The 112,568-nt window shown below is 46.4% G+C and overlaps 1 protein-coding gene across 5 annotated transcripts; it reads right to left on the bottom strand.

Annotated features, from left to right (window-relative positions):
* Positions 1-42,153: 42,153 nt before the first annotated feature.
* RGS8 (regulator of G protein signaling 8) lies at positions 42,154-111,886 on the bottom strand. Of its 5 annotated transcripts, XM_082863061.1 has the most exons (9): positions 111,826-111,886; positions 104,464-104,553; positions 71,503-71,575; positions 69,921-70,068; positions 69,376-69,504; positions 66,841-66,942; positions 65,774-65,838; positions 48,542-48,708; positions 42,154-47,373 (listed from the first exon to the last, which is right to left on the bottom strand). In XM_082863061.1, exons 5-9 carry the CDS (start codon positions 69,399-69,401, stop codon positions 47,191-47,193), a joined length of 543 nt encoding a protein of 180 aa, XP_082719187.1. In that variant the 5' UTR covers positions 69,402-69,504; positions 69,921-70,068; positions 71,503-71,575; positions 104,464-104,553; positions 111,826-111,886; the 3' UTR covers positions 42,154-47,190. The 5 variants fall into 5 exon arrangements, with proteins under 5 accessions (XP_082719187.1, XP_082719190.1, XP_082719188.1 ...); XM_082863064.1 differs by lacking the exon at positions 69,921-70,068; XM_082863062.1 differs by lacking the exons at positions 104,464-104,553; positions 111,826-111,886 and adding an exon at positions 71,757-71,836.
* Between the last annotated feature and the right edge of the window lie 682 nt (positions 111,887-112,568).

The following is a 112,568-nucleotide window of genomic DNA, read 5'->3' as shown; positions in this document are numbered from 1 at the left end:
TCGAGCACAGCCTGAGCCTGTTGGGTCCTGCAGGACCGGAGCACAGGAAGCAAGCCAGGCAAGAGAGCATCATGGTTATACTGATAACTTCCATTTACTGTGCTCCTACCCAAATAACCACGGGTCAACTAAGTAAGCCCTTTGTCATCATCACCTCCATTTTATAGATGAAGAAACTGAGTCAGAACGTTAGAGAGACTTGCCCAAGATCAGAGTTAGAAATAGCAGACAAGGGTTGGGGGTGGTGGCTGGCTTTATTGAGCATCTACTATGTACTTTTTATTTTTTTTGCAGTACGCGGGCCTCTCACTGTTGTGGCCTCTCCCGTTGCGGAGCACAGGCTCCGGACGCGCAGGCTCAGCGGCCATGGCTCACGGGCCCAGCCGCTCCGCGGCATGTGGGATCTTCCCGGACCGGGGCACGAACCCGTGTCCCCCGCATCGGCAGGCAGACTCTCAACCACTGCGCCACCAGGGAAGCCCTACTGTGTACTTTTTTACTAAGACTCGGGTTAAATAACTTGCTCAAAGTCACACAGTAAGTGTTTTGCCAGAAGTCAAATATGAATTTACCATGCTTTTTCACTGCCCCTCCGCAGATTAGAATCCCACCACCTCCGGAACTAGTGAATGACCCTGCCTTTAAGCAGTTGCCAGCTAGTTCGGCGTCCTCATCTCTGAGATAAAGGTAATAAATGCTCTGCCTCTCTCCTCACTTTCCCATAAAGGCATCACAGCCTCCCCATTGCCCCTCACTTCCCTTTGGGATTGCTGTTAAGAGGCTGCACTTGAAGTTAAGAGTGTACCATCTAGGGATAGATTTCTCAGTTTCAAATCTGGGCTCCGCCATTTACTGATGGGAGACTTTAGGCGAGTTTCTCAACCTTTCCACGCCTCCGTTTCCTTGTCTCTAAAACAGAAAACATGATGCGCTTATTTCATAAAGTTGTTGTGAGGACTAAAGAAATTTAATTCTTAGTTTGAATTCCCCAGGAGACCGGAAACTTAGTTGCTCGGAGGCAGAGACTTGCTGGGGAGAGTTCTGGGAACTAAGAGGGTGTGAGGGAAGCAGGCTTGGGCAGAGGGAGGAAACGAATGCCGGAAGCTGGTCCCAGGGGGTGCTCTGGAGTGGGATGACTCTTCTGAGCAGACCCGCAGTGAAGCAAGGGGCCGGGCCTTTGTATCCCTCATCAACAGTTCATTGGACGACCTAATTTTAAACGAGGCAATTCCCTCTGTTAAGGGAGAGACGGCTGTGAGCCTACAGCAGCCAGCACCCTGGGGAATAAGGGCCTGGTCCCAAACGCAGATCTGGGAGACACACCACAGCACCTGTAGCCACACCTGGAAGGTGCTTGGGACAGAGCTCAGCTCGTAGTCAGTGCTCAGTCAACCTTGGCTCTCAGGTTTATTTAGTAGGGTTACAGGGGTTGCTAGACAACAAGGAAAAGTAGCAAGTTTTTTTTGTGACTCTCGGAGTTTAGGTGTTTATTTCATGAGGGGCGTTTAAGAGTTGCTATTCCTCAGCGGCACCTGGAAGTAAGGGTCGGAAACCAGAGGTGAAGAGGTTCCACCTGACAGAGCTCAGTGAGAAGTCCCAGAAAAGCTGGTCAGGGAAGGAAAGGGGAAAACCACAGAGGGGAAGAGGGGAGGAAGGCCTGTGAGAGAGCCGCTGAGGCACCGCTATAGGAAAAGAGGCCCCAATCAGAACAATATGGGGGGTCTTTTGTCAGAGCAGATTCCCTTGTTAAGCCAGGGCCTGCGGAAGATGATCCAGTTAGTCAAAACCTAATGCTCTCTGAAGCCAGAGCTGAACCCTCCCCAGCGTCCCGGTGGTTAGTGGAACACAGGGACAGGCGAGGCAGCAGCTCACGCATTGGTAGCATCATCTTAGATGCCGCTTCCCACCTGCACCCCGTCTGGCCCACCTGGGCTCTTGTTCTACTTTTCTCACAAGTCCAGGGCTGGATTGGTGTGGGGCAGGGCGATGGGCAAGAGTTGGGAGGGGGGCAACGGAAGGATGCCTTTTTGAACGTTTGCTTCTCCGCACAGCCCTTGGTCCACATGATGACGCAACCCACCCGGCAGCATTAGCAGGCCCTTCTGCTGGAGGAGTTCGTCAGCTGGGATGAGGGTTGTTTTGTCATCTGCTGCTGCTTCTGCCCCAGTGCATATGCTTTTATTATGCAGCTGCCGAATGGGGACGTGGGTGGTGTCTGAGACAGCTTTTCTCCAAGCAATAAGAGCAAGTTTATGGACGGATCGGACCCCCGGTCTTACCCTCGGTAGTACCACGTTGGAATCAGCCTGGACGTGGCCACATGACAACAATAATAGTGATTAGGCAGAAAACCTCCTCAAACCTTCCTGTCCTTTCTGCATTCCCTGTGAATAGGCCAGAGGAGCTTTTAAATTTCCATTCTGCAGACAACAGAACGGCAGTGCTAAAGGCCCTTAGTTAAATGCAATGGAGCTGAAAACAGCTGAACCCTGGGCCGAATCTCCAGATTCCCGAGCTAGTACTTTTTCATTTGACAAAGAAAGCGAAAGAGACAAAGGAATTGATGCATGGTGCACAGGTGGGCAAAGCCAAGAGCACAAAGCTCCCTGCTCAAGACGAAGAGCCCTCTCCAAGTTCAGCCTGCCTCCCGGTTGCCATGGTTACCTCTTCAGTTTCCAGGCAGAAACTTTTTGAAGTTCACGGTTTATCCTAAATTCTCTTCCCAGCAGGTAAAGCGGTTCATGTCTACAATTGCAGTAATGACTCAACAGTTGCTGTCAATCCAGCAAGCTGAGCTCGCCTGTGAATCGTACTGGCTTTGACAGAACCTGACCTCATTTTTGCCCAGCGCTCCCAGTGCAGCTGTGCTCTCCTTAGTGGAGAGTATGGGGACACAGCTCTGCAGCCTGGGTCATCTGGGGTCAGGATTCAACATCCCACAATATCCCAGCCGCATTGCCTACCATCTCCTTCAGCCCCTCTGACCCCCCAGGACCACTCTTTCCACAGAGACTGAGGTCTAGACAGGACCTTTGTCTGCTGAAAACAGAGGAAATGAAAATACTTACTCGACTTTGGCACAGACGATCCCCACAGCGGTCTGGACCTTCCAAAGTCAGTCAGTTTACTATGGGGCTTCCCTGGTGGTGCAGTGGTTAAGAATCCACCTGCCAATGCAGGGGACACAGGTTCGATCTCTGGTCCGGGAAGATCCCACATGCCACGGAGCAAGTAAGCCCATGCGCCACAACTACTGAGCCTGCGCTCTGGAGCCCGCGAGCCACAACTACTGAAGCCCGCGTGCCACAACTACTGAAGCCCGCGTGCCACAACTACTGAAGCCTGCACGCCTAGAGCCCGTGCTCTGCAACAAGAGAAACTACCGCAATAAGAAGCCCACGCACCACAACCAAGAGTAGCCCCCCTCTCGCCGCAACTAGAGAAAGCCCACGTACAGCAACGCAAACATAAATAAATAAATAAATAAAAGAAACATGACCCCAAAAAAGAGAATTAAAAAAAAAAAAGAATGTACTATGCTCCCAAGTTGATGGGGAAACAACAGCTTTTAAGGCTCTTCTCTGACTATAATGGCCTTATATTTCATTCCAGCTGAGGAAACGGAACAACCAGAGGGGAGAGGGAGAGGTGATAGGAAATGATTGCCTGGTGTTGCAACAAGTGTCCAGGAAAGGGAGAGATCAGAGAGCGTTGGCAGTGTTTAAAAAAAAAAAACAGGAGTGAGAGAGGTTTGAGCACCATGGACGGTCAGAATATGCAGGGCATGTGGGAGGAAGCATGCCTCGGTGGGACAAACAACTAGGAAATGCCTGTTGTAGTTTGGGGGTACAGCAAAGATGCACAAAGATTTAGGAATTCCTTACATACAGGCAGAGGAGCTTAAGCTGGCAGTGTGCACACTTGGATGCCACTTTTAGGTTTAGAAGCACAAAAACAGCAGGGGCAGCACATATCCTAAGACGTCTGCATGAGAAGGGAGAGATCGCCTCCAGCAGACGTGAAATAGTCTCTGGGGGTCAGTTCCCTGCTGCATCATGACAAGAACTGTGGGCATTCTCCCTTCCTGGGCAGGGGAAGTTGACAGAGTTCAGCCTGGGTGCAAGAAACGACTGCTTTCCCCTGATCATCCTTTAGGGCATTGGGTGTAGCTCACTTTGATGGCTGTACTACTCAGCTCTGATTTCTCCTCTTCCCTCCCCTCCTTCCCTCTGAGCAGAGTTTTGAGGGGATGGGAGGCCTGCTTCTCTCTACCCAACTGGACCAATGGACCCCTAGCCTGCAAGGAGGGCAGTCCCAGCCACTTGGGAGAGGCTGAAACTCTTCAGCAGCACCTATGGCTAGTAGGATCACGTCTCTACATGGCACCTAAGGCTCTAATCAACTGATCTCGCATCCTTCACCTCACACCCTAACACCCAGCCAGCCTCAGCAGCTGCAGGTTACCCCAGGCACCATGCTGCCTGCACCAACAAGCCCTGAGCACGAGGTTCTCTAGGCCTGAAGGACCCTCCAATCCCAGTTCTACTCATTTTAAAAGATATTTTCAATAAACTATATATATTGAGATATAGTTTGCATATAATGAATGCACAGATCTTAAGTATACAGCTCAATGAGTTTTGACAAATGTAGACATCCACGTAACCATGGCATACACCATGCCAGCTTGCTGGGTGGCATTTTAATCAAGAGCCAATCAAGCTACGGAATACTTCTGTCACCCTAGAAAACTTCATGCTCCTTCCAGCCAGCCTCCCCCACCACCCCCCATCAGAGGCAACCACTAGTCTGAGTCCTAGAACCATAGGACTCACATTGAATCCTGAGTTTGTTTTCTACATATCTTTGAGGCCTGGCGCAAGTGCTCTCTCATCCCTGGAACTTGTTCCTGCCTATGTTACCCTGAACTCAGAATTTCCCAATCTGTTTGCTCTGTGAGCTCCTGCAGGGCAGGGAACCATTGCCTTGGTCCTCTTTTTTTTTTTTTTTTTTTTGCGGTACGTGGGCCTCTCACTGTTGTGGCCTCTCCCGTTGCGGAGCACAGGCTCCGGACGCGCAGGCTCAGCGGCCATGGCTAACGGGCCCAGCCGCTCCGCGGCATGTGAGATCCTCCCGGACCAGGACACGAACCCGTGTCCCCTGCATCGGCAGGCGGACTCTCAACCGCTGCGCCACCAGGGAAGCCCAAACCTTGGTCCTCTTTTTATCTTCAGCCCCTAGCACCGTGCCCAGTTTGGTGTGTATTCTGTAAATGTTGGCTGGCAGGCTGGCTTCTGTTTCAACACAAATCTTAATAGCTATGAACTCTAACTGTGTGCCAGGCTCTGTTCTGTGTGCTGTTTCCGCTGAATTATCTTTCAGTTCTCACAATCACCCCATAAGCCGGGTTCTATCTTGTCTTCATTTTACATTTGAGTGAACTCTGGCAGAGGCTGGTTAAGTAACTTGCCTGTGATCACCCAGCTAGTGGGTGGTCAAGCTGGGTTTTGATCTCAGTCCAATTCCAGAGCCTGTGTTGCTAACATACACCATGCCAGTCTGCTGTATGGTGTTTTCTAGAACTCAGAGTTTGCTCACTATGAGAAGAACGAAACATAAGCTTGGGAAGGACGTTACACCTCATCCTCTGTTTTCTGTAGTTTTCTTTCCTGTATCCCCCCGACCCCGACCCCTCTTCTTTGCTCACCCCATCCCTCTGCGGCCATTCACGTTTCCCACTTTCTGTCTTTGCCTTCAGCTGTGTGTCATCACTGGCTCTGGACCTGTCTGCTTCTTCTGTCTCTTGCGTATGCAATTCCCACACGTGGCTGCCGAGAGCTCCTTTCTCTGCTAAAATCCCTTGGTTAACATCTGGGCTTTTATTATCTTTTCAGGAAAACTCAATTCAGCTGCTTTGCCGCGCCTCCTTTCCCAGCTGTGCTTCCCAAGCCCTCTTTGCTCGTAGAGGATCCTGGCTCCCACCTTGGAAAGAGCCCAGGGGCAGCTTTCAAGGGAGGCAGAGCTCCAGTTCCCAAAGCCTTTGGGATGTGTGGGCCCTGGAAACCTTTGTTCCTCTTCATCCTCTTGCTGGTAGATGGAGCCTCTGGGGTTAATGCTTTCTCCGCTGCATGCGGGCCGTGGCCCTTCACAGGCCCCGTGCTTGGTGTTTTGTGGTCTCCCCCATGCAGGTGGGCTCGCCTGTCTGGCTGTGACGGTCTGCTTTACCCCACAGCCCAACCAGACTGTCTGCCTGCCTTGAATCCTGAATTCTCCCGGTGTCCGGGGTCCCCCTGCAGCGCGCTGCCTCAGCTTTCACATGCGTGTGCTCGCATATTGATTCATTCCCTAGAGTATCAACGAAATCAGTGGCAATAAATGAGGCCCCCCCCTCACCCTAATACTGCCAGTTCCAAAAGAGGAGGGTCACCTAAGCGCCCTGGGTTTCTGTCTTCCTCCTTTTCACCCTCCCTCCCCATCTCCTTTTTCACTTTTGTCACGAATGTCATTTTTCTGAGAGCATCTCACTTCTACTCACTGAGTCTTGGAAACAAAGTTTATAAAAATCTAGATTGTTCTCATTTCATAATCTTCCAAGGCCCTGGGAAGCCACGTAGAATGACAGATTAGAGGGGGCAAAAAAGTGAGGCCTGGGATTTGCAAATGACTGCAAGGTGAAATTTACATGTCCAATTCCCTGTTCTTTCCTGGACTGAGGAGTGAGGACTTTGGGATTCCAGACCTGGGACGTGAGGCAGGTATCGCCTGCCGGCTTGTGTCTCACTCCAGGCAGGAAACAAGCACCGGGGGAATCTAACAGATGCCACCCCCAATTGGGGAGGAGAGGGGGCTTCTGACCGACTCACTCCCTCTACCATATTCACCGGCCGGGGCAGCCACCAACACTGATAGGCGATGCTCTGGGCAAGGAGAAGGCCCCCTGCTCTCTGGGAAGCAAATGGCCTACCTGAAACATTGTTTTACTCTCAAACCACATGGGGGGGAGGGGGGGTCGCGGACGGGGGACTGAAAGACCCTCAGAGATGGAAACCTCTGCAAGCAGCAGTTTAAGTCCCAGCCCACCCCGCTTCATTTCTTAGGGGAGCTCAGCACACCAGTCCATCCCTGGTTCTAGAGACCCTTGGTGTGCTCTCCTTGGCTGGAAAGCTGCCTTTGAGATGTAGGTGCTCACCTGGGCAGGTCTGAAATGGCCTCAGGGTGGCCTGGAACCTGGAATCTGTACCCAGCTCAGTGTCGGGCATAGTATAGATAGTCATGAGATATTGGCTGAGGAAGGAAGGAGCGCGTCCCGCTGGACACGGTGGGTGTCATTGGAGAGCCATTGTCAGCTCAGTCATGAGATATTGGCTGAGGAGGGAAGGAGTGCGTCCCACTGGACACGGTGGATGTCATTGGAGAGCCATCGTCAGCTCGGCCTCTCCAGGCTCCTTGGGGTCGCAGACACTCCTGGCTGAACTCCAAGCTGATGACTTTCTGGAATTGGGTCGCAGACAGTCTGCCTTACGCAATGAAATTTATTATCATGCACTTCCCTCACATGGCCCCCACTGGGGCTGGTGGAGTCCCCCAATGCAGGCAAACCGGCACAAAGCCAGGGAAAGTCTGACACGCATCCGTCCTTCCAGAGCCCAGCTCGAGTGGGAAACAGGGCACCAAACACACACGGAGCTGTGCCACTTCGTCCCGTCTCTCTGAAGGTCTTCAGTGAGGAGAGCTCCTGGCACACCTCGCCGCCTTTCCCCCTCTCCTAGGTATTCCAGAGAGGCAGGTGCTAGGGAGATGCTGTGTTTGGTAGTAAGAACAGATTTCAGCTGCTTGCAGCTGGCTAACACCTGGCCCTGTTCTAGACCTTGTCTTGGAGGAAGGGACATGCCATTTGCAGGGCCCGCATGAGCCAACACTGAGCTCAGTGCCTTCCAGATGGAGAAACCAACAGCGTGGGTAAGTAATCTACCCACAGTGACCCACCCAGTGAACAGAGGTGCCAGGATTGAAACCCAGTTCTGTCCAGCAGATCCGGACGCAGGGCTACTCATTGCCCCGTCCTCTTGCCTCTGAGCAGCATTCCCCCTGGCCCCTGGCTGCTACTTCAGGCCATTTCTCCACGCTGCCCTAGATAGGGATATGTAGGTGCTTACACAGGCCACAGATGACACACGAGGACTGCTCACACAGCAAGCCCCGGCATGTGAATGTCTCACACACGTGCAGAGATGTCAGGTCGGAGCTACAGGAGTGGTTTGCCATCTCCTGGGAGTTTGGGACCTGCCCTCTTTTGAGTCACAGTGCATGAACCCCCATTTCAATAGGGAGAGAATAGGGGCCGGTGGGGAGGGTTGAAGGAGGGGCACAGAGGAAAAGCAATCTTGTAGGAAAGCAGGAGGCTTGACAAAGCATCAACGCTAGCTGTTCCTCTGTAACAAGTTGGGAGGAAACGTGCCTCCTTACACTGTGCCCGCAGATCCCCGAGCGAAGGGAGGAACGTGGCCAGCTGTCTGAGCCACGGGAGGCTGGGGCCGGCAGAGGTGGGGTGGGAGGGAAGGGGGCGGGGGGGAGCCATGGGAACAGGTGATCCTTTCACAAGCTCCCCGGCCATCAGCTCCTGACATAGCAGATGTCCTAGAAACAGGCCCAGGTGGACAGGGGGAAGAGCGCAGCGGGAGGCTGCGTAATGTTTGGCCGAGAAAGAAATGAGCTCTGCCTAATGGGCCCCGGACATCTGCGCAGGGGAGACACGCGCTGGGCTGTGTGGCTGAGCCCCGGCGAGCCACTCCCTCTCCACGTGGCTGTGCCGCTCCGGTGTGGGCTACAGGAGAACCTGTTGGATCCAAATCCCCAGGCTTCCCGAACCCCCGGGCGGCAGCAATGGTGAGGACAATTGCTACGTGAAGCGAGCATTCTCTGTGCTTCACATTTATGGTTCTTCTCATCTCATCTCATCCTCACGCTAACCTCTGCGGAAGGTATGCCTACTATTGTGGTTTTACAGATGCGGAAACCGAGGCATAGAGAGGCTAATTGAAGAAGGGACAAGAGGCCAGAGCCCTGGTTTGATACCGGGTCGTCTGACGCCAGCACCCACGCAGTGAGCCACTGACTGTGTAGACAGCCCCCTCCTCGCCCCCTCCAGAGTTGCAGAAAGCTCTTTCCTGCCCTGGGTTCCAAACACTCACATCCGCAGCTCTAAGAGGATTCGAGAGATGGAGGTTTACCTTCCTTCTCTTTTAATTCAGTCTGGTCTTCCTTTCTTGGGAACAGGAACAGGGCTTTCAGCTTCCAAGGCTCAGCTCAGGAGGAGCCAGCCCTTCAATCCCGGCAGCTTTTGACCCTGGAGCCGCACTCATCACCTAGAACATCCATCCACTCTAAGAACGGTACTTTCGGGACTTCCCTGGCCGTCCAGTGGTCAAGACTTTGCCTTCCAATGCAGGGGGTGCGGGTTCAATCCCTGGTGGGAGAGCTAAGATCCCACATGCCTTGCAGCCAAAAAACCAAAACATAAAACAGAAGCAATATTGTAACAAATTCAATAAAGACTTTAAAAGTGGTCCATAAAAAAAAAAAAAGAATCGTATTTATCACTTATCACTTATCACTTATCACTTATCACTTATCCAACAGCTACCCAGTCCTAGCCTGGAGTTTGGAATCTCACTCATATGAGCTCATTTAATGCTCACTGGGAACCTGGCGGGTGGGCGGGCCTCCCTCTAGCTGGTCTCCCACCTCCGAGGCGGCCCCTCTTGTCTTCTATCTGTCCTTCCATATAGGTGCCGTCCAAGGTTGTGCCCTGGCCAGCCTCTCTCCTGGTACTTCAGCCTCTAGCAGAGTAAGCTGTATTTGCTTCAACCACTCTCTATACACTGCTGCCTTCCCAAACCCATCTCTCTGACCCCTTCTAGCATTCAAGACCCATATTTCCACCTGCTTATTAGGTGTCTTCATACTTAACTTGTCCAAAACTCATTCAATATGGTGTACATACCATCATGTGACTCGATGAATGGCCTTGATGAATGGCAGTAGAGCATCCATTCAGTTGCTCTTGAGAGGAATCTCACTCACCATCGATGATCCCTCACTTTCATCCCTCCTGTTTCCAATCAGCCTCTAAGTCCTGTCTACTCTCATCCAATCTCTGGACTCTCCCTTCTCCATCCTCACAACCACTGTCCACCTTCTTGCATCCTAAGCCATCTTCTCACATCCTACCCATCCTACCCACTGTGGTGCCAGATAAAGAAAAATTGGAGTGTGTCCTTACCCTCTTCAAGCCTCCAGTATCTCCCACCTCCCCAGGGCCACACTGAAACCCTCAGCAGGACATTCCCGTTCCTCCACAGTCTGGTGCCAACCCGTTGCTGCAGACTCCTCTTCTACCTGCCCCCCAACCCCTTCAGCTCTGGTCACGCTCCATAACCTTTCCCCCAAACGTTCCACACCGTTCACTTGCTTTCACGTATGTCGTCATTGCCATTACCTGAAATGACCTTCCCCTTTTGTCTGATAAACTCCTATTCATCTGACAAGACCTAACTCAAAATGCACCTCTCCAAATGTCTTTATTCTTCAAAGACGCATGCTGAGATGTTTAGGAGCGAGTGTCATGACATCCCTCACTGACTTCGAAATGATTCAGCTATATGCCTACATAAGTGTGTATATATCTGCGTATCTAGGTATCTATATCCACCTGTCTATATATCAAAAGAGAGAAAGATAATATGGCAAATGATAGCAATGGTTGAACCTAGGCGGTGGTTATAATCATCTTTCAGCTCTTCTATATGCTTGACAATTTTCACAATTAAAAGTTGGGAGACAAGGGCCTACTGTATAGCACAGGCAACTATAGTCAATATCTTGTAATAACCTATCATGGTAAAAAATCTGAAAAAGAATGTATATATATTCTTTATGTATATATAACTGAATCACTTTGCTGTACACCTGAAACTAACACAACATTGTAAATCAACTATACTTCAATAAAAAAATTTTTTTAAGTTGGGGGAAAAACCACCTCATCTATGATTTGTCCTCATTGCCCCCAACAAAGTGTTTGTTTGTTTTTTTGCTTATTGGCTGCACGGCTTCTGGGATCTTAGTTCCCTGAACAGGGATTAAACCCTCGCCCTCAGCAGTGAAAGCGTGGAGTCCTAGCCACTGGGGTGCCAGGGAATTCCCCCCAACAAAGTGAATTACCTCTTTCATTGTGTTCCCTAAACATTCTGTGTTTGCCAACAACACAGCACTTTACTACATTTTATTGTAATTTTGCATTTAGCAACTTTCTCTTCTGCAAATTGTGAACCTGCAAAAGCACGGTAGTTGCACACAGCAGGCACACAATAACTGTTCATTTGCATGAATGAATGTCCTCTCCTGTGAGGTTGAGAAGCAATAAGCCATGGGAACAGGAAGTCTTGGGAATTACCATAGACCAGCCCCCAGGCTATGTTGTCCGTCACATGGACGCTGACAAGCCCGGGAAGGCGCCTTGGCATGGGGAAAGATAATAAATGGCTGTTTACTGAATGGCAGAAAACAGTTTAAAACTCAGGAGATCCAGCCTCTGTGACCAGTTCTGTGACTAACCAGCTGTGTGACCGTGGGCAATGACCAACATCTCTGTGCCTCTGTTTGGGAAAGTGTGTGACTGTGATCTGAGAAGTCTAAGATGTACACAAATAATGCGGTACTCTCCTCATTTCTATTATTAAAATGAACAAGACTTTTTCGTCGTGGCCAGGACCAGTGAAGAATTCTGAGTCACTCTGTCTGGGGCTGGAGGGCGGTGCTTCGCTTCATTGAAGGATGGGAATTTCCACCCAACTGGAAGGAATGAGCCACTGTGGCTTGGGCCTCATCTTCTCCCACCCCCGCTTTCCCTTTCCTCCGACCAATTGACAACTTCTGGGAAACAGACAGAACTAGGAATCTTAAAATAGAGCAGCAAACATCTGGGCTCGTAGCCCCAGGCTCGGTTGCACCATCGGTGGACTTTGGCAGCAGACACGGAGAAATGGATGGCTCACGTGGCATCCAGCCCTCTGCGCCGGAAGAGCCAAGACCATGGAAAAAGTAACACACTGAAAAAAAAAAAAAAAAAAGTAACGCACTGGTTCTGGAGAAAAGCAGTCATCCAGGAATGTGATGTTTTAGTTGGCTGCCCTGCCACAGCCTGTCTGGGTGAAAGGCTCTGCCCTGATGTTCCCGTATCATCCAAGGCCTGGGGATCCCAGAAGGAGCAGCTCTTCCTAGAAGCAGTGGCTGTCCCACTAGCCCCAGCAGGCTGGGGAAAGACAGTGAGAGACCTCTGAGGAAGGAGACGGCGGGCCATGACTCAGTGGTTCAGAGAAGCTTGGCTTCCCAGGCTCTGAGCACTCAGGTTTGGGATGCTTAGGTAACAAAACAGGGGCAGCATGAAATACTCAAAAGATGAGAGCACGTCGAAGACTGGGCCCTTGGTTCTGGACCCCAAGTTTCAATCTGATAAACTCAGCCTAACCCTAGGAAAGGGGTTCTCCACTGAGAGTGAAGGTTAGAGCAATGGGATGAAGATCATTAAATCCTGAAAAGAAGCTGCCTTCTTATCTGGATTTCTCCTAAGTTCATCCATGAACACTGTGTGCCGGGCACTCTTCTCATATGTGCCCTCATTTAATCCTCACAACAACTGTACACAGGAACTGTTGTTATCCCTGCTTTACTGTTAGGGAAGCCAAGACACATGGAGGTCTGAAATCTCACAGTGACAGTGCCACGGTTCAGACCCAGGCAGGCTGGCTCCGGCGTCTGTGGGCATAGCCAGGATGCTGTGGATGGACCCAAGAGGACGGCAGACGAAGCCCTCAGGCAGCTTCCATCCGGAAGGGGAAGAGAAATAAGGAACAAGCATCAAACTGGTAAAATAATGATGAACAGTGACGAAAGCAACAAAGGAAACAGAGAGCAAAGGGGGACCTACTTTAAGTAAGGTGGTCAGAAAGGTGTCCTGGTCAAGTTTCTGTTGCTAAGGATGGAAATGGACTGTCTCTGACTTAAAGAGAAAAAAATTATTGAAGGGAGTTTGGGGTAGCCTACAGAATTTTCGGGGAGTCTCCGAACACAGACAAGAACAAAGGGAGGCTTGGTGGCCAAAAATCCCTCCACAGAACCACTCTGATGAGCACCAGCAAGGCGCCACGGCTGAAGGCTAGATGTCTCAGCCTGCTCCACAGCCAGCGCTGGAACTCCCCAGAACCCCCCCGCTGGCTCCGCTGCCCCTGAAAAACAGATGCCACGGCCACCACTAACCTCAAAGTGGAGTCTCCCCCACCCCATTTCTTTGCATCACCAGCTCCTGACTCAAGAGTCCCAGATGAGGGTACCTAACTGGCACCCTGCTGCTTCCGATGCAAATTTCCAAGCTGTGCTGGGCAGATACAGGCAGCTTCTGGCACCGGTCCTATTGCTGCTGAGTATGCAGACAGGAGCTTAGGGCTGACTGTCCATCCACTCTTTATGGAAGTCCGCCCCCCTCCAAACACACTTTGGCTGATGGCAGCCTTTCTCTTTCCCCTTGATGGGATTTCAGCCTCTCTTCCAATAAAAATAATAGCTACTAATTTGGAGCACCTATTATATGCAAATCCTTTACAGACATCATCTCTCAGGCTTACTACCTCTTTGCAAGGTAGCTACTCACTCTCTCCATTTTTGGATGCAGAATCTAAGGCTTAGAGAGATTAGGAATCTTGTCTGGAACGTGGCTGAGCGCAGACTTGAACACAAACCCGTTATGCAAACAGGAACACACACTGTCTCCTAGGGGGGTTTAAATTCAGGCAAAATTTTGGCACAAGAGAGATCCCTGCTGCTGAATCTCAGCCATGATCCATGGAGGGAGGGGACAGTAAACTCCATCTGGATTTAGGACCGAGGCTCTCCAGCTCTTTACCTGCTAACCACCTATGTCTCTTCTTGATACCCCAGGACTGCAGCTGTCCCAGCCTCCCACGTAGCCAAGCTCTGTGAGGCCATTTGGCAGGGATCTATGGTTTCTTCTTTGTCAAGGCAGACCTCCCCATCCCACTGAGCCTTAGCCCACCAGGCCTCCATAAATCTTCTCTGGGGTTCTATACCTCTGGGTTTACACTGCTATGGGCAGGGCTTACTTTCATAAGACACATATGACCCCAAAGCTGCATGTGAGTTGCATTTTTGTGAATTGATTCTATATACTCACTAGCTTACACCATCATTTCAGAAATCATTGTTAATTTCCAACTGCTCTTCAGCACGCACTGACAGCTGGGTATTTCAGCTTAAAGTTTCATTGCCCCGTGCCTTCATACGTTTCTTGGCAAGCAAAGATCTATGAGCCAACATTTAAATATACCAGGGGAGTACTTCCCAGAACCTCTGCTGCCAGGGTCCTCATACGCGCAGTGAGCCAAAGCCACCCCCTGCCTCTGCAGTACACCCTCCGACACTAGAAGCCATGTGGCTGACAGGGTCTTGGTGCTCCAGCCTGGTGTCAGGGCTGAGCCTCTGATGTGGGAGAGCCGAGTTCAGGACATTGGACCAAGAAGGACCTCCTGGCCCCAGGAGGTCTCTCTTGGTCCAATGTCCTGATATCAGTCAGTGAGAGCTCTCCCAGAGATCTCCGTCTCAACGCTAAGACCCAGCTCCACTCAATGACCAGCAAGCTCCAGTGCTGGACACCCCATGCCAAACAACTAGCAAGACAGGAACACAACCCCATCCATCAGCAGAGAGGCTGCCTAAAATCATAATAAGGCCACAGACACCCCAAAACAGACCACTGGACATGGTCCTGCCCACCAGAAAGGCAAGATCCAGCCTCATCCACCAGACCACAGGCACCAGTCCCCTCCACCAGGAAGCCTACACAACCTACTGAACTAACCTTACCCACTGGGGGCAGACACCAAAAACAATGGGAACTACGAACATGCAGCATGAGAAAAGGAGACCCCAAACACAGTAAGTTTAGCAAAATGAGAAGACAGAGAAATACGCAGCAGATGAAGGAGCAAAGTAAAAATCCACCAGGCAAACAAATGAAGAGGAAATAGGCAGTCTACCTGAAAAAGAATTCAGAGTAATGATAGTAAAGATGATCCAAAATTTTGGAAATAGAATGGAGAAAATACGTTTCACAGGAAATGTTTCACAAGGACCTAGAAGAACTAAAGAGCAAACAAACAATGATGAACAACAAAATAAATAAAATTAAAAATTCTCTAGAAGGAATCAATAGCAGAATAACTGAGGCAAAAGAACGGATAAGTGACCTGGAAGATACAGTAGTGGAAATAACTACTGCAGAGCAAAATAAAGAAAAGAGAATGAAAAGAATTGAGGACAGTCTCAGAGACCTCTGGGACAACATTAAACGCACCAACATTCAAACTATAGGGGTCCCAGAAGAAGAAGAGAAAAAGAAAGGGACTGAGAAAATGTTTGAAGAGATTATAGTTGAAAACTTCCCTAAAATGGGAAAGGAAATAGTCAATCAAGTCCAGGAAGCGTAGAGAGTCCCATACAGGATAAATCCAAGGAGAAACACACCAAGACACATATTAATCGAACTATCAAAATTAAATACAAAGAAAAAATATTAAAAGCAGCAAGGGAAAAGCAACAAATAACATATAAGGGAATCCCCATAAGGTTAACAGCTGATCTTTCAGCAGAAACTCTGCAAGCCAGAAGGGAGTGGCAGGACATATTTAAAGTCTTGAAAGAGAAAAATCTACAACCAAGATTACTCTACCCAGCAAGGATCTCATTCAGATTCGATGGAGAAATTAAAAGCTTTACAAAAGCAAAAGCTAAGAGAATTCAGCACCACCAAACCAGCTTCACAACAAATGCTAAAGGAACTTCTCTAGGCAGGAAACATAAGACAAGGAAAAGACCTACAATAACAAACCCAAAACAATTAAGAAAATGGTAATAGGAACAAACATATCGATAATGACCTTAAATGTAAATGGATTAAATGCTCCAACCAAAAGACATAGACTGGATGAATGGATATAAAAACGAGACCCATATATATGCAGTCTACAAGAGACCCACTTCAGACCTAGGGACACATACAGACTGAAAGTGAGGGGATGGAAAAAGATATTCCATGCAAATGGAAACCAAAAGAAAGCTGGAGTAGCAATACACATATCAGAAAAAATAGACTTTAAAATAAAGACTATTACAAAAGACAAAGAAGGACACTACATAATGATCAAGGGATCAATCCAAGAAGAAGATATAACAATTGTAAATATTTATGCACCCAACATAGGAGCACCACAATACATAAGGCGAATGTTAACAGCCATAAAAGGGGAAATCGACAGTAACACAATAACCATAGGGGACTTTAACACCCCACTTTCACCAATGGACAGATCATCCAAAATGAAAATAAATAAGGAAACACAAGCTTTAAATGACACATTAAACAAGATGGGCTTAATTGATATTTATAGGACATTCCATCCAAAAATAACAGAATACACTTTCTTCTCAAGTGCTCATGGAACATTCTCCAGGATAGATCATATCTTGGGTCACAAATCAAGCCTTGGTAAATTTAAGAAATTTGGAATCGTATCAAGTATCTTTTCCGACCACAACGTTATGAGACTAGATATCAATTACAGGAAAAAAACTGTAAAAGATACAAACACATGGAGGTTAAACAATACACTACTAAATAACCAAGAGATCACTGAAGAAATCAAAGGGGAAATAAAAATTACCTAGAAACAAATGACAATGAAAACACTATGACCCAAAACCTAAGGGATGCAGAAAAAGCAGTTCTAAGAGGAAAGTTTATAGCAATACAATCCTACTTCAAGAAAAAAGAAAAATCTCAAATAACCTAACCTTACATCTAAAGCAATTAGAGAAAGAAGAACAAAAAAAACCCAAAGTTAATAGAAGGAAAGAAATCATAAAAATCAGATCAGAAATAAATGAAAAAGAAATGAAGGAAACAATAACAAAGATCAATAAAACTAAAAGCTGGTTCTTTGAGAAAATAAATAAAATTGATAAACCATTAGCCAGACTCATCAAGAAAAAAAAAGGGAGAAGACTCAAATCAACAGAATTAGAAATGAAAAAGGCGAAGTAACAACTGACACTGCAGAAATACAAAGGATCATGAGAGATTACTACAAGCTATATTACTACAAACTATATGCCAATAAAATGGACAACCTGGAAGAAATGGGACAAATTGTTAGAAAAGCACGAACTTCCAAGACTGAACCAGGAAGAAATAGAAAATATAAACAGACCAATCACAAGCACTGAAGTTGAAACTGTGATTAAAAATCTTCAAACAAACGCCCAGGACCAGATGGCTTCACAGGCAAATTCTATCAAACATTTAGAGAAGAGCTAACACCTATCCTTCTCAAACTCTTCCAAAATATAGCAGAGGGAAGAGCACTCCCGAACTCATTCTATGAGGCCACCATCACCCTGATACCAAAACCAGACAAAGATGTCACAAAAGAAGAAATCTACAGGCCAATATCACTGATGAACATAGGTGCAAAAATCCTCAAGAAAATACTAGCAAACAGAATCCAACAGCACATTAAAAGGATCATCCACCATGATCAAGTGCAGTTTATCCCAGGAATGCAAGGATTCTTCAATACATGCAAATCAATCAATGTGATACACAATATTAACAAATTGAAGGAGAAAAACCATATGATAATCTCAATAGATGTAGAAAAAGCTTTTGACAAAATTCAACACCTATTTATGATAAAAACTCTCCAGAAAGTAGGCATACACGGAACTTTCCTCAACATAATAAAGACCATATATGACAAACCCACAGCCAACATCATTCTCAATGGTGAAAAACTGCAACCAGTTCCACTGAGATCAGGAACAAGACAAGGATATCCACTCTCACTACTATTATTCAACACAGTTTTGGAAGTTTTAGCCACAGCAATCAGAGAAAAAGAAATAAAAGGAATCCAAATAGGAAAAGAAGAAGTAAAACTGTCACTGCTTGCAGATGACATGATACCATACATAGAGAATCCTAAATTTGCTACCAGAAAACTACTAGAGTTAATCAATGAGTTTGGTAAAGTATCAGGATACAAAATTAATGCACAGAAATCCCTTGCATTCCTATACACTAATGATGAAAAATCTGAAAAAGATATTAAAGAAACACTCCCATTTACCACTGCAACAAAAAGAATAAAATACCGAGGAACAAACGTACTTAAGGAGACAAAAGACCCATATGCAGAAAACTATAAGACACAGACAAAAGAAATTAAAGATGATACAAACAGATGGAGAGAAATACCATGTTCTTGGATTGGAAGAATCAACATTGTGAAAATGACTATACTACCCAAAACAATCTACAGATTCAATGCAATCCCTATCAAATTACCACTGGAATTTTTCACAGAACTAGAACAAAAAATTTCACAATTTGTATGGAAACACAAAAGACCCCAAAGAGCCAAAGCAATCTTAAAAAAGAAAAACAGAGTTGGAGGAATCAGGCTCCCTGACTTCAGACTATACTACAAAGCTACTGTAATCAAGACAATATGGTACTGGAACAAAAACAGAAATATAGATCAATGGAACAGGATAGAAAGCCCAGAGGTAAACCCATGCACATATGGTCACCTTATCTTTGATAAAGGAGGCAAGAATATACAATGGAGAAAACACAGCCTCTTCAATAAGTGGTGCTGGGAAAACTGGACAGCTACATGTAAAAGAATGAAATTAGAACATTCCCTAACACCATACACAAAAATAAACTCAAAATGGATTAAAGACCTAAATGTAAGGCCAGACACTATCAAACTCTTAGAGAAAAATATAGGCAGAACACTCTATGACATAAATCCCAGCAAGATCCTTCTTGACCCACCTCCTACAGAAATGGAAATAAAAACAAAAATAAACAAATGGGACCTAATGAAACTTAAAAGCTTTTGTACAGCAAAGGAAACCATAAACAAGACCAAAAGACAAACCTCAGAATGGGAGAAAATATTTGCAAATGAAGCAACTGACAAAGGATTAATCTCCAAAATTTACAAGCAGCTCATGCAGCTCAATATCCAAAAAAACAAACAACCCAATCCAAAAATGGGCAGAAGAACTAAATAGACATTTCTCTAAAGAATATGTACAGATTGGCAACAAACATATGAGGGGATGCTCAACAACACCAATCATTAGAGAAATGCAAATCAAAACTACAATGAGGGGGCTTCCCTGGTGGTGCAGTGGTTGAGAGTCCGCCTGCCGATGCAGGGGACATGGGTTCGTGCCCTGGTCCGGGAGGATCCCACGTGCCGCAGAGTGGCTGGGCCCGTGAGCCATGGACGCTGGGCCTGCGCGTCCGGAGCCTGTGCTTCGCGATGGGAGAGGCCACGGCAGTGAGAGGACCATGTACCACACACACACAAAAAAAAACCTACAATGAGGTATCACTTCACACCAGTCAGAATGGCCATCATCAAAAAGTCTACAAACAATAAATGCTGGAGAGGGTGTGGAGAAAAGGGTACCCTCTTGCACTGTTGGTGGGAATGTAAATTGGTACAGCCACCATGGAGAACAGTATGGAGGTTCCTTAAGAACTAAAAATAGAACTACCATATGATCCAGCAATCCCACTACTGGGCATATACCCTGAGAAAACCGTAATTCAAAAAGAATCATGTACCACAGTGTTCATTGCAGCTCTATTTACAATAGCCAGAACATATGGAAGCAACCTAAGTGTCCATCGACAGATGAACGGATAAAGAAGATGTGGCACATATATACAATGGAATATTACTCAGCCATAAAAAGAAACGAAATTGAGTTATTTGTAGTGAGGTGGATGGACCTAGAGTCTGTCCTACAGAGTGAAGTAATTCAGAAAGAGAAAAACAAATACTGTATGCTAACACATATATATGGAACATAAAAAAAAAAAAAAGAGTTCTGAAGAACCTAGGGGCAGGACAGGAATAAAGACGCAGACGTATAGAATGGACTTGAGGACACGGGGAGGGGGAATGGTAAGCTGGGACGAAGTGAGAGAGTGGCATGGACATATATACACTACCAAGTGTAAAATAGCTAGTGGGAAGAAGCCATATAGCCCAGGGAGATCAGCTCAGTGCTTTGTGACCACCTAGAGGGGTGGGAAAGGGAGGGTGGGAGGGAGACGCAAGAGGAAGGGGATATGGGGATATATGTGTATGTATAGCTGATTCACTTTGTTATACAGCAGAAACTGACACAACATTGTGAAGCAATTATAGTCCAATAAAGATGTTAAAAAATATTAATAATAAAAATAAAGAAATAAGTGTACCAGCGAAGCTCACCATGAATGGACTCCCAAGGGAAATCATCTTATAAAGTGAAAAAAAAATGCTTTTTAATAAGAAAGATCATCCCCGAAGACTTTCATATTGTGAACTGGACTTTTTCTTCTTGGTTTTTATTCATCAGATTGCATGTATATACTTAGAGGTGTAGTAATAAATCAGTACTTTTAAAATGGGTAATTTGGTTAAATTAATTAATCTGGAGAGAGAAAGAGAGAGGCAATGAGAATGAAATGAATTTTTTGCTCTTTTTGTTGCTGGTTACTCATGGGCCACCCAGCTGGCCATTCAGGACTCAGTTTCTCTCTTTGAAATACAGAGCACGGAGTTTTTGTATATTTCATGAGGCTCTCATGAGATTTTAATGAAGCTCTCTGGTTAAGGCCCTTTGAGATGAGCACAAAGTATTATTCGAATGCAACTGCATACATCTAAGAGAGCAGCATCTCACCTCTGGGTATGATGAACAGGTTGCTGCCACTCTTAGCTAAGTGCTCTCCCCTGGGTTTCTATTTTCCCAAAGTGCTGAGTCATCCCTAGCAAGGAGGGCTGGCATTGCATCATCGACACTCTTCCGCAAGGCCCAACAATAAGACAGGCAAAACAGCTATAAATTTGAAGACTCAGTCTCAGTCTGCTGCTAGAAATCTGCACAGCAGTACTTCCCCTGGCAGTAGACAGCGGCGTGTTAGGTGTGAATCAAACACGCAAACCTCTGGAGATTTGTCTTTCACTTCCCCGGGACACAACTTAGCAGAATAACTAAAAATATGGTGACACGTTGCCTCAGCCCTGGGGCTCTCAGGGAAGTGGGGGAGGGGAGGGAGGGAGGGTTGTTTCTCACCAGTCCAGGCCCCACCACCGCCCTCTTGTGTGCCTCCATGCCCTGCCACCGTCTCTCTTCTCCACCCTGTCTTTCTGGAACTGTCAGACTCTAAGAAGTCGGGCTGGCCCCCAGCTGCACCTGACACCTGTTTGGGACTGCGATTACATCTCCAGAGGCACTGAGGCTCTGTCTGGAGAGTTCTGGGCAGGAATTGGACTGGAAATGAGCCCCATGGTTCCCTCATCTCTCCCCCGATCCCTTGAGTTAGGAACCCAGTCCATATGTGTATGCATGTGTACATGTGTGCACACACATGTGTGATTCCTAAGCTAAAGGACTGAAATTCTCTCCAAATATGTCAGCAGTTTCAGCTGCATTGATCTGACTTTCCCATTGGAGGGTTGGTGATTCCCTGATGATACATGAGTGGGATGGTACAGGGTAGAATCATTCTTTAGCTTCCTCCAGTGATGGATTCAGGTTAGACTTAAAATGAGAGGCTGAGGGATGCCAGGGAGCCAACAGAAGCCTATCCAGAACTCCTGCATTTGGGGTCTAAGAATTTATTTTATGTCATCACTATGTGGTACACTTGGTGTTGATTTATCTGCAAATGTACACATACCAGCTGTGAATTCCAGTCCTCAACCTACTATTTTCTTTTTCTTTCTTTCTTTTTTTTTTTTTTTTTACTATTTTCTTTATTTCCTATAGGTTAACCTAATTTCTCAATTTGAGCACCCGTTCTGCAAACTGCTAGAGAAGCAAAAACAAAACAAGGAATCAGACCTACTGAGGTACCTCTCCATGAAATGTTACCAGGGTGATAAGACTTCATACAACACTGGAGCATCAGGTAGTGGGAGTGAGTGGCCCTCTTTTGTCCTTGGTCCTCTGTCCGCTCAGGATTTTGCTCAGACAGCCACAATCCCCATCCACAGCCAGGTCCAGCAGCAGCTGCTGCTTCGTAACTTCTCTTGCTGAACAGCAACCTTTGGAAGTACTGTCTATAGACTCCTTGCCCTCCCGGCCATGACTCTCAGAGTCTTGCTGCCTCCCTGGGGACACCCCTGGAGAACAGGTCCCAGGCCTCCTCTGCTTTGATGACCCAGCAGCTATTTATTCCTTCCTGGCCCGGCCCCAGGGGAATCACTTTCCAATGGAGAGGTCAAACTGCTCCAGAGAGGAGACTTACAGATGCTGACGTTTGGGGTTTCCCACAGAAAAAGCCCCACTTACGCACACAGAGCTTTTAGTCACATTCTTAGTGCTTCACTCTTAAATGTGAGGGAAAAACCAAGGATCACCAGACCTTAGAGCAAAGTCTCAAACATGAAAGAGAGACTAAAACAAATAATAACATGGATCCTGGGAGAAACAGAAACAATGCAGGGAATGGAAGAAAAAGTAAACAAAACAAAACTCATCATTAATATCCTCAGACAAGTAGGAGAAAATATTGCATCAGGAAATAAGAACAGAATTTTGCTTTCTGAGGACTAATCAGAGAAAAAAACACAAGCTCTTGGCAATCAAAACTACAATAGCAAAACAAACAAACAAAAACAACCAACAGAAGTGTCCAAAGGCAATGTTGAGGAAATCTCCCAGAAAGTAGAAAAAAAGATAAAGCAAAGGACAATAAAAAGAAGTGAATAAGACCATTAGGGGATAAAGCCAAGGAGTGTCATTTCTAACTAATAGGAGTGCCAGAAAAAAAAAAAACAAACAGAGAAAACAATGGGGAAGAAATCATCAAAGAAATAACATAAGCAAACCATCCCCAAAGTGAAGCATGAGTCTTCTCCAAATTGTCAAGGCCTACTGCGTGCTCACATGAATGGAAAAAGGCCCACATCATTGTAAATTCAGAACACTGAAACAAACAGAAAAGATCCTATAAGTTAAGAAACCAGGGTGAGGGAGACCACAAATGATACACGGGAATCAAAATAATCCTTCTTAACGGCAACATTGAAAACAGAAAAAAAGAGTAGTGCCTCCAAAGTTCTAAGTGGAAACAATTTTCAACCTGGAATTCCGTACCACTCAAATCAAAGGTGAGCAGAGATGAGATTTTTAGTAAAAAAAGTTTCCAAAAATTATCTCCCATGCACCCTTTCTTAGAAAGCTACTACCGGAAAGTGTGCTCTGTTGAAACAAAAATAAGAAAATAAGAAGAGAGAGGATGGGCTGGGAGACGGGAATTAGGAGACGAGAGAGGTGAAAGGAATTCCCAGGAAGTCAGCAAAGGAAAGGGCCACAACATCTAAACGGCAGACTGAGACAGCAACCGATCACTAATAAGGGGGTCAGAGGACTCCAGGAGAGACAGCTGGGGTGGTGAAGTGGGGTGTGGGGATTGTCTGACAGACTGGACAATGTGGAGGTGTCATTGGGCAGTGTTTTACAGCTGTGGGAGCACGTGGGAAGATGTAACCAGGTGTTGATAGAACACTAAACAGATGAAAATTGAGGCAATTATTAATCCCCGGGGGAAGAACTGTGTAGTAATGGATATGTAATTAAAATATATTAATTGTCTTAACAGTAAACAATATCTATACAATCATGATAACAAAAGCATTGTTAACCAGAAACTGGGGAGACCTAGAAGAAGACAAGAGGGGAAAGTACATGAGTTTAGAATCCTCGCTACCATAATGAGAAGTCTAGAACTGACGTCTAACATTGATGAATCAAGAGGGAGTGCCGTGAGTTAGAAGTATACAGGAAATCACCAGATAAAGAACTTAACGCTGCCTTGACAGTGGTTTTCTCTGTGGAAAGGGAGCTGGGGCAGAGGGGAGGGGAATAAGAGACAGTTTTTATTGTGTTTTTTCTTTTTTTTTTTATAATGATGTTTGCCTATTTACTTATTTATTTGTGTAATTATTTATTCATTTATTTATTTATTCATTTATTTATTTATTTTTGGCCATGTCACATGGCTTGTGGGATCCTATAGTTCCCTGACCAGGGATTGAACCCAGGCCCTTGACAGTGAGAGCACGGAGTCCTAACCCCAGAACCGCCAGGTAATTCCCTATTGTGTTTTTTCTACATCTATAACTTACAACTCATTTCCCAGCAATATTTTTATTTAAAATAAAAGTATGTTAAATGAATATTAAAAATGTGCCCCACTGGTCATATATGTGAAACAGACACATAAACAGATCAGTACAGGAAAGAGTTACAGGTGCTACGTGTGTACAGGTAAGACATGGGCATAAAAGAGAGTAGCCAATTCTACCTAAGAAGGGAAGGTCAAGAAATTCCTGACTTCTACCCCCCTGCCCCCCTTACCCGGGGTCACTGCTGCCAGTGTGTGTATTCAGATGTGGCTCACTTGAGAAACCTGAGAAGCAAAGCAGAAACTCACCAAACACTCATGAAGAGGTTGGTAGGATCTGCTGGTTAGGATCCCGAACCTGAGCGTCACTCTAACTGGGTTTGAATCCTGACTCAGCCACCGACTATGTCATTTTGGACAGGCAACTTACCCCCTCGGTCTCCTCAAATGTTCCTACCTCGTAGGGTTATTTCAAGGATTAAATAAGTTAATGTGTACAGGGCTCAGGGCAATTCTTGGTACATGTAAGTATTATATTCTCTCAGCAACCACTAGGGACATCTGCCAAGTGCAGGCACTGGATAGGCAGTGGGGTGGGGGGGCTGCCACTAAGCCAGTCCCTGCCCTCCAGGAGCTTAAGGAGGGGGTAGGGAGTGGGCCAGAAGTTGCACCCATAAATAAGCATATTACCAGCACCAGTGTCCAGGTGGCTGGATGCGGAATTGGAGGGGACTAGTTTCCTAGAGGGAGAACCTGTCAGTACGTGCTCCGTGAGACGGTCTGGGGGACACCTTCTGGATTGTGGCCCCAGTACCCCCTTCTCTAAAAATTTCCCTTTCCCCTCCTGCTTCCACACAGTTGCAGCAGAAGCTGTGTTCTGATAAAGCGAGCTTGCCTCCTTGGCCCAGGGGAGCACATCCAAATCAATTTGGGCCAGTCAGTCTGGGAGTTTTTGGACCTGAGACTGAGAGACAGAATGGGCTCCTCTCCATGTCTTGGTGTTAGGACTGATACGTAAACATGGGAGCTACCAGCCATTTTTTGCCATGTGAACTGGGAAACAGAGGAAAACAGTCTGCAAGAAGAGAAAAGGATGCGGCAGGTGCACAGAGAGAAAGAGAGGGGAGGAGAAACAGGGCTTCCGGGCTCCCTACAGCTCTGCTCACTGTTTCTGATGCCAGCTGGGCTGCAACCCCGTCTAGATTCCATGGGATGCCCCATACTCTGGCCAAGTCCCCCTTTTATTCATGCTTGTTTGAGTTGAATTTATGTCGCCAACCAAAATTTCTTTTGTAATAGAGGCGGCCCTCCTGTCTTCCTTGCTCCTGTATACACAGCAGGAAAAAAAGGAAGATCTGATCATATTCCCTGGTCTGGTGAGACACTGGGTGAGTCTAAACTTGGAAAAACCCAAAGGAGTCCCTAGGGTTGCATTGAGATGTAATCTGGCTCTGGGCCCAAGACAGAGCAGCTCTGGCTTCCTGGGAAGGACTTGGACTTCAGGATGGACAGAAAAGGCTGAAGTCCTGGGCTCTGGAGGAAGGTGAGGGCATCTGCGGCTGAGTTTATTCAAACTTGAAGTGCAGAGGCTTCAGTGGGAGGATGTGAGGGGAAGGCAGGGACACCCGACAGCCGTGGCAACAGCCAGGTGAAGAAGGAGGGGCCGTAGCCACAAAGCAAAGGTGGGTCACGCTAGATGCAGGGGTAGGCCAACCAGTAGTAGCCTTTGCCATCACTGACTATGTCCTTTCCTGCCCATTGTATGCTAGGCAGCAACATTTGGGGACAAGAGAATGAAATACCAGCTTTGTGGGGACTCTGCTATGGAGATGATCATGCAATTATGGGGTGTTTCCATTGTGTTCCCCTAGGTAAGTGTGGCTGAAGGGTCACCAGTCGGCAGGTAGACGCACCATTCAAAGCTACAATTCAAAAACTTCCAAGGAGGCAAAGATCAGAGAGCACGGCTCGTTGGGAAACCTGGGAAGGCTTCATAGAAGAAGTGGACCTTAAAGGGTGGATAGGATTTAGACATTTAAAGACCAAGCTTTACAATGTCCAGTAGCCAGATAGTGTTCCTCTTTGTAGCTCCAGCTCCCACAGTCCTAAAAGGGCAGATGCTCAATTTTTATGCTTAATTGAATTGGATTCCAGGCCAAAGGAATAACAGAAGTAAAGGCAAGAGATGGGGAAGGGTATGGAGTGCATCTCTAGGAGCCCCAAGGAGAAATCCTATTTGTTTTTAACAGGAGGCGCAAAATCGATCAATGGAAGATATACTGAAAAGGAAAGTTGAGGCAGGAGCTATAACTTAGGAATGGCTGGTCAATCTTTGAGCTCCCTGAGGACAGGGACCATGACACATTTAGCTTAGCCTGCCTAGTCATGGGCTCAAAGGCCTACAGACTAAGTGCACAGAAAGTATTTAAGTGAGTGAAAGAATATAGAAAGTTATCCAATTAATGAAAAGTTTACCCCTGGGTTTCTTTAAATCAAAGGTCCCTTAGTCCTTTTAACACAGGACTCAGTGCACAGAAATGATTTCTGCACACAACTCTTAGAATGAAGCCCACTGATGTAGTAAATGCTTTGGCATGTGGACCTGTGTCTGAATTCCACCTGACTGTTGGGGGGAATACTTATTTCTGATTCCTTGTGTTTTCATGTTAAGGGACTCCCTCAAAGTTATACTTGTGGCCTCTCTCCCCAACCTGATTCATTCCTACCCATGGAAGCAGTAGCTTCTGAAGTGGCCTGTCCCCAGGAAGCCTGAAATCCCTACTCTTTGCTAAGTTGAGTGGGGCCTGAGGGAAAGCCTGAAATTTGAGAGTTCGGGTCAGGTCAGAAGAACCTATTAACAGAACCATTTAGCAGCACTTCTCAGCCAAGCCTTCCAAACCAGCTTTTATCCATAATGAAGTTGATATTTTCGTCATTGTGTGTCTGACTCCTGAGTCAGACAAAGGGTTCAGAACTCAGGAAGCGAGTGGGAAAAGGGGGTGTTAGTTATTGGCTCCCCCAAACCCCAACTGTTGCTGCGTTGAGAACTTCTTACCAGTAAGATGGATATGATGGTAATAGCCAACACAGAGGGTTTAGTGAAAATTTTTACAGATCACATGTTAGATATTGTCTTAGTCAGTTTGGGCTGCTATAACAAAGATATCATACACTAGGTGACTTAAACAAGAGATGTGTATTTCTCACAGTTCTGGAGGCTGGGAAGTCCAAGTTTAAGGCACCGGCAGACCCAGTAGACAGCCGCCTTCTCACTAAGTCCCCACATGGCCCAGAGAGCAGCCATCTCTAGTCTCTTTCCCTCTTAATCCCTTAATGGGATTAAGGAAACTAATCCCATCATGGGGACTCCACCCTCATGGCCTCATCTTTACCTAATCACCTCCCAACGGTCCCACCTCCTAATACTGTCCCATTGGGGGTTAGAGTTTCAACATATCAGTTTGGGGGAGACTTGAACACGCAGTTCATAACAGACACTCAGTAAATCTTTATTCGCTGGACTCCTTTTTTGGAAGTCCTCTTCTTTTAAGCATTATCCCCATGAAGTCAGGGTGTATATTATTCCATATGTCTAGCATATTTGTGGATGTTTTATAGAGGTTTGAAAAGTAGAAATGGTAATTGCAGGGCCTCCCAGCAACTGATTCATTTCTGCCCATATTTTTGTAAACAGCTCTATTAAGGAGTAATCAACACACAATAAAGTGTACATATTTAAAGTGTAAAGTCTGATGTTTTGACATATGTAAACCCAGTGCAATCATCACAGTCAAGCAGTGAGCACATCCATTACCCCCCAAAGTCTCTCTCATCTCCTTGGAATCTCTGCTTCTCACTTTGTGCTGCCCTCTCATTCCCCAGGTAACCACGGAGCTGCTCTCTGGCTCTATGGATTAGTTTATATTTTCTAGAATTGTATATAAAGGGAATCACAGTATATTCTCTTCTTTTGCCTGTTTGCCTGTATTTTTGAAGAGCAGCACACAGTCATCATTGAATAGTGAGAGAATAATCATTTTGGAGCCAAGGGACCAGGGCCGTTGTTCTGAGTAGACAGTAACAGGTCATGTGACCTTGGACGGCTCATATAATTCTTCTGTGCCTCAGTTTCCCTTATCAGTTAGATGGGGAATACTAGTGTCTTCACTACCTCACAGATTCTCTTATAGAGGAAATACAATATAAGTTATAGTACTCGAAAACAGAGAGTGCAAGTGCATGTATAAGTAGCTAAAGGATACTTGGCCATATTAATCTGGGGTTTTCTTCCCCTACCTAAAATTTCCTCTTTCGGCCTTTGTCACCTTCTGAGATGGCCCACATTCTGTCTGAGGAGCGTGTTTCTCCCAAGGCCTTTGTCACCTTCTGAGATGGCCCATACTCTGTGGAGTGTGTTTCTCTCTAAATAAATCCACTTCTTACCTATCAAAAAACAAAAAAATAAAAATTTCCTCTTTCGCTTCCTCTCTTCAAGCAAATAAGCTACTTTGTACCTTCTTTTGTCAGAGGAGGGTTGTACAGAGCAAGAAAATAGAAATAGACCGTTGATCTTCCTGGCTTTGGATTTCCCAGACCCTAAACCTTGAGAAGGATTCAGGATTGCAGAAAAGTAAAAGGAGGAGTTTGTGGGTTCATAGCGATGGTGTCCTAGGGCAGTAGTGGGGAGGCTGTAGCAAACACTTCTCACCAGTCTCTCAAACAGTCCTGCTCCAGCGTCCCCATTCCACACACCCCTCCTGATTCCTCTAGCACCAGAGCCTTTCTGGATTTCTGCAGGCCACTGAACTTGACCCTTGTCAGTCAACCAACATCCTGCTCTTCACCCCTACCCCTCAGGGCTCAGATCTGGCTTCTATCCTCTCTGCTAAATCACTTGTCATTCCCCCCTCTGCTCTCTGTGTATTATTGTGGGTTACAGATGCTACCTAGTTTCACTGAGCCTCAGTTTATTTTGCTGTTTGCTGTTTTCCTAGCTGTGAGTTGTTTTTGAGAGAAGAGGGGTACAAAAAGGTCTTTACTCTGCCTTATCAAAATTGGAAAGCAGTGATTTCTTTGCCTCGCATTTTTATTGAGATGTAATTTACATACAGCAAAATTTGGGGATGACCAAAAAGTTTGTTTGGGTTTTCCATAAGATGGTACGGAAAAGGACGAACAAACTTCTTGGCCAACCCAATACACAGATCTTAACTGTTTTAGTTCAAGGAGTATTGACAAATGCACTCACCTATGTTACCCACATCACTATTAAGATCTAGAACATTCCCGTCACCCCAGATAGTTCCCTTGTGGCCCTTCCCAGTTTCCTGCTACCATCCCACTCCATCCATCCCCAACCGGGCTCTTACTTTTTTTGATTTTTTAAAAACCATAGATGAGTTTGCCCATTGTAGAATTTCACATAAACAGAATCACACAGGATAGAGTACTGTGTGTCTGCCTTCCTTAGCTCAGTATGTTTTTGAGTCATCCGTGTTGTTACGTGTATCGATAGTACATTCCTTTTAACTGTTGAGTAGTATTTTCCATGTATGACTACACCACGGTTTGCTTATCCTGCATTGTCCTTCTTATTTGGGTTGTTTCGAGTTTTTGCCTATTGTGAATACAGCTGCTATGTACATTTGTGTGCACGTCTTTTTGTGGACATATGTTTTCAGATATGAAAACTCCTTGAGTAAGGTAGCTGGGCCATAGGGTTAGCTTTATAAGAAAGTTATAAGTTACTTATATATATGTTACATATGTTAGCTTTATATGAAACTGACAAACTGCTTTCTGAAGCGCCTTGTACCATTTTGCATTCACACCAGCACTTTATAAGAATTCCATTTATTCCACATCCTTGCGAACCCTTGTGTGACCAAGATTTTCATTTTACATGTCTGGTGGGCATATATCACTGTGGGTTTTGCCATAATTTTTCCAAGTGTTCCCTAGTCCCTGGAAGAGCCTCTTAGAGCCCTGGACAGGAGTCTCTTAGCACTATTTTTGGGTGTCACTTGTATTTCACAAGTGTAGCTGTTTACGGGCAAGAGAAAATCGTTAAGTTGCTATACTAGTAGTAACGCGAGTTTGCATGTTTACAGAGGATGGTGACTGCAGCCCACTGGGAGATCGCTCCCTGGTAAACAGAAATATTAATATGTCATTTCTGAACTTAGAAAAGAGGCCTCGGAGGCCATTAATGAAGGATTACAAAACCGTTGACATCTATGGATCATCTAGCTGTATCTTCATGACTTTAGTGCAATGGATAAAAATAATTTGGAGGCAGAGAAGGGATATGAGAAAAAGTTTTATAACTAAAATAAGAAAAAGCACTTGGGAATCTGTGGAACTGTTAAGGACACACACAAAGCCATTTCAGATGGTAGCACTGCTATTTAAAAGAAAACTGTTGTCAAGCTACCGATTTATACTCCCCGAATGATTGACTAGTTTTTTAATTTGGTTTACCGGCCAGTAATGTACTATTCATTTGTGAAGTGTATGTGTAAGTCTTTTGATCAATGTTTTATATTGTATTTTGTTTGTTTTTTATTGAGTTGTGGGAGTTCTTCACATTTTCTGGATACAAATTTACTGTCCGATATAAGTATTGCAAATATGGTCTCCCACTCTGGTTTCCCTATTTATCTTAGCGATTGTCATTTCATGAGCAGAAGTTTTAAACTTCGATATTCTCTAATTTATCATTTTTTCCTTTTATACTTAGGGCTTTTGGGTCTATCTTCAAGCCAGGAAAGTGTTCTGTTTTCTTCTAGAAGCCTTATGGAAATTATTGCCTTTTGAACTGGCCTCTGAAAAACCCTAGAAGGGCCTCAAGGGGACATGGTGAGGTCCGGCCAACATGACCTCTGACCTACCTCTTTCACCCCTTCCTTCCTCTATCTCCACCTCAATCAAAGCAGCCCAGCCCCTCTTCATGTTACGTATTGAGGTTTTTAATTAAAATTTCATTTAACAATAAGATTCCATGTCCCCTCCCCTTTATTTAGCCAGTCCTGAACTATAAGTTCCTTGAATACAGGAATCATGCATATATTATTCTTAATGTTTTCAGCTATGCACAGTGCCTGGGCACACTGTAAACGCTTAATTTAAAAACTTTAATTGATATAAATCTAGCGAAATTTGAACTGGGAAGAGGGGCTCTATCACTTTAACCAAGTGTTACATAAGATGTATTCCTGGGCTTCAAATCTGGGTCGGGCTCCAAGGAAGGGAGAAAGGCTCCCAGTGGGAGTGAGATCAGAGACCTCTGCTTGCATCAGTCTCCATAGGAAGCAGTAGGAAAAGCATCACCTTACGCTTATGTAACCTTTTACTATTTATAAAACCCTTTCATATACCTTATCTCCCCACAAAAATGTTCCTAAATGTAAAAGCCTGTCCCTACTCACAAAGACAAGCAAATATCCTAGAGTTTCAAGTCTATGGGAGGGTGGGGGGAGTGAGGAGACTGGCCACATTTCCAAATAGAACAAAATTCTGCCCTTTGGAGTAAAGGGAAGGGCACCCAAGGGGTCCTTTTAAAACCCTCCCTCCCCCCAAATTCCTACTGATGCTCAGAATCTCACCAAGCTCTATCCCTTCAGGCTAAGTCTTTCATCCCAGTTAAATGCGGATTCTGCTGGGGTGACAGGCCAACGTTACTCATCTCCTTTCTCCACATGGTGTGGCAAGATGGGCTGTGTGGAAAGGTCAGTATTGCCAGGAGATAGTTCCAGCTGGGAAGCTAGGGGCCCCCAGGACCTCCCTCCCAAGTCTCACAACTGTACTCTGGTCAGAATCCGCAGACATCACCCCTGTCTCTGAGGTAGACGGGCAGCTGTGACCTAAGATACAGGATGCCCTCTCTTCCTGTCTGTGGCAGCCACCTCCACCCTGACGCCTGGTTTCTGCCCTCACATTTTCACTACTTATCTCTGGGTAACCCCACCTAATCTAAGAAGTCATCTCAAGTCTAGAAAATGAAGATTTAAAGACGTATTGGCTAGATACCGTAAAGATTGCTCTTTGAAGTACATAAAAAGCTTTGCACGTGCTAGCACATAATAGGTGTTCAATAATCTCTGTTTTGAAAGTAAGTTTCAGAGTTCACCGGAGGCTTCCGGTCTATTTCACAGACCTAGAACTAATCATGGGCTGGGCTGGGCTAAGTCATTTTTTTGAGGAAAAAGGAGATAGCTTTCTCAGGCCAAGCTTAACAATTTTTAAAAGGCCTATAGGATGTAAATTACCTGTACCCTTAAATCTTCCTCCCGACTTCCACCTCTATTAGGGCTCTCCAGAATCGATACCCAGCAACTTATTTTCGCTCTGGTTGTCTCCTTCCCTTGGTTCCATCTGACAGAAAAGTTGAGAAAAGAGCCACCAGTACATGTGATTCGTTTTATCTTTTCCAGTCATCCTGCACCAATGGTTAGGGCTCAGGAAGTAAGGAAGGGGTCAAGGAACTGCTTCCAACCCCATGATAAATGTCACCTATTTATCCCACCAATTCATCAGCATTGAATCTCAAAATGATGCTTTCTTGTCAGATCTGGATTAAGCCATTTTCACTCTGGCTGAAGTGAGTATCCCAGTGCCCCAGCAAGAAACTTGGGCTCTGGAGACGATATAGGATTCAGACTCAGCAAGTAGTTTTTGAATGTCCGCTATGTGTCAGGCAAGCATTGTACTGATTCTGTGTGTGTGTCTGTTTAATTTACATTCAACGTGCACTGTACAGATAAGGGAAGCAGGACTCAGTGACACTGAGTAACTCACCTACCTACAGCCAATGAGTGGGAAGGTCAGGATTCTAACCTAGGTTTTATAGCTCCAAGTCCAAGTCCAGGGTTCTTTCCATTCAATCACAGATGCCACTACAGGGACAACGCCTGGCCACCTCCTGCAGCATCCCCCTAGAATATTAGAGATCACATCAGTCTCTCTCCTCCCCAAGCATCAACTGCATGGCCACGGGTCCATTTCACTTACAGAAGCTGCCCAGCTCGAGAGTTCTGTCCTCTTGTTTTCTCTCACTGATAGAATGCAGGGCACATAGGAAAGTGACAGTTTACTGGGGACACTTAACAATCTCAAAGCCTTCTCTTATACAGTATCCCCATAACCCTGTGACATAGGATAAATAAGCTTTATTTGCTCTGGGGAGGGAGAGGAGAGTAGGGGGAGGGAGGAAGGAAGTAGAAGAAAATTAGTGAGTGATGTAGGATTCAGCCATAGAGGATCAAAGCACTGAGAATCCTTACTTATGGGGAGCAAAATAAGATCCCTGGGTGGCTGGGAGAATTGAGGGATTAACTTAATTTCTTGAGTACCTACTGGATGCCAGACAGTGGTTGTTATGAATATTATCTCATTTAATGGAATCCTGCAATCACATTTTTTAATGGAATCAGTGTGCAAAATTGAATTAATCTTTACAATTTTTGGATTCATTTCTTACTATCCTTATTGATCCATGCTTGTTCCCTACTTATTTATTTTCTAATTCTTTCAATCACTAATTTTAGTGATATGATGAGCACCCTTGAACTCACATCCAAGCCGAGAATTAAGACACTGATGCTAAATTACATTTACTCACGTGCTCCTTCCCGTTCCTCTCCGACCTCCCCTTACCTAAGTCAACCACCTCGCCTATCATTCCCTTGCTCGTTTTTAGTTTTATTACATATATATGGAAATCTCAGAATACACTGTTTATTTTGGTTATATTTAAATTTTAATAAAAGGACCTTCTTTTTTAGCTCAACGTTGTTTTGCTAAATTCATCCATACGGTTACTACAATATCACTGCCGTCTGTTCACTTTCACAGCTAGATGGTATTCCACTGTGTGACCGTTCCACAATTTATTCATTCTTCTTTCTAAGGCCTGCTGCGTGGTATCCAGCCTTTGGCTATTGCAAACAGTGCTGCTAAGAACACTCTTGTGTCTACTGGGGTCCTCGGATAAGACTGTCTCTGAGATTTATATGCCTAGGGGTGGAAATGCTGGGCCCACTTTACAGATAAGGAATCTGAGGCTTAGCGAGCTTAAGGAAACTGTTCAAGATCACACAACTAGCAAATAACCAGGTCCAGGATTTGAATCCAGGACTGTTATGAAGAGCAGAAGGTGAGGAAAAAGTAGGGGAAAGGAGTTATGAGGAATATTCTCCCACCCCTACCCCATGCTCACACACTATGGGGTGAGGCCACCCACAGAGCCATTTAATCATCCCCAGATCAAGGCCACATCACAGGCGCAGACAACAGAAAGGGAAAACAAGACCTGCAGCTGCCCTGTGATGTCAGCGATTGGGCAGATGGGCATTCAAATAAAAATTAGAATTACCAGGCAAATATGCCCTCGGCAGGCCAGCTGTTCGCTGGCTCCAGGCTTACAGGATTCACAGATCTGTGTATGTTTAAGTAATGGCAGGGCCCATAAAACCCCTCTTCATTCTCTAGTAGGTCTGTGTCTTTATTCCTGTCTTACCCCTAGGTTCTTCATGACATTTTTTTTCTTAAATTCCATATATATGTGTTAGCATACGGTATTTGTCTTTCTCTTTCTGACTTATTTCACTCTGTATGACAGACTCTAGGTCCATCCACCTCACTACAAATAGCTCAATTTTGTTTCTTTTTATGGCTGAGTAATACTCCATTGTATATATGTGCCACGTCTTCTTTATCCATTCATCCGATGATGGACACTTAGGCTGCTTCCATCTCCTGGTTATTGTAAACAGAGCTGCAATGAACATTTTGGTACGTGACTCTTTTTGAATTATGGTTTTCTAGAGAATGGACTTGAGGATATGGGGAGGGGGAAGGGTAAGCTGTGACAAAGCGAGAGAGTGGCATGGACATATATACACTATCAAACGTAAAATAGATAGCTAGCGGGAAGCAGCTGCATAGCACAGGGAGATCAGCTTGGTGCTTTGTGACCACCTAGAGGGGTGGGATAGGGAGGGTGGGAGGGAGGGAGACGCAAGAGGGAAGAGATATGGGAACATATGTATATGTATAACTGATTCACTTTGTTGTAAAGCAGAAACTAACACACCATTGTAAAGCAATTATACTCCAATAAAGATGTAAAAAAAAAAAAAAAAAAACCCTCCTCACAGGGCCCCCAGGCACAGATCCTGTTCCTCTGGACCAAGGCCTCATTCTTTCCCAAGGCTGCAGACCTGTCCTCACTCAGACCTTCACCTTATAATGGAATTTGCTGAAGGTGATTAGGAGAACGAGTGTGGGACCCAACTGGGAAAACTATCTCATACTGAAGCCCTACAGAGAGAGGGTCAGGGCGATCATCTCACGCGGGAAGGACAGCCAGTGTGATCTTGGATCATCAGAGAGCATCTGGGCGCTCAATGTGTAGCATCCAAGTGCCCTGGGCAGAGGAGCTGCCTGCCAAGAAGTAACAGATTTGGCTCTTGCCCTTGGAAAGCTTATATTCTGGATAAAAAGAGAGAAAATGAACAACAGATGAAAAGTTAAATAAATGGCTTAGGTCTCTCCTAGGAGAGGTGTCTAGAGAGGTTCTGCCTCTCGGAAGGCAGAGCACAGACGCAGGAGGTTGCGAAAGGCCAGGACCAAGAGCACAGGGCCAGAGTCTGCAGTGCCCTCCTGCCAGCCCTTCGGAGCCTCATGCCCCTCTCTATAAAACAGGAGGATGGGGCTTCCCTGGTGGCGCGGTGGTTGAGAGTCCGCCTGCCGATGCAGGGGACGTGGGTTCGTGCCCCGGTCCGGGAGGATCCCACGTGCCGCGGAGCAGCTGGGCCCCTGAGCCATGGCCGCTGAGCCTGCGCGTCCGGAGCCTGTGCTTCGCAACGGGAGAGGCCACAACAGTGAGAGGCCCGCGTACCGCAAAAAACAAAACAAAACAAAACAAAACAAAACAAAAAACAGGAGGAGGATGCTTGCTTCCTAGGGCTGCCGGGAGGATTAAACCGTGTTTGTAAGGCATATAGTAAGTGCTTCGTGAAGAGCGACGGTTTCTACATCTAGTTCTCTGCTCGAACTCTAGGATTACAGGATGTGTTCCTTCCTCACCTCTGGGTCTGTTTCTTTCTTTCTTGGTGGTGGTGAATATGTACACATGGCATTTTCTTCCACAGCTTTATAGAACATGTCCCTGCTCCTCTACCCTCCAAAACCTCCTCCCTACATAAGCTCAGACACCCCATAGGTAGTTGGTTGGCCCTGCTCTGGGGCTGCACTTATTCTAGTGGAAGGGCTGGCACCCCCGAATCTCTCTGCCCAGCCGGCTGCCAGCCTGTCTGGCTCTGGGACAGACACCTCCTCTGGGACAGGGACAGAGGGGCAGGGGCACGTGGCACTGAGACAAAAAGGCCTGCAGATGGGACAGCTGCCAGCGTCCAGAGGGAGCCCTGTGTGGGGCCTTAGGTGGAACCATAGGCCACGTGCCCCACTCACGGCTCACCTCCCGAAGCCAATGGCCGGGGCAGGCAGCACTGAACGCGCCCTTCATTCTAGAGGCCAGCCTCCTTCGCTCCTGCTCAAAAGAGGACTTAACTCAGGCTTCTAAGCAGGTGGCCAACAGCTGCTCCTTCCACAGAGCAAGACTGTCTCTGTGGCTGCAGAGCGGGCCCAGATGCCACCCCTCTGCATGAGAATGTTTCCTCCTGGCCGAGACAAGTCCTCCGCAGAGCTGCCTGCCAAGAGCCATTGGCCAGTGAAAGGGGCCAGGGTCCCACGACTCCCCTGGCTGCCCACAAGCACTAGCTCCCCTCTTCTCTTGCAAAGTCCCCGTATCTTAGCAACTGCCTTGCCCGCCCCGAGTCAGGAAAGGAAACCTGTTTGCCCTCTGGTCTGGGTTCAGTCTTCCCCAAGGCCAGGCCACAGTGAGGACTGATATTACTTTTGGGTAATTGCCTCCTATTCATCTCCCCAGGAGTCAACTCCCTTTCTCCCCGTGATGCAGGGAGAGGAAGTTGGCCTCGACCCAGCGTGCTACTGAAAACCCAGGGTTTCTGTGATTTGAATGTGACTGTGATGCCTTAGGTTCTAGAAGCCCCCTTCCTAGCTCCTCACCCCTTCCTTGCCATTTCCTGGGACTTGCTGCCAATCTAGGCCTTGCCGGCTTGTAGATTGACATCATCCTTGCTATTGGTTACAACTGACCTGATAAAGCACTTACTGGAAAACCCTGACGATTTCACTTTTAAAGCACATGATTGAAATGATTTCCCTTAATATCCTAGCAAACCTCCACACAGCTATTCTGTAGTCGAGGTAGGCTCCATTTTAATCTACTCCAGAGCCACTTACATACTCTGCACCTTGAATGAGATTATCCACATCAGTTTCCTTTCCTGAGTTTCTGCAAAAGCTACAAGTCAAGAGTATAATTCTGGTCCCGGGGTTAATTAGAAAACGGTGTACTGGAGGCGCCTGATCAGTTAAATTGGTTTTGAAAGACACAGGGTTGTTCTTTTTTAACTCTGCCAGTTCAAAGTCCAATTAGTTTGTTGCCTTTTGAGAGCCCTTTGAAAAGCCTGTGTGACGAGTGAGGCCTATTACATTTAGCTCGCAGGGCACCCGTGGATCCGTCCTAATCTCTTGGCCAGGGCAGAGCGCCCTCTTGAACGAAAGCCACCTTGTTTTGTTTCTAGCTGACAGATAACCTGTTTTCCTGCAAGTACAACTTATATTCGACCCGATAGACTTTCCACGGCCAACGGCTCCATGACAAGTTCTGGCCCCCAGAAAAAGTTAGAGACCTAGCACCAGGATGTCCGCAACCTTGGGCCTGGATCTCTAATACTTAGAGCTGCCATTGTTTGAGTCCCTGTCTGTACCAGCTCCTGCCTCAGGTGCTTTGCACGTATCACCTCTAATCCTCACAGCCACCCTGCCTGGAAATGTAGGCATTATTACCCCCACTTTTGCTAATAAGAAAACAGAGGCTAGGAGAGGCTAAGTTCCCCAGAGTCACACACACAGAATAAGCAACAGTGTCAGGATTCAGTCTCGGGCTAGTTCATCCACATCTCTTATTCTTTCCCACCCTGTGGCTGGGGGAAGAGCCCCCTGTCCCTTTTGGTGCCTGCAAGGTAGGTCTCAGCGCCTGAGAAGATGGGGCTATTTCTCCCTCCTTGGGAGAAATGTGCTCACCCCATGGCAGATGCAGGAGACGGAGCCAAAGGTTTTCTGCAGGCGGTGGGCGGGGCCGTGACAGCCTCCCCCAGAAGAGTGGTGGGCTCAGGGGTGACGGCCGAGTGGTGCTGTGAGACAGCAGCGGACTTGCCGCATGAATGGAGAGAAAGTACAAAGGTCAGGGCAGCCACAAAACAAACCACGGCCAGGGGACAGCTCAGGCAGATAATTGGCTAATCCAATTTCCAGCAGGCTCTGCGGTGTGTCTTTCAGACACCATCATTTTCCACCAGGCCTCCAGCTTCTCCAGGAGCCCAGATTTCCACCCATAACCTCACCCCTACCTCACCTGCATTGGTGTGCCTATGCATCCTTCCCAGCCCATGAGCATTTAGTTCCAGCCTTCCCTCCCCTCCCCCATACCTCCTCAGGTCCCCACTCCACCCCTATGCCCCCAACCCCACATTCCCTTCTGGTCCGCTGGCACAGCAGAGGTTAAGAGCATCGGTTCTGAATTTACAGGACTCTAAATCCCTGTTCTGCCACCCGCAGGTTGTGTGACTTCTGGTGTGTCCCTTAAGCTCTCTTTCCTCATCTGTAAATGGGGATAATAACAGGTAACAGTGTCTACCTGTTATGGGATGAATTATACCCTCCCTCAAATATTCATCTGTTAAAGCCTTACCCCCTAGTACCTTGGAATGTGACTATATTTTGAGATAGGTGGTTAGAGGGGTGATTAACTCAAAATGAGGCTGTTAGGGTGGGACCTAATCCAAGCTGACTAGTGTCCTTATAAGAAGAGAAAGGGACACCAGTGGTGTGAGAACCGAGGAAAGACCACGTGAGGACACAGTGCGAAGGCCCCTTCTACCAGCCAAGGAAAGAGGCCCTGGAAGACATTAATCCTGACTACACCTTGATCTTGGACTTCCAGCCTCCAGAATCATGAGAAATAAATTTCTGTTGTTATAAACCACCCAGCCTGTGGTACCTTGTTACGGCAGCCCTAGCAAACCAACACACTACCTCATAGAATTGTTGTGCAGATTCAACTAACTGAGGCATCTAAATTGCTCTGCAAAGTTCTAGGCTCCCCCGAGGTGTTTTCTATAAGTATTGCCACGGTGACTCTGCAGCCGCTTAACTTCCTTTGCCACTCATTTGTTAAGTTCTTTGGTCTCTGAGATCTGTCTCCCAGGCCTTGGGAAGGGTTAAGCTCCTGTAACAGTGAAGTAAGCTCTTTGAGGGCCCAGGTTGTGGATTTCTTGCCTTCACTTCCAAACAATCCCAGGGCCTCACTTATAAGAGGTGCTCAAGAAACATTTGTAGGTACAATATTCTTTCAATAAATATTCAGGGACTAGAGCAGGGAACAAAGCAAACAGTCTCTGCCCTCAGGGAGTTTATGGTTTAGCAGGGAAGGAAGAGACATTGAACCTGTCATATCATTTGCTTTGAGTGGTTTCCTTTTTCAATCAAGAAGGGGGTGCTGGCTTGAGTCCTGGTGATCCCAGTGTGAGAGAAGATGCCAATTAGCACGCACTGTGCGCCTACGTGCCAGGCATCATAATAAACACTCTTCTATGTCAACTTATATAATGTTCACAACAGCCCCAAGCAGTTGGCTCTGTTATTTTAGTCTTGCAGATGAGAAAACTGAGGCACAGCGAAGTAACTTTCCTAGGCTCACACAACTTATAAGAGTGAAAGCTGGGATTCAAACTCAGAATCTGCATCAGAGCCCCAGATATGAGGAGGAGTGCGTGATGAAACCCTGATCAAAGACAGTTCTCCCAAGCTTGTGACTTTGTTTCCCTGGCTGGGCACGAGCCGCTGTGCCAGGGGCTGGTGGACCTGGACGCCCCTCTATGCTGTAGAATGAGGCCTGAACAGGGGGAAGCACTCCCATGATGGATCCCCACTCTTTCCCTCCTGCCTTCAGGAGGGCTTTGTCCCACAGCTCCTGGGCAGGGGACCAAGACAGACCCCAACCAAGAAGTGTATCCACGGGAGGTCGTTATCTCAATGTCCCCTGCTTTGCCTCCCTCTGCTGTGGATCTCACTTTGTTGATGTAAACAATAGGTCCAGAAGGGACTTTGCTTGTTTTCTTCCACATTTACTGCATGTTAATGAGACGCCCCTCATAGTGTTAAGTCTGTGTAAGAGGCTTCCGTCAAGGCCTAGGAGATGGATAGGAGATCTGAAGGGTTCCAGATGAAGCAAACACTGCAGGGAGGGAGTGGAGAACCGGGGACGGCACTCAAAGCCTGTCTCCAAGGGAAAAAGGTCAGGCCTAGAGAATTTGTGAAAGTTTTTGGAGAGAGATGTTAGAGGACTGTGAGTCCCACCCCACGCATGTGGGGCTGAATGCCTGCCTCTCACCTCGCCCCCAGGGACAGCAGGGGCGGTGGGTCCCTTGGAGAGCCTGACATGTGCCTCCTGATGCCTGGGGATCTGACTCCAGCCTGGAAAACGGAAAAGATGAGCAGTGGGCTGGCTGGAGGCTCTGGCTGCAGAGCAAAGGCAGAGCAGCTGCTGCCTGGTAATTCTAGGGCCAAATGAGGCCCCAGTGCTTCCAATGGATGGGCCAGTCATGGGTCTCTGAGAGAAAGAGACTAGCAAAGGGTCATCCAAGCAGCTGTCCAAGAGGGCGTCCTGGAGGGACAAACAAGACTGCAGCAGAGAGACACCGGGGCACCTCCCAGGAAGAAGCAAGCCACCAGCCAGAGGTGGAAAGCATTCACCCTGGTTGAGAGAGCTGGAGGGAGGAAGGAATCCCCCAGAGACAGGGTCTCCCATGAGCCCGGGAACGACCACCAGAGTCCTCCCAGGTTCAGAGAGCCAGAGACCTATCGCAGGAGGCATGAGCCCCAGGTCTGAGCCCCTTGCGCCCTCACCTCACCTCCTCCCCTGCTCTTCTCAGGCCTGGGGGCGGGGTCAGAAAGTCCAGGTGGCAATTGGGGTAGGAAGGAGTAGAAGGGCAAAGCTGGGAAGAGAGGAGCCAGTGCCACCCCCTCCCCAGGGGCGGGCCTCCTGTCTGCAGCTGTCTGCTGCCGACTCCCATGACCAGTGCCCAAAACCGGGGTGGGGAGGGGGGTTCATTTGCATGGCAAAGCCTTCTTCATTTAACCCAAAGCATTCACCTTTGAAGAAACATCGGCTTTCCTTTAAAGAGAGACCTTCTCTGGTACATTTTAATTGTTTTGGATGAATGATATTTTATATATCTCTGTCTCATCACCACAACTGAAAACTGAGCTTTTGTGAGCAGGCCCTCCAGCTCATTCTCCTGCGGTCCCCTCCATGGGGCCCATCACCAGAGACTCTGGAAAATTCGATGACTCACGCAGTCCTTTCAGGGGCACGCTGATTGTACAAAGGGAGGTAGGGGCATAAGCAAGGTCAACCCACTCCATCTTCAGATTGCTCCAGCTGAACAAATATATAAACCATCCCTCAGCCTTTTCTCTCCCTGCGTTTTCACGCAGTAGGGGGCACCAATAAAAATACCACCTCGTGTTCGTATAGCACTTTACAGTTTCAAAGCCACTCTCACATCCCAAAGTCACTCTGCACCCCCAAACTCATCCCAAGTCATTCCCATCCCGTTTCCACCCACACTGCTGCTTTTCCTGATGGCCAGCCCCGTGCCATTCTCTGCAAGGGAGAGGCCGCGTGCCCCCTCCCGGGGAGTCCACGTGTTATGGGAAGTGTTTCCTCATAAAGAGTCAGCCGGCCAGAAATGTGGGCAGAGAGCAAAGGGCAGCGTGTTCAGGTTCTGTTTATTATGTCCTCACAGCCTTGTTTATAGTAGAGGTGAGTGACATTATTCCACTTTGCATGGTAATGAAACAACTCAATGAGGACTCCATCAGCCAAGCGGTTTCTACAGCAGATGAGCTGCTACAGATCTGTGCCGCCACGTGTGACTCGGTGAGTGCTACCACGCCTGGAGGGCACATCAGCCCAGCCACCTTCTCTGTACCTGGCAGAGGGGAGGGAGCAGAGGGGCAGAAGGGAGGAAGAATCAAGAAGAGAACGGTTTATTGAGAAGACCAGGACCCCACACCAGGGAAGGCCAGTGGCCCCATCCTGCCATCTCTCATCTTGGTCCACAGCATCTTGTGACTCCCAAGAGGTCACAGGGACAGGAAGACATCTCTGCTCTTGGCCTCTGCCTTCACAGTCTCATGCCCAGTGGCACAGGCTCCCCACGCCAGGGGGGGCTTCGCCACCTCCTTTGCTTCTAGAACGGAGGATGCCGAGCTGAAGAGGGCTGACACTTGGCAGACTGAAGGACAGCCTCGGATGGAGAATTGTAATTCGTCTGCCTTGCTTGGAAGTGGGCACTGACAGGGTCAGGAGAGCTCTGGGTGCTCTTGTTGATGGGAGACGATCCTGCCTCTGAACTCACCACTCATCACCTCTCCCTTCTGGTTTACGGAGAAGCAGATGCCACGTGAGCTGCGTGTCTTTCCCCCCCTGCTCCTTCCTCTTCAGTCTTCCCCATTCCCAGCCCGGCTCTCCGCACAGTGAGTTCATGCCTTTCCCTCACAGCCCAGGGCCTGGAGCGCCCGGACACCCGGCCCTGCTGAGGACAGGCGCCCAGGGCCTGCACCCAGAGGCTGGGCCTGCAGCCTGAGCAGAGAGCCATTTCACAGCTTTGGTTAATCCAGAGCAGCCAGTTCTGGGGAGAACACCAGAGCGTAAAATCAACTAGAACCTTCCAGCTGCCCATCCAGCCTAACACCAAAGGGAATGGCGAGGGCTTAGGGCAGCAGCCAAAACCCCGTGGTGGCCCTGGAGAAGAAAGCCTCAGAGAGCTTGCTATTCTGAGGGCAAAACACCCTCCCTTGAGAAATTTGAAGTTGTTGTGCTACCGCTATTATTACTACTACACACCCCTCACCCGCTACCTGAGTCCAACTACCATGTCGCGTGGCCTGGGTACAGAGGCACGGCCTGACACGAAATGACCAAGCACGAGAGCGCATGGAAACAAACAGCGAAGCGGCCTAGGAGGAGAGATTGGAGGAAGCCCTGGGAACAAGACCCGGCAGGCGAGGAAAGCCCCAAGGACCCCTACAGCCCCCACTGTTGGCGGACCCACTGCCTGACAACGCATTCAGCTGGGGCAGAAACATTTTTATCTCAAAAGTCAGAGAGGGCATAGAGGCAACCACCCTAAGAGTCAAATTCAGGGCTGGCAGGTTCCTGGTTATTGTGCTTGTTTGCGTCTGGGTGCGCTCCAGCCCTCTCAGCTCACACAGCTGGGTTTTACCCTTAGCTGTGTTCCTCACTCCTCAGGCCCAGCATCCCAACCTCATCTATACATTGGACCCACCTGTGGAGTAGTTAAAAAACTGATGCCTTGAGTTCCAACCCCAAGATGTTCTGGGGCGGGACCCAGACATTCGGGTTTCTTTAACTCCCCAGGTGATTCCATTGAACAACCAAGGGTGAGAGCCTCTGCCTTAGACCAGTCTTAGACCATCTTTTTTCAAAGTCTGGTCCACGGGCCACTACACACCTGGGAGCTTATTAAAAATGCAGACTTCTGCATCCCACCCCAGATCTATTAGATCAGCATCTCTGGGTGTGGAACCTGGAAATTAGCACTTATAACAGGCTTTCCGGGTGATCCCTGCACATCCTCAACTTTCATAATAAACGCTGCTCAGGGAACATTCCTCACCCCAGAAGTGCCCAGGGCTATGAAGGGTCGTTACTGATTGTGTTCTATTTGGCTTGCCAAGGGCAACAGGAAATCTCACACCAGCCCCCAAACGGGTTAATACTCATGTGGGGCTGGAAGGCCACTCAGGGATGGAGAGCAATCCTAAAAGTCACAGCTCTGCCCGGCCTACTGCATGGCTTGCCTTGAGCCTTTAAAGGTCCCAAGCACAGAGCAAGCCTTGTGCCCTGAAGGCAGTCCAGAGCACAAGCCCGGCGTGAGGAACCCAGGAAGACGTGGAGAAGCGGCCACTGTGGGTGCCCACCAAACGAGGCGGAGTACGGCTTGTGGAGAGGCTGAGGGAGAGGGCGGGGCAGGGCGATGTGGAAGGTCAGGGATGAGGTATGCTTAGATATTGCTCTAGATGTTGTAAACATATCTGTTTGTTTCGTCACAGACCAAAATCTCGGTTGGCATGACCAAAGTGCCTGAAAGTAGCATCAGAGCAGAGAGCTCTGTGCCTCCTGGTGGAAGCAGGACGTAAAGGGTGTGAGAAAAGCTCCACCCATGGGAAGACCATCTCTGTGGTGTACTAGTCTAGTGCTCATAATTCTTTCTGTCTCTCACACACATACACACACACACACACACACACACACACACTCCACGGGAGTACCATAAACATAACTATCACGTTCCTCTACACACGAACATACGCCCACAGACGCTCACTTAGCGGCAAATCTCAGGATACCCAAGCTGGGTCCTTCACACCTCCCCATCGTGGGAGGAAGTCACCAGGTGCCATGACACCACCATCTGCATCCTTCGTTCCACCAATAGTTGGCAAGAACTCTAAGCCCCAGAGAAGGCGACCGCAAAACACTCTTGTTCAGACTTTTCTCCTGGGGACAGTGGAAGTGGTAAAAAGGCCCCTCTTAGGACGTTTCAGGTCTCCATAACTCTGTGCTGTTCCCATTTATAGGCACCTCCTAGTGGACAGTAGAGTTGGCAGCAGACGTACATTTCATATGTAAACAACATTGAAAATACCCTGTTCCGGAATTTGATCATTAAAGTAAATCTAGCAGCTTAAACTAAGGATGGTTTTTCACCAGTGGGGGCGGGGGAATACTACCTGATCTAACTAGGAACACCCACATGAGGCTGCAGAGTTCTTGAACGTGAAATTCCACAGGTCTCTTCAGGAGGCCTGTGTTCTCTCTCTCCTCGATGGTTCGTACAGACATGTCAGCTCTCACTAACAGATACTCACAGATACACGGCGGGGCAGCGGACCCTAACAGCCCGCGGGACTCAAGAGCCTTCTTGGCTTTGTCTAGCTGCAGCCAAGGAAGGAAGAGATTCATAAAGTTACTGGACAGAAATGCAAGCACTGGAACACCCGCACATCTAAAACGGCTCATCCCCGCTGCACGAGGAGACTGCTTCAGCCCAATTGTCAATCACCTGCCTTCCAGAGCTTACACCTAATCATGTGCTGTTTCATTTAGTCAAGCTGAAAGTTTTGGAGATCTGCAGTGAATCCAAATCCATCGGCTGTGAGTTACCCCAATAGTACCTCCAGCACGTTCTCTGTGATTCAGTCCACCCAGGGACCAGCCTCTCCCAGGCTCCTCTTCCACATTCTGGTCTCTCTGCTGAGGATTCATCTCCTCGGCACTGCAGTCTTGGGCCAAAGTCAGCTTTTTCCCGGGCAGCTGGAGTAAGTTTCCTGTGTCTTGCTCATCCTCCAGGGAAAAGTTTCCTGATGTATTTCCAAAAGCAGCACCGGGATACCACGAAGACGTCTTAGGAAGGTTCTCTACGACCAGATGTTCACAGTGATCTTCTTAGCCTCACCTCCTGTTCCACGTTCAATCCCAAAAAGTCAAGAAGGAAGCTGTTGGTCAGCCAAGATGGCCCTCACGAGAGGAACCTTTCTAAAAAAGCATGCTCCCAGGAAGCAAGCTGGAAAGAGAATTACAGCCTAAGTTCCCATTCTCCCCCATCGGAATTACATGACCTGCATGAAGGGGGGAAGAGGGAGAGACAGGAGAAGTATTAGGCACTGTGAGAGCTGTCCATGCTAAGGGAATTCACCTCCCTTTACCAAGCCATCCATCGTTCTAAGAGATCAGTGATGTGTGATACCACAGGGAGGTGAGGGCAGAGAATACGTTAAGCAACAGAGAGGTTATATGGTGGCCCACTGCACAAAAATCTACTGGTGCTACATTCCCTGCTCATTCAACTTCGGGAAAACTTCTTGGTAGAACTGAGGAAGACTTGCAAGCTGTCTCTTTCTCAATAGCAGTTCCACATCGGAAGTGGTGAAGGACATCTCCCAAGACCCTTTCTGGAATGGCAAGGGTATGGGAGTCTTGTGAATCTCCTAGGCTGAGATGGACAGTGACACTGGTCTTATGCAAATGAAAGAAACAGCCAACTCCATGGAGTGTGCCCCTTCTCTCAGAGGCCACCTAGCAGTGACAGTGCTAGAAACCTGGGATTCCACTGAGACCTCTCTCCTAAACCGTGAGGTCCCAGCACGCGGGACCGGCTATTACATTGTGATGGCAAATCACAAACGTAAGCCAGAGTCTTCTAGCTCTTCCTCACGAGAGCATAGGACAAGTTAGAGAGTCGAGAGTCCTAACTGAGGAGGGTGTGGAAGTGGTGGAAATTGCATTTGCATTATTTACAGATTAGCCCAGCATGGCATATCTGCCTTCTCAGTGGAGATGACCCAAGGCATTATGGAGGGCAAGTTGCCGACCCAGAGAAGGGTGACAGCGACAAGGTGCTACCACTAACCAAAACACAAACATGGGTTAATGGAATAGAGTCCGAGCTCTGGTGGCTGGATCGTACTCTGGAATGGCCCTTCATCCCTTCCTCACTCCCGGGCTCCCAACCTAAAGGCCACTGCTTTTGAACCCCTATGACATTTCACATTAGAATATGGTCTTGGCAGCAAGGGGAGGGGAAAGCCGGTGATCTCCAAGAGTCCCCATCTGAGGTCTAACTGAGCCGCCTCTGGCTCTGGGACAGCAAATCTAAGTACATTTTGGACCTCAGGAACCGGGGGTAAGAGTCTTTCTCCATGAGACTGTGTACTTTTCCCTGGGCTTGGTCAAAGCAAGTCAGGGACGGTTCCTGCATGTTCTTCCTTGTGGCTTCTCGGGTCTGGAAGTCTATGTTTACCTGGAGACACAAACAGAGAGCACGGTCACAGGCCCTCAAGGGCCAATTGTTATATTAATAATTATTAATAAACTGCTTTCCTGAAGGTCATCCCTTTTGATCCCAGGAAGAATCCTGTGAGGTCTGAAGACCAGATATTCTTCATCCCAATTTATAGATAAAGATACTGAAGAAAAGGGATACTAAAAAGCTGGTCTAATTTACTCTGGAAAGTTAGTAACAGCCAAGGCAAAACCCCAAATTACTCAACTCTTAATCCATGGGTCTTTGCAATGTCAGGCAGAGTTAAACCAGAGACAAGCATGAATGTGGGTTCCCTAAAGTAGGCTTGCTTTTTGTCCTTTCTCAGCTGCTAAGGAAACAAACACCCCAGGGAGAAAGGCTATGTTTAGAATGTACATCTCTGTTCCAACCGCATGTATAAGGAGCCTGCAGCTTTCTGACCACTGGCCAAAGACCTCCTGCATCCCAAGTCAAAGCATAACTGAAGAGTTTTAGGTATAGAATGCACCTAAACTCATAGACAACAAATATTTGTCTCCTATAAAACTCTCCCAGGTAAAACTCTGTTTTACAACTCAGAATAGCAGTACATAGAAATTCATATTATTATTATAAGTAATTATAATAAATGATCATAAAATAATATAAATGATTATAATTACTCATTAATAAGCAGTGACAAATACTGAATAGGCGTTTGACACCTAATACTCAGAGTGGTCTTGAAAGGTGATATTATAGCCTTTTACATTGGGGAAAATGTGATTCAGAAAGACCAGGTAACTTGACCAAGATCACACAACGAGTAAGTAGTGGAGCTGATATTGGAACAAGATTCCAAAGTACATGCTCATTCCATCGAGTCATGCTGCGTTCCACTAGGAAAACTAACATGGACTTACTGGCGTCTATCTTGCAGAATCCCTATAGAAACACAGTTCCTGCTGACACATGTTTAACTGACAGACAGCTAAAATACTCCCAATAGAGCTCCTTTTTATAGAATCCTTGGGTTCTGCACCTTAAAAGGGATCCCTTTTGTATCCAGAGCCATCAGAGCAGTGAGGTTCATTTCAGAAGAAAGTCCCCATCAAACCTGGCTCAAACCCCAGCAAGGAGAGAGAGCAATGGATGGAGGTCTGACAAGACCCCACCGCCAACACACCTCCCGCGGAGCCTGCACATCCACAAACTCTTCAAAGATCCTATGGGCCTTGGAGACAAGTTTTGCAGTTGACCTGGTCTTCTTGAACTCCTCACAGGCCAACCAGAACTCCAGGTTCTCTTCACTGAACTCCGTCTTCAGGAAGGCGCGGAACGCAGCCACCCCATCTGTGGACGTGGAGGGAAGTGGAAAGGAAGGGAAATAGGAAGAGGCTTAAGTCCAAGAACTGTAGAAGAAAGGTAGTCATAACACAAGAGTGGCCCTGGGCTTCCCTGGTGGCGCAGTGGTTGAGGGTCCGCCTGCCGATGCAGGGGACACGGGTTCGTGCCCCGGTCCGGGAAGATCCCACATGCCGCGGAGCGGCTGGGCCCGTGAGCCATGGCCGCTGAGCCTGCGCGTCCGGAGCCTGTGCTCCGCAACGGGAGAGGCCACAGCAGTGAGAGGCTGGCGTACCGCAAAAAAAAAAAGGAGTGGCCCTGATTGTCCAGCCCTCACTGCTCTCCTCCACATCCTCTTGAAGACTCCATTCTCTTAAACACACAGGTACCGTCAGAGGCAAGCCATGCTTCTCATTCAAGGATCATAGTGATATTCTGGAGAAATGTTTAGGAAGCCATAGGAATAATGACTATGGGAAGGCCCGGTCGCTTCTAATCAACCCTCGGTGGTGACTGCCTGTCCCCTAATGCAGAGCTGGCTGTCCCCTGGGTCTACTGGTGAGCCTGTGTTTCTAATGAGGCCAAAGTAATATACGTAATCCATTCCCTGCACCAATCCAAGTCAACCAACCTGAAAAAACAATCTGTCACAAGACAAACTGATGGGGGGGTGGGGGGGAGTGAATGCCTCAGGGCAAATCCTTCACTATTATCAGAAAAATGTCTGAAAGTAAACACCCACTGAAATGCAGTCTGTAAAACCATTCGGTTATATGGAAGGGGTTCTCAGCCTCTTTTAAAAAACTTTTGAGGCCCCATAGCTTAATGATTAATTCCGTGGATGCTTTATTTTAAAAGATCTTGCCTATCAAATTATACATTTTAATTAAGATGAATTATAATTTTTCTACTAAATGAGTTAATGATTAACATAGCCTTGCATTTTTCTTAATCAATGTCACGCATCCTGCCAAAGAGAGCTTCCAATCGGAATAAGATGAGCAGTGTTATCACATAGATTTGGAAAGGGAAACAACATTCATTGATAGTCTATGTATTCAGCTGATGTTTTTATTTTAAAATAGTTTTGATAAATTTTCTTAAACTTTAACGCATGCTCCTGAAATCAAATAAGAGCTCTAGCTTTCTACCAACTGTCCTCAGAGGAAGGACAGATACAGCCTAAAATAAAGGAGTGACTGCATTGGTTAAAAATGACTCTGGCTGGGGGCTTCCCTGGTGGTGCAGTAGTTTAAAATCCACCTGCCAATGCAGGGGACACGGGTTCGAGCCCTGGTCCGGGAAGATCCCACATCCCGCGGAGCAACTAAGCTGGTGCACCATAACTACTCAGCCTGCGCTCTAGAGCCCACGAGCCACAACTACTGAGCCCACGTGCCACAACTACTGAAGCCCACGCACCTAGAGCCCATGTTCTGCAACAAGAGAAGCCACGACAATGAGAAGCCCATGCGCTGCAACGAAGACCCAACGCAGCCAAAAATAATAAATAAATATAATTAATTAATTAAAAAAAAAGACTCTGGCTATAATGTTTTATTTCTTTTCTAAAAGTTACTAGAAGGACAATATGTTAACAGTTCTTAATTCTGGGTGATGGACTCCCTGAGCATCGAAGGTCCATCCATAGGTGCTAGGCCCGGGCACTGTCCACCATCATTCCATGGATTGATGGTGCCATGTGGTTGACATATTTAACTGTTTGTTTTTACTTTTCTGAAACATTTTTATTTCTCCTAATTAAAAAGTCATTGTTTATCTTTCCAAATAGACATCTTAATGCCCACACTAGAACCATAGTTATAAAAGTCAAGACTTTTAATTGTAAGAGCCAGGAACTTGGGAGAGAAAAGGGTGTTGATGAAAATCCCAAAGCTAAACGTTAAATCACAAAGAAATCTAAGTTTGGAGGCCTGAGCTTAAAGTGTTTAACAAAAGTAGGGGTGGCCATGAAATTTATCACCCCAGCCAGGACATTTCTGGGAGTCACGGGGGGCACTTCTGTTAATTACACAGGGACAACAGACATAAACCATGACCACCATAGGCAAAAACCAGGACACATGGTCACCTTAACAGTAAGACAAGGAGTCTGGAGAAAGCAGAATATGATATAAGGTTGTTTCCCATCAGGCAGGTTGGAAATAAAATTGTCCCTGTGCCAGGCAGGAGGAGAGTAACACAGTTTAGACTCATACGAAAGGTCTGCTCAGTGCCCCACTGCCCCTCCTTCCTGCACTGGGTTCAAAACACTGAGAGGAGGGCACAGAAGTCCAAGATAAATTAAGAATCAAAGTGAGTGTGAAGCAGTGGCGTGGCACTAATTAGGCAGAGAGATGTTCTGAAAAGCATTCATTCAATTCAACAATTTTTTTAAAAAAATACTACTCATGAACAAAGTACTGTTCAAAATCTTGGGATACATCAGAAAACAAATCATAAAATCGCTGTCCATAAAATCCCTCGTGGGTGCTCTTTTTGCCATGTCTTGTCTCCTCCAAGTTCTCATAGAGGAGCTCTAGAAGTTTCCTCAGGCTCTAAAAGAACAGGGGTTTGAGAGCTAGCATGCCCGTCAGAGGCTACAGGCAGAGGTGGGAGAGAAAACCACCTGCAGCTGCGGAAGCCTCTGAGGAGACTCAGTGCCCGGGAGAGCCAAGGGGCATGGGCGGGGCTGCTTCCGCAAGGTGGCCTCGGAGCAATGACCAATCCACAGGTGACAAGAGCCAGGGACACGATCCATGACACAGGGAGGACACGGGCCAGAGGCCCTCCCCTGCTGCCTTCCCGCTGCAGTCAGGGTGTGGGAAGGAAAAGGTGCGGGGCTGGGGGAACCCTAAAACACTATGCATTTATCTAAAGGGGCAAATGTAAAGTGACTCAGAAGAGTGACTCTGAAGAGTCTGTTGTTTTTAAACCAGATGAGACTAAATTCTTTGAATTGAAAACTTTGTTCGCTGTTTGTGTTAGATTTTGTTGTGCTTTCCATCAGGCAAAAATGGGTGCTTGTGAGCAAGCCGAAATGGAGAAAATTACCTCTCTGCCTTCCTCGATGCCATTACTGAGGGTCGCCCTGCTAGGGAAACTGTGTGGCCTCACCCTACCCAAGGTACAGACATTATCGCCTTGCATCAGATCTCAGCTTTGCTGGGTCTTTGTGTGGATTAAAGGAGATAACACCTGCAGAGTATCCTCAGGAACGTTGCTTTACTTCTTCCCACTTTATAGATGAGGAAAACATACTTAGAGAAGTGGATTGGCTGAGTTCACACAAGTAATAATATGCAGCATTTAAAAACGTAAGATAGGGCTTCCCTGGTGGCGCAGTGGTCGAGAGTCCGCCTGCCGATGCAGGGGACACGGGTTCGTGCCCCGGTGCGGGAAGATCCCACATGCCGCGGAGCGGCTGGGCCCGTGAGCCATGGCCGCTGAGCCTGCGCGTCCGGAGCCTGTGCTCCGCAACGGGAGAGGCCACAACAGTGAGAGGCCCGCATACCACAACAAACAAACAAACAAACAAACAAAAAAAAACAAAAGATAGCCTAACTACCAATCCAACACAGCAGTAAGGCCATCTCCACTCATTCATTCATTCATTCATTCATTCACCCATTATGTGACCCAGGCATTCTGCTAGGAGCCTGGGCAGAAGGCACAGGCACAACTAAGTGCTCACAGAACTTTCAGTAAAAGAGCAATTTGAGCCAAGATAACATAATTACGGTAATTATGGTATAGATGATAAGTGATATGCTAGGGAGAGCGTAGGTGGCTGTGAAAGTACCCGGGGTGGGGGCGCCTGAGCCAGAGCTGAGGAGGAGAGGGAAGTCTTATAGGAGGAAGAAGCTTCTAGGCTGAGATGTGAAGCTGAGGAGAAGGAAGCTAAGTGAAAAAGGAAGGGAAAGAGGAAGAAGAGACTTGCAGAAAGCGGGAACCACAGGCACGGAGGCCTACAATTAAGAAAGGTTTATTTGAGTAACCAGAAATAGTTTAGTAAGACTAGTGTTTAATAATAATAATAATAATGCTAAAATTATTGAGCCTACCTGTAGGATAGACATACACCAAGAGGCCTGTGAAAGAGCCAGAGACAGAGGGATAACACAGCATTCCAAAAGGCCAGGGAAGGGAACATTTCAGGTAGGAATGGCCACTGTGTCCAGCGCTACCCAGAGGTCACAAGATAGATACGGTCTGAGAAGCGGTGGTCTTTAGACTCGGCGACAAGGTTTCGCAACCACTGGCAAGAACAGTCTTCGTGGTGTGATGAGAGCCCTAGTCATATTGTGGTAAGTATAGTGGGGAATGAGGCGGGAAGATGTTGAAACAATGAATTCAGATGCCTCTTGCAAGAAGGGGAGTAGAGAGATCAGACAGCACAGCTGGAGGGAAACAAGAAGTCAGGAAAGTGGTCTGGGGTGTGTGTGTGTGTGTGTGTGTGTGTGTGTGTGTCTGTGTGTGTGTGTGTGTCGTGGGGTTTTTGTAAGATAGCCTTGGGTATGATTAAACGTTGATCTGGCCAGAAAAGACTTGTTGAGCTGGAGGAGTTGAAGTTAACGAAAAGAAAATTTCATTGATAATATGTTGCCTCCAGGAAGGTAGGAGAAATAGGCCTGAGAACAGCGTTGTGACGGAGAAAAAGAGGAAAGGCTGCGTGTGGATGCAGGAAAGTTTCTAGTGTGGGTGCAGGGTGTTGAAGGAGTTCCCATCTGATATTAGCTGGAGAAAGTGGTAGGAAATGGAAATGATACAGTTTTTATTTATTTCTTTAGGATCTGGGGCAGGGAGTTTTATTTATTTACTATACGCCATGATTTTTGCTGGAGATTTTACAAACAGCAGCTCAATTTATTTTCACAGCAACTCTGATCCATAGATAGCACAACTGATCCACTCTCATTTTCCACAGGAAGAAACTAAAACTTACGAAGTCAGATAAATTTTCCAGTCCACAGCTGGCAAGAACAGCCAAGTTTCCCTACTGTCCATATGACTCTGAAGCAAGATCTTTCCAGGTGTGTTTGCAAGCAGAAGGGAAAGAGCAAGGGAAGAGAGTAATTAAAGGGGCAAAACAACAGTATCTGTTAAAGGCAGATTCTAAAGAAGGAAAGGGTCCAAGAAGAAGTGGATGAACTTGACTTCCTGAAAGTCAAAAGTAGAGAAAGAGGGCTTCCCTGGTGGCGCAGTGGTTGACAGTCCGCCTGCCGATGCAGGGGACGCGGGTTCGTGCCCCGGTCTGGGAAGATCCCACATGCCGCGGAGCGGCTGGGCCCGTGAGCCATGGCCGCTGAGCCTGCGCATCCGGAGCCTGTGCTCTGCAACGGGAGAGGCCACAACAGTGAGAGGCCCGCGTACCGCAAAAAAAAAAAAAAAAGTAGAGAAAGAGAGGGGGGCGGATGGCGATAGAGAGAAATGGTCCAGGAAGGGACATATTTGAGATGCATCACGGTTGAACAGCTTTGATCTTCTTTATTAATTTGGGATGAAGGCCCTGCAGGTGGTCTGCCTCCACGTGCCAGATGCTGGAGATACGGTAGAATCAAATCATATAAAGTCACCACCTCACAGACCTTGCAAGCTAGTCTAGTGTAACAGACATTAAGCAATCATTTAAAATAATTAATTGAATAATTACAAATGTAGTATGTACTGTGGTGGGGACACCTAGGAGAGTGAAAAGAGTCTGGGAACAGCTACTCCGGAAAAAAGAATAGGACGCTGGTAGGAAATAGGCAAACCATTATGAAGACCTAGATTTCAGTTCCTGGAGAGTGTTACGATGCACCAGCAAAGGAGCAAGACCTTTTAGCTTTGGGGTGTGCCCGTCATTCAAAGACAGGAGCATAGGGACTTCCCTGATGGCACAGTGGTTAAGAATCTGCCTGCAGGTGACACGGGTTCAATCCCCGGTCCAGGAAGATCCCACATGCCGCGGAGCAACTAAGCCCATGTGCCACAACTATTGAGCCTGCACTCTAGAGCCCACAAGCCACAACTACCGAGCCCGCATGCCACAACTACTGAAGCCCGCGCACCTAGAGGCTGTGTTCCAAAACAAGAGAAGCCACTGCAATGAGAAGCCCACGCAGTGCAATGAAGAGTAGCCCCCGCTCACCGCAACTAGAGAAAGCCCATGCGCAGCAATGAAGACCCAATACAGCCAAAAATAAATAAATTAAAAAAAAAAAAAAAAGACAGGAGCATCAGCTCCAGGCTGGCAAATGGAACCTGGAGAGCAGGAAGGCACCAGCAGTTGGGACACTAAAAAAGGAAGAGGCCAAGCTGGAGGTAAAGAAAAGTTGAAGTTAGAGAAGGCATTTTTGAAATAACCACTGCAAATAGGTATTGAGCACTCACTTGGGGCCAGGTGCAGCACCAAATGCATTGTGAACCTCGTGGCAAATCTACAGCATAGGTCCTGATAGTTTCACCATTTCGCAGTAGAGAAAAATGAAACTTAGAGAAGTTAAATAGCTTGCCAATGGTCACACAGTTAGCAAGTAGCAAGGATGCCAAGCTGCAGAGCCAGCATTCTTTTTTTTTTTTTTACATCTTTATTGGAGTATAATTGCTTTACAATGGTGTGTTAGTTTCTGCTTTATAACAAAGTGAATCAGTTATACATATACATATATTCCCATATCTCTTCCCTCTTGCGTCTCCCTCCCTCCCACCCTCCCTATCCCACCCCTCTAGGTGGTCACAAAGCACCAAGCTGATCTCCCTGTGCTATGTGGCTGCTTCCTACTAGCTATCTATTTTACGTTTGGTAGTGTATATATGTCCATGCCACTCTCTCGCTTTGTCACAGCTTACCCTTCCCCCTCCCCATATCCTCAAGTACATTCTCTAGTAGGTCTGTGTCTTTATTCCTGTCTTACCCCTAGGTTCTTCAGGACATTTTTTTTTCTTAAATTCCATATATATGTGTTAGCATACGGTATTTGTCTTTCTCTTTCGACTTACTTCACTCTGTATGACAGACTCTAGGTCTTATTCACCTCATTACAAATAGCTCAATTTCGTTTCTTTTTATGGCTGAGTAATATTCCATTGTATATATGTGCCACATCTTCTTTATTCATTCATCCGATGACGGACACTTAGGTTGTTTCCATCTCCGGGCTATTGTAAATAGAGCTGCAATGAACATTTTGGTACATGACTGTTTGAATTATGGTTTTCTCAGGGTATATGCCCAGTAGTGGGATTAGAGCCAGCATTCTTATGTGAGATAGTGGTCCACTCTCCAGCTCTGCACAACGGTGGGGCCCGAGGGACGCCTGCGCCGGTGATGACTGGAGAGCAGGGGAGGGAGAGCCATTGCACAGCACAAGACAAGGAGGCCTCAAGCAACAACACAATAGTGATGACATTTCCAGGAATGAGGGCGACAGATGAGTTGGGGAGGGAATGAAAAAAGTCACCGAGGGAGGCAGAGGAGTATCGGAGAGTAGAACAACATAGAGAGAAGAAAGGGCATGGGCAGTAGCACCCAACTGAATTACAGCAGCTCAGACTGACTCAGTGGGGATGGAAATTTGGAGCAAAATGTGTGGTGAGCTCATACTCAGATTGCAATTGTCTGGCAGCTCCGTTGAGGCAGCCTACTGACCCTGCCCATCCCGCCTGGGATGGGAGCACCACCGTCTCACCCAGAAGCACCAGTTCTGATCACAGGCAGGCTGCCCATAATTAGCACATTCAACCTCACTGAGTCTCAGCATCGTCATCTGGAAAGTGAGGGTGGTGGATCTCATGAACTCTCCCAGGTAGGGTTAGCGCTCTGCTCTGTGCCCCCATCACAACCTCGATGTGTCTGCATCACACACAGCTCTCAGATGATGGTTTTCCATCCTCTTCCTCACATTATACATCAAGGACTTACCCCAGGCCAAGCTCTATGGTATCCAATCTACATATCAACTCACGTAACCCTTACACCAACCCTATTATCAAGGCAGAGGCTCTGGAGTCAGACAGCCTGCGTTTGAATCCTGTGTGACCTGGGGAAAACACCTTAACATCTCCAAGCCCGAGGCTTTCTCACCTTGGAGAGTTTAAGTGAAACGTCTGTGGTCCCTTAGACAGTAAGGGGCAGAAGGTGGATTTACACACACATCTAAGCGACCTCAGAGCCCACTCCGCCTGTCTCTCCTCTGGTGACCATTGGCAGACCCCACGTTATCGCTTCCTCTAAAGGAGGGGTGGGCAATAACCCCAAATCAGACAGTATGCTGAAAGTACGCCACAGCAGGGCAAACACACCATTGGGCTCACAGAGCTGGAGATTCTCCGGCAGGACGACACCTGCCATCACCTCCTCTGTGGCGACAATGGAGGCCGTTAGGTACCACTCAACCTGGAATCTGTCTAAACTCTCTTCTTTTCCGCAGCTCTGATACCCACCCTACGTGTCCCTCCCAGGATGCAGGGGGCACCTCAGAGAGCAGACAGGCATACTCCCCCACCCTGGCCCGGGGACACTCTAACAGAGCACAGCTGAGTGACCTTGTAAAGGTGCATCCGGTCACCGGCAGCCTTGATCCAAACTGTGTTTGCCTGCATTTCCAGGGCGGGTTTCAGAGGGAGTGGGAGGGCAAACAAAGCAAAATGTAGCACTTGAAATTTACCAGGATTTCAAGGGAAGAGCTTGAGGAGAGAGGAGGAAGGAGGGGAGAAAGGCCTAGGAGGGTCTGGACCCAAGAAGCGGCATCGCAGCGAAGACACACTGAAAACCTCATGGAGGCCTGCGCAGACCATGGGGATCACAGCCCTCCTCCTCTGCTTGCCCTCCCCTCTCAGCCCCTCCCCCCATCCTTTCATATTTCCAGGGCCGGCTCTGAGCAACGCAGGGTGGAGGGTCCCTGTGCAAAGAGAAACTTCATCCCGGAACAATGGAAGTGAGATGGGGTGGGAGCCCCCCTCCACCGCCCCATGGCTGCAGGAGCCCCTCCCCTGCCCCAGAGCAGATGGCCGCAGCGGGCCTCTGTGTACAGACCACTTGTCCCCAACCTGGCCCAACTTTCCTGCTCACGTGACCTAGCAAAGGAATTGTATGAGGCTCCAGCAGGATTCCTTCTTCCCATCTACATCTTTTCCGCCCCCTTCTATCACCTCCCACCTCCTCCCAGCAAGCCTTTTGTCTGGTCCTCTCCCTAATCTCCTCAGCATCTTTCCCCGCTCTTCTCCCTTTTCTTCTGTCCTCCATCCCTTTTCACTCCTCCTTCCATTTTTCCCCTTCTCTCCACCAGGACCCTCTCCTTCCCTTCTGCTTGTCCATAAACTGCAGCTGGTTACAATGCAGGATGCCGGTTCATCTCTGAAAGGCTCATGGGCATTTACTGGCATCTCTCAGAGTGAGCTGCTTTGTGAGCTGTGCTTCCTTTGCCCACACCTGCCAGGCACCATCCACCCCTCCCTTACCCACTCACCCCCCTGGGGTATCCCAGACTCAGATCCCTCCCCAGTGCTCAGAGAAGTAGCGTCCCCCCTCCACCACCCCCACAGATTCCAGGCTGCTGGAGAGTGATTTCTCTCTGACCCCTGAAGCCATTCTGCCTGGGACTGTGTCCTGGCTCTGTGTGACCTTGAGCAAGATGCTTAAGCTCTCTGTGCCTCAGTTCTCTCCTCTGTGAAATGCAGATGCTAACAGTACTTCCCCCATGGGGCCGTGGGGATGAGGTGAGTTAATACACGTAAACAGCATGCAGAGCCTGACACTAAGACAGGGATTGCTCCACATGGGTTTGTGATCATTATTCCTGTACTTTGCTGGCTTAAGGAATCATTGGACAGAACATAACCTGCCTAATACCAAAACACGACCCTGGTAACTTAAAGATGATGGGTGAGAAACCGTGCAGGAGAATGAGAGAGAAACAGGAGGATCTGCCTTTTTTTTTTTTTTCCATTTCATTTTTATTTCACTTTGGCTTTCTCTGCGTGACCTTCTAAGTCAAGACCCTAAGGACAACAGACATTTTTGAGATTAGTGTCTATTGAGTCACAGGAAAGGAAAGGATGGTGTCCAGAATTCCTGGAACACTGGACAGAACTTTGGCAACCTCCCGAGCATGCACTGCATCTGCAAGAACACTCCCGTGGCCGCACACGCTGCCTGCTGCCGGCATCCTCCCTCTAGTGCTTTGATGCAGGGTGCTTACATAAGAAAAGGAACTGGGTCACTATGAATGAGCCGTGCAGCTGGTGCAGCAGGGAGGGTGGCTTAGGTAACAGTTCAAGGTCCAGGAGCCCTGATTTAGCTGGCACTGGGGGTGGGCTTGAGCCTAGTTCAGTTCCCAGGCTTGGAAAAAAAGAAAAGATCACAAGAATTATATATATATATATATATTTTTTTTTTTAGCTTCCTGTTTGCGAAAGTGTGGTCCCAAAGACCACAGTCCTCTTGTTGCGTCCCTGATCAATTGGGAAAAAAATAAGCTGGTTAATGGATCCAAGGTCAGACAAAGGAGAGGAGAGGAAAATACATTCATGAAATCTAGGATACATATACTAAGGACGAAGTCAAAACCTCTTTGATTCGAAACTAAGCTCACTAATTTGAAATTTGTGATGAGAATAGCACCAGGATCAAAGCCTTTCTTTTATGTTATCTATAAAATGAAGGTTTTTAAGCAAATAACTGGGGCTAAGAAGATTTAGGTAGGAAGATTATTTAGAGAACAAACTATTTCCAGTTACTGACATTTACTGGCAAGCAATTAGTATGCTAATTGTACTTCAGTCTTGCGATTCGCGTAATTTTCTTCAATGATCTCTACTTTGTTAGTGTATATATAGCAAGATGATAGATTATGATAGTAGTAGGACTTGGTTGCTAGACTCTTTGAGTCAGAAAACACATGGGACATCCTATGATCCAGCCCTACATGGAACACAAGGAAATGGTGAGGCCCTGGGGTGGCATGGCTTGTTCTTCCCTGCACGTGGTCACAGAAGAGGAAGGAGAGCCTGGGTCTTACAACTCCTAGTCCAATGTTCCTTCTTATTTTATCAAGCAGAAACTGAGTCAAGTAACAGAAAAAACGTGGTCGAGCCTGTATCTGCAACTATTATAAGAAATTGGCAAGGGATTTTTTATTAAAGGGGTGACAAAGGAGATGTGCCCCAAATAGGGTGAAAGTTTAGCATTCACAAATGACTCCTTTAAAACAAGAGAAGTATTATCAAATCCCATGTACACCAGTCCAGAGCCTAAAAGATTTCAAAAATTAAGTGTTTAGGAATGTTTTTCTGGTTGGTTTGATATAACAACACTGCAGGGACTCTCAAAGAGGAAACATATCAGATTCACCTACTGGGCTTTTAAAAACTACATCGCAGGTGGATGCTCTCACATACATTGAGGGGAAGTTGGGACAGCATGAAGAAGGGATGCAAAAACCTCATGTGGCAAAGGGGGTGAGGTATTATGAAATTGGAATAAGCCCACTGGTGATGCTAACGTGAACCCCACCCTACCCCCAGAGTTGAACCTCAAGCTGCCTATGGGATCAAGAAGCTGACACCATCTCTAGCATATAGGAGTCATGAAATGCACGTGTTCTCAATGAATTTAATGTTGGGTTATAATAAAAATAATAAGAATATTTATCCTTCATGGAGCCCCACACCATGCACCAGTCACCATGCCTAGCATTTCACAACCGTAGTCACATTTAATCGTCACAACAAATCTGCAAGGTAAGTCTAAGCATTCCCTTTTACAGATGAGGAATGTGAGGTTTATAGAGTTTACATAATTTACCAAAGGTCACAGCTGGTAAGCAAGAGAATGCGTGTCCAAATGCTTTCATTCAAACCTTCTTCAACAAGCTTTTTTTTTTTTTTTTTTTTTGCGGTACACGGGCCTCTCACTGTTGTGGCCTCTCCCGTTGTGGAGCACAGGCTCCGGACGCGCAGGCTCAGCGTCCATGGCTCACGGGCCCAGCCACTCTGTGGCATGTGGGATCTTCCCGGACCGGGGCACGAACCCGTGTCCCCTGCATCGGCAAGCGGACTCTCAACCACTGCGCCACCAGGGAAGCCCTTCAACAAGCTTTTAATAGCTGCCTTACATATTCTTGTCACTCCTTCTATAAAGGCTAAATGTATCCATGTTCCTGGGTGCAAATAAAAATTATAGCAATATAGAGAGGGTGGCAAGGAGGAGAAGTTTCTTTTCTATCCATCTCTAATTTGAGTATCTCTTTCTAACTTTTATCCTCACTTTATCCAGAAAGCACACCTGCCATATTTGTTTAATTACTGTGAACACTCTCCACCACGCCTGCTACATGTGTGGACTCTGCAATATATGGACGATGTCCCGTTAAAGGGATGCGTTGCCTGAGACCTTTGGAGAATGGCAGCACAGTCTTGAGTGTGTTTCTTCGAAAGCACAGACCACCTGCCCCGCCAGGAGGCTCCAGGTTCATAGTTTCCCATACTTGTGTTTTAGAGCAGTGTTTCTCAAGCTTCAGTGCATGTCAACATTACTGGGGGGCTTGAGCAAAACCAGACTGCTGGTCCCCACTCCCAGAGATTCTGATTCAGTAGGTACGAGATGGGACCCAAGAATTTCCATTTCTCACAGGCTCCCATCGGCTCCTCAGCTCCTGGTGCTGCCTTCCTTGGATCCCACTTTGAGTAACACTGTTCTAGAACCTTTCGGCTTGCAGAGGGATGTGAGGAGAGCTGTGTGACAGGTGGAAATCTGTTTATTAAACGGTACATTCTAGAGCTAAAGACCATTTGCGTGAACAAGTGAGGAATTTCATGAGCTGATAATTTTAGTGTTGGCTTGTGTGGGGTTTTCTGCTTGGTTGCTATGTGCCCAGGTCACTTCATTCTATTTTTCTATAGCTCAATCATTTTCCCAAAGGGGCTAATTTTTTTAAAACTAAAAGCTTCTTTACTGCTCTCTTTTGCTCAGAGATGAATACTAACTCTGCAAATGTAAAACAGCTTTCAATTACACGATTCCATGAACCTAGCCTTCCCTTGGCCTGGCGGGGACAGGTCAGCCTGGACCCTCCATGCGCTGCAAACAATGAAACAAAGCTAGGGACCACATGGAGGCCGAGGGTGAAGGGCTCTGTCATCCCGGTGGGGGATCAGGCTGAAAGAAAGAGGGAAGAAACCCTGTCTACACCTTCACCTGAAAACTGGAATGAATTTCAACTTTTATGTCAAAAAAAAAAAAAAAAAAGGAGGGAGGGGCAGAGGGAAGGAGGGAGAATTGATTCAGAGTTAAGGACTGAATGTCCTACTAAAAGCTGGACAAATAACAAGCACATGCCTGAACCTCATGAGGAATAAAAGCAGAAGACGCAAAATTTTGTGCTCTCCAGCAACCTGTCAGAAAAGATTTCCCACAAGCCGGGAGCCTTCATTCTCCCGAGTATGAACTGCAGAGGTGGGCGCACGCACACATGCCCTTGGGGACAGACTAGGTACACACACACAGACAGCAAGTCTATAATTGTCACTGGATGAACAGGAGAAAGATGCCAAATTAACACACATTAGAAATCCCTCCCTATCTAATGAAGCCATCAGCACTTTCAATTTCATTTGTTAGTTAAAAAAAAAAAGGAAGAGCGCTTAGCAAGTGGTTATCTCCCAGACCTCCACGGGGCGTCTTTAGCTCTGCGCTGCACTTGTAAAAAAGTGTAACTGGAAATAAAATTCCTCCCCAAATATTTACGTTCCAGATTTTTTTATTCTAAAAAATAGTAAAAGTTGCTTTCTTTTTTTCCTGAGATTTGACCCCGCGAGGTGCATCCCTGCCCGGTGGGATCCTGCCAAGGAGAGGAGAAAGCTTCATAACACAGGTACCTTCGCCTCTCATCTGGTTGCTCAAGCCATTTCAGCTCTCAAGCAGTTTTACATAACCCTGCAGGCAGCATGGACTCAAACCACCTGCCGTAGGTGACTAGTGACTGCCAATCCTGGTGGTTGCTACAGACAGCATCCTAGAACAATAGGGCAGAACTCAATCCAGCCCCCTGGATCCAGATCCTTCACTGTAGAGATGAGGAAACAGATTTTCCAAGACACTGAAGGATTCCATCAGGGCTGCCCAGCTATTTAGCAGCAGAGCTGGGTCAAAATCGAGAGGTCTGACTACCCGTCAGCATTCTTAGTTCTGCAGAAGTACACTCCCTGATTAAATGGAACAATGCTCTAAACCAAAAGCAGCCCTTCTGCTCAGGATCGGTGAGGACTTCTAACGTCGACAAGGTGGCATTTAAGAGGAACACTGAATGTCAGGATTCTGTTTGAAATCTTGAGGCCCCCTAGTCTTAGCACGTGGCCTTATTTCTTGTGGTATCTGTATCTATGTCTGTTTTCTCAGAAACCTGCATTCTCCACCAGGGAAGGACTGTCTGGTTCATCTTGGGGCCCCTCTCCCATCAGCTGCTTAGCATAGATTTTTGTCCGTAATGAAGACTCAGGACACCTTTTTTAGAGTAAATAAGTGCCCTAAACATCCAGGCAGAGCAGGATGGCAGAGATGCTCTGTAAACTGAGAATGGGAACAAGAACAATTATCTGAATTTTCCAAAATAGAAAACTCAGGGAGGACAGCTGCCTGGAGAATTACCAGCGAGTGGGCTCTAGACTAACACGTTTTTCCATAGCCCAGTCGTTCAGTCATTCTCCTTTCTTTTAGGACACTTTGTTGTTTTAATTGAAAGCCCTGCACACCTCTGACACTGCTGTCCCTCGTAAGAGACCAGCACACGTGTAATCCCTTTGGAAAAGCTCAATCAGCCCCAACTGAGTCACAGTACTAACCCAAATTAATTAGACTTGCAGAAAGTTGTCAATACTCTTGGAGGTAGGCTGGGCTCTGGCCCTCCACAGCTTCTCGGGAACCTTGCAATTCTGCCAGAGGCCCCTGAATAAAAGCCCCTTGCTTCTCAAAGACATTCACTCCGTTGGCTTTTTATTTCCGTACTAAACAGAAATAAAAACGAACATCAGACTCCAAGAAGGAGCGCAGAACTTCAAAGTTCAAAAAGCTTATTTCTGTACTGTTTTTTTTTTTTACAAAGAAGCAAAGCAATCTGGTGTTGGCTTGTAACACCCCTTAGTGGAATCCCCAGCTCAGAAAATTGTGATTGCATTCCTGGAAACCCAAAGCACCCCTGATAGAAGCAGAACCAAGTGTCTTTAGCTCTAAAAGTCATTGAGTCAAACAAATACAGTTAAACCTCTAAATGACCGGGTCTTGCCACTGCAGCAATCCAAACATACCGTAAGCTTCCATCCACTAATTTTACCATCATAAACTCTGTCTATAGAGGCTTCACGTTAATCGTTGGCAGCGAAACTTGCAATTTTATTCTCAAGCCACAGTTATTTTTCATTTGAGAAATACAAGCAACATTTTTGAAAAATTCCACCATATTCTTACAAAACACCTTTGCATAGAGAACCCAAAATCATCTAAAGTTGTCCTCTCATGAAGATTCTCACACCCAGGTGACAGGTAGCACACAGGTATTTCCATCCCCATTTAAGAATGAGGAAACGGCCTCAGTGACTTAAACTGAGTCAACCATGAGGCTGAAATAGAAATCAAACTTCAAGATGACCTTGAATCAAATCCAGCCAGAAAAGAAGGTGTAACTTGATAGTGACACCTATTTAGCCTAATGTGATTCCAGAAAATAAGTCAGAATGGCCCCATAAAAAACAACTATCAAATCCTAAGTACTATCGTACATATTCCATTACCTCAGCAGATTCACCACAGAAGTTTGCTGTTTGGGGGTATAGCCATATGTCATATGTGCTGTATCTCTTCTGCTTTATTTTCTTTCCTAAGTGTAATCCATAGAACACGAAAATGACTATTTGTCTCACAAAATCACTTGCTACAATATGTGCTTATTCTTAAATTTTGCACTTCATTTTAAAATCTAGTCAAAAGCATTCGTTAATTAGTACTAGGATGAGGGGCATAGTAAGAGGGGACTGCTCATCCAGATGAAAGCAAAATCACTTCTGAAGACATTTTCTGAAGACTGAGGGACCCCATCAAGGCCATCAACTATCTGGTAGCCGAGCTAGGTCAAAATCGAGAACACAAGCGTGAGTACCAGCCAATGCCCTTCACTTTGTTTTATCAAAACGATGTCCCCCAAGTAAGTGGAAACAATGCTCTAAACTAAAAGAAGCCCTTCTGCTCCCAGATCAATCAGGACTTCTAATATTAGCAAGACGAATTTATGGGGAACACTGAATGTCTGTGTAAAACCTTCTTTTCTCTTCAAAACGCACTTCCTTACTCCTATTCTCCCACTCCCATGTTTTTCATGCCACTAGGATGTAAAGCCCAATGAACTCGGACTTGCTTATGATAAGAGAAAAGCAAGAGCTGAAGAGTCTGGCCGCCATCAAAATGCCCTTCCCACGCTGCAAAATGCACAACTCTTTTTGCCTTTGTGGGAAACAGAAGGCATACAAGGTGAGGAAAGGGGAAAACGGAAGAGGAGGGATAGCAGACGTGTGTACAATAAAACTCGTACCCGGTCGGAAGTTGAGGGGTATAGTACAGCTGGGGTAGTAAAGCCCCCAAATAAGGAGGGACAAGAAAACTCAAAACTCTGCCAACCCAAGTCAATAACAAAATGCACAGAATATTCATTTGACTGATGAGTAACCTGAGGCTCTCCAGTGACTTGGGGGGAGGTCATCTCAGTTTATAAAACAAGCTTTGGATGGAATCTAGACTGTCATTCCCATCGAGCACATCACTGCAACCCCCTAAGCCAGATTCTTTCTTGTTAAAGTTGCTGAGAACGTAAAGGCTCCTTGGGACCATCCTTTCAGCTCAGAAAACAAAATAAGGGCCCTCTTCCCACTGCATTTAAATTATGTTTTCTTGTCTATGGGCCCTCTAGCCAGGAGGCTCTGTGAGGTCAGAGACTGGAGCTATCTTGGACGCCAGGCACAGTACCTGGATCATGGCAGGTGTTTGGTGCCTCTTTTACAAAATGAATGATTTGCCGAGACATGATGAAACCTGAATTCTACTTACACTTATGGGAGAGAAGCACATCAAAGGAATCTGCCCACCTCGTAGCTTCTTCCGTGGATAGTCTCCTAGGAAAGAAGAAATGTCTGTCTTGAATATTTCTGGAACGACCTCCTCTCCTTCAGCCACCACTGAGATTTGCTCAGGAGAATAAATCAAAACAATGGAGGGCAAATGAAGATCATACCTGGATTCCTACAATTCTGTCGCTATAAATGTATATGTTCTTAAGGAGCTGATGGAAAAATCTCAGGATTGGAATTCTGTAAGTTTAATATGTTGGCTTTCAGTCTAAAAAGCAAAACTAAGAAAGCGCATCATTTAAAGATGTCACTGTATGGGGAATTCCCTGGCAATCTACGCTTTCACTGCTGAGGGCCCAGGTTCAATTCCTGGTCAGGGATCTAAGATCCCACAAGCCAAAAATAAAAAAATCTAAAAAAATAAAAATAAAGATGTCGCTGTAAACCAACTATACTTCTAGTTAATTAATGAATTAATTAACATGTCACAGTAACAATGGAAAGAAACTGGACTTAGAAAAAGTTAGGCTGAGCTCCTGACTCCACCTCTTACTGTCACCTTAGTTTCCTCACATCTGTAATGGGAATAACGGCACCCATCACAGAGCCCCGGGAGGGTTAAATGAGGTACCATCTGTGACATCATTTAACACAGTATAGGCACTGAATCCAGATTCTCTGAACCTAAGCAGAATTTTAGAGTAGATTTGAGTAATTTGTTTCCAAACTGAGAAACTCAGATTGACAACTCAATAGAACCAAGAAGTATCCTACACTGCAGCTTTATAAGGGAGCTGCATGGTATGGTTTTCTTAGGAGAAAAAGGAGGGTCCCTATTCTGAGATCGTTAAGCCATACACTTCGAAAAGGAATATAACATTTTTTCATTCATGTTCAGAGATATAAAAGGAGCTGCCAGGAGGCAGGAACTTCTTGTCACTCGGCTCATCTGTTCAGCCATCTACCAGAGAAGACGAGGCTGTATAGTCCCACAGTGGGCATCCCATGGTTGGCACCCCGGGAATGATGTGCGGCCGTATTACTCACTTTAGAGCACGGTTAGGTTTGTCGGGAAGAATAGCTGTGAAATCACTACACGAGTCGGACTTGTGAGACAGGCATCCCAGTCGAGTCCTCATCCCTTTGTTCCTGCAACAAGCACAGGGGCAGAAGGATGGGGAACTGTCATAATAATAACTGTCAGCCCCATAAAGCGCCCCTGGGGTTGCTGTGGCAGGAGCCAGCACTGCCCCCTCCCCTCCTTCCCCAGGTGGCCCCTGAAGATCTCATAAACAAGAGGAGAAACGCCTAGAGGATCAAGGGCAATACTCACTCCCCATCTTGACTACCGGAATAGTAATAGGTCCCCTACCCCTGGAGGCTTAATGCTTTTTAAAGCTGACATGCAAGTTGATGGTAAGTCAATGAAGGTCGTTAGCTTGGAAGAATTTCTAAATTAGGATTCTCTGTGGGGAAAGGAAATACAGTGATGACATAATAACAATCCACATTTTGCTCTCCCACTAGGAGGGCAAAGTAGCAGTAGCAGCAGCAGTAAATCCTGATTACAGAGCCCCAGTGGTACCCATATGGAGAGCAGAGGGATGACTGCATGATACAGGGATGCATGTCATAGAATCTCAGAGCACAGACAAAGTATGGGGCTTCAGGGCAGGTCAGTTCTACCTCAGGCCCTTCCCACCGATCCCACAAACCTGAGGATATACAGGAATGGCTACAGACCAGCGAGGACTGATGCCTACGGGTGGGGAGAAGCTGTGGGTACAATCAGCAATTAAGAACCAGGGTGCCCCTTGTCAGCACCTTCACCTAACTAAGCTCTCATACACCTACTTATATTTTGGTTGATCCCGATCAACATATTTAAAATTGTAACATGCATGCTTAAATTTCTGATATTTTTTATTTTCCTAAGGACCAGACACTTAGTAGTTATTTGTTGTGGCAGATCCAATGAGAAAGTATGCTAATGTCTCTTTCTGACTCTCAATATTAGGCCACTTTTACCTTTCACCGAGATTGGCAAACTACAGCCCAGCAAGATACATGTTTGTGTAAATAAAGTTTTATTGGAATGCAACACCCCATTTGTTTATATATTGTCTAAAGCTGTTTTTGAACACAAGGGCAGAGTTGGGTGGTTGCAACACACACTGTACGGCCCATGAAGTCAAAAATATTTACTCCCTGGCTCTTGACAGAATAAGTTTACTGACCCCTGGCCTTTAACCATGGCAACTCCTCGGATGGAGGGTAAAGCTAAGAGGGAGGGGTCTGGGATGATCAGGACTTAAGAGTGACTGATAACAGGGGCCTGCCACATGCACACTGGTAACAGTTTGCCGTGGAAATTATCCTAGAAGATGTCATTCTCTTTGTTGAAAGGAAGTTCTTCCAGCCTGGCTTTCCCTTCCTCATTTTCTCAAATCCTGGACCTGAGCAGAGATGTTAGATCCAATTCAAGCTCTTTCTTTTACTTCAAATGGGTTTTCATCCCTGACCCTGGGAATTGTTCACAGAAATCTTATCCAACAAATGTCTACGGGGATGGTATTACATTTGGCGGGGATGGACGACACTTGGACTCCACAGTCCATCTCTGAGGAGTCTTTTAAGGCCAGAACATTCAAGTTTTCAGAATTATCTCCTCTTCTGCACAATCTGTGCCCCTACCGCTCATCTCAGCCAGGTGCTTTGTGAAGCCATCGACTTCCTGGCATTTCAAAATATTGGCTACAGCCATTCTCCCTTCCTCGACAGTGAGCATCTCACGTCCACTCACTGTTACAAATCACGGGGGGCCCCAGCACTAGGCTATTGGAGCAACTGATTAAGGGCCCTTGAGTCATCACATTCCATGAATTAAAGTGCAGGTCCTGCCCAGGCTGCACCACAGGCCAGAACCGACTTAGAGTGAGTCGGTTCATCCCTTGGTGCCTCAGAAACATCAATCATTGAAGAGTCAGGTCGATGCCCCTAAAGATCAATTAAGAGGATTTCAAAACACGGCACATCCATGCAAGCCATTTAACAAGGTTTAGCAGGGATCCGGGTAGAGTGTGCTACTTGTTACCAAGACAGCAGTAAGTCTCCCAAATAGTTTGCAAAAATCTTCCACAAAATATTCTTTGGGGCAAAATCGTTCTATTTTCCATCTTGTCTGAGACTTAACCTTTTAGATAGGCCTGAAATAATAGGAGCAGAAGCAAGAGTCAAAGGTTGAGGTCACTTAAGAAAAAGACTAGACTTGCCCTCATCTTTCTTCTCTACCCCGGAAACTCAGAGACCCCTAAATGGCTCAATGCACACTCATGCACAGTCGCACCCCATAAGTCCCGGCAGAGTACGGGAGGGCCTTGCAGATGCTGCTTGCAAGGCCCCAACTTTGCAAGGAGCACCCGGGGAAGGACAGCGCCGTCCACACAGGAGGCCTGGGGGACGGACGCCAGTGGCCCACCCACGGCATTAGGAGGCTTGGAGCAGGCTCAGACAGCAGGGGAGGTGAGAAGGCGAAGGAAGAGGAAAGTGGCAGAGACGAGAAGAGAGGTTAGCATCAGTTACCTGCGTGGCATCAGTAAAGCGGCCATACAGGCACCCGCTTACGGTTAACCCTCTGGCTGGTGTGCAGGGACGTCAGGGCGGGAGATAAGACTGCGGGGCACAGGGATTTACCCTTTCACGTCCTCTCACCTAAAATCAAAGAATCTGCTGTAAGAGTGGGCCCCCTCTCTTATCTGACTGCACTACAAGTCCTCGCAGGTGACTTTCTGCCAACGGAACACCTCCCCCGCCCACACACACACACACCCGTTCCCCGCGAATGTCTGCTGGTCCTGAGCAAGGATGACCAACCGGGGGTGAACGAGGACCAGTTGTTGGGTGGCTTCACATTGCTGCCTGTTGGTCAGGAGGTCCTGCTTCCCCAGCCACTGGCCATCAGCGTAAAGTGGGACACGAGCCCCCGGGGAGGAAAGCACAGGCGTGGCAAGCCAAAAATTACAGTTCCCTGTGTCTTACTCGAGTGGGACCCAAGTGACCAGCCAGCCCTGGGTGGGGGCGGAGTGGTCAGCACTTGCTCCAGAATCCTTTGATTGGCTGCTTCTCACCTCCCTCCAAGGGAGCGTGTCCCAGAGGTGGGAGTGCCGGTGCCTGGGGAGGGCGTGAGCGGGAGGAAGGTTGGAAGAACTCCAAGGGAGGCTTGTCACGCACTGTCACCACTCAGGTTTGCTCCTTTGCGGGGATCACAGGCACAGGCTGAAGAAATGAATATGCAAGTCACTCTTTCCTGCCCATATGGAGGCTGCCTGACCTTCCACATTCTGTAGACTGGCCTGTTCCCGACCCGAAGCAGGAAGGGCATCGGGGAAAGGGGGTCTTGAGGTGGAGGCCTGATAGACTAATAATCTGTCTCTCCTGAGGGTCCCATTCTCAGAGCATCAAACCCTTTGTTCCCACGGAAGAAACTGATAGGAAGAAACACATGAGGGTAAAGCAGAAACTAACACACCATTGTAAAGCAATTATACCCCAATAAAGATGTTAAAAAAAAAAAGAAACACATGAGGAGAGCAGCCCATCAATAAAGGGTTCCCCTGGGGAACCGTGACACCAAACATAGAATCTATTTTAAAAGAAACTTAATTTAGATAGATCAGGTTCCCACATGATCTATGCAGGTGACATTATTTTGATATTACCTAGAACATTTCACAAATACTTTTGAAAAAAACCTCCTCTAATAATACTATAATCAATCAAATTAAAAGACTGCTTTGTTAAAACTGGGGAAAAAATTTAGTTAGACTTCGTGTAAAGGCTCATCTCTGGGAGACCGAGCCAGGGCCGTGTTCCCTGACAGCGAGAACATTTCCTCAATCTTCGTCCTAACCGTGCATACACCTGCTTGCCCAGAAGTCGGGAAATCAAAGCCCTTTACAGCTGTAAGGGTCTCTAGAAATCATTGTTTGGGGTACCTTAGCCTCGTTTTCTCTGACCTGTGGGATATAGCCCCAGAGGAGGGGGAAGCCTCCTCTATTACCTTGGGGCTCAGCAGAACCAGGGGCTACCACCCACATTCACAGCAGGCAAGGTCACCTGGGGCAGTTATCACCTGGTCTCCTGTCACTGCCTTGTCGCTTTTCCCATCCCACTGCTAGTCCGCGCTGGCTTCCCAGAGCTGCTGAGATGTCTGCCTCTCTCTCTTCCAAACCCAGCACTGGCCATCAATGCCCCTCAGCCCTTCCACCACCCCTTATATTAACTTAGAGTCGATTAAGTAAGAATCTGCAGGATACCCTGACCCCACCTTTCTCATTCATCCCAGCACCTAGGGGCTCTTATCCCATTTGGCCCTCGACTTCTAGGGGACAGAGTTTGGGGTTACTCAGAGCCCAGGAAGGCAGAGGGCATGCTGGCACCATGCTACCTGTGCCCTAATAAGTGGGCATCAAGTTACAGGTGACTCTGGGGCAGACAGGATGGGACATATTGGAAAGCGAGGATACGCAAGGGAAAAAAATGGTTAAAAGCAAAGAGCAAAGATTGATAAAGAGGGGAAGAGAAACTAAGAGCCTCAGCGGGAAGAAAGCAATCAATATGCATGGAGAGACAGGTTAATTAAATATGGATAATGCAATCAGCCCACACGGGCACCCGGAGAGGAAAGAGAGAAGCCAAAGCAACACTCACCGTCTTTGACCAGTCCTCATGGCCTGCGGGTCTTTGCCAACGGGATAGTCAGAAAGGTTGCGGGTAAGGAGCTCTGGGGAAAGAGTAGATCTTTCTCTTAGCAATCAAATCCTTGGCGGGTGAAGGGCATGTGTGCATGAACACAGAGGCACACTTGCACACGCACACACACACGCACACAAACACACATATTCACATTGCATACGTGCACAGCACACCTCCCACCACTTGAGCCGGGCAGCAAGCGGCCCCACCGAAAGCTCTTCTCTCTGCTTGTCACATTCGGTAAATACTGAAGCAGCCTACACCCAGCGGGCGGCGGCTCAGCTCCCAGGCACAGTCTGCACGCCCATCCTCATTGGCAGGATACAGGAGGTGCCCCTGAGCAGAGCTCGCCTGGCACTCCTCCCGCACTTTCGTCTTCAGCCTCACTAAGTGCTTCCCTGCTCCTCTGGCCGTAGCTCAGCAGCTCAGGGGGAAGTCCCCACAGCCCAGAGCTGCCCTCCTCTGCACCCAGAGGCTGCCCAGGGGGCAAAGAAGCCAGAGGTATTAACTCTTTCCCGCCACCAGTATGCTGAACATCAAGGGTCCAGGGGGCCTCTTCTCATAAGCTCTGCTGCCGGCTGAAGGCTGGCTGCTGCTCAGGGAGCAGGGAGGATAAAGATCTTGCCTCAGACAGCTGCTGACAGCAGAAGCCAAGCCGAATCAGATCTCCTAATGAACCAGGAGGAGGGGGCTGTCTTGTTGGATGTGACGTGATGTGATAAATGCAGACAGCAAGAAAGCCACGGGGCAGGTCACACATACAGATTCCACCCCCTTTCTCCCCATGTCTATTGTGCTGCGCTACCGAGCCAGACCACACAGCCCTGAAATTACCCCGCTCTGCCACATCTCAGCTGTCCCTCTCACTCTGCAGTGGCACTCCTCTCCCAGCCCGGCCCGCTCCCCAGCACCCACCACACCACTCCTCACTTCTTAATGAGAAATCTCCACCTCCCCAGACACATGTATTTCCACATCGATGCTCCTGCCTCTCACCTGGGTTTCCCTACAATGGAAATGCACCTCTCTCCCTCATCCATCACCTAGCAACTTCCCCCTACCTGCATTTGTTACGGAATGAGACTTTTCCCTTTGTTCTGCCCAATCTGCATGTTATCTCTATTTTTCTGTCTTCTGCATTTTTTTCTTCCAAATCACCTTACCCACATGGATCTTCACACTGCCCGGTTCAGTTCCAGAAGGAGGACTCTCTCTTCCTGCTTGCCCTAGTACAGTGGTTCTCCAAGTGTGGTCCCTGGACCGGCAGCGGCAGCCTCACCCGGGAATGTGTTAGAAATGTAAAGTCTCAGGCCCCACCCCCAGACCTACAGAATTGGAAACTCTGGGGATGGGTTCAGCCTTCCGGGTGATCCCAATGCCTGCTAAAGTTTACAAACCGCTGCCCTGTGATAAAGCTTACCTACCTTCTCCCCATTCCGCTGTAGGTCTCTAAGACACAGCCTCTTGCTCCCGCCCAGGACCTAGCTCCAAAGGTACCTAGACTTTGCGGCAAATCATTTCTGAAACCCAGAAGGCAGCATTTGCTAGAGGCAGCAGACATCTCTATGGAAAGTGATGCTTTTCTAATAAAGATACTAGATTCCATTTGTTGAACCTTTTACAATGTAGAAAGCATTGTCACTGGACAGCCCCATGCCATAGTCAGAGAGAGTATTATTATCCCTGTGTCACAGATCAGAGAACTGAGGGTAGAAAAGGTGACCTGCCTTTTTCAAAGTGACACAACACGTCAGAGGCAGCTCAAGGACCAGAATTTGTTTTCTTATGACTCTTAGAGCAGAGCTTTTTCTACTATGTCACACCTGGACCCAGTCTTTCCTGGCAGACCTATTGGTGCATGACCTGTACTCTCACAGTGCACTGATTCTGCTGCAACCACACATTGCCTGAAGACAGGATGAAATAAAAATTCTGATGCTGCCTCTACAGTCACTCATTGTCTCTCTCTGAAAATGTCCACGGTGCCCCTCTGTTAGGCAAAAGGAGCTTAGCGTTATAAAAGGAGATGCGAAAGAAATGTTTTCCATTCCTCAGAATTCCTGTCTTGAATGCTGAGGTTAGCTGGGGTTTAGAATTAAAGCATAAAAAGAATCCTTCACTTCTGGGCATTTTCCTGGTGTACGGCACCATAAGGAAGAGGTACACAGATAAACTGGAGAATAAAAGCCCCCTGGTAACCACTTTGCTAATCCAAGATAAGCTTATATTATAAGGTGGGTCCCCCCTGGATTCCCTGCCCAGGGCCAATGTTTAATGAGCACTTAGTACGTGCCAGACACTGTGCTAAACATCGCACTTCATTATCTTATTTAACTCGCACAACAAACCTACAAGGCCAGCATCTTTATCATCCCTACTTTACAGATGGGAAAAGAGACAAGTCGTTTATAAGTGGCAGAGCTGGTGTCCGATACCAGACTCCATACCTCCAGCCTCTGTTCCACCTCTCGCCTTAACACAAAGGCAGCGTCATCGTGGGACCTCTACCGGCACTGAAATGATAGGATGAGGGACTCTTCCAAGTCTTAAGCTGCCCAGTCCTGTATCCAGGATTTTAAAGGCACCAAGGAGACAGGGCAGGGCTGCAGATGGGCCCAAGTCTCAAGCGGAAGCTGCTCAATATTAACCAGGAAGTCCATAAGCCAACCCAAATGTTTAAGGAAAGATATCATCACGAATAAAGCTTTAAAAGAAAGAACAGGGCTTCCCTGGTGGCGCAGTGGTTGAGAGTCTGCCTGCCAATGCAGGGGACCTGGATTCGTGCCCCGGTCCGGGAAGATCCCACATGCCACGAAGCGGCTGGGCCCGTGAGCCATGGCCGCTGAGCCTGCGCATCCGGAGCCTGTGCTCCGCAACGGGAGAGGCCACAACAGTGAGAGGCCCGCGTACCGCAAAAAAAAAAAAAAAAAAAAAAAAGAAAGAACAGGAATATAAAGAGCAGAGGGTTGAGAGTGTGTGTGGACATGCCTCTAGCATGAGTAAAAAGAAAATTAAAAGCATTCCAAACTTTTTTTTTTTTTTACCCAAACTCTCCTAAACACCAAGGTGTAAGCACACAGCACCCAGTTTGAGCAGCACAGACCTAGTACAGGCCCCTCTCAAGGGAGGACTCTAACTTAATCTTCCTTCCTATAGAGGCAGGTACATAAAGAACACCTGGGGTCGGGGAGGGGCGTGGTATTAAGCCGGACCAAAGGGGTAAGCATCCTGGCATGGTCTTCTTTCCTGAAGGAGAGAGACAGGAAAAGGCAAGCAGGTTGGAGGGCTAATGAGAAAGGCACTCGCTATTTGGACTCTGGTCCAGGGATGCAGAGCTCTGGATCCTTCTCTGGTTACTGCTCCTGAGTTGCTGGCTGAAGACTGGGCGCAGAACATTGCCGCTGTTCGAGACACATGGTTTTTCCCAGGAAAACAGTCATGATAAGCCCTGCTCTGGCATCACGGGCTGCCCTGTACCTTGTTGCTTATCCCCCTCTGCTTTTGCTCTGGGACACCCAGTCCTCTCAGGCACCGGCCACGGCTTCTCTCCAGAATCAGTGCTTTGGTCCTGCCTCTCTTGAGCTGCACGCTGCTTTTCCAGAGATCTTCTAGACAGCCCCACCCTTCTCAGACCCCACAGACTCGACTGCCCCCAAAACAACCACCTTCCCCTCCAAGTGTTCATGACGTCACTCTGTTCTAGCCACTCAGGGTAACAAGTGCAGGTATTTTGGGTTTCTTTTCCTCCATTCCCCTTGCTGAATTTTTTTTTTTTTTTTTTTTGCGGTACACGGGCCCCTCACTGTTGTGCCCTCTCCCGCTGTGGAGCACAGGCTCTGGACGCGCAGGCTCAGCGGCCATGGCTCACGGACCCAGCCACTCCGCGGCATGTGGGATCTTCCCAGACTGGGGCACGAACCCGCGTCCCCTGCATCGGCAGGCGGACTCTCAACCACTGCGCCACCAGGGAAGCCCTGAATTGGTTTTTAAACCTTGTCATTGTATTTCTGATATATTTCTCAGTTTCATCCTCTCCCATCCGTTGACACTGCCATGTCAGAGGTTAGCAGCACCCAGTACAATGCATGCCCTTCCACCCACTCCTCACTAACTGATCTTCCTGCCCCCGTTTCATCACCCGCATTCCCCACAAACGTCCTGGTACACTCCACTTCCATGAGAGTTACCCACTGAATAGATACCATAAAGCAGGTCATCAGTATAATAGTCTTTGATGGGCTCCGTTGTAGCTCTCTGTCCGGCCTGACGGTCCAATAATTTGGTCCCATTTATCTATCCAGTCTCATATCCCATCGTACACACGCGCGTGTGCGTGCACACACACACACACACAGAGACATACGCATGCACGCAAGCACACACCTGATTCCTCTGCTGGTCTCTCTGCCCCGAATGTCCCCACCCTGGGTCTGCTTCTTAACTCCTAGCTCCTTCTCAAAACCCAATACCTCCAAGCTAAAATTTCTCCTTTCCAAAGCTTTTCCAGAACTTCCTCAATCAGGAGGAATCCCCCCATCCCAACACCACCGCTGTGCTGTGTGATTCTCTGACAGCCTGCATCACAGCCTGTAGTTTATCCTTGTGATTTATGTTTTCAGATGCTCCCAAATGACTGTGTGCTCCGCACAGACAGACTCTCTGACTTACTCCCCTTGCTATAAATTCTCATTGCCTTGTATGGAGCAGGTGTTTAATAAATGTCAGCTGTACTTGATTTTGAGTGCATGAGAAAATGTGGAAAATCACCAAGGATTCCTTATGGCAGAAACACACCAGACTTCTGCAGTCTCCAGGTCAAGACGGAAGTCAGTCTAATGCTAATGACACCCAGGGGCAGCAGCACAGGTACCTACAGCATCTGCAAACTATTGTTCCCAACAGCCTGGTCAGGGCAGAGTGGAATTAATCAAGAGCAAAAGGACACCTGCCATTGTCACACAGGCCACAGAAATGTAATTACATTGAAGATAAAGGGAATTATAGACTGCAGTATAATATTTTTAAAAGCCACGACAGTGGAAGAGGAGGTTTATTGCCAAATGCCCCCTGTGTGCTTATTGAATCAACATACCACCTAGGATAGGACCACATTAAAAGCTTTTTAAAAAAGTCATTTTGATATTAGATTTGAATTCTGGTGAGCATGCTAAAGCTTTTCCACAAATCTTTTAAAAGCAATTTCCAGTTTGTAGCTTCCTAGTAACAGTAGAAACATGAATCAACATATGCCACATTGATTTGGGGTTTCCATGGAGACTGGAAGGACACAGGGAAAGGAAGGACAGAAAGAGGCCACTTGGCCCAAAATTCTGCTAAAAAAATGCATCTCGATTCCATTCCTCTGAGCATTAGCAGCCTCATTTCCTGTTCATCAGTTCAAGCATCCAGATATTTAATTTGTAATAAGCCTGCCTGACTTCGCACAAGGAACAGCAGAGGGGACGTGGAAAAAAGTAGCAGCCAAAGGTGTGGGCCCATGAGATTTGCAAAGAGGACCCGAGAAGCACGGGATGTGGAGTCAGAAGAAAGGGCCTCTGGTCCTAACTCTGCCATTAACTAGCTCCGTGATGCTAACTGCCCTTACTAGCTGCCTGATTACTAACATAATCAAAAGCTTTGCATTTATTTCCATTTCCTCATCTGTAAAACACAAATTAACACACCTGCCCTATTTTTCAAGATGGTTAAAAGAAAGAAAAGAGACAGTCTGTGGGAAGGAAAATGCTCTGCAAATTCCAGCACACTGTACCCTGTTATTATATTTAGTGATGTTCTGAGCTTCTCTTTAAATGGAATTTTGCCAGTGAGCAAGTGTATGCAAAACAAGATTGATGACTTAGTAGACTGACCTGGAAAGAAAGAACAGTGGGTTTGACAGCCCGGAGTTTCCATCCCCACTCAGATCTGTAACTGTGGGCAAGTTACTCTCCCTCTCTTGAATGTTATTTTCATCATGTCATCGGCTTGTTATAAGGATTGTAACGATCCTTATGCCAATGTCATCGGCTTGTTATAAGGATTAAATTAGATAATGTCATCGAGTTTAGCACAATGTTTGACAAATGGCAAATGACTGTGAGCCACTATTATTAGCCGTATCAACTGTCTCATCATCTGTAAAATGGGAATTAGAATTCCTACTGCTTCCCTACTTTACAAAGAGGATTACTTCGACGATACCTGCTCAGCTATTTGATAAGCTGTTTGGGAAAACACACCAAATAAATAGATGTTATTATTTAAAGATTAACGTTTGCCACCCGCTAATCTAGGTGACAGCAAAAAGTGTATGAAACACATCTGTAAGGATTCTCAACCTTGGTGGATCGTGGGTTACATAAGTCTCTAGTACTTTTTTCCTTTTCTTTTGTTCCTCTTGCGCCTTCATGTGTCTCCTTACCGCTCCCTGCACCTTTTCTTCTTTCTAGCCTCTTCTCTTTATTGATTATTTTTATACTTCTCCTTCTAAGTGTGTCTAGAGGAACTTTACAATGGAACTTTGGAGGCTTTGGTGTCTAAACTGCCATTGTGCCTTGGATCTAAAATTAAATGGCAGACCGGCACTGGGGGAAATTACATGAAATCAGGAGATGTTGTAGGATAACAGGGCTATCTCTCAGACAATGGTCATTGGTGGTAAAAAAAAAAAAAAAATCTTAAGAAGCACATCGACCTAATGTAGTATATGGAATTTAATTTGCATCCTGATTCATATTAAAACCATAAAAATATTATGAGACAAGGATGGAAATGTGAGCACTGATTAGATATTGTCATTAGTGTGATACTGATATTGAGACTTTTTTTCCTTAAGCAACCTTCTTCTTTAGAAATACACTTGGAAATATTTAGCATTGAAATGATATGCTATCTGGGAACTGCTTCAAAATCATCTAGGGTGGGGACTGCAAGGGGGTCGAAGCTGAGTGGTAGGTACAGAGGGGATCATTGTCCTATTTTCTTGACTCGTGTATATTTGATATTATGCATAAAAAATGTTTTAAGTAGTGTAACCAGTAACAATATGTGCTGTAGTAAAAGGAGCATACCATGTGTAAACTATTAGTGCAAGGAAATCAAAATACGGAAGAAAAGTGCAATTTAAATGGGAATTGACTTCCTGTATATTTTCCATTGTAAATTTTCTTCCCCATAAATAAATCAGTTTTCCAAAAAAACTATTATTTGACTCCTAGGAAGTAGGTGCCAAAATTCATAGAGGTTAGAGTGGGTATAACTCTTAGATATCACCTACAGAAACTAAACTTTAAAGACTTTGCCCAAAGTCACGTTTCTTAGAGTCATAGCCAGGACTCAAGCCCAGAGCTGCTGGGGCAGAATCCAGCTACCTCCTTTCTTCCTGCTGCTGACCTGCCCACCTACACACCCAGAATCCAGGAGGGCAGTAAGTCAATCTCAGCTGAGGATGCAAAGGATGATCTGTTCGCTTACCTCCCCAACACTTCTCTGTTCTTATTATGACCTCAGCCTTAAACAGCGAACTCAGTTTTTACAAATCAGCTTCCCAGTGGCCAGCTGACTTCTGTAAAGGCAGCTGAAGGGCAGGAAGCCACAGTACAGAGAGGGCTCATGTAACACAATCCTTCACACGCCCACAGCCTCATCTCCTGTTTCATCAAGATAATCCAGGCCTCAGGAACGAAATACCTCAGGCTCTGTCCCCATCTCCTCCCCTACAAGTCTGTCCACATTTACACACATCCACCCCTCTCAGATGTGTCTATTCAGGGCAAATTCTTCCTCCTTAGCTTCGAGCCCCTCCTTCCCCACTTACCTTGCTTTATCAACTCTCTCCTCTATCTTTATTCTCTCTCTCTCTCTCTCTCTCCCATTATACTTACAAATAAAAATACTCTTTCATTTAAAAAACATTCTGTCTTGGGTATTCCTCTCTTTGCCAGCAAAGCTGTCTGAGAGAATCTCCCATTTCCCTGCTTCCTATCCCGTCCTCAATCCTTCACAATTGGCATGCATCCCTACCACTCCCTTGAAAGAGCGACTCCCATCTTGTGAGGTCAAATGACCCTTGTCCTTAAGGACCTCTTCACTGCATTCACCACGGTGACCATTCACTTCTAGCATCTCTACTCTCTTCACCTCCCCGAACTTACACTCTCCTAACTGCCCTGTCCCTTGGTCTCCTTTGCTGCCTCCTCCTCCCCCATAAATGTTGATACTCTCCTGCCCTCTAACCTTGGCTGCCTGCCCTTCTCTCCTTAAATGCTTCTTCAGCAATCTCATTCTTGTCCACAGTCCTAACTACACGGCTATACTGACCATCTCTAAATACTTTCCTCTAATTCTGGGCCCCCTGCCAGGTGTAAACATTCTTATAGCCCATGGGTTGCTGAACATACCCCTCAGATATTCCCCAGGTACGACAAATGCAAATGTGTCTAAAAATCGAGCACACCATATCCCTTTCTTTTCCTGACCCATTTTATGCCCCACCCTACCTGCCACACACACAAATCTTGGCTTCCTCTGGAAGCCCTGGTTTCAGTTTCTGGCACCACCATCCACTGAGTAACTCAAGCCAAAAATAGGGAAGTAATTAGAGATGACACCTTTTCTGTCATCTCTCATAGTCAACCAGTTACCAAATCATACTGATTAAATCTCCTTCATAGTTTTTACACCTGCCTCCACTCCATCCTTACTACCACTGCTCTGGTTCACGTCCTGGCTCGTGGTCCCTAGTTCTTGTCCTCGTGATCTGGGATCCAGGATTCCTCCTGAAATTCAACTCCATTCTGCAGCCATAATCTCCTGTTTAAATCACAAAGGTGATTATGTTCCCTTCCCCTTACAACCTATAAGCCCCGCTAGCCTAAGGATAAAGTTTGGGCTTGAATAAAGATTCTGACACATAAGACTTCCCTGGTGGCGCAGTGGTTAAGAATCTGCCTGCCAATGCAGGCAACACGGGTTCGAGCCCTGGTCCGGGAAGATCCCATATGCCGCGGAACAACTAAGCCCGCGTGCCACAACTACTGAAGCCTGCGAGCCACAACTACTGAAGCCTGCGTGCCTAGAGCCTGTGCTCCACAACAAGAGAAGCTACTGCAAGGAGAAGCCCGTGCACCGCCACTAAGAGTAGCCCCCAATCGCTGCAACTAGAGAAAGGCTGCGTGCAGCAACGAAGACCCAACGCAGCCAAAAAAAAAGAAAAAAAAAAAAGATTCTGACACATAAACTCCCCAAGTGCTGGGTCCTGCCTACCTGGAGAGTCACCCCCCACCGCCGTGGCTTTTGCTTCATGCTCCAGTGACTCCACGCTGTTCACAATCTTGAGCACACACCACGGCTCCAAGTTTCTAGGCCTCGTTTCTACCATTCACTCTGCCTACTCACCCTTCAAGCTGCACTTCAGGACCACCTCCTCCAGGCAGCTTCCCCTGTACAGCCAGGTTCCGCAAGTGCCCTACTCTGTGCTCCCAGACATACTTCCCTAACCTCAGCCCCTGGCACGATTAAGTGCCTGCAACTCTCTTCTCCTAACCAGACTCTCTCAAGTTCACCAAGGATAGGAAAGTATATCCTCTCATTCGTTCTTCCATTCATTTATTCAACTAACATTTAGGTATCTCCTGTGGGTCACGCAATGTACCAGGCAGCATAGGTCCATCACATGACCTATGTACACTACACAGGTAAAAAATGTTTTTTTCATCTCTACATCACCAACACCTAGCCCAGAGCTTGGCACCAAGAAGATGCTCAGTAAATGTTCGTTGAACATAACTGAACCAGCCGTCAGGTGGGTGAGCGAAACTATGTTTGGAGCATGATGCTGGCTGGAAGAGGCAGCATGGAGTCACAGAAACAGCAGGGGCTCCCGCGTCTGGTAACAAGGGCTCAAACTCCAACTCCACCCCTTCATGGCTGGGTCATCTTGGCTTAAGACCTTGCTTTCCCATCTCTGAAATCAGAATACTAAGGCAACACCAACTTCCTGTGTTACTGCAAAAATTCAATAGATATATGAGCAAACATGGATTGTAAATTCTTCAGCCTTATGAAAACATGGAGATCATCTGAGTCATAGAAGATAGAGGCCCAGCACCAAATAGGGGTGGAGGGGAGGCTGCGGAGGAAAGGGCAACAGGACCTAGCTTTCAAAGCCCTGGGGCTGAGATGTCAGCGCACGAGGCACTGCCACAACTGAAATGTGGCTCTCCTCCTTTCGCGCAGTGCCAGGGTGCTGGTTATCAATCTCTTCACCTTCGTAGGCAGTAACAAATGCTTTACCATTTGCCATCAGGGTCTACAGAAAGCAGCTTCAGCACTCTCCCCCTCCTCTGAATATAAAATAAGCTCTTTCTAATCCTCCATTTTTAATGACTTCAGCCAATGGCTCTTATGTCCTCCCTGCCAGCTACATTCCAGCCAGCCACCTAGAGTAGTGCAAAAAGGAAACTCCACAAGCCATCAGACCTAGGGACGGGGGCTGGTCGCAACAGCGGCAGGAAATAGTGGTGTGGAGACTGGGGACAGTTCTCCCGCTGGGATCTGCTACTACCTTCACGGAGCTCTCTGGGAAATGAGATGCCTTGCTTTCGAGCCTGTGCTGGGTGCACATTAATGCCTGCACTGGGGGCGGGAGGAGGGACCAGGGTTGTGTGGGTGTGTTCTGATGCACAAAGATGCTGGGCAAATTCTGACACTTCTCCTTGAGAGACAAGGCCCTGGTGGGAATCTACCTTAAGCCATGCAGCTTCTCTGAGACCCTCTTCTTCCTAGGACCTTTTATTGAAGGATTCAAAAGCTTTGTGGAAATTCCATGCAGAGAACACTGATAAATGTTCTGATGAGAATGCTGATGCTTCTTGGACAGCAAAAAATATTCTAATCCTCTAGGCACAGAGGAGACACAAGGAGCATTTCTAGTGACTCTGGAGCTGTAGGTATTTGGACAAAGGGGAAATGAGAAAGCACAAAACAGACAGCCTGGGATAGGATTAACAGGACCAGTATTCTAAGCCATGAAATCATGATACACAACAAAACTTACATTTGTATGGCACTGTCGCAGCCTACAGACTGCTTTCACTTCTTTAGCTGATCGGGTTTCTTAAGCTCCTTGAGACTCAGTTTGGGGAATTCGGGAGGATTAAACAGCAGCACGTAAGGAAAGTACCTAGCAAAGTTTCCCGGCAATCTTGATAATTGGGAGCTATCATTATTTTTTTCAGTTGATCCTCACAAAAACCTTTCGAGGTAAGTTGGGCACTTGTTTTTGTGCCCATTTTACAAATTACAAAACGAAAACTATTCAGGAGCCCTGAGTGAAGGGCACAGGGTAATTCAATTAATGACCCTAGGGAGACTCGAACCCAGGACAGCCAGGGCTTCTTCCACTCTATACAACGTCACATCATTTTCAATGCTGCTGCTGCTGACCTCTCCCTGAGAGCCACATTTGGACGGTTTTCTAAATGGAAATACGATGGATTTGTGCCGTCCATCCACACTCTTGTTCAATCCCCCGGGAGTCCCTGGCATTTGTGAAATGGCTCTTGTGGCTGAAGAACCATGCTCTTCAGGCCAGAGCTCACTGACCCATAGGGGAAACACCTTGGCTTCGTTAGCAGGTCTAATTCAACTGGACAAAGAATATGAGGAAGTTTTCAGATTCCTTCGTGTGTAAGGCACTGTGTGAAATTTTTTTTTAAATGCCAGGGCTTCCTTGGTGGCGCAGTGGTTGAGAGTCCGCCTGCTGATGCAGGGGACGCGGGTTCGTGCCCCGGTCCGGGAGGATCCCACATGCCGCGGAGCGGCTGGGCCCGTGAGCCATGGCCGCTGAGCCTGCGCGTCCGGAGCCTGTGCTCCACGGCGGGAGAGGCCACGGCAGTGAGAGACCTGCGTACCGCAAAAAAAAAAAAAAAAAAAAAAAAATGCCAGAAGGACCTGGTCCCCAGGAGCAGCTTACCTCTGCCCAGCCATGGTGGGCTAGGAGTCACCCAACACACTCCAATCCCCACTCACCCCACTCCCATCAACTTTCCTCTAGGACACCTCCTCTAAGGATTGAGCAGAGAGCAAATGGCTAATAAAAAGTAGTTTGCCAGATTGATTGAGAGTTCATAGAGCTATTGTGCCCAAACTAAAAATAATAGCTGTCATCAGCATAATACCACATTGCATGTTTAGAGCTTTGAACTTTCCCCAAGCACTTAGATGTGCTCATGATAACAGTTACCTCACTCCCCCACATTCCAGCACCTCTTGCATCTTCCAAGACAACCCTGGAGTTTTCCAAAACTGTAGGAACAAATAATTCAAAAATGACCCAAGTGGGGCTTCCCTGGTGGTGCAGTGGTTGAGAGTCCGCCTGCCGATGCAGGGGACACGGGTTCGTGCCCCGGTCTGGGAAGATCCCGCATGCCGCGGAGCTGCTGGGCCCGTGAGCCATGGCCGCTGAGCCTGCGCGTCCGGAGCCTGTGCTCCGCAACGGAAGAGGCCACAGCAGTGAGAGGCCCGCGTACCGCAAAAAAAAAAAAAAAAAAAAAATGACCCAAGTTGCAGGATGGGGTAGGCTTTCCTTCCTATTTCATTAGATTGAATGCTTTCCAAGATAATGACTATGAGGACCTGAAAAGCAGGTTTTGAGTATGGAGTGAAACAATAGACCGATACCGAGTGACTCTAACACAGAGAAAAGCCACCTTCCTCCTCCATGGCCCCCCTAGACAGCTCTGAGAAGGACCCAGTTAGCTGATGCCAAAGATTCATCACCTCCTGTAGGTGGTAACTGTGTCCTCGACTCACTGCTTAGAAATTGGTGACCTGCCAAAAAAAAAAAAAAAAAAAAACTGCAGCTATGTGTGGTGATGGATGTTAACTGGACTTAATTGTGGTGATCTTTTCACAATATATACATATATCAAATCGTTATGTTGTATACTTGAAAACCAAAATAATGTTATATGTCACTTGTATCAATTTTAAAAGAACATCGTCCAAGCAAGTCTCATTCTAAGAATATGTCTAAGAAAACAATCCAGAATGTGAACAAAATTTTAACTATGATGTTATGTCAGCATTATGTATAATAATAAAAAGGTGGAATAATATTTTTAAACTAGAAATTGGTGACCTGCCAGTGGATGTGTTAATTAACTCGACGGTGGGAATTCTTTCACCATGTATACATGCATCAAATCATCCCATTGTGCACTTTAAACCTATTATAATTTTATTTGTTATTACATCTCAATAAAGCTGAAAAAAAAAGAAATTGGTGACCTCCAGTGTATTTTGATCTCCCTCAAACTCATTGTGATTGTGAGTCCTCCTGCGTTGGAATGTGTCACCCGTGTTAGTCACCAGCAACACGGGAGACCTGCATGCTGTCTGGAAACAGAAGAGATCCTGTGGGCAGCCAGACTACTGTGCAGGTGATCCGCTTAAAACAACAGCAGAAAAAAACATGAATGAAACTAACAGAGACAGCGTCATGGTCCAGACAGCAACCTACCATATTCGCAGAGTTCCCGAAGGGATCTGAGGGAAGATACTGCATCCCTTTGGATCAGAAGGCAGGTTTCAGGGGACCTGGGGAGTTGGGATCGAGGAGGAGGAAGAAGAAAAAAAGGACATTTACAGCTTAGCGCCCACTAACTGGGAAGAATGGGCATATTCCTGCACCCTTGTTCCTAGCAAGGGTGACTGACTTAACCCATTCTGAGGAGCTCTATTAGAGAAAGAAGGAGGATTATGACTGGCGGGCAGCGCCTTTTCTGCCTTGGGTTGTTCTGCACTTCCCAGCAAGACTCGTGGCTCAGGACGACCTGTTCAGGGCCCCACTCAGGCCCTGCTGGAAGAGCCGCTCTCTCTTACCTGTCTGGCGGTGGGCAGTGCAGCTGGGAAGGTGTGGCTGGCGTGAGCCCCAGCTGGGCATGGCTCGGTGAAGCCCTGGGTGACAGGGTCGGCCACCTCCTGGTACATGGGAGAGGGTGGCCGAGGGGCAGCTCACCTCACCTCGGCCCCTAGCAGAGCGGCTGCAACACGCAGCTCCCACTAGCTCAGCTCCTCTCCTGCCTGGCTTTGCAGCTCATGAACCGGAATGCAGCTAGCGCCAGGGGAAGGGGGTGGGGAAGAGGCGGGAGGGGAGGGGGCACTCTGACAGATGATGCGCACTGCCACGCAGAGTCGGGGGAGGACCGCAGACTCGAACAGGGTGGCACTGCCTCTGTGGCTCTCCTGCTGACAATTTGTTCACTGGCAGCTGCCTCCGAGGGGCCAACACTCTGCAGAATTCAGAGAGAGGCAGAGCCCAGAGGGGTCTGAGGGTGGAGGTTGGGGAGGGAGGAGGTCCCCTGGGTCGCACACCGAGGAAGGGCGTGAAGCAGGGTAACTGGCATCAGGGAGAGAGAAGAACCTGCTTTGGCTCAAGAACAGACCAGGTTGGACACGAGAGACAAAGGCCCTGTTCCTGCTCTGGCTTCAAGGTGGTCCCTCTCCTGCCACAGCCCACAAGCCAGGCCACTCTGGCTTAGGAATTCAGAATGGCTGGGCAACGTAGACCAAGCACAATTCCAAACTTCTCCACGAGGAGACAAAAATCAGGCCTAGAAGAGTACAATGCATGAAATGTTTCGTGTTATTTTTCACTCCACGCCACAGGCAAGCCTGAGTGTCCCCTCTTACCATGTCCCAACCTGTGACGGGTGTGAGGTAGCAAAAACAAAGGAGCGAGAGGGAGGCCCAGGAGGGGACGGAGAGAGCGTGTCACGGGATGCTTCTGTCTGTAAAGTTCCATTTGGATGGTGAAGAGCGAAACCTTTTGGGCAGCTCGGGCCAGCAGCTTCTGAGCGTCAGGGACAACCCTTCGCATTGGATTCTCCAGCCTACTCTACCTGCCGCCCACATGCGGCCGGTTCACCGCACAGGTCCCTGAATAGAGTCATCGGCTCTATTTACAACCACAGCCAGAGAAAGAGGCTGACTGGGAAACAAGCAAACAGTGAAGCCAGAGAAGACCAAAGGAAGTGCAGCTGCGGAGACTCAACAAGCACAGCTAATGAAGGGAAACAGCTCACAAATGAGGGCCTTTTCCGGAGGGAGGGGTGGGATACAAGGGCCAAGAACTGCGACAGACTTCCAGAGAATCGTCCTCTCCACTACAAGCTAGTTCTTTTCCTTTAGGTCTGCCTTCAGATGCCCTGATGAGTGCTGCCCCGGATGACCCTCAGGGGATGGTTGCTCCAGTTAGGACAGTGCCTCTGAAAAGGGTCACGATCACCATTTCACTGCAGCATCAAACACTGCCCCAATTCAACAAAATCAGGGCAATTCAAACAATCGTTGGAGCCTACTGTGTGCTGTGGGGTTGCAAAGATGACTGAGACATCCTTGTCATGGCTCGGGTGATCCAAGGAGAGAGAGATTTAAATAAGTGATGCTAGTGTGTAGATAAGTGAACTAAGGACACAAAGAGTGACACAGAAACACTGGGGGGAGGAGAGACCAGGTCCACGTGAGAAAGCAGAGCTGTCCTCTCACAGGAAGCCTCATCTGACCCGCACAGTGAAGGTTACCTGTGGATTTTGACCAGCGGAGTTTAGTGAGAGGAGAATTCAAGGCTGAGGAACAGCCTGGGCAAAGGCACAGAGTCTAGAGGTGCCCCAGGTGTTTGGGGAACAGTGAGTGCTCTTCCTAGGGAGGCTGGAGAAGAAAGTAAAGTGTGATAGGAGGCCGCAGTGGAGGATGTACATTAATGGGTACATTGCAACCAGATGGTAAAAAAAAAAAAAAATTTAAATAAAGGAGTGTTGGTCAAATCATTTGCATTATCAGATCTGAGTTTTGGGGGTTTTTTGAATTTTATTTTATTTATCTTTTATACAGCAGGTTCTTATTAGTTATCTATTTTATACATATTAGTACATATATGTCAATCCCAATCTCCCAGTTCATCCCATCCCCCCACCCCGCTTTCCCCCCTTGGTGTCCATACTTTTGTTCTCTGCATCTGTGCCTCTACTTCTGCCTTGCAAATGGGTTCATCTGTACCATTTTTCTAGAGTCCACATATATGCGTTAATATACGATATTTGTTTTTCTCTTTCTAACTTACGTCACTCTGTATGACAGTCTCTATCTAGGTCCATCCACATCTCTACAAATGACCCAATTTCGTTCCCTTTTATGGCTGAGTAATATTCCATTGTATATATGTACCACATCTTCTTTATCCATTCGTCTGTCGATGGGCATTTAGGTTGCTTCCATGACCTGGCTATTGTAAATAGTGCTGCAATGAACATTAGGGTGCGTGTGTCTTTTTGAATTGTGGTTTTCTATGGGTATATGCCCAGCAGTAGGATTGCTGGGTCATATGGTAATTTTATTTTTAGTTTTTTAAGCAACCTCTATACTGTTCTCCACAGTGGCTCTATCAATTTACATTCCCACCAACAGTGCAAGAGGGTTCCCTTTTCTCCACACCTGCTCCAGCATCTGTAGTTTGTAGATTTTCTGATGATGCCCATTCTAACTGGTGTGAGGTGATACCTCATTGTAGTTTTGATTTTCACTTCTCTAATAATTAGTGATGTTGAACAGCTATTCATGTTCCTCTTGGCCATCTGTATGTCTTCTTTAGAGAAATGTCTATTTAGGTCTTCTGCCCATTTTTGGATTGGGTTGTTTGTTTTTTTAATAGTGAGCTGCATGAGCTGTTTATATATTTTGGAGATTAATCTTTTGTCTGTTGATTCGTTTGCAAATATTTTCTCCCATTCTGAGGGTTGTCTTTTTGTCTTGTTTGTAGTTTCCTTTGCTGTGCAAAAAAAAGCTTTTAAGTTTCATTAGGTCCCATTTGTTTATTTTTGTTTTTATTTCCATTTCTCTAGGAGGTGGGTCAAAAAAGATCTTGCTGTGATTTATGTCAAAAAGTGTTCTTCCTATGTTTTCCTCTAAGATTTTTATAGCGTCTGGTCTTACATTTGTCTTTAATCCATTTTGAGTTTATTTTTGTGTATGGTGTTAGGGAGTGTTCTAATTTCATTCTTTTACATGTAGCTGTCCAGTTTTCCCAGCACCACTTATTGAAGAGGCTGTCTTTTCTCCATTGTATATCCTTGCCTCCTTTGTCATAAATTAGTTGACCATAGGTGCATGGGTTTATCTCTGGGCTTTCTATCCTGTTCCATTGATCTATATTTCTGTTTTTGTGCCAGTACCATATTGTCTTGATTACTGTAGCTTTGTAGTATAGTCTGAAGTCAGGGAGTCTGACTAAAGTTCCCCACTATTATTGTGTTACTTTTGATTTCCTTTTTTATAACTGTTAGCATTTGCCTTATGTATTGAGGTGTTCCTGTGTTGTGTGCATATATATTTATAATTGTTATATCTTCTTCTTGGATTGATCTCTTGATCATTATGTAGTGTCCTTCCTTGTCTCTTGTAACATTCTTTATTTTAAAGTCTATTTTATCTGATATGAGTATTGCTACTCCAGCTTTCTTTTGATTTCCATTTGCATGGAATATCTTTTTCCATCCCCTCATGTTCAGTCTGTAGGTCTGAAGTGGGTCTCTTGTAGACAGCATATAGATGGGTCTTGTTTTTGTATCCATTCAGCAAGCCTGTGTCTTTTGGTTGGAGCATTTAATCCATTCACACTTAAGGTAATTATCGATATGTATGTTCCTATTACCATTTTCTTAATTGTCTTGGGTTTGTTTTTGTAGGTCTTTGTCTTCTCTTGTGTTTCCCACTTAGAGAAGTTCCTTTAGCATTTGTTTTAGAGCTGGTTTTGTGGTGCTGAATTCTCTTAGGTTTTGCTTGTCTGTAAACTTTTGATTTCTCCGTCAAATCTGAATGAGATCATTGCCAGGTAGAGTAATCTTGGTTGTAGGTTCTTCCCTTTCATCACTTTAAATATACCGTGCCACTCCCTTCTGGCCTGTAGAGTTTCTGCTGAGAAATCAGCTTTTAACTTTATGGGAGTTCCCTTGTATGTTATTTGTCATTTTTCCCTTGTTGCTTTTAATAAGTTTTCTTTGTCTTTAATTTTTATCCATTTGATTACTATATGTCTCAGCGTGTTCCTCCTTGGGTTTATCCTGCCTGGGACTCTCTGTGCTTCCTGGACTTGGGTGGCTATTTCCTTTCCCATGTTAGGGAAGTTTTCAACTATAATCTCTTCAAATATTTTCTCAGGTCCTTTTTCTCTTCTCCTTCTGGGATCCCTGTAATGAAAATGTTGGTGTGTTTAATGTTGTCCCAGATGTCTCTTAGGCTGTCTTCATTTCTTTTCATTCTTTATTCTTTATTCTGTTCTGCAGCAGTGAATTCCACCATTCTGTCTTCCAGGTCTCTTATCAATTCTTCTGCCACAGTTATTCTGCTATTGATTCCTTTTAGTGTATTTTTAATTTCAGTTATTGTATTGTTCACCTCTGTTTGTTCTTTAATTTTTCTAGGTGTTTGTTCTTTAATTCTTCTAGGTCTTTGTTAAATATTTCTTGCAACTTCTCAATCTTTGTCTCTACTATTTTTCTGAGGTTCTGGATCATCTTCACTATCATTATTCTGAATTCTTTTTTTGGAAGGTTGCCTATCTCCACTCCATTTAGTTGTTTTTCTGGGGTTTTATCTTGTTCCTTCATCCGGTACATAGTCCTCTGCCTTTTCATTTTGTCTATCTGTGAAATGTGGTTTTCATTCCACAGGCTGCAGGACTTTAGTTCTTCTTGCTTCTACTGTTTGCCTTCTGGTGGATGAGGCTATCTAAGAGGCTTGTGCAAGCTTCCTGATGGGAGGGACTGGTGGTGGGTAAAGGTGGGTGTTGCTCTGGTGGGCAGAGCTCAGTAAAACTTTAATCCACTTGTCTGCTGATGGGTGGGGCTGAGTTTCCTCCCTGTTGGTTGTTTGGCCTGAGGTGTTCCAGCACTGGAGCCTGCAGGCTCTTTGGTGGGGGTAATCGTGGCCTCCAGCAGGGCTCACACCAAGGAGTACTTCCCAGAACTTCTGCTGCCAGTGTCCTTGTCCCCGCAGTGAGTCACAGCTGCCCCCCCCCGCCTCTGCAGGAGACCCTCCAACACCAGCAGGCAGGCCTGGCTTATTCTCCTATATGGTCACTGCTCCTTCCCCCTGGGTCCCAATGCACACACTACCGTGTGTGTGTCCTTCAAGAGTGGAGTCTCTGTTTCCTCCAGTCCTGTCGAAGGTCTGCAATCAAATCCCACTAGGCTTCAAAGTCTGACTCTCTGGGAATTCCTCCTCCCGCTGCCGGACTCCCAGGTTGGGAAGCCTGATGTGGGGCTCAGAACCTTCACTCCAGTGGGCAGACCTCTGTGGTATAAGTGTTTACCGCAGTTTGTGAGTTACCCACCCAGCGGCTATGGGATTTGATTTTATTGTGATTGCACCCCTCCTACCGTCTCATTGCGGTTTCTGCTTTGTCTTTGGACATGGGGTATCTTTTTTGGTGAGTTCCAGTGTCTTCCTGTCAACGATTGTTCAGCAGTTAGCTGTGATTCCAGTGCTGTTGCAGGAGGGATGGGTGCACGTCCTTCTACTCCATCATCTTGAACCAATCTCCAGATCTGAGTTTTAAGGAGATACTGAGTAGAGAGAGATTGGAGGAAAATGAAGCCAATCAAAGTTATTGTAAATCTCTGGGTGAGAGAGGATGAACAAAGTACAGAGATCTGTGAAGGCTGAATCAGCAGGTCTTGATTTGAAATGAGGGATGGAAGAGTTCAGAATGGGGAAGGATGGGAGGGAGATGGGATCTACAACCTTACATTTGAAAACAGGCTTTGAAAGCTAGGGGACCCAAGAGAAAGAGCAGATGTAGGCTGGTAACAGGAAAACTAATGTGTTTGGTTTGGGATTGTTTGAGCCCTGTTACTATTCCAGGGAAGAAGACGAAGAGGAGATGGAAATATAGTGCTGGATCTTAGCAAAAGCGTGGAAAGCTGGGAGCTCTCTCCTTGAAGATAAGAGATGGGAGTAGATGAAATCACTCAAGAGAGGGGCTGAGGGCAGAACCTTGAGAAGTGACTATATTTAAAAGAGGAGGAGAGAAAGAGGAGTCAATCAGATATTATCAGAGTGAGTGATAAGGAAACCAGAGGAATGAAATGTAATAGAAGACAGGAAAGATGAGCTTTTGAGAAGCAGGTGTCAAATACCTTGGGGAAGTCAACGTGAGTGATAACTGAAATGAAGATGGTGGCAGACTTTGAATTTCAGGCTGAATTGGTGACCATTGAGAAAATGGTTTGAAAAAATAAACTACGGGCTCCACCCCCAGATTTTCCCATTCAGTAGGTCTAGGGTGGGTCCTGAGAATTTGCATTTCTAACAAATTCCCAGCAATGCTGATGTTGCATGTCTAGGACCACACCTGACAACTACTGGCTTAGGGTATTCCTGCCCAGATTTCCACATCATGGCAAACACAGAAAACAGTTTTTGACAGCAAAGGAAACCAACAGAGTGAAAAGGCAACCTACCAAATGGAAGAAAACAGTTGCAAATCATATAAGGGGTTAATATCCAAACTATACAAAGAACCCATATAACTCAGTATCAGAAAACCAAACAGTCCAATTTGAAAATGGGCAGAGGATCTGAATAGACATTTTTCCAAAGAAGATGTACAGATGCCCAACAGGTACATGAAAGTGCTCAACATCACTAATCATCAGGGAAATGCAAATCAAAACCACAGTGAGATATCACCTCATGCTTGTTAGAATGGCTATTATCAAAAAGACAAGAAATACCAAGTGCTGGTGAGGATGAGGAGAAAAGGGAACCTTTGCATTGTTGGTAGGAATGTAAATTGGTGCAGCTGCTATGGGAAACATTTATGGAGGTTCGTCAAAAAATTCAAAATAGAACTACCATGAGATCCAGCAATTCAACTTCTGGATATTTATCTGAAAGAAATAAAACAATAACTTGAAAAGATATCTGAACCTCCATGTTCATTGCAGCACTATTTATAATAGCTAAGATGTGCACAGACATAGAGAACAGACTTGTGGTTGCCAAGGGGGATGGGGGATGGGGGAGGGAAGGACTGGGAGTTTGGGATGAGCAGATGCAAACTAGTATATACAGGTTGGATAAACAACAAGGTCCTACTGTATAGCACAGGGAATTATATTAAATATCCTGTGGTAAACCATAATAGAAAGAATATTAAAAAGAATATATATCTATAACTGAGTCACTTTGCTGTACAGCAGAAATTAACACAACACTGTAAATCAACTATACTTCAATAAAATTTAAAAAAAATAAAAACTTAAAAAAAAAACCAGTAGCCAAGGTATGGAAACAAATGTTCATCAATGGATGATGGACAAAGAAAATGTGGTATATATATACATATATACACATAATAGAATGGAAATGTGTATACACACACACAATGGAATACTATTCAGCCATTAAAAAGAATGAAACCTTGCCATTTGCAACAACATGGATGGACCTTGAGGGCATTATGCTATGTGAAATAAATCAGACAGAGAAAGATAAATACCATATGATCTTACTTGTATGTGGAATCTAAACAAACAAAGTCTCATAGATACAGAGAACAGATTGGTGGCTACCAGAGGTGGGAGGTAGGGGTTGAGTGAAATGGGTGAAGGGGGTCAAAATGTACAAACTTCTAGTTGTAAAATAAATGAGTCACGTGATGTAATGTACAGCATGGTGACTATAGTTAATGATACTATATTGTATATTTGAAAGTTGCTAAGAGGGGAAGTCTTAAAAGTTCTCTCCTCACAAGAAAAAAAAACTGTAACTATTTGTGGTAATGGATTTAAACTATTATTGTTGTGATCACTTCACAATACATACAAATGTTGAACCATTATTTGTACACCTGAAACTAATGTTATATGTCAGATATACTGCAATAAAAATGTTTAAAGATGGATCTATTTAACAAAAAGATCACTAAAAGAGTTCGTAACCTTCCCAAGACTTTTTTCCTTCTGAATCTCAGATTTTGCATGATTAAGTAGCAATTTATGAGAAAAATGAATCACATTTGCATTCAAAATACAACCCTTTTCTCTTGGATTTCCTTTCTGAAAAGTTTCAATACGATCTCCAATCTGCAAGCGATTATTTCTGGTTTGATTATGTTACACTGGTAAATTTCTCTAGGTTATTTGAAATAAATCATATATTTGTTTTTGTTTTAAAAAATAAAAATAGGGCTTCCCTGGTGGCGCAGTGGCTGGGAGTCCGCCTGCCGATGCAGGGGACATGAGTTCGTGCCCCGGTCTGGGAAGATCCCACATGCTGCGGAGCGGCTGGGCGTGTGAGCCATGGCTGCTGAGCCTGCGCGTCCGGAGCCTGTGCTCCGCAATGGGAGAGGCCACAAGAGTGAGAGGCCCGTGTACTGCAAAAAATAAAATAAAATAAAATAAAATAAATAAAAATAATAAAAATTTTTATGGAGCACTGGAGTAAGTGAGGTCCATGGCTCTGCCACTCTGCCCAAATGCTGAGGGAAGGAATATCTGAGTACATGGCGGTATACACTAGGCAAACAAGTTGGGAAGCTTTGGCTTAAGGAATGAAACAATGTAGAGATACAGAAATAAATAGGGTGCAAGTAGAGGCTTGGAAAGCACTTGTAAATTGGGGCTTGTTCTATCTTGTTGCTCTTGGAGTCCTACATTCTCCATGTGAAGAAGCTTGAACCAGCTTACTGGATGAATAGCAACATGTGACCCAGTCACTACTACTGTACCAGCCAACCAGCCAATAGCCAGTTAATGCCAGACATGTGAATGAGGTCATAGTGGATGATCCAGCCACCAGCCAACCCACCAGCTGTCTACTGACACATGAGCAAGCCCAAACAAGATTAGCTAAACCAGTACAAATCAGAAGGACTGCCCGACTGACTCACATAATTATGACCTAATAAATGGTTGTTGTTTTAAGCCATTCGGTTTTAGGATATTTTGTTACACAGCAAAAGCTCACTCATACATCCTGGATTTCAAACCCATACAGCCCAGATTTCAAACCCACTCTGGGTACTTCCAGCTCCTTTCCTTGCACACTAGCCATTTTTAATGTATCCACCACCCCAACTTCATTTCTAATATTAATGAGTAAAATTGACATTGGCAACTAATAAAATCCAGGCTTTATGAGAAAGCTGATTTGTGTTTGTTTCTTCTGAAACCTTCGTCAACCCTTCTTTGCCTCAGATTGGTTAATTTTTCTCTTGAATATAATAGGTATGTTAATTTACTCACCTATCATGACACAGTCCATTTATTGAACACAGCTTTGTGAGATAATTTTTGCCAGCTGTTTTGTCCTAATGTCTAATTGTCCCACAGGAATTGCTTACTCTTGGAGAGCAAGAAGTCATCCTTCTTTGTCTTTCACAGTGCCTAGTGCAGCCTTTCAGCGATTTCCAGACCTGTAAATCATGGCCCTGGTAAATTTATAAAATTCCCAGGCAGAAACCACAGGATCATCAATCTTTATGTTTTCAAATAAGAACATTAAAAATGGTTATCTACTGTTGCCATTATTTTATAAAATAATCTTATTGCCAAGAAGAGTATGAAGGACATAATCTAAGAATGAAGGATAATTCTTCCCATGCAAGCCCAGTTGGAAACTTTGCATCCACATTTAGGTACTTAGAAATTGATATAAAGAAATATATACACACATACACATGCATATGCACAGGTACGCATGCACACATACACACTGGATCATGTTAGCTTTTTCTTTCATTTTTTGTGGTTAGAGATAACTTTATCTTTGACTGGGATCTATAGTTGGACTGGATTTGGGAACCACTGGCCTGCATCACTGCACACATGAAACAAATACTCGGTAGAATAATAAAAGACCATGATCAGAGAAGGTGTTTGATAAGAACACCTAGGAGATATCTCAGCATTCATTACTTCTGCTAAAGGGATTAGCCCTGTTTCATATTGACTCTGGAAACCTTTCCTGGAGCAGGTCCTGACCCCTCCCATCACTGGCAGTAGATCCAAGTGAGACACATTTGCAGCACCACAAAAATAGATGTGCAATAACTAGCTACAACTCACATTTTACGGAGCACTTTGAAGGCAAACAAACTTTCCTACCTTTCAGCACACTCAGAACTGTGCAGCTTTTGGAGCTCAGGAATCCTATTTGAATTTTGTGCAACTGCAGAACTACCTACAATCACTCTTAAACAGCTATTTAAGAAAGCATTCCCTACATCCCAGACTAATATCTGACATGAATGTCCTGAGACCCAGATGTGGTCAATAGACTTTGCAGAAGTCGAAGAAAGAATAAGAGAGTTCTAGCCTGAACAGGAGAGACATTTCCTAGTCCACACCCAGTCCTTAGATATGAGAGATTCGGAGGTAAATAGCAGAATACACTGCAGTTTGATGTACATATGCACATGCTTAAGATGAATGTTTAGTACATTGTTTACATACACTCCGTGTCTGGTAGATATGGAATTTCAAAACCTGTACAGAATCATGCCCATATGTCTGCCCACTTATGAGCATCTACACCCATATATAGTGCTCAGTATAAAATCTGTTGAAAGGATGAATGAATGAACAAATGACATTTCTAGGACAGAGAAGATTTACTTATTAATCTAATCAACTTGTATTTATTTATCACCTCCTAGGGCCAGGCATTGTGCTAAGGATACCAATGCTTGGGATACTTCTATAAACAAAACAATCTTGATTTATTGTCTAGTTTTCATTCTCCCTACTCTGCCTCTGCCCTGTGTCAAAACCCATCTAATTAGGGTTTCCCTGGTGGTGCAGTGGTTAAGAATCCGCCTGCCAACACAGGCGACACGGGTTCGAGCCCTGGTCTGGGAAGATTCCACATGCCGCAGAGCAACTAAGCCCGTGCACCACAGCTATTGAGCCTGTGTTCTAGAGCCCGCGAGCCACAACTACTGAGCCTGCGTGCCACAACTACTGAAGCCCACACGCCTAGAACCCATGCTCCGCAACAAGAGAAGCTACCGCAGCGAGAAGCCCATGCACCGCAACGAAAAGTAGACCCCGCTCGCCGCAACTAGAGAAAGCCTGCGCGCAGCCAAAAATAAAAATAAATACAATAAATTAAAAAAAAATCTAATTTAAGAATCGACCAGCTACTCAAGAAGGTAAGTCACAGACATCCCAAGGCCATTCCCAACAATGATCCTCTAAGCCCATCTTTTGTTTTTGAACAGCTGTTGCTCCAAACCTAGTCTCTGTCTTATTCTAAACCCTTAGGTCTGGTGCCCTAATTTCAATCTGGTATTTGGTCTTTATGTCAGTTACTTATTGCTGTGAAACAAGCCACTCAATATCTTAGTGACTTAAAATAACCCCCATTTGTTATTGATTATGTATCTCTGAGTCATCTGGCTGGTTCTGCTGATTTGAGCCAGGCTGGGCTGATCTCCACTAGGCTGGCTCATGAATCCCAAGTCAACTGGTGGGTCAGCAGGGCCTGCCTGGTCTAGGATGGTCTCACCAGCATGCCTGGCACTTGAATGTCTGTTGGCTAGGGTGACAGGGCACATGTCCCTTAGCAACCATCTGGCTAGCCAAGCTTTTTTATGGCAGAGGTAAGGTCCCCCAAAAAAGACCAGAAGTGCAAAGACCTCTTGAAGCCCAGGCTTGGTACTGCCACAACCTTACTCTGCCGTACTTTACTGGCCAAACCAAGTCACCAGGCCAGCAGAGATTCAAGAGCGAGATAAACAGACGCCACACTTGATGAGAAGAGCTGCAAAGTCACATTATAGAGGCACAAATATAGGGAAAGAGAGAAGAATGGGGTCATTTTTATGACAAATCTACTGCAGTCTTGGTGCTTGAATTTATTTCTGGAGTTTGAATCTCTCTGCTTTCCCTGATCTCAAACCTGGCTCACCTCTCCAACTTTTCCAACTCTTCTGCCTCAGATAAGAATCTCCACTCAATTCCTATCCCATTAGGGGGGCAACCCCTGAAGCCAGCCCCTTCCTAACAAGAAAGAAACTCAGACCCCTTCCATGAGTCAGTTCTCTTATTCTTAAGTAATCCTCCTCTTGTCATGAAAAAAAAAACCTTCAGCTATTGCTAAAAATAGATATCTGAACAAGGCTGAACTCCAGCTGACAACTGTAATCAAAATTCTGATACCCAGAGAGGGCAGATCACTTAAGAAGAATCTGTACAACATGCTACCTTAACAAGGCTTATTCCTTGTTGAATGATAGGAATAGAATATATTTTCTCAATTCTAAAATACATTTTTTTCTCACATTTTAACATTTCTGTAGCTCAGTTGTCTTACAATCAGCAGGTACACATAATGTGGTAAGACTGGTAATCCCCCCGCCACTCCCATCAATGCCCCTCAAAAAATAAAGCTATATTAAAAACATAATTCCTCTTTCAATCGAGGGATGGAATCTTACAACTGAGAAAACGTTGTTGTGGGTCACCACCCCTCATTGCTTATGAAAATGATACAAATGAAGTCAGGGAAAAGTAAGGCCTCAGAAATGATAGGGTTTCCAAAAACTTCAACGTGTCATCGTCTCGAATTCAGGGAATTAGAGGTACTACTGGAAAGGATGACACAAATTAACCGATTGTTTTCTGCTTGACATTTACTAGAATGTCTCATGATGATTGAAAGTGACGGATTTGAGTTCCCTGTCTCTCCCTTCCCCTGCTTCCCTCTGGCACAGGGGCTGCTGGACAACAGAATGGAGAAAAATACAAAACCAAGAAGCCAAAGCCATGAAAATCTACAGATGAGTGGATAACCTTTGAATAAGGAGCTGGCACCATCTAATCAGTACATGGTTTCTTTGTCTGGTTTTTGTTTGTTTATTTGTTTTACTGTGTCCATTACAGGGCAGACTCTGGAGCCAGACTGCTTTTGTTTGAATCCCAGCTCTACCACTTAAAAGCTGTGTGACTTTAGGCAGGTGACTTAACCCTGCTGTGCCTCAGTTTTTATACCCATAAAAGTTATCATAACTAAGTATACTTACGGTAATGCCTGCCAGACAGAAATGCTCAATAAAGTTATTTATTAATTATTATTATCTCCTTGAAATTTCCTTGAAGAACAAATGATCTCTTCTCTCTGGAAAGCCAAAAAACATTTCCATAAAGTCCTAGGAGAAACCTAAGTACTTCCCTGATGCATAATTATTTTCCCTCTAAGATTAAAGCCACAACTACCTTTCCCCAAGATTTCTCCTTTTTGAAGATGAAAAAGTATCAGCAATGTTACTTAGGTGAGGGTGAATTTGCTAACTGAGCAAACTCCTTTTCCAGTGTTCAAAACTGCACCAGTCCTGAAGAAGAAAAGGGCAGAATCACCCCAGCACTTGCCACAGGGAAAGTGGAAAATATTTTACAAAACAGGCTAGATACGTGCCATATGGCTGTGTCCTCAGAAACTCCCATGTAGAGCCCTGTTGGAGGCTCTTCTCCCTGGGCTGCTGCTTCCCAAAGTCAGCTTGCTTGCTGCAGGGACCTTGAGAATCCATGGGGATTCACAGAACCTTGGGGATTGCGACAAGGACACAGGGAAAGTCCCTGGAGTGGCCTGCAACGTGCTGCAGGCTTGGGCCTTCCTGGCAGCATGGATATCTCTATTCCAAGAACCAAAAGATCTGGAATCTAGTCAAAGGAATCCCTTGGGGACTATAATGAATGTTGTGCTCCAGCAGTGCCCGCTCGGTTCAGCTGCTTGATTAATGACACATGAGAAGACTCAAGGCAAATTTAATGGGAGAGCAAACCTTTGCAGGGTGACTGCCCTGGATAAGATCCGGCACCTCACACCCCACAAAGGAAAACGGCAGAGTGGTGTATAAGACTCCTTCCGGAGCCGTGGGCCAAGGGCGAAAACGTGGTAAGAAGCTGCTTCGGTCTGAGCGTCTGAGTCCTGCGTGCCTACAAGCCCTGAGAGCCAGCCAGGGGGAGAAAGGCCTCCATCTGTTCCTTCGGAAGTCTCTGCTCCAGCGAGGGGGTCCCTCAGCTGCCAGGCCAGTCCCGCCCGGCTATTGGCTAACACATTTTCAAAGCTGTTCTCAAAGGCTTTGATGAGCTGGCTGTTGCTGGGCAGCAGCTGAAGCCATTTGCCCTGGAACATGGAAGGAAGCAGGTGTAACCGCTCACCCCAGCCTGACCCCCCAAACAGCGCCCCTACATACACTCTACAAATCATCGGGTTACTCTGTCCCTGTGTGTTTTATGTTTGTTTGTTTTTATGGTACGCAGGCCTCTCACTGCTGTGGCCTCTCCCGTTGCGGAGCACAGGCTCCGGACGCGCAGGCTCAGCGGCCATGGCTCACGGGCCCAGACGCTCCGCAGCATGTGGGATCCCCCCGGACCGGGGCACGAACCCGCGTCCCCTGCATCGGCAGGCGGACTCTCAACCACTGCGCCACCAGGGAAGCCCACGTCGCCGTGTGTTTTAATAAGCACACCAATCTCTGACCCCTTAGCATTCCTGCCCTAAGATATAACCAAGAGCATCATTCTTCTTGGCTTCCCTTTCGAGAGAAAGAGATGCCAGTCCAGGGTGGTGTTCTAGCCAAGACCCCAGGTACCACCTCAGGTGGACTCTGCCTGCAGATGATGCAGGATGCATCTTCCACCCTCTAATTTCCATAGCCTCCATGATATAGAGTTCCTGGATTCAGAGGTGTCTCAGGAAGACCAAATTCTTTTTACTAGCTTTCTCATTTTATTAAGTACAAAAAAAACCTGAATAACACTTTACTTAAAAATTAATGAAATCTCTAATTTTTGTTAATTGATGAAATTTTGTGTTTGAAAGAACTTTGAATTGAAAATTTAGCGTTTGAAAGGACTCTTTTGCAGCTATCTACTCTGATCACCACAACAACCCAGTGGACTAAGTATCTTTGAGGAAACTGAGACACCAGAAGGAAACTAAATTATTTAGGGATTTATTGTGAGTAATATAGTAGAGCTGGGATTCATATTCAAGTTTTCCCAATCCCAGTCAAATATTCTTTCCAAGCTTCCCAATTCTAATAAATAAATTACATGTATTGTGAATCCTTGTAAGAAATTTGTCATATAAATGTACTCAATGTGGTTGTCATGTTTTCTTTTTTTTAATTTTTAATTTTATATTGGAGCACAGTTGATTAACAACATTGTGCTATTTTCAGGTGTACAGCAAAGTGATTCGGTTATACTGTCATGTTTTCTTGAAACCCTGTTAAGTATGTCCAACATGACGTTTAGGCCTCTTCTTCCCCTACCTGTTGCTCTGTCCCAAATAAGGCAAAAAAGTGAAGTTGGAGTCATGGAGTAGAATAGTAGGAGTTTGAGTTGATGGACAAAAAACAACCACTGGATGTCTTTGAGCAGAATTATGACATCATAACAGCTGCATTTTAGGAAATTTCATTCAGCAGCAAGGTGTCAGACTCAGAAGAAAAAGCAGATGCGAGTTACCATTTCTCTCGTGCCATATTCCAATCTTCCCTTGGGACAAATGCAACTTTTCGCCCCTCCAAGTGTACCATAAAAAAGTTTCCTGCAGGGCTTCCCTGGTGACGCAGTGGTTGAGAGTCCGCCTGCCGATGCAGGGGACACGGGTTCGTGCCCCGGTCCGGGAGGATCCCACATGCCGCGGAGGGGCTGGGCCCGTGAGCCATGGCCGCTGAGCCTGCGCGTCCAGAGCCTGTGCTCCGCAAAGGGAGAGGCCACAGCAGTGAGAGGCCCGCGTACCGCAAAAAAAAAAAAGGATCTTGACTTCCAGCTGGGGATGGGGCAAGGTCTGGATAAAATTGGAAAGTAGTATCCTCTATCTAAAGAGGCAGAGGCAAAGGTCTCCCCTTCGGAGTCGGAGTCCAGTCAACCTTTGAGCTGAAACCTTGAGCTGTTGTCCACCCTTAGATCTTTCCTCATCACTGCTGGATTCTCTGCTTTTAAAGCTCTTGCCTTATAACTCATATACTTGTTTTTTTAAATATTTATTTATTTTATTTATTTATTTTCCTTATTTTTTTGGCACACGGGATCTTTGTTGAGGCATGCAGGATCTTTTCATTACAGCACGCAGTCTCTTTGTTGCAGCACTTGGGTTTTCTCTCTAGTTGCAGCATGTGGGTTTTCTCTTCTCTAGTTGTAGCGCGTGGGCTCCGGGACACATGGGCTCCATAGTTTGCAGCACGCAGGCTCTCTTGTTGAGGCGCGAGAGCTCAATAATTGTGGTGCGCAGGCTCAGTTGCCCCGCAGCATGTGGGATCTTAGTTCCCTGACCAGGGATCGAACCTACATCCCCTGCATTGGAAGGCGGATTCTTTACCACTGGACCACCAGGGAAGTCCCTCTCATATACTTGTTAACAAAGGGATCAGCCAGCTAACCTGAGAGAGGGTTAAAAGTCCAATCCTAAGTAAAGTATTTATATTATCTGTGACTTCTTAAATAAATCAATGTTACACTTTTCCAGTGACTTCCTAAACAAATTCAATTCTTCAGCTTTGTTATCTAACCCCTAAGTGATAATTATGATGGGAATTTCAGACCAGGTCAAAGGAATGGATCATTGGGAGATGACCCAATATTTTGAAGGAGATTAAAAACTTCTGTCCCTTCATTTACACCAAATATGTATCCACCTAACATATATCACAGTCCACTAACTGCAAGTACATGGCAAGTCACCTCTACTAAATGGGAGTACACTGGGTCATTGGAATGTGTAGGCCAATGACAAAAAGGCAGGAGTACTTTGTTTTCAGCAAGTTCATTCATGCACTCACCCATTCATTCATTCATTTTCAGTATCTGTTATGTGCCGTGCACCCTGCAATGCTGGACAAGATAGAGGGATTCCGAATGGTCCAGACTGAGTACACAGTTTCCAGCCAGAGCCCTGACCTAAATTTTGCAAAAATCCCTGGCCCTCCAGGCTTCAGCCTCTACAAATTGCCCTCTGAAGGGGAAGGAGCATTTTCGCCTGCAACCCAAATTTCTGGGAGAGTTGCTTGGGTGCTAGCAAAAGCATAAAGCAGAACTGCTCCCTGGGGCGGCTGGCAAAGTTTTATCATCCCCAGAGGAGATGACACTAGTCTGGGTAACAAACTGCTCTGGTCTCACAAACCCTACTTGCCACCCATTCCCAGCCTCAGCCCTGAGAGATGAGACGAACAATAGATGAGAGAACAAATAGAATTAGAGCTTGCAGAGGGGTAGCCTGAATATAAATTGACATAGGCTTCAGCTAAGAAAAATACTATCCCTTTTAGATCAGCTCGGTGCTTTGTGACCACCTAAAAGGGTGGGATAGGGAGGGTGGGAGGGAGGGAGACACAAGAGGGAAGAGATATGGGGATATATGTATATGTATAGCTGATTCACTTTGTTATAAAGCAGAAACTAACACACCATCGTAAAGCAATTATACTCTAATAAAGATGTTAAAAAAATTAATTAATTAAAAAAATAAAATAAAATAAATATACTATCCCTTTTGTTTTTGAGTCTTCGACTCAACACAACTCTGGGGTTTTTCTAACTTTATTTTCTCCTGAACCATCCTCACAGCATCCTCCTACCTTTCCCCTCTGTTCTAAAGTGGAAATACAGAACCAATATCAGCTCTAACCTGATTATCTGTTAAAATTGGGCCAGCAGAGGGTAAGGGATAATAACCACAGACAATTCTGAAAAACTATTTAAATTTGCCTTTGGCCTACATTTGTTTGTATGTGTGCATTTCAAAGTACATTTACCTTCCTAATTATGTCTTGTTTGCATTTCCTCAGCACACATTGATGGGGAAGTCAGGGAGGGGTGCAGGGAGTGGGCTGAGTGTTGAGAAAAGCTGGTTTGAGATTAAAATTTGTAGGAGTTAAGCCACAAATTACATCATTCATTTAACAAATATTTATTGAACGGCAAGAAATGGTACAGCACGGCACTTGGTTTTGCAGGAGGTAGAAAGTAGGAATGAGATACAGTGTCTGCCTTTAAGGTTTGCCATCTTCTCAGGAAGTGTACACACACACTTGGTGTTTATACAATTGAAATTTCACTACAGCTTTAAATATGAGCCTAAATAGCACAGTTTTTAACGCAAATATCAACAGAACCTAGGTGGCTTTTGATCGAACAAGGCTCAGATAAATAGGGATTTCTCCAAGAACCATACTGCAATTTTCTGTGTTTCTCTGCTTGCATAAAATGCACGTTTCTCGGCTTGTAGAAAATAGCAGAGGAATCACTTCCCAGGGTACACGAGCATTCACGATAATGGGTTGGAGAGGTTTCCCCTTGAGACAGCATTTCTGAATGTACTGATAAATTAACCACTGAGGAAGCAAACACTCAGTGTGTCACATGCTCTCAGTTCAGCCACTTCCAGGCAAGCCCGTCACAGCCTTCCTTTTGGTTTGCATCCCTAGGCCTGGAATCTGTGACACTGCCCCTCAAAGGGCAGGAGCCTTCCCCAATTCAGTCATCCATGGAAGTCAAGTGTGTCAACTTGGGAAAAGCAGGAGAGAGGACAAGAGCCATGATGGACCCACATGTGAAGTGGGACAAGAGTGTGGCTCCGTAACACTAATCCTTCACCCAGATTCTCCTACTAAAACAGATTCCTTTCCACTCCCTCGCTGCCATTTCCATGATGGCAAGAGGAATTGGTAAGGTGGATTATGTGTGTGTCACTTGCAGTGTGTGAATCCCAGACACACCCTCACTGCCCCCACTGCTGGGAGAGCATCTGGGCCCCAAGCTGTCCTTGGTGTGTTGTGGGAGAGAGGGTGGCCTCCTGTTAGCGATGAGAGAGGCATTCTCAGAAGGCACCTCCAGCCAGGCTTACGTGGTCATTATCAGCACCAAGGTCAGAGGCACTCAGCACACCGGCTCGCTTGTATGTGTGCAAGGTAGGTGCCTCCTCACTGCAGGTGACCTAGGGAATCAATGAACTGGTTTCAGAGGTCAAACAACATATTTTACACATAGTAAAAGGAAGAATTGTTATGTGAGATGACACACACATTAGGTATATTCTCACTCTGTATCACAATATTTTTTAAAAACTGCTCTAGGACATTCAGTATTGATGTGGATGAGCATGAAGCCAAAGCCTTAGAAATGATCCCCTAATACTCATAGAATCAGTACTAAGGTAAGAGTAAATATCTGCATCGTGAACAAGCGTTGACAACACAAATAAAGGACAAGGGAGAGTAAGTTCCTTTTTTTAAAAAATATTTTATTTATTTATTTGGTTGCGCTGGGTCTGAGTTGCGGCAGGTGGGCCCCTTAATTGCAGCTCACTGGCTCCTTAGTTGCAGCAGGTGGGCTCCTTAGTTGTGGCGTGCAAATTCTTAGCTGCGGCGTGCAAACTCTTAGTTGCCGCATGCATGTGAGATCTAGTTCCCTGACCAGGGATCAAACCCAGACCCCTGCATTGGGATCTCAGAGTCTTAACCACTGCACCACCAGGGAGGTCCCTGAAGTTCCTCTCAAGACAAGGCTGTGTATAGGGGAGCTGACGGACCCTTCCAATTCTTGCCATGGGTTTCAAGTTCCCAGAAATGCCTCTTGTAAAGCATCACTCAGCAAGGGAAAAGCAGCCACCTACTTTATAGTTTCTCCTATAACTGAAGAGTTTTGGGAGAAAGGGAGGGAGAGAGGGCAGGAGATTCAGTGCTCCAGTGTCCCTGAGAAACTTTTCAAAAATACGTCTTGTAGGGGCTTCCCTGGTGGCTCAGTGGTTAAGAATCTGCCTGCCAACGTTGGGGACACGGGTTCGAGCCCTGGTCCAGGAAGATCCCACATGCCACAGAGCAACTAAGCCCATGCGCCACAACTACTGAGCCTGCGCTCTAGAGCTGCGAGTCACAACTACTGAGCCCACGTGCCACAACTACTGAAGCTTATGCGCCTAGAGGCTGTGCTCCACAACAGGAGAAGCCACTGCAATGAGAAGCCCGCGCACCGCAACGAAGAGTAGCCCCCGCTCGCTGCAACTAGAGAAAGCCCACACGCAGCAACGAAGGCCCAACGCAAACAAAAATAAATTAAATAAATAAATTTATTTTAAAAATATACATCTTGTAAAGACTGACTCCCCTGTACAACTGGTGCTAACCATGCCACCTGCTAAACTGAGCAGGTAGAGATTTGAACACTGAGATTGAGCACGTAATTAACCACCTAAGTAGGAAGAACTGATACCCCCAGAATGCCTTCCCCACTCTTAAAATTAATGTGGGAGTTAAGTATATTTTATTTCAAAAACTAAATTCCCCTGAAGAGGTAACACTTTAGACTGTCCATCATTTACATCTCAGTGTGAATTCGTTTCAGATCCTGTTCTAAAACCAGGTATTGATAAGAACAAGAAAAGAACAGGACAACCCCACGTGGCTTGGAGGATACTGCCGTTGTAAAAAAGGGGCCCCAAGGAAGGAGGCTGGAGAGACAAAGACAACCTTCTACTTCGCGGTGCTCAGAGCTGGTCCAGCTGAGGAACACGGCCTCCTGCCCACTGAGAGACTGCAGCCACTGTGGTTTGAACCAGCTTTCTAAGAACATTGGCCATCTGAGATTGGCTTTGAACAAAGCAGGATAGGGTGTGCCCAGAAGCATCAACAACTTGATTTTAATATTTGTCAACCATCCTTATTCCTTTTCCTGTCTTCCCCCTCCCCCACCCCCATCACCACCAGGATAATCATTCCAATAACCCCCTAACTTGGGATCAGATGATCTCCATGCTGTGGCCAGGAAAAGTCCAAGGGCTGAGGCACCTAAGACAACTATCTGGTCATCATCATCCTCAATAAGGAACATGTATATTACTAGACACTTTCTCTCTGTCAGCATCGTGCTAAGCTTTTTACGTGGATTATTTCTTTCGATCATCACAACCACCTATGAAGTAAGTTTCTCATTGTCCAATGATAAAAGCAAGGCTTGAGAGGTTAAGCCAATGTCACGGGGCTTGTAAGTAGTGCAGCTGGGATTCACCGAAGACAGTCTAACTCCAGCAGCGGCAACGCTTGGGAAGAAGTACTCGTTAGTGCCGTGATCAACTGCGAAAGCTTTGCACTCTGTGTGTCGTCCACTCTGGCCTCCTCCCTGCACAAGGCGACCTGACAAAGGACTTTCTGCCCATATACCTCCCAGGTGGTACTGGAAAGGAAACCCTGGCCTGGGCCCCAAGGCATCCTTCAAGGAGATGCATGAAGGAGAGACAGACGTGGCTCACAGCCACTGTCAGCCCCGCACTGAAGAGCAGCCATCTCCAAGGAGGCGTTCCTGGGCTTCCCCACCCCTGAGATGAAATCATGGCTCAGGCAAGGGGTGTGAAGCCATCTGTGGATTGACAGCATAATACCCATGACTTTCACAGTATGTCTTTCAGCTGCAGAAATACGGACAGGATAATTTTAGCTCCACGTGCCTTAGCACAGTTCCATCTCTCCTGCCACCCGACTGGCTCCAGACAGAGGCCCATTGTGTCCTTCTGCACCAAGGCCCTCAGACCCAGTTAAGAACCACAGACTGCAAACTCTGGGGAGTCAGTTGGGGCCCCAGTGGAGGGCAAGGCTCAGGGCTACCACCGGTTCTCTCCCCACGTCCCGGAGCTGTGTGTCCTGAAGTGACGGCCTCTGAACATCCAAGGGGACGCTGCTGCTCCCAGCACCTGCTCGCTGACACACAGCTCCCCTGAGCAGCTCTACACAGGCAGAGCAGAGGGGAAAGAAGGGCTCACCTGTGCGGAACGCTGGGACAGCCAGCACCCTTTGACCTAGAAAGAAGGAGTGACCTAACCGTGCTCCTTCTCCTCCTTTCTTTCTTTGGTTTTAGTGGCTCTTCTTTTTCCTGATTTTCCTCCTACTTCTGCCGATGTGCTTTTATGTGTGTGTAGGGGGTTTTGTCCTTTATAGGATATTGTCCAGTTTTCTCTCACTTCCCTAATTTTATGGGTCTTATATCTTAGTGGGAAACCCTAGGCTCTCATCATTTCCATTCTAACCAATTTTGCTCTCCTCATCTCTGCTCTCTCTGCTCACCAAAGGCCAGGCCTCAGTGCTTAGTGAGGAAAACAACTCAAGAATCTGAACTATGAAGCATGTACACATGCATGTGCACATGCACACGCACACACACGTGCACACCCTTCCCACTTGGGACAGAATACATGCTTGGCTCAAACCCACCCAAGCCAGTAGAAGACAATGACCTTTCTCTCTCTAATTACAATCTCCACATCAATGTGGCACCCCACACCTAATCACCTTTAGAATCCAGGGACTGCATTTCCTTAGCTCTTGGTGAACTGTAAGTTACTCCATAGGGCCAAAGACTGGATGACATACCATGGGATGACCAGGTGTTGGCACTGGATAACACTGTATCTCACTGGCACTCCCCTGCCTACTTGGGATTTAAAAATCTGACAAGCTACCTATTCCCAGTCTTAAAGAAAAAGATACTGAGTTGCAAACTATTGTCAAGTTAATTCTTATTTTTTCAAATCTCACTTGCTCTGCCAGCTCAGGGAAACTTAACATTCCTTTGCCTCAGTTTCCTCATCTTTAAAAAAGGATACCAGGGCTTCCCTGGTGGCGCAGTGGTTGAGAGTCCGCCTGCTGATGCAGGGGACATGGGTTCGTGCCCCTGTCCGGGAAGATCCCACATGCCGCGGAGCGGCTGGGCCCGTGAGCCATGGCCGCTGAGCCTGCGCGTCCGGAGCCTGTGCTCCGCAACGGGAAAGGCCACAAGAGTGACAGGCCTGCGTACCGCAAAAAAAAAAAGAGGAAAAAAAAAAGGATACCAAAAATCACGTATCCCTTAGGGTCATAGTATCCAATCAATAGGAAACATCTACAACAATCCAACTCTGGACAAGTTAACTAACAAGATAGTGCCTAGGCTCAAGAGAATAAAATGAATTGTCAGGTCCCAGAAAAGGCAGTGAAACACCACGATTCCAGGTTACAGAAAGGAACAATTTCCTCAGGGCAGCCCTATTGGGATTCATCAGCTCCATTCATTGTTCCCACCTTGTTTCACTCAACTCAAGTTTTGTATTTCCAAGAGAGAGCCTGATCGGTCTAGCACAGGTCATACACCCATCCTCGTTACCAGTGCAGGGCACAGAATGTGGATTTACAGGTGTGGTATAAAGCCTAAAATTCAGACCCAATATCATGTGTGCCTTGATATCTGGGGAAAACTGGGAGGGTCTCGAATGACCTAACCACAAATTCTCCTCCCTCTCTGCTCCTGCAAATAGGGCCCCCTAGTCAAAGGACCCTCCGTATCAAACAGACCAAGTGCAAGTCCTGCCTCTCCCTGAGTAGCTGGCTTCAGCTCCCTGCCAGCTCATGGAATTATTCAAACAACCCAATCACATCCTCATGTGGAAACCACGGGGCACCCCAAACCCTTGATACTACAAAGTTTGCCTCCCACAGCCTCTGCTTGTTCCCTTTCTTCCCACATGCAGCCCCCATGTGACCCTGTGCGGCCTGTGCTGTCCTCCTCCCCCAGCCTGCGAGAGCATGTGACTCACAAAGTTCTGTCAATCTCATCTGTCCAGTGTCAGGCGTCATGTGTCCATCCACCCCCATAACGCTTTGGAGAGAATCCCTCCTTCACCAATGGAGTAAAGGGGAGGCAAATAAAACAGGCCCCTAAGATTACATGTTCTAGGGGCTGGGTGGTTCCCAAGAGCAAAGTCAAGTGCTGTTACCAGAGACTAGGAGGAATGCAGGTCCAACAAAAACAACAGGTGCCCAGTACATCATGAAGAGTGCTTAACACAGGGCCTGAAAACCAGAAAGTGATCCTGAAAATGTAGGCAGTAGTAACATTATTTCCACATTGTCATGGAAATCGACAGTCTCTGAAAATAAACCTCCTAGTGTAGCATTTTCCACGTTTATGGAGTACTCTTTGCCCCCCTCTCCAGACGTATTCCCAGCACCTCATGGCAGTACAGAGCACCAGGCACCCAAAAAGCCAAGGCATCGTTAAGGCAACCACAGGGGTGGGTCCCAAGGCAGGAAGTGCAGAGACACTGGCAGAAACCCCCTTGCTTGGGATTCCTGAATTGAGCCGACGGAAAAGGCAGTAGGGCATCATACAAGCACCTCGCTCTGCAAGTAATGTCACTGCATCCGGTGGCAAGGGAACAGGTGATGAACCAATACCGCCCCTGCACTGAGCCACTCCCCTGATTATTTATGTCCTCCAAGTAAGGGGAACACTATTAAAAACACTACATTTGGCAAGGATTGGCCCTCTGAGCAGAATGTGTAGCCAGTGCGTGATGACGTATCCCAATCACAAATGCCAGACAGAGCCCCCGACCCCAAACATCAACCTGTTGCCTATCATTCTGCCACTAAAATGTCATCCTTTCAGTTTCTGAGAGTCTTTTGCAAAATAACACAGGTCCCACCTTTTTAGCAAATACCTCACCTTTGCGGAGTTTTGCTCTCCTTAAGCTGAGAACCAAAATAGGACACAGGCTGGGTACCTGACTGGAAGCAGAACACCTGACTAGGACAAGACCCAGGAGGGAGGAAAGGAGGACTGAGCAGTGGCTGGGGACACACACCAGTGACAAATATCAAGACAGCGACTCAGTGGACCAGGGTCAGCCAGCATTGGCTTGAGCTCTGGGACCACCTAGCTAAGTGATTAGGCCTCAGCCTAGCTTCACCCTAATCTCTGTGTGCCAAGCACCTGGCATTGGCATCAACAGCCGGGGATATGCGGGCCCCAGATGTTGGCTAAATTCCCCAAATTCCCAGATGCTGCACAGGACCTGGGATCTCAGCTCCCTGAGCGCCAAGAAATCCTAATTTAGGCTTTCCACCATGCCAATCTCTATTTTCCTCCTTTGCTTCCCATCACCCTAGTGATTCTCATTTGTTTTATGTTTAGAAATCAAAATTCTTGAGTAACTGCAAGCATAGCTCTCTGCTATTTAAGAGTGCACATAATAACAACAGTAAGGGTAACAATTAAAGAGCTTATCAAATACCAGGCGCTTTATAAATATTATCTTCTTTACTCCCCTACAATTACCCTGCAAGGTGGGCTTTGTTACTCCCACTAAACAGGTGAGTCTGAAATGTTAAGGGACTTGTCCAAGGTCACACGGATAGTCAGTGGCAGAGCTGGAACTCTAATCTAACTGCAAAGCCTCAAACACACTCATTGCCTCTTGAAAAAGGGTGCTAACTTATTATAATATCCTAATCATGCTGGAAAGACTAACCATACACCCATGAAGGATCCATGAAGAAAACATGACAGTTTTCCCCAAAAGTTCTACTCAGGTGTTCAGAATATAAACTACTTGGATGTCAATTCATGGCCACACTTGACCTTATTACTCAGGTCTCAGAGAGTCAGACCCTGCCCTAGAAGCTAAATAAATAAACATATCTTGTTCCATCTGAATTCTACCATGAAATCCTGCTATCTTTTTAGTCTGTTTCTAGAGTCCTTATTGATATATCTTTTCAAGGTTTTCACGTATCACCCACAGCTAGAACATAAAAGTGTTCCTGGCTTGGAACACCATATGAACAGCATTTACACCTTTCTAAAATGTGGGCATCCTTTAAAATATCCACATTTTACAATAAATGATATCATTTAGGATGTTCCAACAGAGAAGCATTCTTTTCCTTCTGTTCTTCTATTGTAGTCATGGAGACTTCAAATTTGGTTAAAATGAACAGACAAAATTAAAACCTGCACAAAAAGTTGGTATCAGAGCAAATAATAATGACAGTTTATATTTCGGCAGTTTTTGTGTCTGAGGAAATCAATCATTCCACAGACGTTACCTCATTCTGATCTCTCACTAAGGTAGGAAAAGGACAGGTACTCCCGTCCTCTCAAGATCCAAAAGGGAACCATGGCGAAGACCGTGATAAAGGGAGACGGGGTCTGTGCTACAGGGAAATAAACAGCTGAAAGAAATAATTGCAGCCACCCAGTTATTTGGCATCAGACTGGTCAAATTAATCATTTGAAATTAATGTTTTAATCAGTCAACTCAGCCGTATTGGTCTGTATAGACAAGAACTGACAGATTTACCAGCAAGCCACGGAGAATAGCTGAGAATAAACCTCAGGTCACTTCACTGAATGTGTTGCTTTAAAAAGACAACATTTCCCTGCCCCGCTGGATATTGCTTACCTTGATGGCTGCAGGCGTCCTACATATCTCCACACTGTCACCAGGGCGGGTGTCTCTAAACTACAGATCTGATCACGTTACTCCCCAGTGATAGCTGGATGGACTTGAAACTCTTCCTGATGACACAATGTCCTTCCTGGCCTGACCTCCTGACTACTTTGCTGTCCCATGTCTCACTACCCACCCCCAATGCCATGCTGTGGTTGTAAGAAGCTATCGGTGGCTAGCAATTCTTTAAATATTCCAGGCTGTTGCCTGGCCATACTACCTTGCCCAGCCACAGACATACACCCCAGTCTCAACCCAGCATTGCCTGTATGAAAACAACCATTTATGAAAACAACCTCCTTCCTTCCTTTTTTAAAGTAATGTTTTATTATTTTTAAAAAAGCACACAGAAAATATGGTAAAGAAAAAAGCAAGAAAACTAAAAGTATATATAATCTCGTTGCCCACAGATAACATCCTGTTAGCATTTTCAGTATATTCCTTATAGTCTTTATATGCACAAATACAGACATTTTCAACCACACCAATTTGACTTCTGAGACTCAACTCTAGTGTCACTTCCTGTAAGATGATTTTTCTAACCTTTTCTCCCCCTCATCTTCCCAAACTTAATCATGCTCTCTCCCACTCACCCTTCAGGTCTCAGTTTAAATGTCATAACCTCAGACAGTCCTTTCCAGACCCCCCCCAAAGTATATAAATTACATCACCCCACTTACTCATCACCCCACTTA

This window comes from Leucopleurus acutus (assembly GCF_964270905.1).
Source record: "Leucopleurus acutus genome assembly, chromosome: 2".
Taxonomy (NCBI): domain Eukaryota; kingdom Metazoa; phylum Chordata; class Mammalia; order Artiodactyla; family Delphinidae; genus Leucopleurus; species Leucopleurus acutus.
Note: the sequence above shows the minus strand (reverse complement) of the source record. Positions and strands in the feature narration are given on the sequence as shown.

Excerpts from the sequence above, each read along its gene's own strand:
- RGS8 (XM_082863061.1), bottom strand. The coding sequence starts at position 69,401 with ATGGCCGCTTTACTGATGCCACGCAG. Across the intron at positions 65,839-66,840 it reads AAACCTAACCGTGCTCTAAA|GAGACTATCCACGGAAGAAG; the intron begins GTGAGTAATACG and ends CTTCTTTCCTAG. Across the intron at positions 48,709-65,773 it reads TGTGCTTCTCTCCCATAAGT|ATGGGGTGGCTGCGTTCCGC; the intron begins GTAAGTAGAATT and ends CCACGTCCACAG.